This window comes from Zootoca vivipara, chromosome 12, assembly GCF_965207765.1.
Source record: "Zootoca vivipara chromosome 12, rZooViv2.hap1.1, whole genome shotgun sequence".
In the NCBI taxonomy this organism is placed as follows: domain Eukaryota; kingdom Metazoa; phylum Chordata; class Lepidosauria; order Squamata; family Lacertidae; genus Zootoca; species Zootoca vivipara.
Window position 1 is genome coordinate 9,569,282 of NC_142595.1, and position 141,814 is coordinate 9,711,095.

The window sequence follows — 141,814 nt, forward strand, 5'->3', positions numbered from 1 at the left end:
TATTGATTACGTAGCTGTGATGTAGGAATGATGTATTGGGGGTGTTTCTTGGTGATGGGAAAAGAGTTCTGGGGAAAAGTATATAAAGAGCTAAAGAAAATCTTCGAAATATACTTTCAAGAAAAAGGCTGAAGCTTTCTTGCTGGGGATGGTAACTGATGATGTTAAAAAATGCGATCAAAAGCTGTTCTTGTACGCCACCACAGGGGCTAGGTTGCTACTGGCCCAAGTATGGAAGCAGCATCAGATACCCTCTGTAGAGGAGTGGAGACAAAAAATAATGGAATATGCGGCCATAGCCACATGGACCGGGTTAGTTAGACACGAAGGAGAGGAAGTTTTGAATTAGGAATGGAAGAAATTTATAGAATATATTGAGACAACACTTTGAAAATTAAAAGAACAAATCAGTAGAGTCGGCACAATTGGTACAAACAATATTTTTATTGTCATTATTATGGACAAATACATAAACACACAAAAAAGAAGCCTTTCACAATAATGTAATATTCAAAAATGGAATCGCAAGGAAAATACATGATTCACAATATGATGTATAATGATTTATAATTGCGCAAAGTTATTTTATCTTGAATCACAAAAGACTGCAAAGAATCCAAATTTGAACTGTATATATGTAGAAAGAAAGCTGTATTGTAAAATTTGTTGAGAATGGTGAATATCAATCGTTGTAAAGGGTTTTTGCGGGGGTAAATAGAAAACCAATAAAAATTATGTCAACAAAAAAAAGAGAGAGAGAGAGGAGCCAAAACAGATGGACTGAGAAAATACAGATGGACTGAGAAAACCTGAATAAACCCAGCACTGTGGGACCACTGGTTTCAGGTGTAAAGAAATGGACAAATAGCATGTGAAATACTTGACTCTGCTGACCCCTGCAGGGCACTTTGGAAAACCGCAGTGCTTATACAGTGGTACCTTGGTTCTAAATGCCAAAAACCCAGAAGTGTTTTGGTTTTCAAACGTTTTTCGGAAGCCGAATGTCTGATGCTTCTGATTGGCTATTGTTTCTGGGGCACCTGCACTAATCAGAAGACAAAACACATACCTAAGTATATAAACCACATGTCTGAAATAGTACAGGAAAGCAATCCTGAAGTCATTTTGACTCTCCCAAAGTGACCTCAATATATTTCTCTGTAAGGAGGGAGGAAATGGGAAAGCCTTCTCTTTGTCTTTCTGCTTAAAAATCCTGTTTTAAGGGCATATTTGTGTATGAATAGGGTGAGCCGGTGACCTGGATTCAGGAATTAAACTATTTACCATCACAATAGAATGGCCTGACTGCGCAGGTAAAGCAACCAGTGACCATTAACAGATATCCTGGCCAACAGGATTTCTGCTGTAGCCGCCTCTTGTGATGTGTTTCTGCTGTAGACCCGCCTCCTTCTGTGATGTATGTATGATGTTTTGGGGGTGGTCTTGAGCTACAGCAGGGGTCAGCAACCTTTTCCAGCTGTGGGCCAGTCCACCATCCCTCAGACCATGTGGTGGGCCGGACTATATTTTTTTGGGGGAGGGATGAACGAATTCCTATGCCCCACAAATAACCCAGAGATGCATTTTAAATAAAAGCACACATTCTACTCATGTAAAAACACCAGGCAGGCCCTACAAATAACCCAGAGATGCATCCTATATAATAAAGTCCAAGTTGTCCCTGCGTCCAAGCTGTCCCGTGTGTCCCTGGGGTACTGCACATGTGCCCCAGGGATACAGGGATTGGACAGCAGAGACTGCACGCGCGCACTCTCCCCCTCCCTCTGCCTCCTCCAACCGCTGCCTGCTTCCCCGAGCCGTAGCGCATCGGGGGACAGAGCCGAAGATCGGCGGGCACTGTTTGCCGGGGTTGACAAGCCCCGGCAAGCAGCGGCCGCCGATCTTCGTGTGACAGGCGGTGGGGAATGCAAGCAGGCAAGAGAGCAAGCGCCTGCCTGCCTGCCTGCCTTCCCCGCCACCAGTCCCCCGGTGCTTCGTGCAGCGCTGCTGGGTACCGACCCAGCAGGCCGCTTCTTCTAGCGCCCGTTTTTAAATGGGCTGAATTCCACTAGTTTTAAATAAAAGGACACATTCTACTCATGTAAAAACACGCTGATTCTGGGACCGTCCGTGGGCCGGATTGAGAAGGTGAATGGGCCGCATCCGACGCACGGGCCTGAGGTTGCCTACCCCTGAGCTACAGGGTGGGCAATTTCAAAAGTCTATATAAGGCAGGGGTCCCCAGACTTACCGCCGTTTGGGCCGGTTCCCACCGCGCCGATCACGCGGCGGGCTGGAGGATGGGGGAGCGCGCGCCTGTGCGGGCCGGCGGGCGGGGGAGTGCGCGCCCATGCGCATGTGCACGGGCGCTTACTGGCGCGGCGGCGCGCTTCCAGGCTGGAAAAAGCGCCGAAAATCCGTTGTGCGCATGCGTATGGGCCTCCCCCGACCCAGAAGTGCACCAGAAATGACCTCTTCCGGGTCGGGAGAGGCCCATACGCATGCGCACAAAGGATTTTCGGCGCTTTTTTCCGACCTGGAAGAGCGCTGCTGTGCTGCGCGCCGTAAGAGCGGGCGGCGGCGGGCGGCGGGGGTTGGCGCGGGCCGGATTGGCTGGCCAATTGGGCCGCATCCGGGCCCCGGGCCGTAGTCTGGGGACCCCTGATATAAGGGCTTGCGCGCCGTTGTTCTGGGTTCCTCCTCCGTCCTGCATGTGGTGAGTGAGGACCCTGTTGCAACAGCTGAATAAAAATCAGGCTTACTAGCTGCTTTGCTTCTCAATATTCTCTGGTTGGCCCCTGTCGTTTTCTACAACCGATAGGGAACCCACTTAAGGACTCTATACTGGCTCTTGGATACCCCATAAGGGAAAAGGAGCATGTTTTTTCTATATCATGTGGGTAGCCTGCACATTGCACAGAATTAAGAAAGACACAGCATCATCCTAAATAAAGGCTTTATTGCCAAAAAGATGCAGGAAACAGAGGGGTGTGTGTGTGTGTGTGTGTGTGTGTGTGTGTGTGTTTGCATGTGTGTTTCCCAAGATGCCAAGACTCTTCCCAGGTGGTTGGCACTTGGGTGCTGCTCTTTCACGGTGCCACTCCTGAGATTCCTTCCAGGTGGGTGGTGAACGATGCTTGCTGTCTGAAGCTGCCGGGCTTGTCACCGCAGCACGCCCATTGCCTCAGGCAGCCCAATTCCCTGCTCAGCCGTTGCAGGTCCTTACGGAAGCGCATGCCCAGGAAGGTGTGGAGCACAGGGTTCAGGCAGCAGCGGGCAAAGGCCAAGGCACTAGTGATGAGGAGGGCCAAGTCCCGGCGGAGGATGACTTTGCAGTTCGACGCCTGGTGTTCCATCAAATCGGCTGTGTCCAGTGCGGTGAGCAGGGCATAGGGCAGCTGCAAAGCCAGGAAGACCAGGACCAGGGCCAAAATCAAGCGCAGGGCCTTGAGAGACTGGGCACGCGGGGAGGCCAGGAGAGCACGGGCGATTGCTGTGTAGCAGGCCACCATGACTGCAAAGGGGAGCACAAAACCCAAGGCCACTTGCACCAGGCTGACGGCCACTGCGATGCCCGCCACCCTGCAGAGGCGAACGCCCCCATAGTCCTCAACGCGGGCGTACAAGAAGTGGGGCAGCGCCAGAGCCGCGGAGAGCAGCCACACTAGCCCTGAGCAAAGCCGACCCCAGCAGGTGGCGGAGGAGTGCAGGCGATGGGCGACAGGTGCCCCCACAATGGCCACGTAGCGGTCCACGGTGAGGCCCATGAGGGACAGGAAGCCACTGTAGAAGTTAAGGGCGTGGAGGCCCTGCAAGGCCTGGCACGTGCCGGTGCCCGGGCTCCAGCTGCCCGCCATCCCAGCCACGCCCACAGGCAGTGTCAGGAGCAGCAGCAAGTCGGAAACGGCCAGGTGCAAGAGGAGGACGTCGCCGAGGGACTGGGCCGTGTGATAGCGGGTGCGCACCAGCAACAGGATCCCGTTGCCGAGGACGCCCAGCACACAAAACAGAACAGCCATGATGGGGAGGTAGATGTGAGCCACAGCACGGAGGGCCTTCTTTTCGCACAACTCAGGCAGGTCTGGCGGCGATGCATTGTATTCCCACGGGTACCACTCGGTGGTGACTGTGGGCTCATTCATCCACGGAATTGGCTCCTGCAAACCGGGGGGGGGGCGGTGCTTATTATCATGCTTTATTATTATTACTGTATTGGCCTGAATACAGTGGTACCTCTACTTACGAATAACTCTACTTACGAATGTTTCTACTTACGAATGGAGCTCCGTCCGCCATCTTGGATCCAGTTTAGATAGGATTTTTTTCTACTTACGAATTTTTAGATAGGGTTGCTTCTACTTATGAATTTTTTCTCCCAATGCATTCCTATGGGATTCGACTTACAATTTTTTTCGACTTACAAATGTGCGTTCGGAATGCATTAAATTCGTAAGTAGAGGTACCACTGTATAAGCTTCACTTTTCTCCCAAATTTCAACCATGAAAAGTAGAAGAAGAAGAAGAAGAAGAAGAAGAAGAAGAAGAAGGGTAGTAGTTTGGATCTGATACCCCGCTTTATCACTACCCTGAGGAGTCTCAAAGCGGCTAACATTCTCCTTTCCCTTCCTTCCCCACAACAAACACTCTGTGAGGTGAGTGAGGCTGAGAGACTTCAGAGAAGTGTGACTAGCCCAAGGTCACCCAGCAGCTGCATGTGGAGGAGCGGAGACGTGAACCCGGTTCACCAGATTATGAGTCTACCGCTCTTAACCACTACACCACACTGGCTTAAAGTGTAGCTTATATTCACAACCCTATGGTATGCAGCCAGGAACGTGGGGCAAACAGCGCAGCCCCACATGTAATCCCCCATCCTCTCAACCAAGGCTGGAAAGGGAGAGAGCAAGGAAGGTCCCCTCCACCCCCCAGTAGGCAGCCAGGAACAGCAAGGAATGGAGCAGCTTATATTCGGGTATTTTTTCTCCCCCCCCCTTATAATTTTAAAGGTGTGGGTTATATTCGGGTGCAGCTTATATTCGGGCCAATACGGTATTATTATTATTACTATTAATAATAATAATTTTACCTTTATACCTGTGAATCTCAGGGCGGTTCACAAAATAAAATCAAGATATAAAACCACAAAATACATAATAGCAACAAAAACTACCCAACAGCCCCCTCCCCACACAAAAAACGTATTTTAAAGGGTATAGGATATTGATTAGGTCAGCCAAGGGCCTGGTTAAAAAGGAACCTTTTTGCCTGGCGCCTAAAGGTATATAATGAAGGTGTCAGGCGAACTTCCTTTGGGAGAGCATTCCACAGACAGGAAGCCACTGCAGGAAGCCACTGTTCTCATGTTGCCACCCTCCGGACCTCTCGAGGAGGAGGCACATGAAGAAGGGCCTCGGAAGATGACCTCAGGGTCCAGGTAGGTTCATAGGGATAGAGGCAATCCTTGAGGTATTGCGATCCAGAGCCATTTAAGGCTTTATAGCTCAAAACCAGCACTTTGAATTTGGCCCGGAAACTAATTGGTAGCCAGTACAGTGGGAACAGGATCGGTGTAATATTCACAAACCGCCTTGCTCCAGTGAGCAACCTGGCCGCTCAATTCTGCGCTCTGCTTTATGAATTCTGAATTGTGCTTTATGGGATGGGTGACATGGAGAAAGTGGGCAGTGATATGCATGTGAAACATGGCTTAGACGTAGGCACAACTTTTTGTTTGCAAAATGGGTGATGTGCACACCAAACAAATGCTTCCAGAAAATGCTCCGTCTCCACCTTTGCCTCCACCCCCCTCCCTGCAATAAAAGGGTAACTTTGGATGCCCTGGTGGGCCAGGATTGTCCCTGGGGTTGGAGGTCCTCCATCCCTGGTGTCATCCCCCTTTAAAGCAATCTAAGCTGCTGGTCACCACCACATCTTGGGGTAGCAAATTGCATAGTGTAACTATGTGATGCATGAAGCTGTTCTGAATTTCGACCATTCGGCTTCCCTGGATGATTCCAGTTTCTAGTAATAATGAGAGCAAGCGAAACATTCTCTCCATTCACTTTCTCCACGATATGCATCATTTTAGATACCACTTCATGTAGTTATACATTGCTTTACAGGCACCTCCAAGTAACGATAAGTACAGGATAAAGGTAAAGGGACCCCTGACCATTAGGTCCCGTCGTGACCGAATCTAGGGTTGCGCGCTCATCTCGCATTATTACAGCTTCCAGGTCATGTGGCCAGCATGACAAAGCCGCTTCTGGCAAACCAGAGCAGCACATGGAAACACCGTTTACCTTCCCGCTGTAGCGGTTCCTATTTATCTACTTGCATTTTGACGTGCTTTCGAACTGCTAGGTTGGCAGGAGCTGGGACCAAGCAATGGGAGCTCACCCTGTCACAGGGATTCGAACCTCTGACCTTCTGATCAGCAAGCCCTAGGCTCAGTGCTTTAACCCACAGCGCCACCTGGGTCCCTACAGACTAACAGGGTGCTTAATCTCAAGTGGTAGATTTCTTTTTCCCTTTTTGCAAGTCACATGGGGGGTGCAGCTGCTATCTCTCTCCTCCCCACTGCCTACCAACAACAACCTTTTTCAAAGTGATTCTGGTATGTTTGTGCTATTTAATAAATTTATGTTTGTGCTATTTAATAAATTTATACGTCACATTTCATCCAAGGATCACATAGCAGTTTGCAATATAAAAACACAAAAATGCACACTATAGTTACCCACCCACGCACCCAAGTATTATGATGGCTGGAAGGATTTAAAAGAATAAACTGCTGGGGTTAATCTAGAATAGTCCTGTGCTCTTCTGAAGGCGAGGCCCTTGGAATTCCATAGGAACATAATAGGTAAAGGTAAAAGGTAAAGGACCCCTGGACAGTTAAGTCCAGTCAAAGGTGACTATGGGGTTGCAGCGCTCATCTCGCTTTCAGGCCGAGGGAGCCGGCGTTTGTCCACAGACAGTTTTCCGCGTCATGTTACCAGCAGGACTAAACCGCTTCTGGCGCAACGGAACACCGTGACGGAAACCAGAGCGCATGGAAACGCCGTTTACCTTCCTGCCACAGCGGTACCTATTTATCTACTTGCACTGGCATGCTTTTGAACCAGCAGGAGCTGGAACAGAGCAACAGGAGCTCACCCTGTCATGGGGATTCGAACCGCCGACCTTCTGATCGGCAAGCCCAAGAGGCTCAGTGGCTTAAACCACAGCACCACCCGCTGCATGATGATACATAATAGCAGCCTGCTGGATCAAGGCAATGGTCCATCTAGTCTAGCATCCTGTTCTCACAGTGGCAAAACCAGATTCCTGTGGGAAACCAGCAATCAGGATTCGAACACAAGAGCACCCTCCCCTCCCGTGGCTTCCAGCAACCGGTATTCGAAATCATTGCTGCCTCCAGCGTTGGAGGCAGAGCACAGCCATCACGGCTAGGAGCCATTGAGAGTTTGTCTAATCCTCTTTTAAAGCCATCCAAGTCGGGGACTGTCACTGCCTCCTGGTCAAGCCAGTCCCATAGTTTGACTGCGTGAATAAGTTATTTTTATCCGTCCTGAATCTTCCGGCGTTCAGCTTCATTGGATATCCACGGGTTCCAGGGTTGCGAGAGAGGGAGGAAAACATTTCTGTACCCACTATCTACATGCCACTCATAATTTCACGAACTTCTCCTCTTGCTCGTCTTTTCTCGAAAGGGAAATTCCAAGGAGTATTCCCCAGTTGCTCTTGAGAGCAAGTCCTCTCCCACTTACCTCAACTTCAACGTGCTCTTTGCCCTCCATCATGTTGCAGTCACATCCTTGAAGATTGGCTCGTTTTTTTATACGCCGGCTGCTCTGCCGAGCAATTTTGCGGCTGATTCTGAAAGGGCTCAGCCCCTCCTTGATACTGAGATCAACACACTAAGAATAAGCAGTGCATTAACCACAGCTAAACCGAGCAAGCCTGGGCTTACTTTGCAGATACGACATGGTGCGTGCGATGGAGATAGTTTGCAAAAAGTGTTGTGAATCCCTCCCACATAGTTTAAATGTTGGGGGGTTTTCCCACCACCTATTCGGGGCATGCATGTAAGTAAAGTTATGAAATCTGTTTGAGTGATTGTGGGTGCAGAACGATGGGGCGGAATTTCCCTCTCCTCAGGGCCGATTAATGAAAGTGAAATGTTGTATAGAAGACACAACTTCAATCCCATCACATTGTCTCTCCAGCGAAAGATGAGGCCAATAGTCCATTTAGTCTGGCATCCTGTTATCACAGTGGCTGACCTGTGAGAATCCCAAAAGCAGGATCCGAGCGCAAGGGTACTATCCTCCCCTGCGATTTTCAGCAACTGTCTTGAAATATAGTTTTTAAAATTAGTTTTTACATATATTTTCCAAATAAAACATAACATCTCTCATCTTATACAACATTTTGGCTTTAAGCCTAGGACTTCCATCAACCAAGTCTAGTGATTTTCATCCTTCATCTCTTGATCTTGCACTTCATTATCTTAACTATTACTTTTAATAATCCATAACTTAAAGTCCATTCTCATAATTTTTTTCTGTAATATTTCATATACGGTAGTGCTCCTTACAAAACTTCTTGTAATCCTACAAGTGTTGTCAGTTGATTACAATTGTTTTTCAAATAACTCACATATTTACTCCAATCTTTCAAGAATTTCTGGTCCCGCTGGTTTCGAATTCTCCCTGTCATCTTATCGGATTCTGCGTAGTCCATTAATTTCATCTGCCACTCTTATTTCATCGGTAATTCTTCCTGCTTCCATTTCTGTGCCAATAATACTCTTGCTGCCGTTGTCGCATATACAAAAAATTTTTTTATTGGTATTGTAGGCATATCCATGCCTACAATACCAATTAAAATTGCTTCTGGTTTTTTAAATAAATGTATATTTCAACATCTTTTTCATCTCATTATAAATCATTTCCCAGAAGCCTTTCACCTTCTTATGTTCCCACCACAGATGATAATATACATACATTTCCAACAATTTTTACTTATTTTATAAAAGGTAAAGGGACCCCTGACTGTTAGGTCCAGTCGCGGATGACTCTGGGGTTGGGGTGCTCATCTCGCATTATTGGCCGAGGGAGCCAGCGTACAGCTTCCGGGTCATGTGGCCAGCATGACAAAGCCGCTTCTGGCGAACCAGAGCAGCGCACGGAAACGCCATTTACCTTCCCGCCAGAGCGGTACCTATTTATCTACTTGCACTTTGGCGTGCTTTTGAACTGCTAGGTTGGCAGGAGCAGGGACTGAGCAATGGGCGCTCACCCCGGCGCGGGGTTTCGAACCGCCAACCTTCCAATCGGCAAGCCCTAGGCTCAGTAGTTTAGACCACAGCGCCACCTGCGTCCCACTTATTTTATACATTTTAGTTACCGTAATTTCACTGGTGTAATATACCATCTGTACATCGTTTTCAGATTTTCAGCAACTGTCGTTCAGAAGCATTACTGTGAGAGGTAAGAGGAATGTGTGCGATTGAACATTTATGCTCCCTGTTCTCACCCACCATAGAGCAATAAAGCCAGCCCTGAAACAGATCCCTTTAGTACTATGTAGAACAGTGACAAAGACAAAACCACCACCACCCAAAAACGTTCTCTTTTTTAAAAAAGTCATTTTTATTTGATTTTACAAATATAAATTAATAACAAAACCAAATACATATCCATATAAAGAGATTCCTAATAATAATAATAATAATAATAATAATAATAATAATAATAATAATAATTTATTATTTATACCCCGCCCATCTGGCTGGGTTTCCTCAGCCACTCTGGGCGGCTTCCAACAGAAAAATGAAATAAAATACTCTATTAAACATTAAAAGCCTCCCTAAACAGGGCTGCCTTCAGAGGTCTTCTAAAAATCTGGTAGCTGCTTTTCTCTTTGACATCTGCTGGGAGGGCGTTCCACAGGGCGGGTGCCACTACCGAGAAGGCCCTCTGCCTGGTTCCCTGTAACTTGGCTTCTCGCAACGAGGGAACCGCCAGAAGGCCCTCGGAGCTGGACCTCAGTGTCTGGGCAGAACGATGGGGGTGGAGACGCTCCTTCAGGTATACTGGGCCGAGGCCATTTAGGGCTTTAAAGGTCAGCACCAACACTTTGAATTGTGCTCCGAAATGTACTGGGAGCCAATGTAGATCTTTCCAGACCGGTGTTATGTGGTCTTGGCGGCCGCTCCAGACTCCCCCCCCCAATCCCCCCCATAGGTCCTATTGTCAACTTTTTCAACTGGATATCATTTCATAATCTACGTTTTATATCTCTCCATATTGTCCATAGCATTTGTTACATTAGAAGTGAGATTAAAATCCTGCTAATGTTTTCATCTGCTTACAGTGGTCTCCTAAATAAATTATAAATTTTCCCCCATTCTTTCTTGAAGTTTTTGTCTTCTTGGTCCCTGAGCTTTCTGGTAAATTTTGCCATTTCGGCGTAGTCTAACAGCTTGCTTGCCATTCCTCTCTGGTAGGGAACACTTTCTTCTTTCCATCTCTGGGCTAATAGCATCCATGCTGTTGTTGTTGCATACATGTAGAGCCTTTTCTGTTCCTTTGTGATGTCGGTACCTACAATTCCTAATAAGAAGGCTTCTGGTGTTGTTTTTTCACAAAAAGTTATTTTAAACATTTTTTTTCCAGTTCATTGTATATCCTTTCCCAACAAAATAGGTTCTCAATGAGCTTCAAACAGCACTGTAAACCTTTTGTTTCAAGCTGTCTGGAGCTGTGAACCACAGCATTTTTTTTCGGGGACTGCAATATTTGTTTCTACTGGTTCCCATTTGTTAATGTTTGACCACCTAATTCTGGGTGCTTATTCCTCAGCTAAACCCTGACACCAGAGCAAAACAAAGAAAGAGGATCACAGAGGTGAGGAACTGTCCCATATTTTCCCCCTATGTGGGGCAGATGTAAATCCTATATCTGAGATTTCACTTTAGATTGGTTGTGTTTTGCTTGGGGGGGGGCAATCATTACCTTTTCCCAGCAAACAGTCACAAACACACACAAAAACCATTGCCGTTAACAAGCAGATTAAACAGCAATGGGGAGGAGCCTTCCTTTTCTCTCTATGTCAGCTGAAAAAAAATCAATTTGGTTTTAATTTTAATAGGCTTTTGGATTTGGGCAGTTATAATCCTGCCGGGCTTTCCCCCATTCTCCAGGCCCCAAAGAGCTCATCCCTGCTTGGCCTTTATAAATAGAGCAGGCGTTTCTTCTCCCATCTTTTTAACAAGCGGAGGGCTGAGACCCCCACATCTGTCCCCCCAAAGAGGCGTGAACCCCACCCCACTCTCGTCACCCTTGACCTCCTTTCTTAAAAGAACAGCTTCACGAAGGGGGAGAAACCAGCTAGCTCCCTGCTTTGGCAACAAAGCAACATATGGGGCCCCCTTGGTTGCCAAAAGAGAAAACAATACCAACAATTGTCTGAGTGCGGATTGCCGGTAGCAACAAAACAGGCTTGCCATCTTTTATTTCTGGCATGCCTTTTCTGCTTGAGCAGCTTTACATACCGTCCAACATTTCTCCAATGGAAATAGGGTCGTCCTATTCTATGATGATGATGATGCCCCACCCATCTGACTGGGTTGCCCCATCCACTCTGGGGCTAGATCTACACAGCTATAAAAAAAACGCTCCGAAAACTATCTGCAAGAAAAGTTGTAAAGCTCACAATTGAAAATACACAGCGGTACCTTGGTTTTCGAACAGCTTAGTTCCCGAACAACTCGGAACTCAAACGCTGCAAACCTGGAAGTAGGTGTTACAGTTTTCAAACTTTGCATTGGAAGCCGAACGTGCTCCCGAGCTTCCATTTTTTTACTGTTGCACAGCAAATTTGAGTCCCCCCCCGCATAGTAATAAGGTTTCCTTCCCCTCATTTTTACCCTTAAGCAGAAAATTTAAGTCCCCCCCCCCATCATAATTAAAGCCTTCCTTTTCTGAATGTAGTGTTCTGAGGGCTATTTGGTGCTTTTGTTTTTCTATTTTTTTTGCGTTTTTGTGTGGCTTTTTCATTTTTGTGTCTGTGGCTTGTTTTTCGTTTTATGATTGATTGATTGTGTGACTGCGGAAATGGATAAAAGCCCCCTATCCAAACAATGACTATCATCAGTGCAGGTAAGAAAAAAAATTAATTTACATTTTTATCATCTACAATACTGTCTTATTTACTGTCTCCATCTGGTATGCAGGCTGAGACCCTACCTGCCCTCAGACTGTCTCAGCAGAGTGGTGCATGCTCTAGTTATCTCCCACTTGGACTACTGCAATGTACTCTACATGGGGCTACCTTTGAAGGTGACTTGGAAACCGCAATTAACCCAGAATGCGGCAGCTAGACTGGTGACTGGGAGTGGCCACCGAGACCACATAACACCGGTACTGAAAGATCTTCATTGGCTCCTAGTACATTTCCGAGCACAATTCAAAGTGTTGGTGCTGACTTTTAAAGCCATAAATGGCCTCGGTCCTCTATAGCTGAAGGAGTGTCTCCACCCCCATCGTTCACCCCGGACACTTGAGGTCCAGCTCCGAGGGCCTTCTGGTAGTTTCCTCCCTGCGAGATGTGAAGTTACAGGGAACTAGGCAGAGGGCCTTCTTGGTGGTGGCGCCCGCCCTGTGGAACGCCCTCCCACCAGATGTCAAGGAAATAAAAAACTATCTGACTTTTAGAAGACACCTGAAGGTAGCCCTGCTTAGGGAAGTTTTTAATGTTTGATCTTTTATTGTGTTTTTAATTTCCTGTTGGAAACCACCCAGAGTGGCTGGGAAGGCCCGGCCAGATGGGCGGGGTATAAGTAATAAATTGTTGTTCTTGTTAAAGGCTGGCTGCAGTTCACTAAGTGGTGAGCTGCAGTGTATTTCTGCCCGTCACTGCGGACCAGCTGTTATTTCATGAACAGCGGCTGGTTCTTCCACCCCATCACACACCACAAACACCTGGGACTCTTTGTTCTCACTTTCACCCTCAAGGCCCATCATCTCCCATCAATGCACACGAAACATCAGTGGAAATGGCGGGGCAGAAAAGAAGTGGCTATTGATGTCTGGCACGCATCAGCTCGAGGAGGTGGGACTCTGGAACAGACCTCCACAGCCACCCTTTGCAGCCCACAGCATCACGGGAAGGATGACACCCAAACGCAACGAGGCTGGCTTGGCGCATTTTGAAGCAGCAAAGCAACACACATTCCCAGCTTTAACATGTTTCTTAATAAAACCTGCTCTTTCCTTACACTTCAAACCCCGCTGTGGTCTTCGCATATGGGAAATACCTTTTTAAATAGACAATAAAGGGTTTCTAGTCTTCTTCAAAGGATTCTAACTTTGCGTCTCTTATCAGCTCCATCAGTTTAGCCATCTCTGCGTATTCCAGGATTTTCATTAACCAATCTTCCTTTGAGAGTGTTCTCTCCTTCTTCCGTTTCTGTGTGCAGAGATTCCTTGCCTTTACTCACATACATAAATTAGGGTTGCCATATTTCGAAAAGTTATTGAGCTTTTTTTTTTAAGGAAGACCCCAAAATGGTTGGACCTCTTTTAGGTAACCCCCCAAATTATTGAAGATTTTAAGGAAGACCTTAACCAAGGTTGTTGAAATTTTTCGATTGACAAAGCATCATTTCTACCTTTGAAATGCCAGTAAAGTCTGGGAAAATGCAGACGTATGGCAGTCCAAAAGAAAAACAGTTGAGGATTTTTTTGGGGGGGTTCCACTGTTTAATATCGCCAGCAGAAAAGATTCCGGCCTCTTGAGAAAAGTCATTTTTAAAATGTTCTTAATTCTATTATATATCATGTTCCCAAAGGCCCACTGGCAGAAGAAGGGGTGTCATCCCTGAGGGGGTGACATCGCCCCACCCCCCTGGGACACTCGCCCCGCCCCTGGGTGCACAGCAGCTAGCTCTGCTTCTGCAAAGGCCTTTGACTTCCTGCACACCTGCCATGTATGATAAAATGACCCCTCACAGTCCTTACATTTCCAACACTTGCTTGCTACACTTGCTTCCAACACTTGCTTGCTACATTTTCGTACATTCTTTGGGGTTGAAAACCATCTATATATCAACAGCATCACAGACTTGAAGACTGAGCAGAGTTGTGTAAAGAGGAACAGGCAGGCCCATCTTACCCATTGAGGCTCATGGTGCAGGGCGCTAGGGCGCTATGTTTTGGAGGGTGCCAGGCGAGAGTCCAGGGAACACTGAACGAGCGCACTGAGTGAGTGAGGGTGCATGCGCCGCTCGCCGAGCGTTGGCTAGTTTTTTCCCCTTTTAGCCTGCAGGCGCTGAACTGTGCAGGGCACCAGAAGGCTGAAAGGGGAAAAACTGAGCCAACGCTTGGCGGGAGCGGCACATGCGCGCTCGCTCGGCGCAGGCCTGCTTGCTCGGTGTGCTGCCCGCCGTGGCCACTGTGGCACGAAGCGGGCAGCTGAGCCAGGAGGCACCGCATCCAGCCTCTGCCTCTTCTCCGCCGGAGGAGCCGCCCTCCAGCCGCTGCCCGCCTCCTCCAGGCTAACTCTGGGAAAGGGGGAGGGCGCCAGAGGGATCTTTGCACCACCGTCGGATATGCTTAAGACGGCCCTGAACAGGCGTCCAGGCCACAAACAGATAACAGATATCATTAAACTTGAGTGAACAGTAAATCAATATAATTTCCAACCGCAGCAGGGATAGTTACCAAACAACATACTGTAGGTTCTCCTCTTATATTAGAATATACAGCCCTTAACAACATGGGACCAGTTTACTTATGATATCGTCTTATTTGCCCGCTTGGCTGCTTCAATTGGTGGAATTGGCACAACTAAAGGTGCCATATAAAATACCTGTTCCGCATTTGTAAGAACTCGGTCGTTGAGTGTGGCAGCACTGAAACTTTGGAACTCCCTGCCTGTTGAGATCAAACATGCACCTTCGCTGTATTCTTTCCAGAACCTGCTAAAAACATTCTTGTTTTGACATCTACCAAGATACTTAGAAAGCTGAAGTGATTTTAATCTGTTTTAGAATTGTAACTTTCGCATGTTTTAAAGTACGGCTGCAAATGTTGCTTGATTTTCTTGTGGTTGTGTGGGTGGGTGTTTTTGCAATCAAGCGGCATATGATTTATTTTTTTTTTACAAAATAGCAAAATTAAATAAATGGATACAACTAATCGTTTCAGGGAGTTTCGCACGGGGGGGGGGGGGGCTTAATATATCCACAGGTCACTGATATATCGCAGATAGGTGATTGCAGGTTCAGAAATACCCTACTCCTCCCTGAATTAAACTCTAGGAAACTGTAGAGGACCAGTAGCTGATATATAATAATAATAATTTATTTCTTGTACCCGACCCATCTGGTTACCCCAGTACTTTTTATTTTTCAATAAAAAATATAAAATAATAATAAAAAGGAACACACCAAAACATCCAACATTAGAAGCTTCCTGAAACAGGGCTGCCTTTAGATGTCTGCAAAAAGTCATATGATTATCTCCTTGATATCTGGTGGGATGGCATTCCACATGGAGGGTGCCACTACCGAGAAGGCCCTCTGCCTGGTTCCCTGTAACCTCACTTCTCGCAGGGAGGGAACCGCCAGAAGGCCCTTGGAACTGGACCTCAGTGTCTGGGCTGAACGATGGGGGTGGAGACGCTGCTTCAGGCCTCTAGTTGTAGTGGGTCTTAAAGTTCAGCTCCACCCTCCATAAAATAACAGTGAGGAATGTTCTTTCCAACTGGACACACAAGCTGAAATCTAACATTCTCTCTGTAGGTTTGGAAGTATGCATTTGGGACTCTAAACCTCTAAAAACAGAACTTTAGCCATTCCCTGGGTGGCTAAAAAACATCTTTCCTCTGCAGAAAAATCAATTTAAATTAGTTACAGTGGTCAGGGGAACCCCTGTTAGGATTGTAACGCTCCACATTCCCCCAAGGCACTGCAGGATTGTGACAATTTCCACTTGGGTCATGCTCCGTAATCATTAATATGTCGGGATGTCTTTCATTCTCCCCCCGCCCCCCCATGTTCCAGGGCAGTAGATGACCTTGCCATTGATGGAGGGCGGTGGGATTAGGGGCCGCTTTCTAGGCCACCCGGCCGAACCGTAGCCATCCCTCTGACTCGGAGAGGGTGAAAAGGACAACAGGATCCAGAAACCGAATCAATTCCGTGTAGCTTTTGCTGCTTATAAACCCCACAAGCCCCTAACCCCCCCCCCCCCGAGGCTTAATCTGCTGGTTGATTGCAAACCAGCCACACATCTGTCATACTGGAGCCAGAGCCTGTCTGGTTTCTCAGCTGATGCTGGCATTAACACATCTCCTATTTATTTCCCTGCTGTCACACCCCGGCTTTTTATCATCAGCAACGTTGCCCCATTGCAGCACTCACTCCTGGGCATCTCCTGCTTGTTTTAAGGAAGCCGCCATGGGAGAACTGCTTGGGTTTCTCTGCCTTTCGCGCCAGCGTTTCCTGGGCTGTTCAGCCTGCTCGCCATTCCTCTCTCCCTGTCCCTGCAGGTAAGTAGGCAAGCTCAGTGGCTATTTTCTCAGCGAGGCGTTGAGATTCGAAACATCAAATCCTTCGTTCAGCAGCATTGAAAGCCCTTGTGATCCATATACCAGACCTGACGACATCAGGATGGGATCCAGTGGTTCACATACCACTCCCATCTGGCTCACATTAAACCCTGACCTCACTTCCTCTCATCCCAGAAGCAGGCTGCTTCCCCTTCCTTTGCAATTTTATTCCTTGAAAGGATTTGAGGTGGATTAAATATGTATCTCCATATCTAATTTTAACTCATGGTCATAGCAATTATACAGGCACAAGACTCCCTATACAAGTAAACCGAGCTTGTCAAAGCTGCATTCTACAGCCTGGGTGTTATTATAAAACCCCTGTGGATTTGTACAAACTGTCAGATATTTGGCATGGATTAGCTACATGTTATTTGGGACGCGGGTGGCGCTGTGGGTTAAACCACAGAGCCTTGGGCTTGCCAATCAGAAGGTTGGAGGTTCAAATCCCTGCGACCGGGTGAGCTCCCGTTGCTCGTTCCCAGCTAGCAGTTCGAAAGCATATCAAGTGCAAGTAGATAAATAGGTACTGCTACAGCGGGAAGGTAAACGGCGTTTCCGTGCGCTGCTCTGGTTTGCCAGAAGCAGCTTAGTCATGCTGGCCACATGACCTGGAAGCTGTACGCCGGCTCCCTCGGCCAATAATGCGAGATGAGCGTGCAACCCCAGAGTCGGTCACGACTGGACCTAATGGTCAGGGGTCCCTTTACCATTACCATTACCTTTATTCTAGTTACAGGTAGGTAGCCGTGTTGGTCTGAGTCGAAGCAAAATAAAAAAAAATCCTTCAGTAGCACCTTAAAGACCAACTAAGTTTTTATTTTGGTATGAGCTTTTGTGTGCATGCACACTTCGTCAGAAGTAGCACCTTAAAGACCAACAAAGTTTTTATTTTGGTATGAGCTTTCGTGTGCATGCACACTTCGACACTTCATCTGACGAAGTGTGCATGCACACAAAAGCTCATACCAAAATAAAAACTTTAAGTCTTTAAGGTGCTACTGAAGGAATTTTTTTTACATTACCTTTATGTTTCCGAGCACAATTCAAAGTGTTGTTGCTGATGTTTGAAATCCTAATGCCCTCGGCCCACTAGACCTGAAGGAGCGTCTCCATCCCCATCGTTCAGCTCCAAGGGCCTTCTGGCGGTTCCCTCCCTGCGAGAAGTGAGGTTGCAGGGAACCAGGCAGAGGGCCTACTCGGCAGTGGTGCGCACCCTGTGGAACACCCTCCCATCAGATGTCAAGGAAATAAACAACTGACTTTTAGAAGACATCTGAAGGCAGCCCTGTTTAGGGAAGTTTTTAATGTTTGATATTTTAACATGTTTTTAATATTCTGTTGGGAGCCGCTCAGAGCGGCTGGGGAAACCCAGCCAGATGGGTTCCAGGCAAATCCAGCAAATGGTTGGGACGTCACAGTTTATAACTCTTTTTTGTCCATTTCACCTTGGATTTTGCCGATATACTTTTGGGATTGTTTTTCTTGCCCCTTTAATGGGGCACAGAAGTTCAAGGAAATGTGATCATGTGTGGCATGCAGACGCTCTGCTTCAAATCTCCCTCCTCCAACACATGGACAGCGACAATAGGAACACAGCAGAGGGTGTAGGGCCCTCCTGCCCCCACCCCCAGTTATGGGGCTGTAATAATGTGAAAGAGAATGCCCGAACTGGGGCAGTCTGCATTCTAGGAAATGGCTAATGCGACGGTCACACAACGCTATCACTAACTTTGCGACGATCCCACCGAAAATGTGCGGATCCCACCGAATTAGCGACGTACCTCCCTTATCTATCACGAGCAGTGTCTCGAAGGAATTCAGTTATTTTACAAACAACCCTCTATTCCTTCTTTCTCCCAAATAAACTCCCTGTCTGTATATGGGTATGCTAGTAAATAAAGTACAGTTCCAGCTTTCCAAATAACGTGGCTCAGTATCCTTAATAACTCAAGGCAAATGTTACAGGAACACTCTTGTGCCCACAGTAAGGATCCCTTGCACTTGCCTCCCCTGTGCGTGACCTTTGAGGTATAAACTATTTTCCTGCTCCTCAGGTTTAGTTTTGCCTCCTCTCTTCAGTCACCACCCTTTTGAGTTCAGATACGTTGCTGGAATAAGGAGGAACATCCGATTTTACACAACATATAAGAAAGCTTTATTTAACTGGAGGACATGTAAAATTCTTTATGGTTTCATTCGTGTAAACTCTTAGTTCATTATCTTCGTTACATATAACTCAGAACTAGTTAATACAGATCCGGTAAACCTCTCAAACACTCTACTCTCCACTACCACCCACACACTCCCGCTCCCAAAACCCTCTCTCAAGTGAATTAACGGCTCCCCATCCCCTTTAAACTAGTGGCAGTCCCGCCCCTCCTGGAATGGAATGCGTCAATCAACTAAGAGGCTGGGTTTAACACTTAACACCCTGGAGTTCTACTCAAGCCAGCCCAATCCGTCACAGCTAACATGATAGTAAGTGTGTTTGCTGTTGTGGATAACATGTGTACTCTTCAATATACAAATGTGTTTTGTTTGTTTTTTTAAAAAAACTTTTTGTTGGATTTTCTGAACAAGGGCCATAGGAATAAATAGATCAAGCCTTCTCATGTCATTTGTCCACCACAAAAATAGCAAAAATAAATTTGCAGTAATACTTAAAGCATATAATGGTTCATTATTGGTGGTTAATGTACCGGTATAAGTTCAGGGGTCAGCAAACTTTTTCAGCAGGGGGCCGGTCCACTGTTCCTCAGACCTTGTGGGGGGGCGGACAATATTTTGAAAAAAAAATTGAACGAATTCCTATGCCCCACAAAGAACTCAGAGATGCATTTTAAATAAAAGGACACATTCTACTCATGTAAAAACACCAGGCAGGCCCCACAAATAACCCAGAGATGCATTTAAATAAAAGGACACCGTCTACTCATGTAAAAACATGCTGATTCCCGGACCATCTGGGGGCCGGATTTAGAAGGTGATTGGGCTGCATCCGGCCCCCGGGCCTTAGTTTGGGAACCCTGTATAAGTTCTTGATTCATGAGCTGGTTTAAATAAAATCAAAATCTAAGGGGAAACAGAATAGAACAGAGACTAGAGTTAACAGATAACACTCGACATTGTGTAGCTAAATGCTTAATCAGGAGCCCTTGTGTTTGTGCTTAGATTAAATATGAGTAATAAGTCATTTCCCCCCCTTATGTTACCAATGAAAAAATGTAAAATGCTTGTCTATCGATGAACATGGGAGGGGGGTTCAAAGTTCAAATATAATGGTTCAAATATAATGGTTCAAATATAATGGTTCATTATTGGTGGTTAATGTACCGGTATAAGTTCAGGGGTCAGCAAACTTTTTCAGCAGGGGGCCGGTCCACTGTTCCTCAGACCTTGTGGGGGGGCGGACAATATTTTGAAAAAAAATTTGAACGAATTCCTATGCCCCACAAAGAACTCAGAGATGCATTTTAAATAAAAGGACACATTCTACTCATGTAAAAACACCAGGCAGGCCCCACAAATAACCCAGAGATGCATTTAAATAAAAGGACACCGTCTACTCATGTAAAAACATGCTGATTCCCGGACCATCTGGGGGCCGGATTTAGAAGGTGATTGGGCTGCATCCGGCCCCCGGGCCTTAGTTTGGGAACCCTGTATAAGTTCTTGATTCATGAGCTGGTTTAAATAAAATCAAAATCTAAGGGGAAACAGAATAGAACAGAGACTAGAGTTAACAGATAACACTCGACATTGTGTAGCTAAATGCTTAATCAGGAGCCCTTGTGTTTGTGCTTAGATTAAATATGAGTAATAAGTCATTTCCCCCCCTTATGTTACCAATGAAAAAATGTAAAATGCTTGTCTATCGATGAACATGGGAGGGGGGTTCAAAGTGAAGATAATAATTTATGTTTAAATTTAATTGTAGATTAAGGCAGATTGAGGCAAATGCTGATGTGGGGAATTGGTCATTTCTTGGAATACTGGCATGTTTTGAAATTAAGTCACACCGGAGTAAAGCCGTATTTCTTTATATGTTAATCTCTAATTATATGTTAATTGTACCAATTGTCCATTGCTGTGCCAAAAAAGTTATTTTCAGTGTCTAGTTTTGTTGTGTCTCGCCGCTTGTAATGAATGGCTTATTAGTTCTCTATTATGTAAATCCAGATGGTTGTCTTGAAATATATTCAATAAACTTTTAATTCTCCACCACTGCTTGAGGTGGTAGGGCGGGCCTTTGCCGCCTGAGGCAGTGGTCTCACCCTGCCTAATGGCTGGGCTGGCTCTGGTTGTACAGTCCAGCACTGCCTGGAGAGCAGCACATCAACTACTCCTGCCCTAAAGGCTTCTGCGCCAGCGTTCAGTCCTGGGCTAATTTAAGAGGCAGGGTACTGCGAGGCATGCGCCAAATGCTTTCTTTACCCCATTAAACACCATGGCTGAGGGAGGCTCTGCAGCAGCCCAGATTGGGCTACAACTCCCATTAGCCTTGAAATGACTGTGGTAGCGGGATGCAGTCCAACAACATGGGGAGAGCGGACGCACAGATTCTCCAGCGTGGAACGCCGGTTATCTTTAGTTCAATGCCACTGAGCCGAAGCCCTACGCTTCTCTGGCCATTCCTGGCGAAGAAAGACTGCTTCTGTTTGTGTTGGTTAAAAGAATGGATTAGACTGGATAACGCAGACATCCTGGACTTGGGTGGTCATGACTTAGAACTCAGCTGGCATGCATGTCTTTGGTATGGGAAGGCAAAAATTTATAAGAGTTTTATGAACCATATTCTTAGGAAGAATCTGTATAGAGTTTGGGAGAAATATAAAAATCTGCTGGAAAGGAAAACAGCGTTTTCAGCTGTGCACAATTATTTCCCATATATTCAATAAACGTTTTCCAATCTTCTCCAAAGGTGTGTTCTTCTTGTTCTCTTATTCTATATGTTAGGTCTGCACATATTTCATCAGTTTAAGTTGCCATTCTTCTTTAGTTGGGACCGCTCGTTTTCCATTTTTGGGCTAACAAAACACAGGCCGCAGTAGTGGGCATGCATAAATAACCTTTTTTGACACCTGGGAATTTCCGTCTGAATTATCCCCAACAAAAAGGACTCTGAAAGATCATGTATTTAAGCTCTGGGTAGCCAAGCACAGACAAATTCATAAATTCATGTGTGTGTGTGTGACAAATTCCAGAGGGGCCAGCCTTGTATAAGGCTGCAAGAGATTGTAATGGATCGCGTTGAAGTCACTTCAGCATAGCTGCCAAGTTTTCCCTTTTCTCGCGAGGAAGCCTATTCAGCATAAGGGAAAATCCCTTTAAAAAAGGGATAACTTGGCAGCTATGCACCAGAGGAAAAGGAAAATCGTCCGCCCTGTCTTCTATTTGGCCAGAAGAAAGGTGGCCACCCTACCTCTGACCCTGTGCAGAGCGCTCTTCCCCCTAAAGGGCGGGAACGATCAGCTCCGCGGAGAGAGAGAGGCCGTCGGCTGCTCCCGGGCGGAGGCGCGCCAGCGCTCGCTCCAGCTCCACGCGTCGGAGGCGCGCGCAACTGGCTTGCTCAGGCCAGCGGCAGGCGCAGGCGGGCAGGGGCGCACGTGCGGCGGCGATGGCCAGGCGGCTGGTCTCGGGAGCGCACTGAAGCAGCCCGCGCCGCGGCTGCAGCATGGGCGACCGCGCCATCCTCTTCGTGTTCGCCGCCGCCGCTCTCCTGCAGCCCAGCCACGGAGGCTGGTTCTGGCGTGAGTGTCCCGGGACTTGGCGCGGAGGTGGCGGCACCTGCATTGCGGCAGAAGAAGCAGCCCGGATCGGGCCGGGGGGGGGGAGAGGGGAAAAAGGTCACGGGGCGGACAAGGCGGACTGCGCTCCGGGGCGCGCGGCGTAGCGCGCAACATTTGGGGAGAGGGGCTTGCGGCGATGTGCGAGGTTTGCGCGTGGGCTGCGGCGTCTTGGGTGCTGGGAACGGCTCCCTGGGGACCTCGGGAGCGGGCGGGATTTGTGCCGCGCGCTCGTAGGGGAGACACCACCACCCCATCCCTCGAAACCCACTCAGGAGAGGCTTCTGCGGCGGGGTCGTCTGGCACAGGACGCCTGGGTCCCCTTCCCCGTCTCTTCCCCCATCCCCCCTGCCCCGTCACCCAGGTCAGAGTGTTTATCCCATGTTAGCAAGGAAGGAATCCGGACTTGGGGAGCTGCCGGGCGGAGCTGGGGCTGGAGGTTGATTGGTATCCTTGCCAGCTGTAGAGAAAGCGTCTTTCCTTCCAACGCTTCCCGGCTACTAGGTCTCCCGGAGACCCGGGGCACAGGCCCTGATTTGGCGTAACCTTTGCGCCTGCGGATCGGCACGTGTGGATGCACATTTAGGTCGCTGAGCAAATTAAAGGGGCTGGGGGCTGGTAGCAGTGCCCTTTGCAGTGGCAATTTTTTTTTTGCTAAAGCATTCAAAGTTGTTGCTGCCTTTTCCAAAAGAGGGGCAAGGGATCTGGGACTCAGTACGACAGATTTGGACCTCAGCAGCAGCTTCCTAACAGTACCCCATCCCCACTTTGCTCTTTGGCGAGTGTGTGTCTTGGGCTCTCTCAAGACAGAAGCCCAGGGAATCAGGGGCGTAGCCAGGATCAAAATTAGGGGGGGCAAGGGGCGGGGGCAAGGCATGGGAGGGGAGGGGCCACAGTGGGGCAAGGAAAGCCATGGTCGTTCAGGGGCGAGGGGGCACCAGGATCAGCCCGAAATCGGGCTGTTCCGTTCCCCTCCGCAATCGGCAGGGGGCGCCAGGATCAGCCCGAAATCGGGCTGTTCCAATCCCCTCCTCCCCCCCGCGATCGCCGGGGTTGGCTTTCCCTCCACCCGCCCCACAGCCAGCCAGGGAGAAGGGAGACGGCACCGGGCAGCGGGGCAGGCTGGCCAGCGGCCCTGCTTCTGGGGGGGGCAACTCCCCCCTCCTGCCCCCCCGCCTGCGCCCATGCAGGGAATGGTTGTTTATTCCACCTGAACACACACATATACACTTTTTCTTAGGCTGCACAGTTTGTTTGTGAGGATGACTGAGAGCCTGGAACCTGTTCCATACATTGGTGCTCCGGGAGGGCAGGACAAAGCCAGCCCCCTGCTCCCCTCACCCCACCATGCAGGGCCTTGCAAAAACAGGTCACAGGTCTTGGGTCGTTTCTTCTGCATCTGCTTTTTTTGGGTGTGTGTGATGATTCTGCAGACTGCTACACTTATCTATGGCTCCCCTCTTCATTTTATAACAGGGTTGGGGGGGGGGAGTTTGGGGTTCCTCTACTCCACCAGAGAGCTCTGCACTAGTGAGTTTGCTGGAAGGTTGCCTGGGGTGGTGGGTGCGATGCCTGTTATGTGCCCCCCCCTCCTTGGGCAGGTCAATGGCTTCCTGCATCTGTCCTTGATGTAATGTGCATCTCTAGCTCAGGGAACTCAAGTGTGTCCCTCTTCCTTGCACTCCCGGCCATTTGTTTCTCGAAGCCTTGTTCTGCTGTCTCATAGCTGGTGGCCTGGTGCTGACGAGAGAGGGCTTCCCCATTTTGCTCTTTAGCAGATAGAGGCAGGCAGGAGCTGAGCCTGCAAGGGCGTGCCAGCCACTCTCCGCAGTGGAAGGGGGAAAAAAATAATAAACCTGGAGGGAGGGAGCCGGTGGATAGCTCTGCTGCTGCTGCTGTTAAACTGTTGTTGACAGGCTCAGTGTGCTGCCTGCCTGCCTGCCTTGCCATCTCTGGAAGGAAAACAGGAACTCCTCACTTTGTCGCTTGGTCTTGGCCGCTGACATCCAAGAAAACTGAACTTTAGAGGCATGCAGCTTAATCTGGCGGGGGTTCTGCCCTGGAACCTGCTTTACATGGGAGTTAGTGATAGCGTATCATCTGAGCATGTCTGGAGTGCCTTTCCTTCGCTACTGCCAGGGCCGTCTTAAGCGCCCCTGGCGCCGTGGAGCGATGCATCCCTCCGGTGCCCCCCGCCCCGTTTCCCAGCGCGGTGGGCGGGCGCTGCTGCACGGCGGGCGGGCGGGCACAGCGCGGTTGCCGTGGGCGCAGCTGCACGTCGAACCGGCGGGTCGGCCGGCCAGCGGGCGGGTGCAGCTCGCGGCACCCTCCTGGCGGGCCGGCGCCGTGGTGCCCTGCGCCACCGGGGGTCTACCTAGAGCCGGCCCTGGCTACTGCAGTGCGCTTTGTGTAGGGCTTCCTTTGATGATGGTGTGGAGACTGCAGCTAGTGCAGAGCGCCATGGCATGAGTTCGAATTCGTTAGCTGCTCAATTCATCACTGAGCCCAATTCAAGACGCTGGCTTAAAATTGTAAAGCCCTGGAGAAGATGGGACTCTGCTGTCTCAAAGAGTGGTGCTCCCTAAACTGTTCTGCCTGCGAACTGCCACGGAGGTCCTGTTGGCCATGCCAGCAGTAAACAAAGTACGGTTGGCCAGAGCCTGGAACAGGGCCTTCTCAGTGGTGGAACCATGGAGTACTCCCTTGTCCCGAGGCGGTTGTCAACACTGGCTGGATTTTGGCACTAAGTAAATATGTTTCTCTTTCCCCGAGCCTATGAGGAATTGCCTCTGTCTATAATTTGGAATGTTATCAGTGGAATGAATGGGGGTATGGTTAATTTTAAATGAGGAATCAGAGAATGGTGTAGATATATTATGGCTGGCATTTGGCAAGGGAGCAATTGAGGAGGGTGATAATTTGATTTGTCGAAGCCCACCCTGAGACCACTGGTAAATTTTATAAATCAATAAAATAAATAATTAAGAACAGCTATTACACATACATGTGGCAGTAAGTTTACTGCCCTCCAAGCATTTCTGAGTAGACCTGCTTTGGAAGTAAGTCCCACTGTGGAACTTAACTCTCTGGTATGTTGAGGACTGCAACCTTAGATGGATTTAAAAACATAGGAAGCAGCCTCAAACAGAGTCTCGCCATTAGTCCATCAAGCTCACCATAGGAGCCAACTCCTAGGGGCTGGAGGTCCCTTCGCCCGTGCCCATAAAATATTTGAGGGGGTCACTCACCCACCCCAAATTGATGGGCGTTGCTATTCAAATGGGGTGTGTGCTGCATTGTGTGACCAGTTATGCAGGGCTTGCCTGGCCCCTCCAATCAGGGCCATCTTACCCATTAGGGTTACTGGTGCCCTGCACCACGGCGCCCGCCCATCAGGGACACCCATCAGCGGGAGTCCAGGACCGACTGGGAACAGCTGCGAGGGCATGCTGAGCACTGGCGGTGGCACACAAAGCTATACAGCGCCCTTCTCCTTCCTGCCCGCCCCGCAGCAGTAGCGGGACTGCTGAGGAAGCCCGCACGGCAAGTGAGCCTCAAGCTGCCCAGCGCAGGGGGCGGGGAGGGGCGCCAAGAACGTCGCCCCCTGCCCCTTCTGCACCACGGCGCCGGATATGCTTAAGACGGCACTGCCTCCAATGTTTAATTCAAGTTGGCACCCCTGATTATGATGCCGATTTCAATTTATAAGTCACTTGCAGAATAAGGAGCATCCAAGCGACTTACAGAATTTCAAGACCATTAAGCGTAATGTAAAAAAGGAAATGTACATTGCAATAATGTATTGCCGCACCTTGGGCAGGTGCCCCCTTTCGAAAGACTACATTCTTCCTCCTATCCCTGCAGGGACTTGTGACCATGAACTGGTTGGCCCCCTCTACACTTGGAATCTCGGAGCATCTTCCCGATCCAGCATCTTCCGCGCTGCCACATTCGCTCGGATTTATGGTGAGTTCATCACGGAGGGGGCAGACTTCACGCTTTCTCCAGCTCAGTAGCATTAACAAATGCAAGACTAAGCCAGTGGCCCATTGAGTTTTGTTGACTGTCTTCCTAAACTGGCCAGCTGTCCCAAGGTGGTTCACAAGCAAAGGCATAGCTGCCAAGTTATCCCTTTTTTAAAGGGATTTTCCCTTATGCTGAATAGGCTTCCTCGCGAGAAAAGGGAAAACTTGGCAGCTATGAGCAAAGGATGACAGTGGAATGTGTCCCTTGTAGGCGACGATTGCTATACTGGATCCAGCCACCGGGTGGTCTTTAAATGTTGGATTTGTGCTTGTGGTTGTCACACTAAATTAGGCTGGTCCAACCCACGCATGTGGCCCACGAGGCCTTTTTGGGTGTCCCTTAGCAACATTCGGGGGGGGGGGGTAAAATCTTTAAAGCTTTATAAATTTATTTTTGTGTGTGTTATGCATTGTTTATGAAAGCACATATATCTGTTTGTGTATTACATTTGTTTAATAAGTATGTTAAATCTATTAATTTGGCTCCCAGTATGTTTCTGAGCACAATTCGAAGTGTTGATGCTGACCTTTAAAGCCCTAAATGGCCTCATCTCAGTATATTTAAAGGAGCATCTCCACCCCCATTGTTCAGCCCGGACACTGAGGTCCAGCTCTGAGGGCCTTCTGGTGTTCCCTACCTGAAAGAAGTGAAGTTACAGGGAACCAGGCAGAGGGCCTTCTCGGTGGTGGCCCCCGTCCTGTGGAACACCCTCCCTTCAGATGTCAAGGAGATAAAGAACTATCTGATTTTTAGAAGACACCTGAAGGCAGCCCTGTTTAGGGAAGTTTTTAATGTTTGAAGTTTTATTCTGTTTAATATTCTGTGGGGAGCCGCCCAGAGTGGCTGGGGAAACCCAGTCAAATGGGAGGGCTATAAATTTATTATTATTATTATTATTATTATTATTATTATTATTATTACTACTACTACTACAGTGGTACCTCCGGTTGCAGATGGGATCCGTTCCGGAGCGCTGGTTGGATCCCGAGGTTTTCTCTACCGGAGCTGCTTGTTCTGCACATTCAAGTGCCGCAGTAGAGCGGTTCTGCGCATGCGCATGCAGAGAAACCTGGAAGAAGTCTTCCGGGTTTGCCGCGTTCGTATCCTGAAGTTTACGTAACCAGAGGGTTACGTAATGCAAGGTAAAGGTAAAGGGACCCCAGACTGTTAGGTCTAGTCTGGGGTTGTGGCGCCCATTTCACTTTATTGGCCGAGGGAGCGCGGCGTACAGCTTCCGGGTCATGTGGTGAACCAGAGCAGCGCACGGAAACGCCGTTTACCTTCCCGCCGGAGCGGTACCTATTTATTTACTTGCACTTTGACGTGCTTTTGAACTGCTAGGTTGGCAGGAGTAGGGACTGAGCAACGGGAGCTCACCCCATTGTGGGGATTTGAACCGCCAACCTTCTGATCGGCAAGCCCTAGGCTCTGTGGTTTAGACCACAGCGCCACCCACGTCCCTGTAACACGCTACTACTGTGTTATTATACTGTGCCCATCATCCTTGACCATTGACCATGTTGGTTGGGGCTGCTGGGAACTGGAGTCCAAGCAAGTTTGGTAGGGTCAGGGGATCCCTACCTGAGCCATTTGGCTGCGATCAGAGCCCCAGGACATGCCCGGCGGAGCTATGTGTGGTGTTGCGTGTCTGTAGTTCCGCTCCAGAAAGTGCAGAAAGTCTGGATGTTAACCAGAAGTTTGGTGGTTCGAGCCCAGCCAGGGTGGTTCATGGGTAGAGTTCCTTCATTGCAGAGGGTTGGACTACAATTCTAGGATTCCACAAAAGCAACCGTTTCCCGTATTTTTGTCCTCCCCACTTTCTTTTAGGTGCCGGAGGCTGGTCTCCCGACCCGCAAGACAAGCAACCGTGGCTGCAGATTGACCTGACCAAGAAATGCCGAATCAATGCCATCGCCACTCAGGGGACCTTCAATAGCTACAACTGGGTGACACGCTACATTGTGCTCTATGGGGACCACCCCAGCAACTGGAAGCCTTACTTTCAACAAGGGAGCAATTGGGTGAGAGAGGAGTTTCTGTCCCTATCCTCCAACTGCGGGGGGGGGGGGCAACATTGTGGCATCAGGTGTCTGGTGGGTGGCCACCTGCCTGCCAAACCTGGCCTATAAGGGTTTTGGGGATATAATAGTTCCCCACGCCTATACTGAAGGGTCATTAGGTAATTCCACCTGAAAAGTCCCTCTCGTTTATTCCACTTCTTGGCTCCAGAACTGCTGTGTTTTCCTACTTGGGCACCACAGGTGTGAAAACCAGCCTTTTCAGCTTCCTATTTGTGGATTTGCAGTGGCTACGCAGTTTTCTTCATGATTTGTAGCTATTGAAAACAACAATCCTCTACTATGTAGAAATTCCCAAACTTACCCTCTAGAATCACCTGTTGTAGATTCTGTGCCCATATCTTTAGGTAAAGGTAAAGGGACCCCTGACCATTAGGTCCAGTCGTGACCGACTCTGGGGTTGCGCGCTCATCTCGCATTATTGGCCAAGGGAGCCGGCCTACAGCTTCCAGGTCATGTGGCCAGCATGACAAAGCCGCTTCTGGCAAACCAGAGCAGCACATGGAAACGCCGTTTACCTTCGCGCTGTAGCGGTTCCTATTTATCTACTTGCATTTTGACGTGCTTTCGAACTGCTAGGTTGGCAGAAGCTGGGACCAAGCAACGGGAGCTCACCCCATCACAGGGATTCGAACTGCCGACCTTCTGATCAGCAAGCCCTAAGCTCAGTGGTTTAACCCACAGTGCCACCTGGGTCCCTGCCCACACTCGTTTTGCTTAGCCGCCAGTTCCCACCACCCCAAATATATGTGTTGGTTCAAAATACATATATAGAAAGGAGAATACCCTGGATGCCAAGATCCAGATCTGGGGCAAGTACTCTTTGGTGAGAGAACCCCAGCAGAGATTTAAAGTCATAAAGTAAAGATGGAAATATAGACTTTAAATTATGCCCTTCCAAATTCCTTCCAAAGTTTCTCACTTCCACCAGCATAGAAAAAGACCACACGTTCGATAAGTTAAAAAATGGTTTACTTATCAACTCTCCAAAGGTCAGATTCATGTACTTCAGAAAGTTGTGCAGACGGTATAGCTTGGCTGAGCTACAAAGTGGTGAAAGTTCCTAAATTATTGGAGTAGGAAGTCAAGAGTGGCTTATGAGAGCCATGCGGTTGAGCTGGAGCAACCAGCTCAAACCTCTTGACGCAGAGAGCTTCTCAGGTAGACTAAGGTTGAACAAAGGCTTGATTACATAGTCCTTCCCAAGGTAAGGGGAAGTGAACATAGCTAAGCCTGGCAGGACAGCTTACTCTATGGTATTAACCCCTTCATGCATTAATTAGACTTAAGCATGTTGGTTATATGAGGCTGGTTATCCTACAATTTGGCCGTGCTGACTGGGCCTGATGGGGATTGCAGTCCACAACATCTGGAGGCTGCCCTATTGGCTATCCCTGCTTTAACATCAGCCTTGAAGGTCCTCCTTGTATCAGTGCATCAGTTTGGCTGGAGTGGGCATGGCCTTTTCACCAGTAGCCCCACCTCCCAAAATGAAATTGCCTCCCGGTGAGATGTGGGTGGCTCTATCTTTGTAGGACCTTAAGCAGACATTCAAGACTTGTCTATTACAGATGACTTTCTATTTAAAAAAATATGTGTTGTGCCCCTATAAAGGGCTTGAGGGAGTCTTTTGCTGTTATGGCTGGTGGCCACCAAGACCACATAACACCGGTACTGAAAGACCTACATTGGCTCCCAGTACTTTTCCAAGCACAGTTCAAAGTGTTGGTGCTGACCTTTAAAGCCCTAAACGGCCTCAGTTCAGTATACCTGAAGGAGCGTCTCCATGCCCATTGTTCAGCCCGGACACTGAGGTCTAGCTCCGAGGGCCTTCTGGCGGTTCCCTCCCTGCGAGAAGCCAAATTACAGAGAACCAGGCAGAGGGCCTTCTCGGTAGTGGCGCCCTCCCACTAGATGTCAAAGAAATTGTGAGGGACAGGGTCTACAGACAGCCCCCTCCCATCCTGAGAAGCAGCTCTTCCCCCAGTACTAGCTACAGCGGAGAGGGAGAAGAGTATAGCGGGGAAGCAGGAAGTAGGGGACATGGCTCTGGCAGGGTCGCAGAGCCACTGCTCCGCTTGGGAGAGGAAGAGAGAGAGAGGGAAAAGGGGAGGAAGGAAAACATGGAAAGAAGACCTTTCCCTCCGGTTCCGGAATTATGTCGGAGGAAGCAAGGGATTCCCAGACTCTTATGTTGGAAGAAAACGCAGGAACCAGCATTCCAGGGTTCTGCGTCAGACTAACTGGATGTATCCTGTACAGAGCTAGCACTGTAAATAGCTTGCACACAATAAAAGAATGAAAAGGCAACGGTTGGGAGAGTCGTTACTTTAGAGTAGTCACAACACACCTCCTGTGACAGAAATAAACAACTACCTGACTTTTAGAAGACATCTGAAGGCAGCCCTGTTTAGGGAAACTTTTAATATTTGATGAATCATTGTATTTTAATATTTTGCTGGAAGCCGCCCAGAGTGGCTGGGGAAACCCAGCCAGATGGGCGCAGTATAAATAGTAAATTATTATTATATTATTATTACTATGTAGAAGGACGACTTGGTAAGTTGGCTTGCTCTTACTTGTTTGCGTTGAACCGCATCATAATACTGTACAGAAGCTGCCTTGTGCCATTACCGTGAAAAGTGGCTCGTAAATATTGAAAATAAATATGTCTTTTCCCAATTGGTCTTGGGCAGAGGCTTTACCCAAATTTCCTTTCCATGGCAAATGGCAAGGAACGAGCCTGGGACTTCCTACATGGGAAGAAAAAAATGCCCTTGCCTGGAGATTTGGCATTCTGTTGCCTTAATTTCTCATCCCTCCTTTTGGCTCTTAGTTCTGAAATCCACAACGTGTTGGTGTGCCTAGGAAGACAGCCCCCTGTGGCTGATCGTGCTGCTGCTCTTGAGAAGTTTCTCTTCCCATCACCACTTTGTTTCCCCTTGTGCAGACTTTTTTTGGCAATGTGAACGCGAGTGGCGTGGCCCTCCACAACCTGCATCACCCCATCCTGGCTCGGTACCTCCGCATCATTCCTGTGGCCTGGAATCCACATGGTTCCATTGGCTTACGTGTGGGCCTTTATGGCTGCTACTACCGTAAGTGACTCGAGCTTCATTTTATTTCATTTTTATTTCCCCAACACGAGATTTATGTACAATGCCCCTCCCTTGTGATAAAACCCCAAAGCGGTTTATGAAAAGGATGAAGCAGTAGCATTATCATAGCTGCCAAGTCTCCCGTATTCCCCGGGAAACCCCCGTTTTTCCAGCCGTTCCCAGCTGGAAAAACGGATTATTATTTTTTCCCCAGTTTGCTTAGTGGCCGGGGGAGGCTCCTTCTGCGCATGTCTGGAGTCTCTGGACATGCGCAGAAGCGATTTCTGGCGCGGCGGCCATTTTGGAATGGGTGGAGCATGCTCTGAAGCGACTTTCAATGCTGCTCTGCCCAGTTCCAAAATGGCCGCAGCGCGACTTCCGGCACGGTGGCCATTTTGGAACTGGGCAGAGCAGCATCGAAAGTCGCTTCTGAGCATGCTCCGCCCAGTTCCAAAATGGCGGCAGTGCTACTTCTGGTCTGCCGATCCCTTATTTTTCCGGCAGGAACTTGGCAGGTATGAGCATTATCAGTAAAAAAATCGTTTAACAAACCCTATTTGTGACATTCAAAAATATCAAGAATAAGCTAAAAACCAGATAAAAACACATGCTAACATTCCACGGCATTCTAAAAACAACTGCTTCACAGAAACGTGAAATACTTGGATGCTATTTATACCTTCCAAGTAAAAGAAGATTTGTGGGGGACAGCCCGAAAATATCTGCAGTGTGTTATCTTTCTATTCAGATTACAGTGGTACCTCTGGTTGTGGATAGGATCCGTTCCAGAGCTCCGGTTGGATCCCAAGGTTTCCGCAACCAGAGGGACTTTTTCTGCGCATGTGTGCGCAGTGAAACCCGGCAAAATACTTCCGGGTTTGCCATGTTCGCATCATGAAGGATGCGCAACCGGAGGTGTGCGTATCCAGAGGTACCACTGTATTTTCCTTTGGGCTCTGAAATTCCGAAGTCTACATTAGGGCAAGACATTTGTTAATACAGTGGTACCTCTACTTACGAATTTAATGTGTTCCGAACATACATTTGTAAGTCAAAAAAAATTGTAAGTCGAATCCCATAGGAATGCATTGGGAGAAAAAATTCGTAAGTTGAAGCAACCCTATCTAAAAATTCGTAAGTAGAAAAAATCCTATCTAAACAGCATCCAAGATGGCGGACGGAGCTCCATTCGTAAGTAGAAAAATTCGTGAGTAGAGTTATTTGTAAGTAGAGGTACCACTGTACATTTTGAACATGCCCAGTGTTTTTATTTGCCTTGATAAATATGTTTCCCTAATAGGCAGTGCTTTTCATTAAAAAAATGAAGGAGGTGCTGGTACTCATATTTTGATCCAAGTGTTGTGGGTGCCAGCACAAAATAGTTACCAGGAGCAGTGGAAACAGAGAGCAGTGACAGCATTGTGTACTAGTGAGTACTGTCACAAAAAACAGTGTTTGAGATTACGGACCAACACGACTCCCTTTTACTTTTTTACATTACCAAAAAAAAACCTATAATCATAGCACATACACAAAATAAATTGTGTTTGTTGAGAAGCAGTTTGGAAATTGATTCCACCCCCTCCTCCAATCTTTGGTTAAAAGAGGAAATTGGTTTGTTTTTGCTTAGCAAACTGGGCAGGGAGGGGGAAGAGGGTGCTTTTTCAGATGTCTTCGAGGTGTGACATATCTAGGGCTGAGGAGAGAGAGCTAGATAAGATGGGGAGAGCCATTCTTGGGAGCGGAAGGAAATTATTGCAACCCGAGATGAAAATACAGCTTAGTAACTGAGGCGCTGGCTCTTAGGAGTCACATCCAAGCAAACTTTGCACTGGCCAGGGTCCTGTGGGTCTAATTTGGGATTGCATTGGCAATGGGACCAGCTACTATTGTACCGTCATAGTTGGAATAGAGACTCGACTGGAAGCAGCTGTGCAACTGCTTTTCTCCTCTTCCCCGCAGAGTCTGACGTCTTATATTTCGATGGCGACGATGCCATTGCCTACAAGTTCCGCACCAGAACGGTCCGTACCGTCCAAGACATGCTCGGGTTCAACTTCAAGACGATGGAACGCGAGGGGATCTTAATGTACGCGGCGGGGGCCCAGGGCGACTACATCAGCCTGGAACTGCAGCAGGCCCAACTGGTCTTCAGCATAAGCCTTGGTGAGCTTGGAAGTCCCAACTCAGAGATAGGCGACATGGTGCCCTCCTGCTGGGCTCCAAGTCCCATCATCCCTGACCATTGACCACGCTGGTGGGAGTTGGTGACAAGCGGCTAAGGCAGTGATTGGGTACCTGGGTGGAGATCTGCAGTTGTGACATAACTAATTTGTGAATATCCTTGTTTGGTGTGAGATTAAACAACTGACGGCAACAACAATAACAACAATGATTTTATTATTTATACCCTGCCCATCTGGCTGGGTTGCTCCGGCTTCCAACACATATAAAAACCTAATAAAACATCAAATATTAAAAACCTTCCCCATACAGGGCAGTCTTCAGATGTCTTCTAAAAGTTGTGTAGTTTTTTTTTTATCTCCTTGACATCTAATGGGTGGGCGTTCCAGTGTACCTGAAGGAGCGTCTTCACGCCCATCGTTCTGGCCCGACACTGAGGTCCAGCTCTGAGGGCCTTCTGCCGGTTCCCTCATTGCGAGAAGTGAGGTTACAGGGAACCAGGCAGAGGGCCTTCTCGGCAGTGGCACCCACCCTGTGGAATGCCCTCCCTTCCGATGTCAAGGGAATAAACAACTACAGTGGACGCTCGGGTTGCGAACGTGATCTGTGCGGGATGCACGCATGGGTTGTGATCCGGCGCTTCCTCACATGCGCAAAGTGCGACTTAGCGTTTCTGTGCATGCGCGCGCGCCGAACCCGGAAGTAACCCGTTCCGGTACTTCCGGGTTCGGCGCGGAGCGCAACCCGAAAGGATGTAACCCGCAGCAGACGTAACATGAGGTATGACTGCATCTGACTTTTAGAAGACATCTGAAGGCAGCCCTGTTTAGGAAAGTTTTTAATGTTTGATGTTTTACGTGTTTTTAATATTCTTTTGGGAGCCGCCCAGAGTGGCTGGGAAACCCAGTTGCGTGGAGTATAAATAAATAAATAAAATTATTATTCCACAGGACGGGCGCCACTACCAAGAAGGCCCTCTGCCTGGCTCCCTGTAACCTCACTTCTCACAGTGAGGGAACCACCAGAAGGCCCTCGGAGCTGGGGTTTATTGAGGAGCAGTGCCAGAATTTGGATGAGAAAGCACATGGGAGACTTGCTAGTTTAGAATTTGTTTAGAAATGTACAGTTAGCATATATTGGAACTGAGCAGATACCTGAAACAGGTGGCCCTTCTACCAACCCTGCATCATATTCCCTGCCCTCCTAATGGTTGTCTATTATGGTGGTTGCAAATCGCTTTGGGTTGCTCTGGGCAAGATAAAGCGACCAACAGATGTAATAGATTAATAATAATAATAATAATAATACTCAAGAGTAGAGGGACTGCCTCCAACTTTCTGTCTGATCCATAGATACGTCAACCCGTGCGATCCAAGCAGCACAGGATGACAAATAGACCTTGAGTGTGTCTAGAAACCAGTGCAGCCCAGAAATCCAATTAAGAAGTTTATTTAAGTGTCATATTGAAGAAAAGGGCAAAGTGAGAGACACAATGAGTAGGCACCATCAAGAGGAAAATAAAATACTAATATATTGTATATTGATACGTTAAAATCTTACTATTTATAGTCACTTCTGATGTTGGTAGAAACCCCACAGGGTGCTAGGCAAATATGACACTTTTGGTCACCTTTGGAGTCGGTTGTAGGAACATAAAGACCCTGTTACGATCTTTTGTGTCTAGCAGGCTTTACGTTACTGATCTCAGCCAATTGCAGGACAGGCACATAGAATCATGGAATTGTAGATTTGGAAATAGACCCCCATGGGGCACCTAGCCCAACCCCCTACAATGCCCAATGTGGGGCTCGAACCCACAACCCTGAGATGAAGCGCCTCATGCTCTACTGCTCCGTAGCAATCTTTCCTCAACTTGTGCATTCGAGGGAAAATGTCACCTCTCTGCTTCGGCATGGCGGACATCTAGAGAACTTTTGTATTTTAAATACCCAGCCTTCTTCTATTTGTGTCTAGATCTGAACAGGAAACAGTTTCTAGAGCCTTCTGCCCCTCCCTTGAAAGAGATGATCAGACATGACTGAGCATTCTGCCTTCTTGGTAGCCCTCCAAGTACCCATCATACTAGGCAGCCAAAGGCAGAAGCAGAATGAAGGCATGTTTTAGGGTGCTGAGATTTAAGATTTCGTTTAGCAGACCTCTCCTGTGAAGCTTTCTGGCAGAGGTGCTGCAGTTTGCAATGTCGGCATGCAAGGCGTTGGCAGCTGAGCCTGCTAAGCAGCTCAGGCTAAGTAGAGATGATCTTGAGCTGAAAGGACATAAACTTGATAGACTTTCATCTTTCAATGTGAGCGCCGCATTTGCATGTGAAATGGGTGTATTTGTGAGAGAAATTTAAAGGGCATGCGAATGGGTGGATGGGTGCATGCCAAACCTTTCTGCTGCCCTTCATCCCCATGCTTCCATCTCCCCAGGTACTTTTATCTCAGCTAAACTCTTGATACCAAAAGTGAGCTTAGCTGGGAGAAAGCATCTGTGGAGGATAAAGCTGGCTGGAGTAAGGGCCCCACACTTCTTTGGCCCTTCGAAATTGCAACCCACATCTGCCACACCCATGAATAGATGCAAGATAATATCAGTGGTACCTCGGTTTTCGAGCATCTCGGAAGCCAAACATTTCGGTTTTCAAACGCCGAAAACCTGGAAGTAAATGTTTCCGTTTTCAAACATGCCTTGGAAGTTGAACGGCTCCCTCTGCATTCCCCCCCCCCAAATTTCTCTACAGTGGGTTACATACCTAATTCGTTCTGGGGTGCGGTACGTAACCCGAAAAGTACATAACCTGAAAAATTGTGAAAACGCGCTTTTGCGCATGCGTGAACTGCGCAGTACACTTCTGAGCATGCACAAACTGCGCAGAACACTTCTGAGCATGCACAAACTGCGCATAATGCTTCTGCGCATGCGCGTGGGGCGAACCCGGAAGTACAACTACTCAAACCAAGGCGTACTTAAACCAAGGTATGACTGTAAACGCTTCCGGGTTTGTGCAGTACGTAACCCGAAAAGTACGCAACCCGAAGCATACGTAACCTGAGGTACGACTGTATTGAAATTTTTGACTGCCCTTTGCGCCTCCATTGCCGAACTTTTCAGAAGTCAAACAGTGTTCCGGAATGCATTATGTTCCACAACTGAGGTACCACTGTTTCTGTAAACAAACAATAAACATCCCCAAAAATGGCAAAAGTAGTTTCTTTCCCAAATAGGTTTTATCTTGAACAGCAGCAAACACAGTAAATAAAGAGTTCCCTTGTAATATGTCAGTGGTTCAGTGCTCATGTCTTCTCTTTCCAAAATAGATTTTATCTCGAACAATGGCAAACGTGGTAATAAATGGTCCATTTGTAATATATCAGTGGTTCAGTGCTCGGACGTGCCGGTAATCTGACATTTCGTCTCTAAAGAGCTTAGTCATCGAGCTTTGTAGTAAATAGTGTACAAGAGAAGATCTAATCCAACCTTGTTGTTGTTGTTGTTTAGTCGTTTAGTCGTGTCCGACTCTTCATGACCCCATGGACCAGAGCACGCCAGGCACTCCTGTCTTCCACTGCCTAGAGGCCACTAGAGCATAGACAACAGAAGTTAGGCTATCCCTGTCCAGATAGAGGCGCAGCTGAGCCACCAGCCAAAGCTGATGGAAGGCAGTCTGCACCACCGAGGCCACCTGAGCCTCAAGCAACAGCAAAGGATCCAGGAGTACCCACAAGCTATCTTATCTGCTCCTTCAGAGGGAGTATAGGGAACCACCCACTAACAGTCTTAGCTGGATTGAACTTCAGTTTATCGGCTTTCATAAAGGCAAGACTGCAGTCCATCACACATCCACTGCCACACCTGCAGATATTAAATAAATAATAGAATAATATATTGTTATATTAATGGTCTATTATTGTATTAACTTTTCTTTAGTTCACTGGTTGTTTTGATGTCGTATCCTGCCCTTCCTCCCCAAAAAGCCCAGGGTGGCAAACAAATAATGCTGTTTGAAAAGGAAACAAAAAACAATTAAAAACATGACAATGTAAATTTTAAAAATAAAAACAGTTTTAAACACCCTAAAAGCTGTTGGAGCTGTTTAAAAAGTTCTTCGATTCAGAGATCTGCAGCTTTCCTGGAACAGTGTTCTTCAGCCACCCAAATTCCTGAGTTGCAGCTTCAAAATTGACCTTTTGCTCAGTTTTCTGGGAACTTACTTCCAGTACAAAAAAACAGCTCACCAAATAAACAAGGCCCAAAGTTGGATTTTAGAGGGGCACTGAAAGAACTCGAATGACTTGGCTCTGCTCTTCTGCGGACAACATCGCCAGCATCCTGTTGACATGCTGTTTCTTCTCCCCAGGCAACAGCTCACTAAACATGAGCGGAGGGGAGACGGTTATGAAATTGGGAAGTCTCTTGGATGACCAACACTGGCACCAAGTTCGCATCGACCGCTACAGGCGATTTGTCAATTTCAGCTTGGACGGGGAGGTCTTGCAGTTCCGCCTTAACGGAGAGTTTGATCAGCTTGACCTGGACAAAGAGGTGATTGGGATGGCATGGTGGGAAGCTGCTCACAGCTCTGCCAGGGGTTTGCACTTGCGATGCCCTGATTGGAGATTTTAAATTTAAGCCCCAAATTGAAACTTGCTCTTCTCCCTTTCTGCATGGCAGTGGTCCCTGCTGGGACCCTTCAGTGTTTCCCAGCCTTACATATTTGATCCCCTCTGGGTTTTCTTGACTTCTGCAGATCTTCTTTGGGGGAATAATGAACTATGAGAAGCAGCGCCTTGTCTATCGGCCAAACTTCCGCGGCTGCATGGAAAACATTGCCTACAATTTGGTCTATATCAGCAACTTGGCAAGACGTCGTAAACCATCTATTAGGATCGAGGTGAGGATGAACGTGTTGCTGGGGTCTGTGCAAAAATTCTGTTGCAGATGTTTGCTGAGACTGCGGAAGCAGCTTAAAACAGTCCAAATGCAGGACTCTAGGGCCTACACTTATTCTTTTATGAGGCTCGCATTGACCATGCAGCCCTCTGTTATTTTCGCTCTCTAGTAAATTCAGAAGCAAGTAAACTTTTATGCCTGCAAATTCAGCCCCCAGACATATTTTCCTCTGGGTCTGCTGCCCATCAGCTGTTCAGTGGGGAGCAACTGAGAGAGAAAAGGACAATGCTGTATAAAGTGTATGGCTGCAGCTGTAAGAAAAATGCCTGAACAGAAAGGTGGACCCTTTTTTTTTAAAAAAAAAAAGTTTAAAAATCCTTTATTGATATATTCAAATAAAAAGCATACAAAACCCCCCAAACCAATCATACATATACATCTTCAGAAATTAATTACATAACCATATCTTATTGTATGTAAAAAAAGATCTTACAAAAGAAGAAGAAAAGAAAATAGAAAGAGCGAGAAAAGAATAATACAGTAAAACAAGAAGAAAAAAGAAGAAAAAAGGAAAGAGTCAAGAAATTGGTATAGCCTTGTACAGCTTTTTCGACTTCCACCGCTACTCCATACAGTAATTTAACTAAATACATATATATATGTATTTTGTTATCTTTGTCTTAGATTATTTTCCCACATAAAATCCATTTTCTCCCGTTTGCCAATTCCAGTAAGGTTATTCTAAACACAGCCAGACTTTTGCCCCCAGACCTTGTTTCCCTAGATATTTGTTTAGACACTCCCATTGTTTTTGAGTTTTATTTTTAGATTTATGCCGAATTATATCAGTCAGTTTTGCTAGCTCTAAATATTCGCATATTTTATCAATCCATTCTTCTTTTGTCGGGATGTTTACACTTTCCCACTTACTCGCAATTAACAATCTTGCGGCTGTTGATGCATACATGAAGATATTTGCTTTCTCACAGGGTATATTATTATTTAGAATGCCTAGGAGATAAGGGTGGAACCTTATTCCTTGCTAAATGTTGCATGTATGTTGCGATTGCATTTTGAAGTTTGAGGCTCTGAGCAGCAGTTGACATTATTGACATTTTCCTGCTGAGATGATGGAGGTTATTTTTTAAAGAAAAAACCTCCTGCAAAGTCAGGACACGTAAAGGATGTTGGATGCTTTTGTTTTACAAAGTTTGCAGATGAAAGAAAGTCAAAAGCACTGAAATTGCCAGGTCTCAGAAAAGGTTATTTATGTATGCAACAACTGCGGCCCGTGTTTCGTTAGCCCCAAAATGGAAAATGAGCGAGGTCCCAACCAGAGAAGACTGGCAACTTAAATTGGCAAAATATGCACAACTTGCTGACTTAACATATAGAAGATGAGAACAAGAAGAACATACATTTAAAGAAGATTGGAAAACGTTTATGTAATATATGGAAAATAATTACTGTGCACAGGTGAAAACGCTGGCAGCACTAAGATAAATTCAACAGTGTAACTAAGTTTTGGTGGATGCAATAATGGAAAACCGATTGGTATAGTTTTTGTAAAATATGCAGGGATATAAGATACGTACTGTAAAATGAACCACAGAAAGAGAAGAAGGGAAGTCATTAACACCTTAAGTATGTAAAATGTTTATCTGAAATCGTAAAACATAAAATTGAATAAAAATCATATTTAAAAGAAAAGAAAAGAAAGAAAGTCGAAGGAGTAAATGGAATGAGAACTCCGAGTGGAGTTACACCACATCTACTTCTGAGGCTACTTCTACTTCAGGCATTGCCCTGTTCTTAGCACCAAAACCATGTAAACATTAATTTTATTCCAAAAGAAGCCAGAGATTTGCAACCTGCAGAGTTGTGTGCCTGTTAATAAGTCCCGTCTGCTGCGCAGTGCCGTCACAGGAACATATGGCCCTGCTGTGATGGAACAGCAACCAAGCCACCTCCTTAGCTGTCTCCTCCTTTGTTGCAGGGACATTTGGGCGACTACTGTCGGGACAATCTCTTGTTCCCCTTCACCTTTGCCGGGGTCAACAACTTCTTGCAAGTGCCCGGGTACCCGCGGCGCAATCAGCTGGCGGTCAGCTTCAGCTTCCGCTCCTGGGACGTTGTGGGGCTGCTCATGTACACGTCCTTTGCAGACGACCTCGGCTGGCTCGAAATGGTGCTGAGCGACGGGCAGATCAACGTGACCATTGCTCAGCCAAAAACCAAAACGAAGACCAAGAAGCTGGAGTTTGCAGCAGGTATGAGGAGGGGACGGAGGGGGGACGGTTTTCTTCTACAGTGGTACCTTGGTTCTCGAACGGCTTAGTAGTCGAACAACTTGGAACCCAAACGCTGCAAACCCGAAAGTAAGTGTTCCGGTTTGCGAACCTTTTTCGGAAGCCGAAAAGTGCTCCGTTCCGAGTGCCACACTTCCATTCCGAGTGCTGCGCTGAGGTCTGTCTGTTTTTGCTATTTATTTTGTGTTTTTGCAGCTTTCTTTTGTTTTTGTGACTGTGTGGAACCCAGTTCAGCTACTGATGGATTGATTGTGTGACTGCAGTACATTGTTTATTGCTTTCATTTTATGGATCAGTGCTCTCCTGCTTAGATAGTAAAATTAATGTTAAATTGCTGTTGTTTTTAAAAGTCTGGAACGGATTAGTCCCTTTTGCATTACTTGCTACGGGAAAGTGTGCCTTGGTTTTTGGAACGCTTTGGTTTTGGAACGCACTTCCGGAATGGATTAAGTTTGAGAACCAAGGTACCACTGTAATTGCTTTGAGGTGAAACTTTAAAATGCCTGCCCTGGAGGCAAAACAGAGGAATGCAACCAAATGTGCCATTGGGGTTTTGTTTTTGTTTTGAAAAATTATGCATTCTGTTGCATTGTATCATCAGAATCACTCAAGGTAGCACATATTTCGTTGTGGGATTTAGTGGCGCTAGATGTGAAGACCCATGGCTCCAACACGAGGAGTCTGCGGAGCCTTATCCCCTTGTATCCCTCCATCCACAGGATATCGCCTGAATGATGGCTTCTGGCATTCAGTGTCCTTGATGGTGCGTGAAACCATGGCCGTCATCACCATCGATGACCAGAATGACGCCAGCTTCCGCGTTGACAGAGACATTCAGCTGCGCACGGGGAACCAGTACTTCTTTGGAGGTGGGTTCTGGGCTGGTTAAGGGTGAAAGGGGGAACTGGTCATTTTCCCCCCAAGAGGGTGGGCTGACGGTGGGTTAACTAATAGGCAGCTGTCAGGTTTTGTGGACTCCTATCCCTCCCACGGTAGCAGCCAAGAAGAGAAACAATAAAAGTTCTTACCACGTAATTTATTGATTTTCACAGAGAGACATGAAGGAATGCAGTCTCCCCTAGATAATGGCATTGCTCCAAGTAAAGTCCCACCCCCTACGTCTCTCCTATATCCTGTCACCTCTGCGTCCGAGTGGGACTCGGAATCTGGAGAACTGGGTTCGCTTCCCTGCTCCTCCACATGCAGCTGCTGGGTGACCTTGGGCTAGTCACACTTCTCTGAAGCCTCTTGGCCTCACTCACCTCACAGAGTGTTTGTTGTGGGGGAGGAAGGGAAAGGAGATTGTGAGCCACTTCGAGACTCCTTAAGGGGAGTGAAAGGCGGGATATCAAGTCCAAACTCCTCCTCCTCCTCCTCCTCCTCCTCCTCCTCCTCCTCCTCCTCCTCCTCCTCCTCCTCCTCCTCCTCCTCCTCCTCCTCCTCCTCCTCCTCCTCCTCCTCTTCTTCTTCTTCTTCTTCTTCTTCTTCTTCTTCTTCTTCTTCTTCTTCTTCTTCTTCTTCTTCTTCTTCTTCATTTCATTGACATTTCCAACATTGCAGTTCATATGCCACCTACCTTCTGCTGCCAAATGGCAAAAAACTACACTTGATGTCTTATTTATGAACCACCACCTCTTCTGTTGCTGGAATGAACAACTGGATTTTTTCAAAGAAAAGATTTTTTCAAAGAAAGTCTGTTGACTTTGGTCAGTGGCATTCTCTGGAGATGAGCAGCCTGGGGCAGTAAGCTACGGTATCTCAGGCCGATACAAAGGGAGCAAATGAAGGAAGGATTCTGCAAGGGGGGTGGGCCTCAAAGCGTATCACGTTATTTCCTCCTCCACTCCCTTTTTTGGTTTCTGTTTCGTGAAATGTAACTGAGGAATTTCTCCCTTCTTTTCGCCTGCATCTTTCCTAGGGTGCCCCAAGCCAGCCTCTCGTACTGGCTGTGCCTCCAACCAAACGGCCTTCCATGGGTGCATGCAGATGGTCAGTGTGGACCGGCAGCCCATCGAGTTAGACATGGTCCGTCTGCACCGGCTCGGCAAGTACTTTGAGGTGTACTTCAACGTGTGCGGCATCACAGACAGGTACGCTTGCCAGAGTGGCGATTCTGGCTTGGGCAGAAGATGGTGGCTTCGGCTGGCAAGAGCAGGGGATGAGATCTAGCTGGTTCTCCCTGCTGTGTCTTTGGGCCAAGCCTCTATAAATAGCATGGTAGGAACCCAGAGAGGGTGTGGGGTCTGGGTCCAGGTCAGTGCTTGCTTGCATGGGAGATACCCGGAAAGCTCACCCATACTACATTTAATGTTTTCCTTTTTTAATATTATCGAAGGTTTTCAACTTAATATAGACCATTAAATTCAAGTTACAGGTAGGTAGCCGTGTTGGTCTGAGTCGAAGCAAAATAAAAAAATTCCTTCAGTAGCACCTTAAAGACCAACTAAGTTTTTATTTTGGTATGAGCTTTTGTGTGCATGCACACTTCTTCAGATACACTGAATTAGAAGTCCCCAGATGCTTATATGTAGAGAAAGGGTGGGGAGGGGTGGTGGAAATGGGTGATAGACTGGGGACTTCTAATTCAGTGTATCTGAAGAAGTGTGCATGCACACAAAAGCTCATACCAAAATAAAAACTTAGTTGGTCTTTAAGGTGCTACTGAAGGATTTTTTTTATTTTGCATTAAATTCAAACTAAACTAAAAAGAATAATAAATCAAACAGAAAAAAACTAAAGAGAAAAAAGAAAGTAAGATACATATAACCCTTATATGATCCTCATAAAATTATAAATATATCTATGTAGGCCTCAGAGAGTTGAATCGTCCTGCCTCCCACCTGGGAGAACTTCCTGCGTCTCTCACTCTTGAGAAAAACCACTCTGGCTTGCCTCTGATAATAGGTTCCTTCCTCTTCTGCCTGCTCCCTTGCTATGTTATCTTGAAGGCAGACAAGATGTGGACTTCCTTGTGCAAATGGAGGAGAAATGTTTTTGCATCTTTCAATCTGGTCTCGGCAAGCTTTTGGGGACGCTTGGAAAAAAATGGTTCTCGCTGGACTTGGAGGTGCATCTTGTGTGCTATGCCTACTCCTGTTCCTCAGGAAAGGGGTTGAAAATAACCTAGCAGATGTCGAGAGCCAGTGTGGTGTAGTGGTTAAGAGCAGTAGACTCGTAATCTGGGGAACCGGGTTCGCGTCTCCGCTCTTCCACATACAGCTTCTGGGTGACCTTAGGCTAGTCACACTTCTCTGAAGTCTCTCAGCCCCACTCACCTCACAGAGTGTTTGTTGTGGGGGAGGAAGGGGAAGGAAAATGTTAGCCGCTTTGAGACTCCTTTGGGTAGTGATAAAGCGGGATATCAAATCCAAACTCTTCATAGCTCCAGTTTATAGAGATCGGAGCTTTTGCCCGCAGCTAAAATATCAACACAGTTCTTTTTTTGATCGCCTCCATCTCAAAGAACCTTCGAGGGTGGGGAAAAGACCATCTAGAATTATCATGAAAGTGGAGGGAAAGGGTAAGGAACTTGGGGAAACACACAGATTCTTTATAAAAAATGTTAAAGGTGTGGGAATGTTGTAGATAGTAGGAGAGGATATATGGATTTAATAGTATCCTTCCTAACTCACGCTTGTGAGTCAGCAGCAGAGTGCATTCCCCGATATATACAGTGGTACCTCTACGTACGAATTTAATGCGTTCCGAACGCACATTCGTAAGTCGAAAAAATTTGTAAGTCGAATCCCATAGGAATGCATTGGGAGAAAAAATTTGTAAGTCGAAGCAACCCTATCTAAAAATTCGTAAGTAGAAAAAATCCTATCTAAACCACATCCAAGATGGCGGACGGAGCTCAATTCGTAAGTAGAAACATTTGTAAGTAGAGTTATTCATAAGTAGAGGCACCACTGTATAGCAGGAAGCTAGTTGGTCGATTTGTTTGAATCTCTTTACTTAGGCAATCCAACGTGGCTTTGTTCAGCTTGGGTTTGGTTCCTGGCGAGTCCCCTTTTATCCCTCCCAAAAAGAATAAAGACACAACAGTCTTCTTTTAAAAGTAATAAGACGTTTACTCACATTCAGTTCACAGTTGGATCCCTGAAGGCAGGCTTTAGCTTAGAGTTACAGAAGAGAGTTTGAGTTCATCCCATATGGGAATGAGCCCATGTCCTGCTGGCTAAGAGCCAGCAGACAGCAAAATACATCAGTATCAAGAGCTTTGCAGCTTGGCATCAAGAGGAAGAAGAAGGGAGGTGGCTGTGTGACCAGCCCCTTTTATGGGGTCTCCCAGAATCATGCCCACCAACCTGGTCACACACAGGGGGAGGAAGCTCCAGACCAGGTATGACAGGAAGTCCTCCTGGCTGTGGAGTAACACCCCCCTGTGTGTCCACTCTAGGCAAACAGGAAGTGATGTACTTGACTGCTTGTGTTGCATACCACAAATGGGGCAAAACTAGCCCAGGGTGTTCAGTAGCCAGTATCTGGCAGTGGGAGAATTGAAAATCTTGAATGGAGATGGAATGGGGTCTCCTGGAAGGAGGGCAAGCTGGCAGGAGTGTGCCACACTGCCATGTTATGTTGCAGGTCCCACAGAAGGGGACTGGCAATGCCATCGTGCTTTAATGTTGTAAACCGCCCTGTGATCTTTCAACAAAGGGCGGTACGTAAATGGAATAAACAATATTCATGATCACAATCATGTCGTGCCTATGAGCTTGCTGCGGGTATTGGCTTTGCCAAAGGTGAAGTCCAAAGCGCCAGGTTAGAGGGGTCCTGCGGGGCAGTTTTCTATGTTTCAGGAGTGGCAGTTATCTTCCCAACAAACTAGAAAAGAAGTGTGCATGCACACGAAAGCTCATACCAATGACAAACTTAGTTGGTCTCTAAGGTGCTACGGGAAGGAATTTTTTAATTTTGTTTCGACTACTACGTCAGACCAACACGGCTACCCACCTGTAACTAGAAAAGAGATGGTGTGCCAGGAAGCTTGCTTGCTTGAATTTATATTCCGCCCTGTATTCGGAGGTCTCGGGACAGCTCACAGAACACAAAACCACAAAATATATAATCACAATGAAAACAACAACCCAATAACCACCCCCCAACCACATTTTAAAAGGGCATAGGATGTCAATCAAATCCACCAAAGGCCTGGTTAAAAAGGAACGTTTTTGCCTGGCGCCTAAAAGTGTATAATGAAGGCGCCAGGCGAACTTCCCTGGGGAGAGCATTCCACAAACGGGGAGCCGCCGCAGAGAAGGCCCCGTTCTCATGTTGCCACCCTCCGGACCTCTCGAGGAGGAGGCGGCTTGGATCCCTGCTGTCATGGGGAGTCCCTTTCTCTGGTGCCAGCCTGCTTCTCATGTCATGCCAGGTGCACTCCCAACATGTGTGAACATGGAAGCCGCTGCATCCAGTCCTGGGATGACTTCACCTGCATCTGCGACTTGACGGGCTACAAGGGGGAGACCTGCCACACACGTGAGGCCGTGAGGATGGGGAGGGGAGGGGAGCGCTTGAGGTGCTGACCACACGAGCGCTGACCCCTCACTTCCTTCTTAACCTTGCAGCCGTTTACAAGGAAAGCTGTGAGGCCTACCGACTCAGCGGCAAGGTGTCTGGGAACTACACCATTGACCCGGACGGCAGCGGGCCCCTGAAACCTTTTTACGTCTACTGTGATATTCGAGGTATGGGGGAAATGCGTGGGATACAGGTCTTTATCAGGGGGCATTCAGTGCAGGGTGGAATAGGCACAGCATCGAAAAGAAAAGGAAGCCTTGGAGTATATGCAGAGAGCAAAGCCATCATCGCTGAGCAAAATAAGCCAGACCATACCAATATATTATTTAGATGCCCAAGCAGCCAGGCACTGTGCGAAAACTGTTGAAAGAGAACGTGTCGGAACCTGAAAGCTTTACAATTGAAATCTTTAGCTTGTCATCTAAATTTTGCAAAGGGGTAGTGTATCATTTTTATGTGCTGAATATCGGCAAGCAACGCCCTTTCCTTTCCTGGAACGCTGCTTTTCTGTATTGTTGCTGATTTATGGAATGTGGCATTGCATGAAAAAAAACATCACCAGTTGTATTTTGCTGCTCGTCTAAATAGCAACAAGTGTTGCGGCAGAGAGCGCTTTGAAAAAATGGCAAATGGAAAAGGCAAGAAGCATAATGGAGATGAGAGGTGTGGGGAATTGGCTGGACCGAAGAGGAGTAGTGGGAACCCCAAGGGAAACCCCAGAGGAGGAAGGATCAGAGCCCGAGGATTGGTGGTGGGACACGGAGGAGAAGTCAGAGGGAGAATTGGATGCTGAAGGGCAACAGGGTTTAGTGAGCAGGAAGAGCTGGTGACAGGAGACTCAGAGTTCAGACTCAGAGGATGAAGCAGAGGAGGCTGCTGAAGAATCTAGGGAGTCCCCCTCTTTGGCTGTGACAAGCTCCCCTCCCCTTTGGTCTCCAAAAACGTGCAGGATAATGAGAGCAAAACAGAGGCCAGAGGTGCACAGAAGCAGTTTGAGACTGCTTGGGAAACATCTGGGAGAGGAGGAGCCTTAGATGGGGTGGAAGGCATGGAAGGCTCTGGCAAGACCTGCTGGGAATTGTTGCTGAGTTGTATGCCGTATCCTTGAATAAAGACTTAGCTTCACGGGCAATTGCCTCTGCCTCTGTGCTGAGCTGCATCAACTCCAACCTTGATGAGTTGTGGCACCTGGTTGGATTCCTAGCGTTTCTAAGTAGGGCCGGGGTTACCCAGCCTGAAATCCTGCCAGCCAGTGTAGGCAGCACTGGGCTTGGCTGTTCGATCATTCAGCTTTCGTAAGGTCTTCTGCTGGAGGCTGGCTCTGTAGATTAGCTACAGAAAGGCCTCTCTGTCTGCCCTCGGAGGGTTTCCACAGCCAGCCTTGCAGGCCACTGTCTCCATTGCATGGGGGGGCAGTTGTTTTTCCTGTCACACACTCGTTTTGGACCCTTTCTGCCTTCCAGAGGATCGGGCTTGGACCATCGTCTGGCACAATCGATACTGGGTCACACGAGTGACCGGTTACAGCCCTGAAAGGCCTTTCCTGGGCACTGTGGACTACTGGAACGCCTCATGGAGCGAGGTGTCGGCCCTGGCCAACGCCTCCGAGTACTGCGAGCAGCAAATTGAGTTCCGCTGCTACTTCTCTCGACTGCTCAACACCCAGAGTGAGTGACCGGGTGGATGGAGCTGCCCGGGCTGCACCCTCGGGTGCTGTGTGGGTTTCGCTTTTAGCACCTGCTAAAATTTGAAATTTGTTAAAATCGAACCATTCCAGGTGGTTTGTTTTTGTTCTGCCTCTTCTCTGTGGTCCCCGTGCAGAACCTGTGTTTTTCTCAAGTGGGAAACTTCTAAAGTTGGGCTCAGGTTTTCGGTGGGTGCCGTGCCCCACCTTCTGTGCCATTCTCCCCCAAGTTGGTGCCTTCCAGCTGGTGCTGAACTACAACTCCCATCATCCCTGCCTATTGGCCATGCTAGATGGGGGCGATGGGCATCGGAGATGGGACTCTGTGTTCAGGTAAACCACCTGTTCCTTTCAGTTGGGTCCAAGGGCTGTGGCCAAGCCCAGGAATGCAACCCATTCCAACACCTCTCTGGACCTTCAGATGATTCACTAGGTATTGCTCACTCCACTTTGAGGTTGATCTTTACCTCCACCAGGACTAGAAACTTGAAAGTATTTATGCCGAAAACTTTTCAGGGTGCTGAATTTTGCAGTGCCCGATGGCACGGCTGTCACAGAATGCAGGCCATACCTGCCAAGTTGCTGTCAGAGAAATAAGGGACCGGGCCGGAAACATAGCTGCCAAGTTCTCCCTTTTTTTAAGGGAAATTCCCTTATGCTGAATAGGCTTCCTCATGAGAAAAGGGAAAACTTGGCAGCTATGGCCGGAAATAGCAGACCGGAAGTAGCGCTGTCACCATTTTGGAACTGGGCGGAGCATGCTCAGAAGTGACTTTTGATGCTGCTCTGCCCAGTTCCAAAATGGCCACCGCGCCAGAAGTCGCACTGCAGCCATTTTGGAACTGGGCAGAGCAGCATCAAAAGTCGCTTCTGAGCATGCTCTGCCCAGTTCCAAAATGGCCGCCGCACCAGAATAAACCATGAAAAAACAAAAAAATCAGTTTTTTCCAGCTAGGAACAGCTGGAAAAACGGGGATTTCCCGGGGAAAACGGGAGACTTGGCAGCTATGATGCAGGCAGCCCCGCCAAGTCCCCTAAGTGGAGGAGATCTTTACTAGGAAGAGATCTTCAGGCTCTGCTAGATATCTCAATGAAAACGTAAGTTTGGTATGCAGAGGCAGTGGAAGGGATCGAAGGCCCCTCTGGCCTGATTCAGCAGGTGGTAGTTTTGCCGTCTGCCTGAGAGCAGGCTCCATGAGATCTCCCGCTGACAGGCTCTCTCGTTCTTCCTTAGCTGGGATGCCGCTGAGCTTCTGGATGGGCCGAAACGAAGAGCGCCATTACTACTGGGGGGGATCTCCCCCAGGGCTGGGGCGCTGCGCTTGCGGCATGGATAAGAACTGCGCCGACCCCCGTTTCTACTGCAACTGCGATGCGGACCATGCTATGTGGTGAGAGAGAAGGAAGCCCTCCCCTCCTCCTCCCTCCAAGGAGGGCCTTGGGTGGTCACGGCGGCGGGTGCGAAACGTATATTCCTAACGGATAGCGGGCCCCAGTTTCCCACAACCTTTGCTCTCTCTCTCTCTCTTCCAGGCGGGCGGATAAAGGGCTGCTGAATTTTGTCGACCATCTTCCTGTCACGCAGGTGGTGATCAGCGACACAAACCGCACTGGGTCGGAGGCCCAATTCTATGTGGGCCCGTTGCGTTGCTATGGCGACCGTGAGTAGGATATGGATGCTGTTCATAGCTGCCAAGTCTCCCGTTTTCCCCAGGAAAACCCCTTTTTTACTTACCTTTTCCCGGTGGTCCCCCGTATCACTTCGTCTCCCGTTTTTCTCCGTTATTTTCTCCTGCCGGAGGCCATTTTTTTCTTTCCGATTTGCCCTTCTATGGGCACCAAAAATGGCCGCCGCCAGCTTCAAAAGTCGCATCTACGCATGTCCGGAAGTGCATAGACGTGACTTCCAGTGTTGGCAGCGGCCATTTGGGTGCCCATAGATGGGCAGAGCAACACCGGAAGTTGCGTCGGCGCACTTCCCTGACATGCGTACAAGCGACTTTTGAAGCCGGCGACGGCCATTTTGGGTGCCCATAGAAGGGCAAAGGGACACCAGAAGTTACATCGACGCAACTTCTGGTGTCAAATGGCTGCCGGTCCCGGATTCTGCAGTCCGGAACTTGGAAGGTAAGATGCTGTTCCCTCATGTGTCTATTGGAATGGATTGAGGGCCCCTGAGGGAGGACAGGATGGGGCCCGCACCCATTTTACATGCGTTATAACGGACTTCCTACAATTTGCAGGCAACTCTTGGAATACCGTTTCTTTCGTCCGGGGAATGGCCTTGATCTTCCCCACCTTCCAAGTCAACTACAGCCTGGATATCAGCTTCTTCTTCAAGACTTCTGCCCCATCTGGCACTTTCCTGGAGAACATTGGGCCGAAGAATTACATCCGTGTGGAGCTTAACAGTATGGAATCGGCATTGAAATTCCACTCCAGAGTAGATTCCAATGTATAATTAGCAGAGCAAAAACTTAAACACGTTGCAGGATTCCCCAAAAAATAGACCAGAGGCAATTATATTTCATCCAGCAGAGCTTTACTGCTACTGAAGGCAAATGAGCATAATGGTCACCAATCCAATACATTCAGGATTGGCCCTGTCCATAAGAAAACCAGCTGCAGCAGACTTAACCTAAACTTACAATAACTTTTAAAAAGTCTAAAACTTAACACTAAGCATACTTTTTACAAAACGCCACACCAGAAGGAAAAGAGATAGAAAGAGAAAATGTGAAACCCAGGCTCCTTCTGACCTCTTATTATAGTCAGCATGACTTTGACAGAAGAGATTGTGAACATCGTGAAGTTTCTTTCACACAGAGAAGCTTCCAGAAGCTTCCAGAACCCTCTTAAATTAAGTAGAATAGGAAAGAGCTCTACACATCAGATCAATACTTTCTGTACTAAGAAATGCAAACTGACAGGAATCGGGGGCTTGAGGCAGTGGGAGTAGTCTGAGAGGCCTTCTTAGACAGATATTGAACGCATTGGCACTTTTGCCCAATCCCAGTGGTGTGCTCTGTCCACATGGTACATTTGAAGCAGTATCAAATAACTTTAAATTGGCATGGGTTCCCCAAAGAATTATGGGACTTGGCGTTTGTTAAGGGTGCTGGGGGGTGGTTCTCCCATCACAGAGTTTCTTGGGGAGAGGGATCGACTGTTAAACCACTCTTGAGAATTGTACCTCTGTGAGGGGAACAGGAGTGTCCTGACAACTCTCAGCACCCTTTGCAAACTGTAGTTCCCAGGATTCTGTGAGGGAAGCCATGGCTGCTAAACGTAGTATGATACTGCTTTAAATGTGCGGTGCAGATGGGCCCTAACACTGTTAGAAATGTGAACGAGATGGAGAACTAAGGATGCATCGCTTGGAAACTGAATCTTGATTCACCTAAGTAATATTATTATTAATAATATTAATTCTATTATTTGTACCTTGCCCATCTGACTGGATTGCCCCAGCCACTCTGGGCAGCTACTAACAAAATATTAAAAACACAGTAAAACATCAAACATTAAAAAACTTTCCTATACTGGGCTGCCTTCAGATGTCTCCTAAAAGTCATATAGTTCTTTATCTCCTTGACATCTGATGGGAGGGCGTTCCACAGGGTGGGCGCCACTACCGAGAAGGCCCTCTGCCTGGTTCCCTGTAGCTTCACTTCTCGCCGTGAGGGAACTGCCAGAAGGGCTGGACCTCAGTGTCCAGGCTAAACAGTGGGGGGGGGTGGAGACGCTCCTTCAGGTATATAGGACCAAGGCCATTTAGGACTTTCAAGGTCAGCAGCAATGCTTTGAATTGTGTTCGGAAACATACTGGGACTGGAGGTATAGCATGGGCATCGGCAGGGGGCAGGAGGGGGCAGCTGCCCCCCCCAGAAGCAAAAAATGTATTTTACAGACCATAACCAGCACTTTTCCCCTCCAAAAACTGAAGTGGAAAGGGCTTTGCTTTAGCAAGAGCAGCTAAGTCTCCGCTTGCTGGGGGGGGGGGCACAGCTGTAACAAAAACACATCAAACAAATAAAGCAAAGTGGCTACCAGTAGTTAAGCAGTTAAGACAATGGAGCAGATATCCCCAGGCAAGATTTGATAGCTGACCACTTCACCCTATTGTTCTTCAGTAGGAGAAAATGACATGCCGCTCCCTTTTGTGCTTATACTCAGCAGGCAGTGAACCCAGGGACAGGGAGGTAGCTTTCTTTTGGGGGCCCCCCAAAGCATAGCTGTCTGGAGGGGCAGAGACCCACCCTCCTGTGGAAGGCAGCTGTGGTGTGACACCTCTCTCCTGCTGCCGTTTTCTAGCTACCCAAGATTTGGTATTCGCCTACGACATTGGCAACGGGGACGAGAACCTGACAGTGCACTGGGACATGCCCTACAACGACAACGAGTGGCACGAGGTCAGGGCAGAAATCAATGTGAAGCTCGCTCGGATGCGGGTTGACCGGATGCCCTGGGTTGTGCGAGCAGCCCCTCCCCAGACCTTCCTTCACATGAACCTCACGAAGCCTCTCTACGTGGGTGAGTGAGGGTGGGCAGGATGGTGTGAATGAATGAATGAATGAATGAAAGAGGGAGAGAGACCCCATTGGACGACTCCGTTAGAGGTTATTTCATGGTTGATAACCTCAAACTAGAACCAGGCTCAATACATTCTAGTAATCAATATGAAAAACCTCAGCCAGCTCAGTTTTGTAACAGGCAATATCTCATTTTTTTGTGTGTGGAAATCTAGCTTTATCATCTTCACCATCCTCTTCATTTTATTTGTTGAAAACTTTACTACCATAGTTAAAAACTTCTAGGTTCTTTTTTGGGGGAGGGGGGAATAATTTTTATTTGATTTTACATGTAAAAAGCGATCACATTACCAAATACATCACCACATACAGAGATTTCTCTGAATCTCGAAACTCCCCCCCCCATCCCCTCCATGGATCCTATTGTCATCATTTACAACTGCGTATTATTCCATAATCTACATTTTGTGCATAATGTTTCTAACATTACAAGTGTGATTAAAATCCTGTTAATGTTTTCACCTGCTTACAGTGGTCTCCTAAATAAATTTTTAAAATTTCCCATTCTTTTTAAATGTTTTTGACAGCGGACGTTACAAAAACCACCTTGTTGTTTTCCACTGGAAACGGAACACTTAAAATGAGCTTGACCCTTGCCTAGACCCAGCAAGGCAGCTGTTGACATTTCCAAACGCGGCCATTTCCTGTCCCCCTTTCTTAGGTGCTGCCGAATACTACCTGCGCCCCTTCTTGGGCTGCTTGCGGGGCCTGCGCATGAACGGGGTGGCCCTCAACTTGGAGGGGAAAGCCAACGAGACGGAAGGGGTGCTTGTGAACTGCACCGGGCATTGCCGGAACCCCTTGGTGCCGTGCCGGAACTACGGCACTTGCCTGGAGTCCTACAGCCACTACACCTGCAACTGCTCGGTCTCTGCCTTTGAAGGACCTTTCTGCAACCTGGGTGAGAGCCATAAACAAGGTCCGGAGGGTTGGGGTGACGTGGCGAGGTGAGGAGAGGGCAGGATGGAGAAGGGAGGGCTGCTCTGCCTTAGGCTTTGACTCTCCGCCTAACCGTTGCCATGTTCCCCCCTCTATCCCCTTTCGCAGACATCGGCGCCTACTTTGAGCAAGGCACCTGGGTGCGCTACGACATCATGACGATGCCCTTGCACGTGGTCCGGGAGTTCTCCAACATTCTCCACCAGCCGATTCAGCCGCTCCCCGGCTACAACCTGACCAGGGAGGATGTGTGGCTCAGCTTCCGCACCACTTCGGCCCCCGCTGTCCTGATTTACGTCAGCACCTTTGTGCACGATTACATGACCATTTTGATCCGCGAGGACGGTGAGCGACACAGGAGCTAGTCCCGGGGCCTCTTTCTCGGCAAATCTGGAAACTTTCTCGGCAAAGGCGCATCTTGCCATGGCATCAGGATAGTTCATAGAATTGTAGAGTTGGAAGGGATTCCCCCCCAGGGGTCATTGAGTCCAGCCCCCCGGCAATGCATGAATCTTAACTACAGCACCCAAAGCAGATGGCCTAATAATAATAATAATAATAATAATAATAATAATAATAATTTATTATTATTTATACCCCACCCATCCCCATCTGGCTGGGTTTCCCCAGCCACTCTGAGCGGCTCCCACCAGAATATTAAAAATGTGATAAAACATCAAACATTAAAAATTTCCCTTCAGGTGTCTTCTAAAAGTCAGATAGTGTTCCTTGACATCTGATGGGAGGGTGTTTCACAGGGCGGGCGCCACTACCGAGAAGGCCCTCTGCCTCGTTCCCTGTAGCTTCACTTCTTGCAGAGAGGGAACTGCCAAAAGGCCTTCGGAGCTGGACCCTCGTGTCGGGGCTGAACGATGGGGGTGGAGATGCTCCTTCAGGTATAGTGGGCCGAGGCCATTTAGGGCTTTAAAGTTCAGCACCAAGACTATGAATTGTGCTCAGAAATGTACCGGGAGCCAATGTAGGTCTTTCAGGACTCAAGACTGAAATGTTCAAATGTTTCTTTGGTTGTACTGGCCACGTTTGCCATTGCACCAGTGTGGCATGCCTTTGAGAGCTGCTGTTTCAAAGTAATACCATCTGCTCCTTGCAGTCCCCTTCTACCTGTTGCCGTTTCCCTTGCAGGCATCCTGCAGCTGCACTACCAACTGGGCTCCCTCCCTGCCATCTACCCTCTGAGCACACGCTCTGTGGCCGACGGACAGCCACACAGTATCAATGTCACGCGCGTCAATCGAACGTTGTACACACAGGTAATGGAGGGCGCTCTTGCTGCACGAAAGGGGAGTGGCCTGCAGAAAGGTGTTGTGCCCCCTGATGTTGCTTGGCTCCCAGCTCTCATTGACCTCTGTTGAGTGATGGAGGCCACAGTTCAGCAATGCCTAGAGGACACGTACATGGTCTTCACCTCTGGCCCTGTGGCTCTCTCACTGTCTGGAGGGAGGGAGGGAGGGAGAGACACCCTCTCGGGAGAGTAGCCCAGCAGCTTTCTGCTCTGCGGAGCGTGGGCCCATTAGTGTCATGTGGACAAATGGTTAAATTATGCAGCAGGCTTCATGTCTTCAGGCACACATGCCCAGCATCTTGAGGTTCTGAGATAAGGTGCCAGGTGCGCTGGGTTGCCATAGCAACACTAGCAAGGTCAAGCATATGGCTTACTGAGTCATTCACTCTTCCCTTAGTCCAATAATATACCTTGGTGTAGAAAGAGGTATAACAGGCGTTGCTTTTACGATGTTCGTGTCCTGATGCGCATGCCATATTGTCCTGTCTGGATACTACCCTGTTATGGGAGTGTCTGACTCTGCATGTGAGAAAGAGGTTCTGTGTTTTACACATCAGCGTTACCTAGGAGGGAGATAGTGTTACCGGATCTCTGCACATATGTAACTTTTACTTCAGAGACCAGAAGAACTCTGTATAGTAGATAGCAGTGTTTAGCTTTGTCTTGTGTCTTGAGACAAATAAACTCTTTGTTCCTCTGAATGGTGTGGAAGAAGCTGCTCTGCTAGGTGCAGGAAGTCTCTGAAGACTCTGCTGGGGCTCCAGGTCCTCCGCTGATATATCACCCTGGTTGTTGAAGTGTGGGGAACACAACCTTCCACAAGTCACAAAACATGAAACATAAAAGCTTCCCTAAACAGGGCTGCCTTCAGATGTCTTTTTAAAGTCAGGTGGTTTTTTATTTCCTTGACATCTGGTGGGAGGGTGTTCCACAGGGCAGGCGCCACTACTGAGAAGGCCCTCTGCCTGGTTCCCTGTAACTTGGCTTCTCGCAGTGAGGGAACCGCCAGAAGGCCCTCAGCGCTGGATCTCAGTGTCCGGGCAGAACGATGGGGGTGGAGATGCTCCTTCAGGTACACTGGGCCGAGGCTGTTAAGGGCTTTAAAGGTCAGCACCAACACTTTGTCCAGGTGGCTCTGTGGGTTAAACCACAGAGCCTAGGGCTTGCCGATCAGAAGGTCGGCGGTTCGAATCCCCACGACGGGGTGAGCTCCCGTTGCTCGGTCCCAGCTTCTGCCAACCTAGCAGTTCAAAAGCATGTTAAAGTGCAAGTAGATAAATAGGTACCGCTACAGCAGGAAGGTAAACGGCATTTCCGTGTGCTGCTCTGGTTCGCCAGAAGCGGCTTTGTCATGCTGGCCACATGGTCTGGAAGCTGTACGCCGGCTCCCTCGGCCAATAACGCGAGATGAGCGCTGCAACCCTAGAGTCGGTCATGACTGGACCGAATGGTCAGGGGTCCCTTTACCTTTACCTTTACCAACACTTTGACTTGTGCTCAGAAACATACTGGGAGCCAATGTAGGTCTTTCAGGACCAGTGTTATATGGTCTTGGAGGCTGCTCCCAATCACCAGTCCCCTGTTGTCCACTATGTCTTCTCTCTTCTTTCTTCCTTTAGTTGGATTATTACCCTGTCCAGGTGTACCAGCTCTCCCTTTTTGTGGATGGCAAACTTGACTCGCCCAAGGCGCTCTATCTTGGTCGTTTCATGGGTGAGTGAGAGTCGTGGGTCCTGCCCATTTTGGGCATCAATTGCCACATGCCCAGCTCCTTGGATGTGCCGGTCAGCCTCCCCCTGCCCTGGTTCCTTCCAGTTCCTTTGGATTCCCAACCCATGGCTAGTGGCCAACATCTGGAAAGCTCCAGATTGACCAGGGGGGGGGGGATGCCTGCTCCACATAACCTCACCCCGACATCCAACCCTGCTTTGCTTTTAGGCTCACAAACGTAGTTCTCTCCTCCTTCCACTTCCACATCTTTGGATTCTGCCCTGTCCCTTGAAACAGCCTCTGTTGTCCCCTTTCCCCTATGTCCCCCATTCCATCTAACAGCCAACCTGAGAGTGCCTATCAGTTCCAAAGCAAAATGTGGCCACCCCAAAATGAGGTGATGGTCTCCGCATCCTCAGGGGCCTCCCTTTTGTATATGGAAGTTTGTCGTTATATATATGCCCGGTAGGGAACTGTGAGCTTCGATACTTAATAGAATTGGTGGCAGCTGAGTCTGTAAGAGGAGGAGAAGGGTCTGACGCAGAGGCCGGCACCCTGGGGCCTCCTCTAAGGCAAATGGGGAACTCCGTATTGCAGCTTCCCCCTTCTTTCTTCAAAGAGCTACGGTCGCCCGAACTCTTCTGCTTTTCCATTGCCCTCCTGCCCCACTTTTTCACGTCTTCTCCTTCCACCCCACTTTCTGCAAGCCCTTCCCCCCACTTGCCCTTTCCTTTCCCCCTTGTTGCATCTGTCAAATGCAGACCTTTGTATGAACATTTGGTAATGGGGCTGAAAATGATTTTACAGGTTCTGGGCTGAATAAATTATGCAGATCATATAAATTTTGCATGCGTGTCCTTAATTTGCACAGCATGCCCTTCTGTTGCTAGGAAAGGAACAAAGAGGGCCCCCCTTCCCCTGGAGTGCTGCCTCACTTCCTGCCAGACATAGACTCCTAAGCCTGTCCTTACAGCTCTCAAGGCTTTTTCAAAAACTGATACGGCTGACCATTGTCAGTGTTTTTGATTCGGGGTAGTTTTATTTTATTTTATTGAACAACCTGTTTTATTGCATACATTTAAACCCATTGACACACACACACACACACATTTTTTATTAAATTTTCTAAATTACATTTCAAAATATTCATTTAAACAATTTAAACAACCATAAATCAGTGACTTCCCTTCTCTTTCGGTGGTTCATTTTGCATACCATACATCCCTGCATATTTTACATAAACTAAACCAGGGGTGGCCACCTCCCAAGAGACTCTGATCTACTCACAGAGTTAAAAACTGGGAGTGATCTACCTCCTTTTGGGGGGTTCAGGTCAAAGCTGTTGAGTTTTTTTAAGGGAAGCCCTGTTTTGGGGGGTTTAGGTCAAACTTGTTGAGCTTCTTTTAGGAGGGAGTGAGGCCCATTTTTGTTTAGGGCTTCAGGTCATAGTTCAGCTTTTTTTAGGGAGGAGGAACATTTTGGGTGAGCTTTTTTTAGGGGTGCCAGTGATCTAGCAGTGATCTACCACAGACACCCAGTGATCTACTGGTAGATCACAATCTACCTGTTGGACGTGCCTGAACTAAACCATTCAGTGGTCCATTTGTACATCCCTCAAAACTGCATGCATTCCATCAATTTAAGTTGCCATTCTTCTTTTGTTGGGACCTCGCTTGTTTTCCATTTGGGGGCTAACAAAACACGTGCCACAGTAGTGGCATATATAAATAACCTTTTTTTGGGGGGGACACCTGGGAATTTCCCTCTGAATTATCTCCCCCAAAGGACTCTGGTTTTGTTTTTGAAATGTACTGTACTTTAAACCATTTTTTCCAATTCATTATACCTGTATATCATTTCCCTGATTTGGCGTAGCTTTGAGGGGGGGGGGCGTTAGGGTTTGAGAGGAAGCTGAGGAAGAAGCTGGTGTCGGTTTGACCCTGTCCTGTTCCTCTTGTCTGCCGTGGTCCACAGAGACAGGCCTGATTCACCCGGACATCCAAAGGTACAACACACCGGGCTTCACGGGTTGCCTCTCGGGAGTGAAATTCAACAGCATTGTGCCTCTGAAGACCATCTTCCGGGCCAGTGGCAAAAATCCCATCCGCCCCTACAGCATCAAAGGGCGGCTGGTGGAGTCCAGCTGTGCCTCTATGCCCAACTCTTACGTCGAGACGCCACCGGAACTTGACCCCTGGTACATAGACCCAGGTAAGGTAGCATTTATGGGGGAGGAAGGGGAGGCCAGAAGGGTTGGAGGCAAGACTGTGCTTACCTGCGGGTGAGGAAACCTCTTAGAAGCACTTCTAGCCTTCCTTCATGTCTCCCAGGTGATGTTTGGGCCAGAACCCTTGGACTGATCTAGACTGGTGAGTTAAAGCATTATACAGTGGTACCTTGGTTCTCGAACGGCTTAGCTGACGAACAAATTGACACCCGAAAGCCGCAAACCCGGAAGTAAGCGTTCCGGTTTGCAAACGTTTTTTTGGAAGCTGAACGCCCGACGTGGCTTCTGCATGAGTGCAGGAAGCTCCTGCAGCCAATTGGAAGCTATGCTTCAGTTTTCAAACATTTTGGAAGCCGAATGGGCTTCCGGAACGGATTAAGTTCGAGAACCAAGGTACCACTGCAAATGCTTTATAAACATGTGGCACCAGAGGGCGCTGTCGTCAATGTAAAATTGCATTGAGAGCTATAGAATGTTTTATTTTGAGCATTTTTACAATCATGATTTAAATCACTAGTCAATAAGACTTGATTTAAATCATTTTTTTTTACAGAAAGACTCATTATTGCTGGTATCATCTTAATATTTACAACCAGGGGAAGGTTTGCTTTTTGGAATAATAAATTTTCAGAGTAATTTTTACAGTTACAGTATATCAAAAATTACTGATTTGGTTATACTATTAGAAATACATAGATAATTATGAAATTATTGTGAGGCTTAATAAGTTAACTTTATATTTGGACAACTTTTCTGCTGTACTTTATTGGAAGGAGATAAATAATAATTTCCTTAATAACAATTTAAACAATTTATTTAACTAAAACAATAACATTATAGCATATGTATCCATGTTTGTTAACTGATGTGGTTAAAAACCTAGACTCTAGTTTTAGCACACATGAAAAACTTAAAACAAATCCTTATTTCCTGACAAATAGCCTGTGGACTACAATGTAACTTAAATAGAACACTATATTCAGAAAGACTTTTGCTCCCAAAGCATTTTATTTTTTAAAAAATCCAATTTAAATAAAAAAATCTGATTAAAACTTTTTTAAAATCCGATTTTTAAAAATCATTTCTTTTTTATCCACCCTGGTCCTCTGTGTCCTTCTAGTTGACTTCCTGTACATCCACGATGACGGCTGGATCGCGATCATCTTTGGAGGTGAGTGAGAGACCAAGAGGGCTGTGAGAGCTCAGATTTAGATGCCGACTGTGGCCTTGCTCCTGGGTCATTCTTGTCCTTCCCCTTCACTCTCGCCTTTCTCCCTATAGTGATATTTTTCCTGCTCCTGCTGCTGGCGGCCGCTCTCCTCTTGATGTACCTGCACCACCACCGCTACAAGGGCTCGTACCACACCAACGAGCCTAAGGCCATCCAGGACTACAACAGTAGCAGCAGCAGTGCTGGCGGCGGCGGGGGCAGCGGCGGCGGCGGAGCTGCTCCCACCCCGCCGGCGAAGCCTGCCGCCTCACGGAAGGATCAAAACTTGCCACAGATCCTGGAGGAGTCCAAAACCGAATAGCCGACCGGAGCGAGGAGCGCCGATTCCTCCCTCCGCTGGTGCTGCCTGCAGCCTCTTGGCAAGACCAAACCTGAACTGCCAACTGTGCCACTTTCTGGGAGGCCGACCTTCTCCTCCTCCCCTCCGCCCCACAGCGAGACAACGGCCCTCCTGGTGCCTCCGCCTTGTTTCACCTGCACATCCTGTGGAGTGTTGCTGCATCTTCCAATTGGATCCAATTCCGATGTCAATCAAAGGTCCTCCGCCCCCAGCCCGAGTTTCTTTTCTTTAATAGCCTGATTCTCCCCAGTCTCATTTCTCATCTCTCGAGGGGATCAGGTTGGTGCCTAAGAAGATGCCCAAATGATACTGGAGGGTGGTTGTTCCCCGACCCCCAGAGCTATTAAGTTTCTCTGCGCTCCTTCCTGTGTCTGGACTGCGTGGAGTCTCCTTTGGAGCAAAATTGGGGGGGGGGGGCAGAGGTGACGCATGACAGGCTGTGGCAAGCAGCCCGTGCCCAGACTTTCTCCAAGCCAAACTCCACAGATCCTTGCCGTTTGAAGAGAGACACTGGACGGTCAATATTGCACTTTCTTCCTTTTTATTTTGTTTTTACGGAACAAGGGGAAATGCAACGCAATATCCATTCTGGCCTTTTCACGCGTGACTCACTAGCACATAGTCTTCCTGCTTAATTGCTTAGCATTTAATTAAAACAAAAAACAAAAACAAAAAGCCATTAGTCGAGCCATGCAATATAGCATATTTTAGATCTCGGCACGTTATATTGTGCCCTGAGAGAAATCCAATGTGCAATGTAGGTATCTGCCTGCCAGTATATATATATATATAAATATATAAATATAAATATATTTCTATGTGCAGCTGCAGCGCATGGAAGGATCACTCGCACTTTGCTACCACTTTGCTGCTTTCGTAAATCAGGGTTTTGAGAATTTTAAGATTCTTTCTACCTTCCCCACCCCCCTTCTTCCCTTTTAGTTGTGGGTTATTAGACAGACTAGTTTTTTTATTCTATCGGTTTGTATAAAAAACACAAAAGCAGAAGTCTGATGTTCTGTTTTTTTCAAGTGAAGTGATGTCGTCTGTGTGGTCTGTAGTTTGCTACTCCGGGGAAGGAGGTTTTGCTCTTGGGTAACTCTTCCGACCCTCTTTCTCCCCCTACCCTTTGAAAGCTAAGTTCACCCGTGAAATGTTAAGAAGATAAAACTGTGTAGCAGAAGCAAAATGGATTTATTTTATCCAAAAGCCCAGGGCTATTCCTGGGCGGTTTATTTTTTCTAAGGAGCTGTTTGTCTGGACAAAACGTGAAGGTTACCTAAAATAAATAAATGTAAAGAAAGTTTAAGTCAGGGCGATGACAACGTGATGCTGTGTCATTTTGTGGGGAGGTGGTGGTGAGAAGGCTGTTGTTCAAAAGTACTATCTAAATTATAAATTGAGTTTTAACAGGCAGCTCTTAGGCCAAGCAACCACCAGCATCGTAACTACAGCCATGCGGCGCAATCAACGAGGGTGTGTTAGGATGGTTCAAAATCCCCACTGCAGCAAAGTTCCTGCTCTATATAGTCACGTTCCTTTTGCACACAGAGAATCGACGTCCTGGGGTGAGAACAGCAGCAGCAAAACCAGCTAGAGCTGCCCTAGCTATGCAAGGCAATCGGATCTCAGAACACACAAAAGTTGAAAACTGCCAACAGGCACCGTTTGTCGCAAAGGCCAGCACAAAATGTGTGGCTCCTAGGGTGAATAACAGGGTGAGGAGGCCTTGGCTACTACAGCTAACACCAGAATGACAGGCACCCCTTGCAACAGCTTTCTTAAGCAGATCAGAATGTCACAAAATAGCATGCAAGCTCTCGGTTTCCCCAGAATTCTTCATCAAGTTAGCTAGTTAAAGGAAACCCAGCAACCTATAAACAGGGGAGGGTGGGAGGAAGGGGAAAAGGCAGTTCCTGTTCAGGTATCCATGTCTGCACCTGGTAAGAGTAGTCCTAAGATGGAACATGGGAGGAGGAAGCAGACTTTCAAACGAGGCCCTTTCAGGTTACCTTTAGGGGTGCATGCACCTGCCTATATTTCAGTTTCTCTATTTCCCCAGTCTTCAAAGTCTGATCTTCCCTTTTCTGCTGCAACTTGTACCTTTTTTAAAATTTAAAAAAAGGTCCTCATGAAAATTAATCAGGTGCTGAAGAGAGGATGAACTCACCCATTGTTGTAAATTCGTTTCCTCTTCCTAGGCGGCCTGGGTGCACTCTGAATTGTGCAAAATGTCTGCTACCTCTCCCCAACGGTCAAAACTCCCATTGTTCTAGGCGTTCTACCGGGGAGTAGGGGAAACGTCCAGGCGCCCGCCGAATCCAGACCTCAGAATGCGCTATCTGAGGGGTAGACGGAAGCCCGCATCGCCGTTGCGGGATCTCCCTTACCTTCAGCGCGCCGGAGATTCCCTGCGCCAGAAATCTCCCGTCCGCTCAGCTCGGCGGTCAAGCGGAAGTCCCCGGGAGCATTACTGAGCCTAAGATTTCAGATTAAAACAGCAGAGTGGAAGGAATGGAGGACCTTTTTCTGCCTCCCCACTTCCAGCTACTCTCTGAAGACTGGAGAAGAGACCCTCTTAAGAATATTAGGAAGTGGGCAGGGGAAGGACTAGACCATGTGAAAAATGAACATAATATTTTAGCTGCAGTTCATTCTCAGCTTTGTATTCTCGTTCTAAAGAAAAAGCGCACCTAGGCATTCTGTCATTGTGCCCATGACCTAGGTTGAAGGTGCCATTTAGCTCCAAGCTTTCATATCTGAGTTTCTAACAGTGCTTCTCCGCCACGCCATCTCATGACTCTTACCAAATGCCCACACCTTCCACTTTTCTCTTTCCCTCCCGCTTTCTCTCTCATTGGATTTTTTTCTTACCATCTAGCCTGGGGAAATCAAAAGCTTGCACACCAGTTCATGACAATTCAGTCAGCTTAATAAAGGCACCCTCTTAATATGGGCTCCCCTCCCTTATGGGCCTTTATTTGTAGGGTGACTGAGCACCCTACATTCCTTTGGGTACCTCTGACTTCGTGAGGCAAGCATTTTCAGAGACACAAACGATACATGCAATACAAAACGAAGTAGACGGCACATCTTCACCCCCACTTTTTTTTCCTCTTTCCCTCTCTGCTGTGAGACTCTATATACCAGTGTTTCCCATACTTGGGTCTCCAGCTGTTTTTGGACTACAACTCCCATCATCCCTGGCTAGCAAGATGATCAGGGGTGATGGGAAGCATAGTCTAAAAAAACGTTTGGGGAATGCTGCTCCACGCAAATGTCACCGGGCTGATCCTCAGGGTCCCTTCCAACTCTACAATTCTATGCATGTGTATCTCACGTTGTGTATGCATTACTCAGTTACAGTGCTATTGTCTTGAAACATGCATGTACTGTCCTGCCCCTTGGTGTCCTGAGGGTGTGGGAAGTGCCGGGCTGGGGGGGGGGGTTAGACCAGATCTCTCTATTTGGGCCCCAACACCCCTGCTCTTCCAGGTGGTGCTGTGGGTTAAACCACTGAGCCCAGGGCTTGCTGATCAGAAGGTCGGCGGTTCGAATCCCTGTGACGGGGTGAGCTCCCGTTGCTCGGTCCCAGCTCCTGACAACCTAGCAGTTCGAAAGCACATCAAAGTGCAAGTAGATAAATAGGAACCGCTACAGCAGGAAGGTAAACGGCGTTTCTGTGTGCTGCTCTGGTTCGCCAGAAGTGGCTTTGTCATGCTGGCCACATGACCTGGAAGCTGTACGCCGGCTCCCTCGGCCAATAATGCGAGATGAGCGCACAACCCCAGAGTCGGTCACAACTGGACCTAATGGTCAGGGGTCCCTTTACCTTTACCCCTGCTCTTCACCCTCCTCAAGTGTTTTGGCCTGCCCTTGGCATGTGCTAATACTGCCTGCTTGCTTGGATGGATGGAGAGGACAGCCTGGTGCAGAGAGAGGTTAAGTATCCCAACTATTGCTCTTATCAATTTTTGCTCGCAGGCTGAACAAAGGCCCCAACCCCCTGGGTCAGACAAACTGTCCCTCCAGCTTACTGTCCCCAGGCAAGCTGGAAAAAAGAGGCAGACTTAAATCAGCAGTCACTAACAACTTTATTAAGACAAAACTCTTACAAGCCATAATATATAAAGTGCACATAAGTTGCCAGCAGCAAAGCACAGAGACACAAGCAGCCAGAGGAATTGGAGGAAGAGGCCAAGACGGAGTGGCTTTGAGAGAAATTGCTATGCCCCACCACCGTTTCTCCAACACAAGAGCAGTTTCATTAAACTTCCTTTTTGTTTGTGGGGTGGGGTGTGTGGAAGTAAGCGTACAAATTCACTTAGCTGCATGCTAAACCCGCTCTCATTACCACACTATAAATGTTCTGGAAGGGGACTGGAGGCCTCTGCCCCGGCCAACCTCTGCGCCGTGCCTCGAAAGTGTCAAGCGATACAGGTTTGCATTATAAGAGGGAACAGAACGCACTATGGATGTGAGGTCCAAACACCCAAACAGCTGCACAAACAATGCCTTTTCATGGGTTAAGGTACTTTTGCAACGGAGATGAGCAGATGAAGCGTCTATTACTATAGGCCCAGCCAGCCCCTAGCAAAGTATTAAAACTTGCATCACCTTCAGCCGGCGGCTGGTTCAGCACTGGATAGCTCCTTTCAGAAAGGCAGCAGCTCAGTTTGGCACTTCAAGCCATTAGTCAAATCAGAGAGTTGCAGACCTTCCCACTGCCGGGCTCAAGGGGGGGGGGCTGTCTGCCCCAGCAGCCACATTCCCCTTAATCTAAAGTTGGGTGCAGAGGTAGCTGAGGGGGGAAAGTGCATTTGCAAATGCTCCATGGCCTAGGCATCTATTTTATTTAGCTACAACCCCATAGCTAATCTCACTCTCCAATTCCACCTTCCCTGCTATCAAAATGCTGTTATGCAGATAAGCAATCCGAACGTTAGCCTCCTTCATGGCTTTAGGCAGCATTTAATGTAGTGTTTCCCAAACATGGGTCTCCAGCTGCTTTTGGACTTACGGTTCCCACCATCCCTGACTGCTGGTCCTGCTAGCTAGGGATGATGGGAGTTGTAGTCCAAAAAACAGCTGGAGACCCAAGCTTGGGAAACCCTGGTTTAATGCATCAAAAAGTGGGAGTTCTTTTATTAACTTTGGCATCCAGCACGCACACACGTAATCTCGGACGCAGGCTGCTGCCCCAGAAAGCTCCCATCACAATTAGACTAGTCAGTTTCTTCACATTTTTACAGATAAGGGCAGCTGTGGAGGGCCCTGTGTGAGCAACAGCCAGGGAGAGGAGCTACTGGACCTCCTTTTCTCACAACAGAATCAATATCCGGGTTGAGAAGCAGAGTAAAATGGTTTGACACAGTGTATGAGCGACTGTGTGTGACAGATGTCCTTGTTTCCCCACCACCACGACTATTCAGGTGCTGGGAAAAGATGAGCAACAGGGAAAGGGGCACAATCACTGCTGCTTAGTTCTTTCTGTGATTAATTTCCGAGAAAGATTTGGGAAGTCTAGGCTGTCCAGCAATCGCAGCCCCCCTGCCTGGAAAGCCTTGATCCCAGGTGACAGAGATCCGGGTTATAGCTATACAGGAGAAAATGCACTCTACGCATGTTTAGACACTATCCATGGTACTACTATGTCAAATGTAGACCAAGGGACAGGCAGGGGAATGGATTTGGCCAATGAATCCTTTCAAAGAGTGTTGTACTTGGGATAAATGCGGACGCTTCTACAATTAGGCAGCTATCTTGATCTGAAATGGCTGAAAATCCTTCAGACTAGGCCAAAATATTGCTCTCTGCTGGGAGTAAGAAACCGCTCCCTGGTGCTCCAGGAAATAATTCTGTAGAATTCAAAAGCTCTGCATACTACTTACACGAAACCCAGCCTCATAGTGTAAAACTTCTTTCACCACCTCTAAATGGACAAGACTGTCACACACAGCAGCTGCTATGCCAAGCTTTGAGACAAATTTCTTGTCTTCTGCTGGCGCCTGCAAATAACCTCAACAGCAAGAAAACCTGGCTATTATTACTGCCAGAGCTGATGAGGATCCAGCCCTTACAGTAATTCACGCCATCGACTCGGCTTTCCACCCTCTACAGCTCACGGAGAGCACAGCTCTCTGCAGCCTACCCTTGGTGGAGCAAATAATTATAAAGTGCATGCTAACTTGTTTGTTTTGTACATCAATAGGCAGGGGGGAAATCCTGATTTCCGAGGGAGAGGAATTTGGTCAGGAACAGACTACCCATCCCATCATCCCTGGCGATGCTGGCAGGGGCAGATGGGAGTTGTAGTCCCAACACCACCCCTGAAACAGCATTTTGTAAGGTCTCATCCTAGCTGGGACACGTACCCCCAAACACCCCTTGCATGAAACCTCCTGCAACTTCAAAGGTGCCGATTCGTTCATTCATTCATTTAAAAAAGCTTAAAGGGGTAGAGCCTGGCCAAAAACGTGATCTCAGCAAATGAGGAGGAGGGTTGCCAGTGCTGCAGGGCCTATGAGATTCCGCTGGAGGGCTTGGGAGAGGAGAGATGATGAATAAGCAACTTCCTTGCTTCAGAGGCGAGACGGGAGAATTGCTCACGAGACTCTGGGGGAATTAATCCTGCAGGCTTGTAGCCACAGAGTCATTTCTCAAAAACAGCCAGTCTTGGGCAGCGCAGCTGCAGCACCATTCTGTGCAGTGACTTTTGTCACTACCAGCAGGGGCTCTTGGTTCAGACTTGCAGGACTGAAAACAACCGGGGCTTCCTCTGGACCCCGAGAACGCTTTGTACTACCCGTCTCCCAATATCTACCACATACTGACGGGATGGAAGAGACCCAATTTGGCCAGGGAGGAGAAGCCCCATTATGCCCTAATGCAACCAACAGAAGGGGTCAAATCGCCACCATGGGAGACCCTAACCAGAGCCGATGGCGTCTGTGCCCTGTCTCCCATGCTCTTTCACCGGTATGCCCTGACCCTCTGCCCCATCTTACTGACCCACTTCACCTGCCCCAAACACTCCTCCTCACCTTTCTGCCCATATCTCTATGTGCTCATGCTCCTTGCTTTTATCTACAGCTCCTTAGCCTATACGAGTTCCTTGCTCCAATGACCTCCTGGGCTTAGCACTTCACGGCCATCCTTCCCTGCAGGTGGGGTTCTAGCTTGTGTTGCTCTTGCCTGCAGAGAAGGGGGGGGGCAGCCAGAAGAAAACAATACTTCCTTCAGCTCCAACCAGGCTTCCCCACAAAAGACCAACAGAGCCCACAAAGCCCAGCATCCCAAACCCAGGCTCATTCTGCACAGGGGCACGGCTCAAACACCTTTTCAGCACCTCTGAATTTTCCTCTGGCAGTAATTAAGAAGCGCTCCCCCGCTCAGGCCTTGGAAGTTGGAATCTCAGTTCTGTAGGAAGGTTGTGGGCCTCCCCTGCTCCTTCTTTCCTTCTCTGAAGAGGAATCTGGATGGAATGAAGCTCACACGACACACACAGCAACAAGGGAAGCAGCATGGATAGGGTGCGGCGATGCTTGCTGGGAGCATGCCTAGATTATTTCCCCTTCTCTTTCTATGCCAACGTATTTGAGCGCGTCTGCCTGGCTGTACCTGTGGAGAAGATAAAAGCAATGTGAACGTTCTTCCGCAACTTCTTAGAACCTCCCGGAGCTGAAAAGCTTGCACACCTTCCCTGTCGCACGCGCTCTCACCTGTAATCAAAAAAGAGCTCTTCGCCGGCCTGGATTGCTCTCTGGGCAAAGATCCCAATGCGGTGGTCTCCGTTCACCATCACCACTGAGTCAGAACAAGAGAGGGAGTGCGTAAGTTGCTCGGCCACATTAACGTATGACAATCTTCCCTCCCCCACCAGCTCCTCAGGGTCCCGGCCGCACACCAACCATCCACATATGTGGTCCTGAGTTCAAGGTACTTGCTAAGACACAGCAAAACTTGGGAAGAATGTTCCAGGTGGTATCTTCACAGCCAGAATCTACTTTTGCACATAAGCATCGAACAGGCACAGACAACAGTAACTGGTTAATCCAAACCTCCCCCCCCCCTCCATTTTATTTACGAAGACTAGAAACCCAAAAGCTTTTATTGAACGCTAGGATCTATTTCTTAAATTCATTAGATGGCAAATAGCTATCGTTCTCTTTTTGCCATTCTGGATTTTGCAAGAGAGGCTACACTTGCACTCACTGAAGTGAGTCTGGCTTCTAGCAGTATCTGGATTAGGGCTTTGAGACACGAGACACTGAACCTTCATCCCATCTAAGCTTCTTGTTTCTCCCCCACAGCTGCAGGATGTTACTCCCTTTTTTTCCAGAACCCCTGATATTATCCATGCTCAAAACCTCCCCTTCCAGGAAAACCGATTCTACCAAAGATTTCTACTTTCAAAAATCTGCAGCCACATTTCCGGGGGTTTTGACTACAGAACCGCTTTGCTGTGGTCATCCTTATCTGACCTGATTATTTAAAAATGCATTCCCTACAATGTCTGCTTTATTTTTTTTGGGGGGGGAGGGGGGATGAGAAAGGCACCAAGGGGCTATTCTGCTACCACAGAACAGGTGCTGAGCCCACCCTTCTTACCTTTGGCGTAACAGTTGGGGTTGACAGAGTGGTTTGCAAACCGGATTTTGTTGCCTTTCCGGGTGGCGTCAACAACGAAATCTGTCCAGGGAAGAAAAGCAGAGCTAAAGAGACCACAGACGCTACTGGGCCCTATTGAAAAAGCTGAACTGCCTCCCTCCAAACCAAGCAGAGGGGCTGGATTTGGGGGGGGTGTTCTTCCCATTGCAACCACCATGCAAATTGCTTCCCCCATCCCCTTCTGTTACTCAGGATTGTCTCACTGATCCGACGCGGTCAGTTACCGTTATTGAGGTTGAAGAGGAAGCTGGACATGTACTTGTCATAGACCTTCCCACGTCGGTCAGCCTCATCTTGAGAGATGAGCTGAAGCAAGCAAGGAAGGAAGGACAATATATAAAAGCCAGTGAGTGGGCAAAAGGAGACCAAGTCAGATCCTGTCAAGCAAGCAGATAGGGTTGTTACAGGGATCAACCTCCCTCAAAGAACCCCTAGATCGGGCAGACAAGAGCCCCCCCAAAGCGGAAAAAGACCAGCACACGTTGCCTGCAAGAAACAGCACAGCGGGGGAGCTAATACAGTCGTATCTTGGATCCCGAACGCCTTGCGAGGCAAACGTTTTGGCTCCCAAACGCCGCAAACCTGGAAGTGAGTGTTCCGGTTTGCGAACGTTCTTTGGAACTTGAACGTCCAACGTGGCTTCTGATTGGCTACAGGAGCTTCCTGCAGCCAATCGGAAGCTGCGCCTTGGTTCCCGAACGTTTCGGAAGTCGAACAGACTTCCGGAACGGTTTCCGTTCGACTTCCAAGGTACCACTGTATAGTCATGGAGAACAAGGGAGCACCTAACCCTAGCTCAGCCTCACTTTCCTGTAGAACGGCAAAGAACACTGGCTATGTGCTATAATCCCCCCCCTCCCCCAAGAGTCCGAGAGAATAGCATCATGACTGCCTGGAAAGTTTCCCCCAACACCACAGCCCAAGTCAGCTGGCCACAAATGATCACAAACTCAGAGGCTGTTTGCCTGGAACGTCAAGCCCCAGGCACCATTACTTGTAAGTAGCGGTGACCAAAGAAGGGCCTCCAGAATCCAACGGGAGGCTGCCTCATCTTAGCCTTTGGGCTATGGGGGGGATGGCGAAACCTAGCACCATTGCCAGAGCTAGCCACAGAACTCACTTTGTAGAAGGATTTGACAACTGCACAGGTTCCCCATCAAACACCAGACCTGCTTCCTGACCAAAGAAAGCTGTGCTTCCTCCACAAAGTCCCTTTTCCGCCTCACGAGACCATGGAGGTGGGATGCCAAGAAATCTTGTTTTGCTCCCCCACCCCCTCCACCCCACCCATTTGACACCGACAGAGCAAGGGAAGGACGCGCCAGAGAGGAATTTGGAGCTCCCATGCCACATCCTGCCTCCCAACTCACCTCCCCGCAGTACTCAGAGATAAATTCATTCTTCTGCACCGCCTCCTTGATGAAGGTTCCCCACCCGGCAACATCCGATGGGGCGAGCAGCAGGTGCTAAGAGGAGGAGAGATGGAAGGTGCCTCAGCCTGCCCTGCTAGGTCCCTGGGAAAGTGGCGGCAGATCACACTGACCCAGGGACTTAAGAGGGCTGGGAGGGACCAAATAGGTACTCCAAGCCCCCTTCAACACATCCATTATTACCCACATCTGTTCAGCAAGATGCCTGTCCTTCAAAGCCCCACCCCAATCAGTTCATGCTCTAACACAGGCTTCCTCAACCTCGGCCCTCCAGATGTTTTTGGCCTACAACTCCCACGATCCCTAGCTAGCCGGGACTAGTGGTCAGGGATGATGGGAATTGTAGTCTCAAAAGCATCTGGAGGGCCGAGGTTGAGGAAGCCTGCTCTAACACAAAGGTCCCAATCCATTGGTGCATGGAGCAGCACTGCTCAGAGGATCCCCTTCGGAAAAGCAAGCTGCTTAGCCTTATGGCTGTGGAAATGAGCCCAGCAACGCTTGTTGAGGCTGGGAAACTTACATAGCATTCCCAATAAAGAATGGCGTTGGGGTTGAGCATTTCTCTTCTTCATTTTTAAGTGATTTTTATTTGGTTTTTACAAATTCATTCAAACTCAAAATCACAAATAAGAAGAACTACACAAGATTCCTGCGAATCTCAAGGCTTCCCTCCTCCCTTCTGTGGGTTCTGTAGTTAACTTTTTCAACTGCAACCTACTGTTTTTCCATTCCTCCATCGTATCCAAAGTCATTGCAAGAGTTATTTAAGACCCGCCATAGGAGTTCAAGTGTTTACAGCGGTCTGTTTGCTTCCGCTTGCTCCTCCCCATGGCTAGCGGAAGCAAACGAGTTACGCCAAAATACGTCAGTCTGTGCAACCGGTGTATTTTGCATAACTCAGTTTGCTTCCGCTAGCCATGGGGAGGAGCAAGAAGTAATGAAAAATGCTTGGGGTTGAGCATTTCTCATGACTTCTTGCTCCTCCCCACGGCTAGCGGAAGCAAACTGAGTTACGCAAAATACACCGGTTGCACAGAACTCCTATGCAGGCTTTCCCTGTTCCCCCCACCACCCCTTCACAGCAAATTCAAATAGCCACACCTTTTCATTAGCACCAACCCACAACATGCCGTCTCGACTAACCTTCTCTCTCCTCCCCACTCTCTGAACAGAGATATACCTTCTTAAGACCCCGCTGGATGCTGCAGTTCTTGCAGGAGACCACCTTGGATTCCCAGTGCTCTGCGGCGCCACAGGTCAGGCAGAGGTCCGGGTCACACTCTCGGACCGCCAGGTAGCACGGGCACTGCTTGGTGTTGCACTGCGTTTTGCACCGGCAGCCTGGGAAACGGTTCTGGCCTTGCGGGAGAGAAAACAACAGAGACATCTTTCAAAGGGACTCGCGCGCCACGGGAAAAACAGGAAACAAACCCACACAAGACCGAGTGCCTCCTGCCCACTCTTCCTGGAACGCCACGCGCCAGGATTTATCAAGCCCGGCCTATTGCCTTGCCCCCTTACAGTCGGGATTGCACTGGCAAAACTTCTCGCAGAAATTCTGGGTCATGATGCACGGGCAAGAGCTGTCGCAAGGGTGGTCCGGGTGGTCGCAGGGTTGGTAGTTGTACACCTGAGTGGAGGAGCTGTCTGCACAAAGAGAAAGAGGGGGAAAGCTGTGAGCTGAGCCCCGTAGAAGTTTGAGGGCTGGACAGCCAGGAGGACCCCCCCCCCAAATGGACAGTGTGCCCCACATGCAGAGGGCCACGCTCAGCTTCACCTAGCACTACAATAGGCTACCCTTTTGAGACCTTGGCAACCATAGCTTCCTCGCTTACCTTCCAAGTCCGGGACCGGCAGCCGTGTGACACCGGAAGTTGCGTCGACGTAACTTCCGGTGTCGCTTTGCCCTTCTATGGGCACCCAAAATGGCCACCGGCGGCTTCGAAAACCGCTTGTATGCATGTCAGGAAGTGCGTCGACGCAACTTCCGGTGTCGCTCCGCCCATCTATGGGCACAAAAAATGGCCGCCGCCGACACCGGAAGTCGCTTCTATGCACTTCCGGACATGCGTAGATGCGACTTTTGAAGCCGGCGGTGGCCATTTTTGGTGCCCAAAGAAGGGCAAATCGGAAATAAAAAAAATGGCCGCTGGCAGGAGAGAATAACGGAGAAAAACGGGAGACGAAGTGATACGGGGGACCACCGGGAAAAGGTAAGTAAAAACGGGGGTTTCCTGGGGGAAACGGGGTACTTGGCAGCTATGCTTCCCCGTTAAGGGTTTTTCTTTAAATAACACTAAGGGCAATGAGGGAATACCTGCTCTGACTTGAATGGCACTGCCTTAGGGGATGCGACAAGGGGATTCTGTTCAAGATTCAAACTGGAAAGACTACAGGCATGGCAAAGCTGGGTGCCTGTTGACATTCTGGACCCCCCCCCCAAATTTCCAGTTGGGCAGAAAATTGAACCGGGGCATTGTTTGGGGAGGATGCACAGTACCTTTCTTAAGTTGGATCTTCCGACAGTGAGCAGCCCAGAGCCTTTTTTGGAAGAGGGGCAGGGGGAGAGAGGAGAGAGAAAAGAATTCCCCAGCTTTAATCCTGATGACACACCATGCTGAATTGCCAAGGCTCAGCAGCTTCTATCCTGATCTCCCCTGCCACATCCTTCCCAGAGGGACTGGGAGCTGGGGGAACAGCAATATGGGCGCAAGGGGGCTTTCCAGCCAAAGAACACGCAGAGAGGGGCGTGGGCATGAAGCCGCCGCCGCATCTTAGATCTTTGACCCCTTTCCTCAATATGTGTGGGAAAGCAGAAACAACAGCTAGGGATTCCTTTGTTCTGGGCAATCCCTGCCCCCTCCCCACAATAGGCTTCATCAAGGGGCAACTATATTCTGTGGCCCAATGGAACTATTTTTACGTGGGACTTCCTGGTGAGCCTCCTACTGGACAGGCTGTCCTGGCCACACACCTGTGCTTCCTCTTCTTCTTCTGGGAGGGATTCAAGAGCTCATTCATGGGCAGCTTCATGATCAAGGACTCCTTTACTGCAAACTGGAAGACCTGCCAGGAGAGGAATGCAGCTCGTTCAAAAGACTCTCAGCGTCAGGAACTTTGCACATGCAATGCCTGCTGCCGCCGGCGGTCTGGTCTTCCCAGTCACCCAGAGGTCCACCATACCTGCTTGCAGGTCTTGGTTCCCAGGAGCCGAGAGATGGAGCAGAAGTTGTTGAAGTAAGTCCCGTGGAAGACGCGGAAGAGGGACTCCTCGGCTCCAGTCCACTCAACAGGCTCCAGCGGCATGTCAGCCATGAAGGGCTGCGAAGAGGCAGGGCTCAGCTTCGGCTTGGTTGGGGTCTGGCAACGTGAGTTTGCCTCTAGGGCAACATGAGAACAAACACGAAGGTTAGAAGAGAATCTGCCTTAAAAAAAGCAAGCTGCAAAGGAGCTACTGATCCCTTTTGCCGCGGGACAATCCTCAAAAAAAGAAAAAGAAAAAAAGAAGTAGGCTTTTACCAGATGCTTTTATCTCTAACCCCACTCCAGGCTTGGACCTGGATGCGGAAAGCAGGTTCTGGGATTAAGCTCTGTCTGGAAGTAAATTCTGGAGGAACGCTGCCCTGAAAACAGCAGGCTATGCGTCTCCTTCGATCTGTGTAACTAGCAACCCCAAGAAACACAGGAAGACCTTGCTCAGCAGGAACTGCTGGGGGCCACGATTCCTGCACGCATGCACGCACGCACGCACACACACCCTTCCCATGGGGCAATGAGAGGATATGTCAAGTACCAGAGGAACTGGAGGCCCAGTCATTGCCAGTGTCTCTGTCGCTATCGCCTTCTTTTGCTTCGTTGCTCGTGGAGGCAGAAGCGCTGGAAGTGTTACTGTGTGTGAGATGCCTGCGGCGACGTCGTCCAGAGCACTTGGAGCGCGAGTTGTGCAGCACAGCAAACTCCTTGGCTCCCTCCTATAAGCAAAGCTTCATTAGAAGAGGCCACACAGAAACATGGGGATTCCATAGTGCTGCATATCTCAAATTTGGGCCCCCAGCTGTTGTTGGGACTACAACTCCCATCATTCCTTGCTAGCAGGACCAGGCTAGCACCTGCCTTTGAAGTTTCTGTTGTTGAAAAAGAACGGTGGGTTTCAGGTCAGTATCAGAGTGCTGGGGGTGGGGAATTTGAAATGTTCTCCCATTAGGAATTATTTGCCAGTAATGCTTCACAACGTGGGTGGCGCTGTGGTCTAAACCACAGAGCCTAGGGCAGGGGTAGGCAACCTAAGGCCCATGGGCCGGATGCAGCCCAATCGCCTTCTCAATCCGGCCCGCGGACGGTCCAGGAATCAGCGTGTTTTTACATGAGTAGAATGTGTCCTTTTATTTAAAATGCATCTCTGGGTTATTTGTAGGGCATAGGAATTCGTTCATTTTTTTTTCAAAAATATGCCAACCTAGCAGTTCAAAAGCACATTTATCTAACCAGCAAGTAGATAAATAGGTACTGCTCCAGCGGGAAGGAAAACGGTGTTTCCGTGCGCTGCTCTGGTTCGCCAGAAGCGGCTTAGGCTTAGTCATGCTGGCCACATGACCCGGAAGCTGTCTGCGGACAAACGCTGGCTCCCTCTGCCTATAGAGTGAGATGAGCGTGCAACCCCAGAGTCGTCCGCGACTGGACCTAACGGTCAGGGGTACCTTTACCTTTACCTTTACATGCTTCTATATTCTACACAGAACAAACAGGTCATTCTCAAAGTAAAATAATAAAAGGATGCCAATCTGACATAAAAAGGGCTTGCTTACTAGTGATTTTTGTAAGCCACATTCTGAGCCTTAAGTACAGAGCTTTTAAATAAAAGTAAATAAAACATTCGGAAACCACCCGGAGAACTTAACACTCTCCCAAGACATTCTGGTGCTGGCCTTACGAGTTGCCATTCTTCAACAAAAGAATAAGGGAGACTCTGGTGGCTTCCGGGTTCAGCGCCAGCGTCGATCGGCGGGGCTTCGTCTCGTCTCCGAGACGGCCCGTCTCTGCTAGGAGTGGGGAGGGCAGCGAGAGCGACGCTGCGCCCCTTAGAACCTCGGGAAGGGCGTCCCGAGGGCAATTTGCTCGGCACAGACCCAATCCGGACTCCCCAACTCTTCGGCTAGCTCTAATAAGAGCTCCGGAGCGAGGAGGGTAGAAGTCGCGGGGGCCATTTTGAGCGGCAACGTTATTCTAGCAGGGAGAAGCTTCAAGCCGAAGGCGGAGAGCGCTGGATTCTTCCGAAAATAAAACGATTGGAAAAGACTGTAAGTAACCTCATGATTTGGATTATTATAAAACAATTTGGATCTGGGAGAGAGGGGAGAAAAGAGGAAGCCACCCCCCCCCACGGCAACAAAAGAGACAGTAAATAGAAACCCGAAGCCATAAACAGAAGATTTACAATTCAAAGGATCCCTCAAAGGCATCAAAGAGAATCTCCCCTTTGATGCAGGGTGAAAAGGGGAGAGAGACTGCGGTTTATGACTGCCCTGCAATAAGAGGTACAGCTTAAGAAAAAACCTTTCCACTCGGGAGCCGGCAGCCCAGACAACCCAGTGAGTTGTCAGGATTTATAAGTCAAATTTTACTTCACTTTGTATTTCTGGACTTTGTGGAATTTCTTTTTTGGCTTAAGTGTTTGTGAAATGTGAGTTCGAACTTTATTGTCAATAAGACTTGAAGAATGCAGCCAGCTTGTTAAAATGGAGTCGAAAAATAAACTGTGATCATATTCCACCCCACGTGACAAGTTTTGACCTTGGCAGGACTGAAATATGTCAACAAAAAAGTGTTCCCCTGAGTTCCAGCGGTCTGTTTTGACCTTAATGTGGGAAACAAGAATAGAGTTATGTCAAGAGGAGACACGACGGCAAGAGTTACAGGAAAAATTCCAGGAGGTGATGGCGGAATATGATTTTTTAGGAGATGAAGCTTTTGACACTGAAAAAGATGAATGTGAGAATGACAATGATGGGGAAGGAAAAGAAGAAGATGAGGATTGTGATGATTCAACACAAAATGAAGCACACCACGAAAAAAATGATGACTCTACTCTACAAAAAGTTGGATGGAGTGCCCTGCTTTTGAGGGGGGCACGATTGGTATCATTGGAACTCCAGAACGCCCACAGGGAAGAAGGAAAAAATATGCAGAGAAGAGAAGAAATTCAGGGGTCCTGTATGGTGGCCTGGATGACAAAAGACTGTAAACAGGGGGTGGGGTGAAGGGAAAGTGATGTTGTGATTAAGGATGGATTAACAGGTTTATAACTGGTCTGCTGATTTTGGAATTTGCTGGATTGGGGGGGGGAAGCCGGCAATCGGGGATGTAAGGTTAAATTGAGAATAGTTATAGTTTTAAAAGTGAATGGATTTTGGAAAATGTGAAAATATGGAGGCTTATAGAGGGAGAAAAAACAAAAAATTAGGCACGGGAAGAGAAAATGGGAGTTTGATTTCTCAGTGATTTGAATATTAGATGAAAATGTTAACAATTGATTTATAAGTTGTATAAGATGCAAAGGTGTATTTTTATAAAGTAAGAAACTGTTGCAGATGATAAAAAAAGGGATGAAAACCGGGGAAGGGGGGGGGAGGGGAAGCCCACAAAATATGGTTTTACAACTATGAATGCAAGAAAAAATTTTTGTTTTGTATGGTTTTTTCTTTTTTCTTTTTTCGCCCTTTCTTTTTTTTCCCCCCTTTTTTCCTATTTCTATTTTTCTCTCTTTTTTTTTTTTTTTGGTATGACAATAGATGGTTGGATGGATGTCCTCCTGCGTACTGCCCTGGTTTGCTGGAGCTCCCTGGTGGCAGGGGGGGGCTTTGGGGTCAGGGGAGGGGGGGGAGGACAGAAACCCAAGCATAAAATGGACCATCTCTGACTGTTCACATACATGGGATACTTCTGTGGCAGGGGAGGACCCATGTGGGTGGGTAGGAAGGAGGTGGAAAAGGGGTTTAAGTATGTACCTTTTTTTTTTGCTTTTTTGTATTTTGTAAAATTAATAAAAAGTATGTTCCAAAAAAAAAAAAAAAATACACAGAAATTCTCACAGACTATCATTTGTCTCTCTTTGTCAATGTGTGTGTGCATGAGACAGAGAGAACGAACAGTGCTGCCTCTAATACGTGGATGGTGGACCATGATAAATGTGCTAGCCTTAAAAGGTGCTAAAGAACTCCCCTCTCTTTTTTTGCTCCAACATATACCACCCTAGAATTCTTCACTTCTAAGTGTTCTGAATAAAATATCTTCTTCCTATGTGTACATCTCTCTCCCACCTTCATTTAACCTCTACCCAACATACCAACCACAGGAAGCACTCTGGCCCGCAAGGCTCCATTTCAATTTTGGTTTCTCTGTTCTTCCGCTTGCAAACGTTGGGAGTAGCGTGAAAAGCTAGAAGACAGAAGCCATTTTGTCTGGGTTACAATGAGAAGCTGCCAAGATCAACAGTCGCTCTGATCCTCATCAGAAGTCCACCCTCCCCCTTCCTGTGAGAGCACCCCAAATCCAGCACTAAATAATAAAAGTTACTATTACAAGTTTGTAAGAACTCGGTAATAACCCCACCCATATCCAGCACACCACCATTAAGAATGCAAGAGTGGGGTGGATTAGGGGGCATTTAGGAAAGAAATCCTCCGAAAGAACTTGAGAAATTGCTCGTGTCTTTCACATGCTGCTAATTAATCTTGCAATGTTTCATTACGGATGAATAATCCAAATTGAGCCTGGCTGGCTGAGATTACCATTAGCATTGCAAGAGCTAACCCAGGGTTTCCCAAACTTGCGTCTCCAGCTTTTTTGGGGGGACTACAACTCCCATCATCCCTAGCTAGCAGGACCAGTGGTCAGGGACGATGGGAACTGTAGTCCAAAAAAAACAAAAACAAAACAGATGGAGATCCAAGTTTGGCAAACCCAGAGTTAACCAATAGGAATTTTAACTGAATTATGGCTTGTAATCACGACATGCATTTTACATATTTTGTTAAACCACTCTGGGGTAGACAGGTGGGTGAATGGATAAGCAGGCAGACAGGCAATTTCTCTAGAGCAACTTTTTGCAGAAGCACATTCCAAATGGTGGGTATGGATACATTTACAGAGGAGCAGTTGGATCCTGCTAGGGACCTGGCAAGACAAGATTGGCTAAGGTCTTTAGGGAACGTTTCCCATGTCACAGGGAGCAGCTGGGCCGCCTCCGATACTTGGATTCAACTGCTTTGGAATAGCCGCTGCTTCCCCCTGAATTTGAAAGCTGGAACAGAAAAGGCCGGGGTGAGAGAGGCGGGGATTGTGTCGGAAACTTACGATGGAGGAAACAGTCGTACTTGAAGCAGCGCCTGCAGAAGAGAGTGTGGAAAGAGTGCAGGGCCTGCTCACGCTGAACAGATTTGGCACACGGTCCATCGATGTTTGGTGTGCATTGGGGAGGGAGCACATTCGGGTCAGACTCTTTTGTCAGTTCTCTGTATCTGTGGAGGGGGTGAGGGGGATAGAAAAGTCACTCGAAGGCGCTCCAAATGATAGGAGGATTGCTCAGAGCCAGCTGGGTAGACGGACAGTTTGCATCGGTGCCGGACTTGAAAACACTTGCCACTTTCTAAAATTCTTCTTCTTCTTCTTTTAAAGGGAGTACGCTGCCATTTCAGGGTTTCCTTGTTAAGAGGCAGATGCCGCATTTGGTGTTACTCAAGCACAAAGCACTAGGCCCAGGAATACAACCAAACACCTTCAAGGGAGCTCCAGACATCTGAAGGAGCGTCTCTACCCCAATCGTTCTACCCGGACAGTGAGGTCCAGCGCCGAGGGCCTTCTGGCGATTCCCTCGCTACGAGAAGCCAAGTTACAGGGAACCAGGCAGAGGGCCTTCTCAGTAGTGGCACCCACCCTGTGGAACGCCCTCCCACCAGAGGTCAAAGAGAACAACAGTTACCAGACCTTTAGAAGGCATCTTAAGGCAGCCCTGTTTAGGGAAGCTTTTAATGTTCGATGGATTTCTGTATTTTAATGTTTTGTTGGAAGCCGCCCAGAGTGGCTGGGGGAACCCAGCCAGATGGGCAGGGTATAAATAATAATAAATTTATTATTATTATTATCTGCACAATCTTCAGTACGCTGCAGATACTGGGATCACAGAGTCAGAGCAGGGCGGAGCCAAGAAGCCATCTTATCCAGCTCCCTTTATGAACCACATTCATCTGCTGCCCAGTGCCCAAAGACCAGCCCACCTGGTGCAGACTTTAGCATGCAGGAATCCAAGTGCATGGCAGGGCATAGGCCTACAGCGCATATTGCTCAAAGGTTCATTGAACAAAGAAGCGGAGTTTCACACTGCGGTGGGGGGAGGCCAAAATAAGGCAGCACACACACACCAGGAGCAGTTCCATGTAGTAATTAAGGGGGAAACCTTGATTTAAGTTGCGCATCTCTACCTACACTGGGAAGCAATGGGTGAAACTCACAAGTTAAGCTGTGCAAACCATGTATTCCAGCTACTGATCCTGGGAATTTATAACTCAGCCTACTCTTATAACCCATGACTAGAAAACCCAAAAGACTATGTCAAGAATAAAAAAAACCGGCTACCTCTCCTTCATATCATCTGGAAAGCCGTTCTCTGGGAACATTGACGAAAGAGCAGTGAAGATCATGTCGTTTGGAAAGTGCTTCTTCGGACATTTCTTGTTGCCTGCATCACAGGGAAGGAGGGAAGGGTGGTGATTTCTGAATTAAAGCACTTTATTCCCCTCCTGGAAATGGTCTTCCAAGATAGGAGTGGCCCAGAACAGAGTTAGAAAAAACCCTATAAAAGTAAAGCAGATGCTCGTACAAGCACTAGATAATACGCCAAGTGTAAGAGAGAGGAATCCCTTAATTTTATTCGACAAAGCAAACAGGTTACATGGAATCATTGTATGTAGTGTGCAGGTAGTCTTCCCATGCAGCAAAATACACAAGTTACGGCCATCTTGATCTGCATGTAAGTTGAAATTTAGTTCTTACAAGAAGAGGACCTTCCGCATAGGAATTGTGGAGTGTTTGCAGCAGTCCTTAACCCGCTCCTTCTCATATCAATAGCAGCAGCCTTGCTAGTGACAAAAAAATTCTAGCAAATTTAGGGAAACTTGTGTGGGGTGGCTTCAATAAGATAACATCATTTCTGGTGTGATACAAGAGCTGTGAATTTTAGCAGAAATGGACTCCGATCTGTATAACAACAAGGCCCGTATGGTTCTGACAGCATCGTGGTGTGCCATTATAGGAGGGGGGAGGGTGATGCTGGGAGGGTAACTGGCTTACCTTCCACGGAAAGCCACTTCCTCTTCCGGGTGACAGGCAGCTCGTCCTTCGCCGCTTCCTGTTTGCCTTCCGCAGCCTCATGGCTTTCCTCTTCCTCCTCAGAGTACTGATTGAGTGCATCCACCAGCTCCAGGAACACAGCATCGCTGATCAAGACGGACGTCGAGAGCATTTCTAGATGGGAGAATCAGGCAAAAGGTGGGATGACATATACTCAAGCGTGGAAAAGATGCAGCTTCTCTGTCATCACAACGATGATGATAATCCTTAGAACCTTAGAACAAATCTACACCACCAGGTGCCATAGAAAAGCACTAGACATATCAAGAGATCCAACGCACCCTGGTCACCATTTCTTTGAGCTCCTGCCATCAGGACGGAGATATAGAACTATGCAGGCAAGAACGAGCCTTCTCAGGAACAGTTTCTTCTCTAGAGCGATTTTGGCCTTAAATGGAAAGCCTGGACTTTGAAGTCATCTTATTTTACTTGTTATTTGTATTATATTTACTGTTTATAATTAGGTTTTGTAATTTTGGATTATGCGGAATGCTTTATCTGAGTGGATGTAGCAACCGAGTAATTTCGTTGTTCCCGCAAGGGGACAATGACAATAAAGGTATCTTATCTTAATGTCGACGATGACACACAAATCCAGTATGTGCAAGCAGATTAGTGTCCGTAAAGGTGATAGACTCTTCCAAAAATGAAATGCTAAGAACTCAAGGAATCCCCCCTCCCGCCCACCAGCCGCCACCACATCGCCTCTTCCATCCCTGTTGAAAACTACCACCCTCATTACCTTCCTCTCCGTGGACTTTGCCGTCATAGTTGTTAATGAGCTCCTCGATGAAGGTTTCATCCTCCTCTTTCACCTCGTCCCCCATGTAGGGGATGTTGCACAGAACGGTTTCATCCTCCACCTGCAAACGGAGTAGACACAGCAGGTGGTTGTCCCTTGTCCACTCACCAGGAGCGCCTGCAAATGGCAGATTGCACGGCTACCTTAACGAGATCCCAGAGGGGTATTTGGTGGTCTTGCGGCATAGCCCCTGTCTTAGCATCGGAGAGCAGATCTTCTTTCATCAGTGGGAGAGGGGATCTTGAATGCAGTATTAAACCTCTCCCTCTCTTGATGGCTAGGCCATGCACATTGTATCCTCAGCTGGTTTTGGACTACAACTCCCGTCATCCCTCACTAACAGGACCAGTGGTCAGGAATGATGGGAACTGTAGTCCAGAAACAGCTGGAGACACAAGTTTGGGAAACACTACGGTAGGATGTGGTGCACATGGTTCTGATCCTACCGACCTGGAAGCAGCAGGGCATTTTCAGAATTTCTGTTCTCTAATTATTTGTTGGCCTCCTGGATTAAATAGTGGGGTTTTTTTTGGGGGGGGGGGAACACAGCTAGATAAAGTACTTGCCCACACTCGACCATTGCAAGGTGCACAACTCACTCTTCTGGCTATCAGGCAAAGAGAAGAGACAGCCTTGAGAGGTGCAGCTAGATGACTAGTGGCAGGCATTTTATAACCTTACCATCTCAACCCAGATGCAAGAAGGCAACAGGGGGGGAAGAATGGAGGGGGCTCAACAACTGGAGAGACTCATACTTGCCCCCCAGGGATTGTTTCCTGCAGCCTCTGCACCTGGGTTTTTGCGAACAGATCGAAAAGTTCCTTATAATGTGGGAATCTGAAGCCAGGCACCTCTGCTAGCATGCCTTATTATCTATCTCTCCTTGCTCTGATCGTCTCTGTAGGTGGGCAGGTAAACAGCTTCACATTGGAATGTAAGCTTCTACTGGCAGACCATTAATGGGACTTTTTTTTATTCTGCAAATCATGCTGGACCTCCTCAGCTCAACATGGGGCAGTGTGTGTGATATATATACCCTGCTTGCAGCAGCACACACACACACACACACACACACACACACACACACAATATAGCCGGGCAATATGCAAACCAGTCCCCTTTCACCAACCAGACACTAAAGCCTGAATCAGGAACATTTGCTCAAAGTAAGAAGTTCTTATGCAAAACTGTTACTTGTAGCAAGGGATTGTGTATGTCTGGTAGCAGCTGGTCACCTACCATGAAATTCTGCTGAAGTGGGGACCAGGAATACATGATAGGCACCAAAGCCACAGTGTTCAGAGTCCGCATGAACAAGGTCTGGGTGGTCAAACTGGGGAAAATGCTCTCGACTGTGCACTGGAGTGGTGAGAAAAGATGTTACACAGCTGACAGGTAGCAATTCATTCAGTCATCTAATGCCAAGGTAACATCAGCTCCACTGACTATCAATGGCTGCTCAACCCAATTGAAGGTGCTGGTTCTTAAATGCCAAGGCCCATCTCCCAGAACATTAAAAAAACACCAACATACTGTACTGTAGTCGTTGCGTGTGGCTCTGCAGCTTCTTCTCTTTTGACCTATAAGACCCTGCTGATTATTCCTCTGCGTTCAATCAGGCAACAAATTAAGACAATTCCATTCAGATGGGGATCTAGGGTGGGCTGTGGCCTGGAATTGTGCTGCCATGTTAAAATGGGCTTGATTTGCTGCCAAGCCATAACAGCGGTACAGGAGTTGGTTGTGACTATGCAGAGACCAAAACAAGGCCCCTTAAATATACTGTAGTCAGGTGCACCAATTTGTATTCCTTGGAAGGGCTTCAGTACGTGATTCTGGGGAGAAGCCCTCACTCAGTTTAAACCTGCTCAACTCACAAGCACACTCTCACTACCTCTGTCCTAGAAAGGCAAGTCTCTAGCAAGAAGGGACAAGAGGACAGAGCAGGCTAAACAGAAATTCTTGACATTTGTTGTTTTCTTCAACCTCCTCTGTTCTCTAGCAGAAGTCTTATACACAAGATGGAACAATGGCAAGGAATGAAGGGCACATGGCAGAAGGTAACAGCATTCTAAGGACAATATCCATCATTTCATCATCTAGGTCTCAAAGAGCCTGTGGCAACTTCCTTTCACATCATCGCTGGGTACAGCTGAGCAGAAGGGACAGCATTTAGCCAGCAGGAGGAACTGGAGTACCACGAAGCAGGAAAGCCTTTATACTATTGAAAGCAAACCAATGGATTCTTTCCTAATCCATTTCTGCATGTTTCCCTGCTTTTGTAAAGGTTAGCATTTTTTATTTAGAGTTCAAACTGGGATTCTCCATGGGACAATACTTTGCATGAGCTGGTCTATGCCACACCACTTAAGCTTTTCAAAAGCGCTTCTCCAATTCATTATGAATAAATTGTAAACCTGAGATATGGAACCTATGGCCCTCCAGATGTTGGTCAACTCTTGTCAGCCCTGCCTAATGGTCAGGGTTGATGAGGATTGGAGGCCAACATCTGGGAGGTCACAAACCCCGCTTTATAATATGGCATTGCAGAACGCAAAAAAGTAGAGATATCTTGGTGTGTGGATACAAATCCTAGGGGAGGAGGCACAGAAGGCCACAACATAGCAGACGGGCACATCCACAGAACCCAAAAGCTACCTCCTCAACATACCTGTTTGAGAAAAGGATGCCCTCCAACCAGCTTCATTGATTGAATAGGTTGAACTCTAAGCTTCTTCCAGTCTTCGTTCAGAATGTTTATATTCTCCTGAACCTTTGCGTAGTTTGACACAAACAACGCCTAGGGGAAAAGAAGATGCTTGATTGCCAACCTCGCCCTTAAGAAGTTTCCAAATCCTTTTGCCACTGGGGAAGGTGCTCCATGGAGACTGCTTGAACTTAGCTAGCAGGAAGTTGCCGTTAAGCCTGCATCCCTGATAAAGGAATGATTAACGATCTTATGCAGGCTGGCAGAATTTCAAAGATGAAATGCACATGATTTTTATGCTGGTTGAGCTGAGAGCAATCTCTCCCACATAACAGCCTTCGGTCTCAAATATGTCACCATATCTTTTCTATCAACTGGGAGATCTCCTTGCTCTCACACACATTAATAAGTGAGTTCTGGTTTTCTTTAGTTAATAATTTTTTAGATTTTTAAAAAATGCAGCCATTCCCCTCATGACTTTTTACCTTGGCTCCCATGTTTGCTTGCAGTCTCTTGAGCTGCCTTAGGCGCATATATTCTGATTTGACCTTCCTTTTCCAATAATGGATGCATTTTGACGTTGGCACGTCTGGAATCTCCATTTTCCTTGGGGGGGGGGGGAGAGAAGAAGGCGCATATGAGCTATGTGAACAGTAAATGTAACCAGAGTTGTTGTTAGTATTATTGGCAACAAATCTCTTTCTCAAGAAAAGCTACATCACTCTGTTCTGTATCATTCATACAAATTGAAATATATTCATGTTCTACATAGCTATTAGTCCCAGGAAAGTAGGAAACCTATGGCAAAGGAAGCGGGAAATTCCCAGCAGCTGATATTCCATTCAGCATTACCTCTGGTTCTTGTAATTTCACTATACATTGCTCCCACTTTTTGGCTTCTCTTCACACCAGAGTTCTCTCCCTTTATAATAAAACCTTGCATTCTCAAGGTGCTGGACTGCACAAAGTAACAGCTTTTGTTTCGTGCCGTTGCAAAGTTCTAAACATAAGGTGGGTGGGGATTTCAGGATGCAATCAAAAGGGTATCATTAGAGTTTTGAAGGCAACATATGCTTGTGATTAGTTGAAGAGGATGGCATGACTCCTCCTTCTCACACAACTGAAGTGTGAATTAGGGAGGGAAGGACTCCAGACCCTCAAAGAATGCAGAAGACACAGCAGAGAGCAGGCAGAAACTGCTATAGATCTAGACAGATCTCTACTCCAGTGAAGAGCCAACCACAATCTTTCTTTTTGCTTTCACTAGGAAGAATAGGAAAAACGCAAAAGACCCTTTCATCTCTCCTCATTCAACAGAACGGAGGAAACCTTGTAGAGCAGCTTTCTCCAACCGTGCTGGCTGGGGCTGGTCCAAAATACCTAGAGGGGCACCACATTGGGGAAGGCTGCTGTACCCATAGCTGGGCGTTTTCAGGTGCTTCCATCAGCACCGCAAACAGGTACATGCAGACAGGTACATTTACATCAGAAAGCAGGGAAACCTGCCTAGATCAACACTTGAACAAGTGTCGAAAATAAAGGGGTGGAGGAAGAAGCGAGGAAGCCTCGCCTATTGCCCACAAATTCCTCACAGCTGCTCACGCCCATTTCTCCCTCCCCCCCCCCATGCCTCTGCCAAAGGCCAGGAAGCCTTTGGCAGAGAGAGAAGGCTGAAAAGTGCAAAGCTTTGGGAGCATTCACAGGCATGGGAGATGCAAAGGGCCGCCCCTCCCCACCACGGCCAGCCCCAAGGCAACCCTGTCAAACCTCAGACCTTATGGGAAGATGTTCCTGACACCCCCACAGCCCAACCCCCACCCCTTTTGCACCCCCTTATGGGAAGATGTCCCTGACACCCCCGCAGCCCAACCCCCACCCCTTCTTGCACCCCCTTATGGGAAGATGTCCTGACACCCCCACAGCCCAACCCCCACCCCTTCTTGCACCCCCTTATGGGAAGATGTCCTGACACCCCCGCAGCCCAACCCCACGCCTTCTTGCACCCCCTTATGGGAAGATGTCCTGACACCCCCGCAGCCCAACCCCCACCCCTTCTTGCACCCCCTTATGGGAAGATGTCCTGACACCCCTGCAGCCCAACCCCCACCCCTTTTGCACCCCCTTATGGAAAAATGTCCCTGACACCCCCTAACCCCTTCCTCTGTTTTGCACCTCCCCCCGCCACAAACACATATTTTCAGGGGCCTCCCTCTCCCCTCCGCTTCCTCCTACCCCGGAAAACCGTTTCCCCATACCCTTCCCCGTCATTTCTGAGGAAGGGGCTCCCCATGGCACCCCAAATTCCCAATGCTTCCCCCCTTCAAAGGTCCTCTTGCATAGGCGTGGTGGGGGCCCCCTTTTATTCCCCACCCCACCGTTTCCCTCACCCCCAGAGCCCCCCCCTCGAGGCCCCTCCGTCACTCACTCCACAGACATCGCACTCAGGTGACCTACAGAGACCACAGAAGCAAAACCCCCCTCCGCCTTCCGATGCGCGCATGCGCGGAGAATCGCGTCACCGCTTCCTCCTCTCCGGCTCCCCGACGCGGCCCTCTTCCCGCAAAGCCACGCCCCCTTTGCCGCAGAGACCCATAGACTTTCAAGGGTAGAGGTGGCGGGTCGGGGGCTGTTTCCGGGATCCGTAGTCGTTTGTTCGTTTGTTTTCATGGTTTTTTTTAGCGGGGCTGCGTCTGGGTAGCAGGTATCTCCCCCCCCCCATTTAAGAAAAAAAAAAGAGCAGCGAAGTAAGACTCTTTTTTTGTATAATTTTTATTAAGCTTTCTGTTTTACGATTTAAAACATTCATTTGAACAACCTTAAAATGGCAATGACTTCTTTTCTTTCCATGGTTCAATTCGCATATCATAAATCCTTGCATATTTTACATAAATTAAACCATTCAGTATTCCATTATTACATCCATCAAAACTTGTTTACACTGTTGAATTTATCTTAATGCTGCCCACAAATATACACAACCCCCCCCATATATTCAATAAACGTTTTCCAATATTTTCTAAACGTGTGTTTTTCTTGTTCTCTTATTCTATATGTTAGGTCCGCAAGCTGAGCGTATTCCATCAGTTCAATAGGGAAGAACTCGGACATTCTCGCCCCCTCCTCCAATTTAAGGCGTTATTTAGAGAGAGGATGGTTTTGAAAGAATTAAGGGTTTAAAAGAGCAACGCCTCTGCATGCCAGCCAATGCGCCCCACGTGGTTTCCGCGTGCGACACGGTTTTGGAGCTGAGTTGTTTTAATATTTGCACCTCCACTTTTCCAACAGCGATTGTTGAGCAGGAACAGTAATAATAAAAACTGCAAATGCTATAATATCAAACGCAGCAGCCTGTGATGCAAACAACAAGAAGAAATCCATCAAAGCAATCAATTCAATTCAACAAAGTCATACCATGGCCAGGATACTTCCTAATTTCAGCCAGGAGGAGGGCAATTCACAAGATGAGGAGTGTTTTACAGGAGGGATTTTCGACTGGAAAAGGCAAACCCATCCATACTCCCAGCACTCTGCAATATTAGCAACAGACTGCAACCAACAAGTACAAAATAACCTCTCTGCAGCGCCACAAATCCAACTCAGTGGTGTAATGTTGGAAAATGTTGATCACTTCTCCTACCTAGGCAGTTACCTTTCCACAAGGGCCAACATTGATGCCAAAATCCAGCATCGCCTGAGCTCTGCGAGTGCGGCTTTCTCCCGATTGAAGTGCAGCGTGTTTGAGGACATTCGCAGGGAAACCAAAATGCTTGTTTACAAAGCTATTGTACAACCAGCCTTACTATATGCTTGTGAAACATGGACCACTTATAAACGCCATCTCCAACTCCTCAAAAGATTCCATCAACAGTGTCTCCGAAAATTTTTACACATCACTTGGGAAGACAGGCAAACTAATATCAGTGTACTGGAAGAAGCAAAGATCACCAGTGTTGAAGCAATGATTCTTCAACATCAACTTCATTGGACTGGTCATGTTGTGCGGATGCCTGATGATCGTCTTCCAAAGCATCTACTACACTATTCCGAACTTGAAAATGGAAAGCGTAATGCTGATGGTCAACAAAAGAGGTTTAAAGACTGCCTCAAGGCAAATCTTTAAAAATGTAGTATAAACTCTGACAACTGGGAAACACTGGCCTGCGAGTGCTCCAGTTGGAGAACAGCCTTTACCAAAGGTGTCATGGGCTTTGAAGAAACTCGATCTCAGGACGCAAGGGAGAAACGTGCTAAGAGGAAGGCATGCTTGGCAAATCCACACCGTGATCAACTCCCACCTGGAAACCAATGTCCCCACTGTGGAAGGATGTGTGGATCCAGAATTGGCCTCCACAGTCACTTACGGACCCATTGTTAAAACCGTGTTTATGGAAGACAATCTTAGTCGGCTACGAGTGGTCGCCAAAGAAGAAGATTAGCAACAGAATAGAATATAGTGCCAGGTTGTTTTGTACGGATCTGTAAACGATACCTGCTCATGCTATTTTATTTTTATTGTTTTTAAAGACACACTACTCCATAAACAACAAATCACAATAAAATCCGAATTGGAAAGAGGATGAACAATCCTGCTGTTTTGTGTTTGGGCGTGGAGACGTCGGTGCTATGATAAAAGCTTGGATGGCTGGATTTCTCCACCGATATCTATTGGCAGCTCCCAGTTCATTCCTCCTTTGTTAGCAGTTCTCAGTTATTCCTTCACATTTCTCTGATGAAAATAGGGTCGTCCTATTGCATAATAGGGACATCCTGTTCCACCACCATCATCATTTTATCATTTATACCCCACCCACCTGACTGGGTTGCCCCAGCCACTCTGGGCAGCTTCCAACATCTATAAAAACATAATAAAACATTGAACACTAAAAAACCCCTTCCTTATACAGGGCTGCCTTCAGATGTCTTCTAAAGGTTGTAGAGTTACTTATCTCCTTGGTTCACGGGTTGCATAACTCCATACCCTCCAACATTTCTCTGATGAAGATACAGATATCCTAAGGAAGAGTGGGACATTCTGGGATCAAATCAGAAACCAGTACTGCTTCTGTAATTCTGGGACTGTCCCTGGAAAATAGACTAGAATTGTGTAGCCTAACCATTATCTGATAGGCAGCACAATTCCTCGGGTTGGAACTGGGAGTGGTGGCAGTGGCAAGGACCTTGTGTTACTTGGGAGGGGGCTACTTCAGACTTTTCAGAGTGAGACATGTTCACGGTGCGGCAAGCTTCTGGGTTCCACAGAATCTTTCAGGCAGGAGTAGGGAGGGTGAGGAGAAGCAAGTCTAAAATATAGATACTGTGGGAAATGACTACTGTATATATAACCACTTTGCCTTATTCCCAGAAATGGCTGTACTTGGAGACCTTACCTCTACACTGCCTCCAGAACTGATCTTCTGTGGTTGGACTCACCCTTGGAACAGGCTCTTTAGCATGTTCAAATTACCTTTTCTTCACCAGTAGAAGCCAGAGACAGCTTCCACATATTTGCACCTGGGAGTGGAACTTTCTGGTCAGAGATTGTAGTTTAGAACTTATACACAACATAGAACGCAGTTTTCCATCCTAATGAAGGGGAGAGCGGTAAGGTGAATCATTCCCTTCTTATAAAGACCACCACTATTGGTTTTTGTTTTTCAAAAAAAAACCCACAAGATTTATTCAAAAGTTACAATACAGTTGAAATGCAATGCATTTAAAGACCACTATTGCAGATTGTGAAGCTGAGGCTCCAATACTTTAGCCACCTCATGAGAAGAGAAGAATCCTTGGAAAGGTCCCTGATGTTGGGAAAGATTGAGGGCACTAGGAGAAGGGGACGACAGAGGACAAGATGGTTGGACAGTGTTCTTGAAGCTACGAACATGAGTTTGACCAAACTGCGGGAGGCAGTGCAAGACAGGAGTGCCTGGCGTGCTATGGTCCATGGGGTCACGAAGAGTCGGACACGACTAAATGACGAAACAACAACAAATTGCTCTTTACCAAACTCGCATTGTTTCAAAATGTGCCTCTGGTGAGAGCAACGATATCACTCATTGCCACATACACATCCTCCAAGCGTATCCCAAGAGGGAAAACTCTCACATAGTCTCTGACACTTCAGAAACTTGAACCACCATTTGTTTTGGCACTGGGAGTTGGCTATGTTGAGTTTTTGCTGGAGAGCAGCCAAGCAACACCCCCCCTCTTGAAGTTTGTATATCTCTCATAGTGCTACAGGGAAACCACGTGCCAATATCTCCCCCCCCCCTGCTTTGCAGAGTGTTTATAGAATTGGTCTTATCTTACGGGCTTCAAAACTATGTTTTCCTTCTCATTGGTTTCATATACCTGAGCATAGGGGTAACTGATACATTTTCAGCATGCTGTTGGCTTCTTAGCTAGAGAGCAGGGCCCTCTTAAGCATATCCGGTGCCGTGGTGCAAAGATCCCTCTGGAGCGCCCCCCCCCCCGGTTTCCCAGAGTTGTTGACCTTTTTTAAGGGGGAGGGACCCCAAAGTTGTTGACCTTTTTTTAGAAAAGGCTGCTCCCGCCCTCGCACTGCTGCCCTGTGCTGCTCCTGCGGGGCTGGGCATCGGCTCCCGCGGCGGGATCATGGTGTGGGGCTAGGCAGCCAGGCGTGATGGAGGTGGCACGGGAAGTAGGTCCGGGCAGGGACAGGCAAAGCGAGCTGGGCTGTCCGCGTCGCCGCAGCAGAGAATCACGCTCACTCAGCCACAGTCTTGCCGTCCTTGCTTGGGGAGGAAGGGAGCGTGACTGGGAGGGGATCGGGCAGGGGAAGGAAACGCGACTCGTGTGAAGGTGTGCAGAGGTGGTGGGGGCAGCGGGAGGAGGCAGGCTCCGTGCAAGGTGGTGGAGAAGCAGGGGAAGGAGGGAGGGGCGCTGGGGGCAGCAGTTGCAGTGTGTAGCCTCGAGTGCAGGGGTCTTTCGAGGTAGAGTGGACGGGGGGAGCGGTGGTAGAGCCAGGTTTATTATGCGCAGAGCTTGGGATGCAAGCACACACCACGCAGCCGAGGAGGTGGTGGTGTGTCGCGGAGCCAGCGGAAAGAGCTCCGGACTGCGGCAAAGCATCCGGAGCCTTCCCACCTCCGACGGGCGCTGGAGGTGCGCAGGCACCAAGCCCCCGCTCCACCTCGCTTACCTCCCCGCTCTCCCCTCCCCGGACTCTCCCCGGACTCTCCGCCTGGCGCCCTCCACTGCTTGGCGCCCTGGCTTGCCGCGCCACTACGCCCAATGGTAAAGACGTCCCTGCTAAAGAGCAAAATCTTAGCGTATGGATTAGCCAACAAAAAGAGGCACCATATTTTAAACTGGCCAGACAAATAAATGTGGGAATGCTGTAGGTAGCAGGAGAGGATATATTGATTAATCTTATCCTTCCTAACTCACGCTAGCAAGTTTCTTCACAATAGCAGAGTGCTTTCCCCTATAAAACGGCAGGAAGCTGGCTGCAGACTTGTTAAAATCTCTCAAGACAATAAACAATTCAATCTGGCTTGTCCAGATTGGGATATGTCCTGGTAATATCCCTTGAATCCCTCTTAAAAGCATAAAGACACAACAGTCTTATTCATAAGTAACAACAATAAGTTGACTCACGATCAGGCAGAGCCCAGTGTGATCCCTGAAGGCAGGCTTTAGCTTAAAGTTACAAATACATAGAAATGGGTTTACCCCATATGGGAGATAACTCAGGGAGTCTTAGCCAGCAGTGCAGTCCAGGAGAAGCAGGAAGCAGGCAGGACGAAAAAGAAGGGAGGTGGCTATTTTTCCAGGTCTGGGAAGGTCACGCTCACCTACTGGTCACATGCAAAGGAAGGATGCTCCAGACCAGGTGTAACAGGAAGTTTGATTGGCTGGATCAACATCCCCTGCATGTCCACTCTAGCAATACAGGTAATGTTGTACTTGACTGCTCCAGTGGATTACATCCCACAATAAAAGGCAGTGAAATGAAACTCGCAATGCAATACAGAGTTATGTGTGCTTAAGGTCGCAATACGCTTAATTATGCCTTACCTTGTGTTGGCATTTGGTCCCCGCATGCAATTTTCCACTGTTCGGAAAACAAGTGTGCCTATGCATTTTCTCAGCACAGCAGCATCAAAGAAGCAAGGATCTCCCTGGAATCTGTGAAAAATGAGATTATAAAATGTATACAGTGGTAGCTCGACTTATGAAGGCGATCCATTCCGCGGCGCTCTTAGTAAGTCAAAACCTTCTGATGTCGAAGCGTCCATTTTGTGCATGCGCGAAGCACGATTTTGCGCTTTGCGCATGTGCAGACCACGTGCGCCACTTCTGCGCAGGCGCAGAACACACGCGCAGCGAAAATACTTTCGGGTTTGCTGACTTCGTAGGTGGAAACCTTCGGAAGTTGAGGTACCACTGTAAATGTAAAAATAAGGAATGCTGGAAATGCAGTCAAGGAAGGCAACTTTTTCCATTTGTGATGGACTTGTAATAAAGTCAAAACCTTTTGGGATATGATATATAATGAATTGAAGAAAATGTTAAAGTTTACATTTGCTAGGAAACCAGAAGCATTTCTATTAGGAATAATAGGCGAGGAAATAAGACCAAGAAAGACCCCAAACTGTTTAGGTATGCAACTGTAGCAGCAAGAGTTTTACTAGCACAGAGATGGAAACAAGAAGACTTACCGACGATCCAGGACAAAGATAGTGGAATATGCTGAGTTGGCGAAATTAACTGGGAAATTCTGAAACCAGCGGGACCAAATGTTTCATAAAGACTGGAAGTTTACAGAGTATTTGAAAGACATTTAACAACATTTAACAACACTGTCAGGACTGATTTGAAGCTTGATAGTTTATAGAAAGCACAGATTTACAATTAACATAATTTTGTGATTATCAGAATTGAATAGAGAGTAAAGAGGGGAAATATGAAATGCAATTTAAAAAGATATAATTTAAGGTAATCATGGGCTGGGAGGGAGAGGAGTCGAATGCTCTCCCATTGTACTTCTGAGCCAGGTATTTACCCTTAAAATTTTAATTTTCTATAGAAATTACTTACCTTACCTTTTTGGAACCAGTTTCTTATATCCATTTAGGCAGCCTCGATATCTTCTAAATGTAAATAAGAAGGTAAACTAATAGTGGGCGGCTCAGTTTGGCGGCGGGTAGCTCAGTTTAGTGCCGTGGAACTCACTAGACCCCTCTAGAAGATTCCCTCTTCTCTCTGCTAGAGCCCGCTAGAGACCTCTCCCTCCCTTGAATCCCAATGGCTGGCTGACATGGATTCCTCTACCAGTCACTAGGTGGCTCTAGATCAGGCATGTCAAACCTGCAGCCCTCCAGATGTTTTGGCCTACAACTCCCATGATCCCTAGCTAGCAGGACCAGTGGTTGGGGAAGATGGGAATTGTAGTCCAAAACATCTGGAGGGCCGCAGGTTTGACATGCCTGCTCTAGATACTTCTCGGTTTTTACACCATTTCAGTGTGGTAAACAACTGATTATTCGCTATCGCCCTACCTAATTTTGTTTCGTTTCATCACTTTATAACCATTTTAAAAAAATTTGCTTCTTGGGGGGGCAGCTGCCCCCTGCCCCTCGCTGGGTACGCCCATGCTTGGAGCATGTTTAGAATTCTCCAAAGCCAGTTCACCCATGGAACTATAATCTCCCGTTCATCAAACCTCAGGATATTCATGCCTCTTGCTTGATAGTTATCTATGATGAATGGCTCGTTCTTTCAACAACTGGTCCAGTGTGCATGGGAGGGTGTGACAAGCCCTTTCATGGGCTGAAACGCAGCCAAACTCCCAAGTCGATGTGGGCCATAGGGGTCTCAGAGAGCAATTTGGTAAGAGAGCAGAAATGCTGAGTTTCTCTCCAAGATGGTGATGAGAATGCTCCAACCTCTCTGGCTTTGCCTCCTGTATTCTATCCTGCTTTTGCTTTTTTGCAGAGGTAAGTGTCCCCTTTCCCGTCCTATTAGAAAAAAATAAATAGTTGTCTTTCAATGCTACATGATCTGAAAAATACCATGATACTGGCAGTAGATTAGGCAAATTGGGGGAGGGGAATCAACCCTAAGTTTTGTCTGAATTGTATGGAAAAAAGACCAAGGACTCATCAAGACAACCAGTATATGTAATTGAGCGTTGATCCTGATTTTCTCCCACAAAACTCCCATGGATGTTAGAATGCATCCAGTCTTTTATTGAGCATTCGTTCTGATTTGCTTGGAAACTCTATGATTTTTAGCTACAATGCAAGCCTAAGCATGCCTGCTGTTGTTGTTGTTTAGTCGTTTAGTTGTGTCCGACTCTTCCTGACCCCATGGACCAGTGCCTGCCAGGCACTCCTGTCTTCCACTGCCTCCCGCAGTTTGGTCAGACTCATGTTGGTGTCTTCGAGAACACTGTCCAACCATCTCGTCCTCTGTCGTCCCTTTCTCCTTGTGCCCTCCATCTTTCCCAGCATCAGGGTCTTTTCCAGGGAGTCTTCTCTTCCCATGAGGTGGCCAAAGTATTGGAGCCTCAGCTTCACGATCTGTCCTTCCAGTGAGCACTCAGGGCTGATTTCCTTCAGAATGGATAGGTTTGATCTTCTTGCAGTCCATGGGACTCTCAAGAGTCTCCTCCAGCACCATAATTCAAAAGCATCCATTCTTCGGCGATCAGCCTTCTTTATGGTCCAGCTCTCACTTCCATACATCACTACTGGGAAAACCATAGCTTTAACTATACGGACCTTTGTCAGCAAAGTACTCAGAAGTAAATCCTATTCAATTCAGTGGGGCTAAGCCCTAGTTTCCAGTTTGGGAGGGGGTCCTCTATACTGCATATTGATTTCCACAACCTGACCAAATTTCTGGCCAGGACTCTGCAATAATTACGATGACATTTGCAATCCTTTGGAGCTGTTCTCCTTCTCTTGGAAGAACGTACATTAAAAAAAACACAGTAGAAATTGTGTGATTTGGAAACCCACAAAACGACTTGTTTTGATTCCAGTTTAACAAACATTTGGAACAAATTACAACAAATTTGCCTTCCTTGCTGAGCCCGCCCCCCCCTCTTCTGAATGCATGAGGCCAGCTTCTCCATAGAAGCTCTACCTCATGGTTTATAAAGCTATTGTATTTAACTTCATGGGGGGGGGGGGTTGACATCTGTTGGTGTTTAGCTTGGATTATTTTAGTTGGCGGCAGCAAAGTTGCTTTTGATTTCCTACTCTTGGGCTCAGCTGCGTTGTTTGAATAAAGCGACAAAGTTATCCTGGCTTGAAGCATAATAACGCTGTGTTGGTGCACACCTGGAGGTGACTCCCTTGCAGGTGAGCCTGAGGGACCTTTGTTGTGGACCTGGGGTCACTCGCGGGGCAGAGGGAAGGGCAAGGAAGCTCCCTGCTGTGCTTAGAACTGGCTTCAAAGCAACCCAAACGAAGAGAAACAGGGGAGCCCCTCTCCATTTCCAGCAGCTGCACAAACATACAATATGCAAAAAAAGGAGCAGCCAAAGCGGTTATTCTGAACTGACAAGGGTAGTCTGGGGAAGCCCCAGTTAGATTTCTCTTTTCCTACTGCCAGATTCTGTCCTCCTTCACCTCTTCCATCTGTTGCACCGTGAGGGGCAGCGATAGTGATAGCTTTACATACCCTTCAACATTTCGCGGATGAAATGTTTTTGGAAGTTCAGTCCTGACCAGGGCCGTCTTAAGTGTATCTGGCGCCCTGGCGCCGTGGTGCGAAGATCCCTCCGGCACCCACCCACCTGCCCCGATTCCTAGCGCGGCTGCTGCGGGCACAGCAACGCGGCACCCCCCTGGCGCCCCGGCACCCTGGCGCATTGCGCCACCCAGCCTTGCCTTAGAGCCGGCCCTGGTCCTGACTGAGTAACTGAGAGGGAGACAGCTTTTAGCATTCTGCAAACTGAACAGAAAACATCCTTGGGGTTATTTGCTAAAAACAGGTCTCTGTGTAAGGCCTTAAGACTTAATCCCATCTATGTAGACATGGACTGTGAAAGGTTGCTGTACACATTTCTTCTGGGACCGAGTACAGCACTCCCCCCCCCTCCTCTGCATGGTCCACACACAACCGAGATCAGGGGTAGGCAACCTAAGGCCCGCGGGCCGGGGGAGGCCCAATCACCATTTCTATCTCGCCTGCGGGCGGTCTGGGAATCAGCTTGTTTTTACATGAGTAGAATGTGTGCATTTATTTAAAATGCATCTCCGGGTTATTTGTGGGGCCTGCCTGGTGTTTTTACATGAGTAGAATGTGTCCTTCTATTTAAAATGCATCTCCGGGTTATTTGTGGGGCCTGCCTGGAAATTTTACATGAGTAGAATGTGTCCTTTTATTTAAAATGCATCTCTGGGTTAATCGTGGGGCCTGCCTGGTGTTTTTACATGAGTAGAATGTGTGCATTTATTTAAAATACATCTCTGGGTTATTTGTGGGGCATAGGAATTCGTTCATTTTCCCCCCTCCGAAATATAGTCTGGCTCACCACATGATCTGAGGGACGGTGGATCAGCCCATGGCTGAAAAAGGTTGCTGACCCCTGACCTAGATCTTGCCCCTGAAAAGCACTTCTTGAGAAACTGGTTTCATTTTGAAAATAAAAACTCGTCGCAGAGTGATTCGGCATCCCACCCCCCACCCCATCCCGCCCAGTGTGTCCATTAGTGGGAAGGGAAAAATGTGAATCGGCTAATCAAGGGGAGGATTTTCTAACGCATATCAAGTAAACCCTCCCTCCCTTGTGGCATATCAGGATCCAGGATCAATGTAGACCAAGCAGCATGTTAAGAACCGGCATGATCACAGTGCTATTTTTCTAGAAAAAGAGGTGCCAGAACTCACCATGAACACCTCCCTCATTCTCCTAGAACGGCAATGGCACCCACTTGAGAGGTGCTGGAATTGAGTTCCGGCTGAAAAAAAGCCCTGGGGACGACCTATTCCATGTCCTCCAACATTTCCCCAATGAAAACAGGGACGTCCTAAGGAAAAGTGGGACATTCCGGGATCAAATCAGAAACATGGACAGCTTCTGTAAATCTGGGACTGTCCCTGGAAAACAGGAACACTTGGATGGTTTGGCTTTAGGATGGGGCCGAGACAGAAGGGACTCCTGCAATTCTCTTTCTCCGACCTTTCTCTCCTTTTTTTCTCCTTCAGGATACACAGCACTGACCTATGATGACTTTGAAGATGAAAGTAAGAGAGAAACAAATATTTCTTCTCTGGGAACAAGGAGGGCAGACCTGTCCTTAGCATCCACACCACTGCCCTTTCCCAGTTGTCTTTCCCTCGCCATTTCCACATTTCTCATCCAGAGGGTACTGAGCCTTTAAGAAATGGGGACACGGGAGGGTCTTCCCAGAGGCCACACCCTAGATTTAGAAGACCCTCCCTAGGGACGTCCACGTAGCCCAGTGGTCCTCAAAGGGTGTGGTGGCATGCCACACTGGTGTGGCTGGAGAGGATGGCGAGTGTGGTGGGAACATTCAAGGACAATCAGTATTATATTCTGGGAATGATTTGTGTTGTTATGGAGCCGCATTCTTTTATACTTTCTGGATGTCTCACGATCATATGATAAAGTAGTTGTGTTCTGTGCTATAAATCAAGCACTGCTGGGAGTTGTTTTGTTTTCCAATGTATTTCTTATCGATTTTAAAAAAAATTGTTGTGGCGCGAGCAAGTGTGGCCCAGAATCCAACATTTCTCCGATGAAAATAGGGACGTCCCATTCCATAATGATCATTTTACTATTTATATCCCACACATCTGAATGGGTTGCCCCAGCCACTCAGGGCAGCTTCCAACATATATGAAAACATAATAAAACATTAAACGCTCCCAGTACGTTTCCGAGCACAATTCAAAGTGTTGGTGCTGACCTTTAAAGCCCTAAATGGCCTCGGTCCAGTATACCTGAAGGAGCGTCTCCACCTCCATTGCTCTGCCCGGACACTGAGGTCCAGTGCAGAGGGCCTTCTGGCGGCTCCCTCGCTGCGAGAAGTCAAGTTACAGGGAACCAGGCAGAGGGCCTTCTCGGTAGTGGTGCCCACCCTGTGGAACGCCCTCCCACCAGATGTCAGAAAGAAAAATAACTACCAGACTTTTAGAGGACATCTGAAGGCAGCCCTGTTTAGGGAAGCTTTTAATCTTTAAGAAATTAGTGTATTCTAATATTTCTGTTGGAAGCCGCCCAGAGTGGCTGGGGAAACCCAGCCAGATGGGCGGGGTATAAATAATAAATTATTATTATTATTATTATTATATAAACATTAAATAAACTTCCCTATACAGGATTGCCTTCAGGCAGCTCGGGGGGGTCAGGTAACTCCATACCCTCCAACATTTCTCCAATGAAAATAGGGATGTCCTAAGGCAGTGATGGCGAACCTATGACACCCGTGTCAGACATGACACGCAGAGCCCTCACTGCTGGCACACACCCCATCGGCCCATTCACGCTATTGTTGTTGTCCCCCCCCCATTTGTTCTCCCGCTCCTCCTACAGCTTGTATCCGCTACAGCTTGTCTCCGCTGTTAAAACCCGGATCCCTTTGTTGTTGTTCCTGGTAGCCAGAGATTGGTTTTTTAACCCTTTCTGTGCTGTTTTTTTCTGGCACTTTGGCAGACGATGATTGGGTGTAACAGCATTCATTTTTTAACCTGTTCTGTGCTGGGGTTTTTGGCGCTTTGGCAGACTATGTCGGTGCTGTGTGTTAGTTCCAGCGAAGGTATTATTCGTCATTTATTTCTGTTCTCTTTCCCCCCCCCAAAAAGCGCAGCAGCTTTGGGGCATCCCTCCCCAAAAGCAAAGCAACTTTTGCACCCCCCAAAAACCTCCCAAACTTTGGTCAGCAGCTCCCCCATAAAGCTCAACAATTCTGGACACTTTGTGATAAATAAGGGGTTTGGGGTTTGGTTTGGTTAAATAGTTTTTGGTTTATTAAATAGTTATATATTACAATTATACATTTTTGTTATTTAAACTATAAATATCATGAAATTGTGTTTTTTTTCTCTCGAAGTGACACACCACCCGAATTATGCTCGGTTTTTTGGTGAATTTTGACACACCAAGCTCAAAAGGTTGCCCATCACTGTCCTAAGGAAACGCGGGACATTCCGGGATCAAATCAGAAACCGGGACAGCTTCTCTAATTTAGGGACATTCCTGGGAAATAAGGAAACTTGGAGGGTCTGGTGGCCCAGAGAAAAATGTTTGAGAACTACCGACTTAGCCCCTTCTCTTTCCACTGTCTGTCACTGTCCTATTTTCTCTTTTTTAAAAACATTTTTTAAAGTGTTCTGACATATTTTTAATTGTTGCTGTTAATAATCATCACCATAATTTTATTATTTGTACCTTGGCCATCTGACCAGGTTGGAAGCCACACAGAGTGACATAATGAAACATTACACATTGATTGCTTTGGGTAATATATTGTAGAAAGGTGGGCCAATAAATTGAAAGAACGGACAAACAAATTGTATGACAAGCAGTAGTTTGGCAGGTGCAGAATTTCTGGTGTCTCCGCACATTGATGAGGAAAGATTTCAGCTGCAGAATTTGCGCCTGCAGTGACGGTGCTAAAGGCACACGAATGCTGCCAGGAAAAAAAATGTGGTAACCTCCTTCCCAAGACAGTAACAGATTCCCTCCCTCTTTAATGGGGACATGAGGTTAGGGCAAGGGGGAACTTTTCATCTGTGCTTTCCTCCCCATTCCTCCCCAAACTGGAAGAGATCCCAGAACTACCTAATATTTTTGGACCAGGAATAAGGAGCCCCTGCCTTGGGAAGGAAGGCGTTTGGTGCTTTTTCCCTTTTGAACAAGGAGATGCTTGAGAGGAAACCATGGATGTTTATAAAAATTACTCGGAACAATGTGGAAGGAGCTGATAAGGCAGGGATTTTTTCTCTCTCTTTTTTAACAGTGAAACTTAGGGTCAACCGGTGAATTTTTACGACACCAGGTCAGATAGAAGTTAATATTGCATTGTGCAACATGAAATACAGTGGTACCTTGGTTTACAACCATAATCCGTTCCGGAGGTCTGTTTGTAAACCAAAACAAGTTGTAACCCAAGGCGCGCTTTCGCCAATGGGGCCTCAAAAAAAATATGTTCGTAATCCAAAAAAAAGGGGTCGTAATTCAAAAAAAGTTTGCAAACTAGGACACGCACTTTCGAGTTTGACGTGTTTGTAATAAAAAATGTATGCAAACCAGACTGTTTGCAAACCAAGGCACCAGTGTATATCTACAGAGCTCATTGTCCCTGGGTGTTCTGGTGGCATAGATGGCTTTCAAAAGAATTATTCTCTCTCTCTTTTGGCTTCTTGGGGTATGTTTATTCATGTCCATTGACCACTGCAGCCCAGAATAAAAGATTTACTTTTGAAAGCAGGATGATGCCCAATTGCCAGATATACTGGCTTGGTGTGCAATGTTAAACAATAGTTTAAAATAAACTACAGTGGTACCTCGCAAGACGAATGCCCTGCAAGACGAATTTTTCGCAAGACGAATGTGTCTTGCGATCTGATGGTGACTCGCAAGACGGTTTCATTTCGCGAAGAATTCATCTTGCGAACCGAGGTTTCCCATAGGAATGCATTGAAATTTAATTAATGCGTTCCTATGGGCAAAAAAAAGAAATTTCAATGCATTCCTATAGGAAACTGCGATTCGCAAGACGAATTTTTCACAAAACGAATTGACTCGTGGAACGAATTAAATTCGTCTTGCGAGGTACCACTGTATAGCTTAATGTGCAGAAGCACATCTCCTGCACATCAGCTGCTCTTAAACTCACCATGGAGAGGGGGAAACAAGCCCCAACCAAGCTAGAGTGTGGCTTGTTGTGATGTGTGAAGCTGGCACAGGCACAGCTTCCAACGGAGGTAAACTAAGGACATGGCTTGGTTGTAGGAAACAAACCATGGGTCTGGGTTCACACATCACAACATTGAGACTCTGGCTAGTTTCCTCCCTTGCATGGCACAGACGGGACTAACTTCAACTCCATCAGTTTCAATGGGTCTACTCTGACTGTGCTCAACTCAGATACAACGGATGGTTTGTCTTTTAACTACGGTTTAACACGGCATTTGAATGCAGACATTGGGACTTAAGGTTGCCTGGATACCTTGCTTGCTAGTCACCTCAAATTTCCTCATTCCTGATCCTCGACATGTAGAGAGGCTCCTTGTAGTTGTGACAGGAGGGAAAACCAGTATTAAAATCCTCAGAGAGACACTCATGAACTTAAGCAGGGTTCTGGTCTGAGCCTTTGTCCTCCTCCAGATGTTTGTCCCCCCCAGCAGAGATTTAATAATCTCCATCATCCCTCGCTTGGGAACCTCTGGGGTGGGGGGGAGGAATTTGGCTGGTCTCTGCTGGAGAGAAGAGTGCTATGCCAAGATGTAGCTTTGATCTGATCTACGGATCAACTGGGCTGATTCCATCTGTCTTCCTCTTAAGTTTGTGTCAGTTCTGGGGCCAAAAGCTGGAGGTGAAATTGTGGATACAGGGGAGATGAAGCAGGCTTCGCAGGTTCCCCTTCTTTAAATAGACCTTCCTTGAGGAAGGTAATAGTTGACTTCGTGAGTCCCCAGGCCTGCCCTATCACTGTTACTCATCCTACTGCTGTTCCTAGACTAACATCTCCTTTCTCCTTCCAGTCTCCTACCTGTACCCAGATGAAGAAGGTGAGCAGTGATCTCCTCCTCCCATCCCCTCTGTTGCGAAACAGAAGTCCTCACTCTTCTTTTAGCCACGGGCTTCTGTTTTCATGAGATCTGCGTCCCAAAATGGTCTGTTTACCCAATATCTCACTTTTTATTTGGTGACCTCTGTTGGAGGTTTTCACATGTGACACACACTGCATTCACCGCTTAGTTCAGCTTTCACCAATCTGTGCCTCCTCGTATCTTTTGGAATACAACTCCAGCTGGGGGCTGATGGGAGTTGAAGTCCAAATTGTCGGGAGAGGGCAGGGTGGTGAAGGTTGACTTAGGGTGTTTTCGCAGAGATGGGGGAGGAACACAAACCTGTATCCTTCATACATCCTGAACCAATATGTGAACTGAAATGCAACTCTCCTTCAACATTTGCACCTTTCTTTTTCATTACTTTCATTACTTTTACTGCCAATGGATGAGACTTGTTTACTGGAACTCTGTAAGTAAAAACTTCACTTATCTGCTAGGTGTCTGTGATTTATTCTAGCCTAAGTATTTTCATGGGGTCTAAACCATAGAGCCTAGGGCTTTCCTATCAGAAGGTTGGCGGTTCGAATCCCCACAATGGGGTGAGCTCTTGTTGCTCGGTCCCTGCTCCTGCCAACCTAGCTGTTCGAAAGCATGTCAAAGTGCAAGTAGATAAATAGGTACCGCTCCAAGCGGGAAGGTAAACAGCATTTTCGTGCGCTGCTCTAGTTCGCCAGAAGTGGCTTTGTCATGCTGGCCACATGACCCGGAAGCTGTACGCCGGCTCCCTCGGGCAATAATGCGGGATGAGCGCCGCAACCCCAGAGTCGGTCATGACTGGACCTAATGGTCAGGGGGCCCTTTACCTTTAAACAGAAAAGGGCACTTACATTAGTGGGAAATAATCTACAAGAATATGTTATATTGGGAGAAAGTGCCTGCAGAGATTTGCTCACATTGTGACTTTAAAAAAGAAGAAATAAGATTGCAAGGTGATGTGGAAAGGGGAAGAACCGAATTTAAGACTGAAACTAAGGGAGAAAAACAGGGAGGAAGCAAAAACACTGAGATCCAGCTCCGAGGGCCTTCTGGCAGTTCCCTCACTGCGAGAAGCCAAGTTATAGGGAACCAGGCAGAGGGCCTTGTCGGTAGTGGTGTCCGCCCTGTGGAACGCCCTCCCAGCGGATGTCAAAGAGATAAACAACTATCTGACATTTAGAAGACATCTGAAGGCAGCCCTGTTTAGGGAGGTTTTTAATGATTGATGATTTGTTGTATTTTTAATCTTTGTTGGAAGCCGCCCAGAGTGGCTGGGGAAACCCAGACAATTGGGCGGGGTATACATTATTATTATTATTACTAGTGTCTTCAGCCCGTTAAATAAACGGGCGCTAGAATGCATGCCGGCTCCTCGATCCGGTGCTCCGCGCAGCGCTGATCAGCGCCGACCCGGCAGGCCGCCAGATCAAGGAAGCGGCCTGCCGGGTCGGCACCCAGCAGCGCTGCACGAAGCACCGGGGGCTGGCGGCGGGGAAGGCAGGCAGGCGCTTGCTCTATTGCCTGCCTGCATTCCCCACTGCCTGTCACACGAAGATCGGTGGGCGCCGCTTGCCGGGGTTTGTCAACCCCGGCAAACAGCGCCCGCCGTTCTTCGGCTGTCCCCCGATGCGCTACGGCTCGGGGAAGCAGGCAGGGAGATGCAACAGCCCGCAGCTTCCCGGGCTGTTGCGTCTCCCTGCCTGCTTCCCCAAACTAAAGCGCGTGGGGGACAGAGCCGAATTGCGGCGCGGGGGGGGGGGCTTTTCGCCGTTTGCCTTCCCCGAGCTAAGGGGGAGGCAAACGGCAAAAAGCCCCCGCCACGCCGCAATTCGGCTCCGGGACTGGCTTGGCGGTGGCGGGAAGAAGGGGAGGAATTCCTCCCCTTCTTCCCGCCACCGCCAAGCCAGTCCGCAGTGGGGGCTTTTCGCCGTTTGCCTTCCCCCCAGGGGGAGGCGAACGGCGAAAAAACCCGCCGCGCCATACTTTGGCTCGGAGACTGGCTTGGCGGTGGCGGGAAGAAGGGGAGGAATTCCTCCCCTTCTTCCTGCCGCCGCCAAGCCAGTCCCAGAGCCGAAGTGCAGCGCGGCGGGTGCTTTTTGCCGTTTGCCTCCCCCTTCACTCCGGGAAGTCAAACAGCGAAAAGCCCCCACCGCGCCGCACTTCGGCTTGGGGACTGGCTTGGCGGCGGTGGGAAAAAGAGGAGGAATTCCTCCTCTTCTTCCCGCCGCCGCCAAGCCAAAGCCGGCTTCTCTCGGCGCCCGCTGCCGCTTCGGCCGAGGAAGCGCAGTCCCATGCCGGAGGTGCGCGGCAAGGCTGCCGGGGGGAGCGCTTCTTTCCCCCGCCGCCTCGCCGCGCACCTCCAGCATGAGACTGGGCTTCGGAACGGCGGTTGGCGGAGCGGCGGTTGGCCGTTGTCCCTCCGTCCAATCCCTGTGTCTCTGGGGTACATGCGCAGTACCCCAGGGACACACGGGACAACTGGACGCAGGGACAACTTGGACATTATTATATAGGATTATTATTATTATTATTATTATTATTATTATTATTATTAAACAGATATGCACAACCCTAGTTACATGCACCGTTTGCCTGTTGGGTTGAATGTAAAAAGCTGGCTGGAATGTGATTTGATTCCTCTCCCACTTCAACACCATTTGCACACGGTGTAGATCAAGCATCCCCAAACTGCGGCCCTCCAGATGTTTTGGCCTACAACTCCCATGATCCCTAGCTAATAGGACCAGTGGTGAGGGATGATGGGAATTGTAGTCCAAAACATCTGGAGGGCCGCAGTTTGGGGATGCCTGGTGTAGATGGTACAACAGAATCAGGCATCCTTTCTGTTACCTGCAATGTTTGATACGCTTCCTTCCCAGGGCGAAACTAGAAGTGATGTTTCTAGAGTAGCTGATGTTTAATAAATGAATTGCTGGCAGGATGCAGTGAGACCAGGGGGCGGGGGCACACACTGAGCTGGATATAGGTGTATGATGGGATGGGGCAGGGCCTTTATGCTTGCTGCAGTCCCAGTCAGAATTCCCTTCCGATCTCTCATTCTCGGCTAGGGCCTTTTGAAGAAGAGGACGGCCAAGCCAGTGACTGTGGAGATACCTACTATGACTGGGTAGCGCTGCTCTGCTGGCCCAAGTTCCATGCCTCCGTCATGGCTGCAGCAGAGAGCAGCCGGTGCCTCTGGGAAACAACTGGCAGGTATAGATTCCTGAGTGGAAGACAGACCTGGTTCCTGGTACCTCAGGGGGATTGGTTTCTTGATTTATTTTATACATAGGCCTCCCCCCATTTATGTGGGGGTTACATTCTGGTGTGTTGTTCCCTCTATGGCAGAGACCATACATTCCAACATTTCTCCAATGCAGACAGGGACTCCTACCATATTCTCCAATATCTATACAGTGAAAATAGGGACGTTCTTGTTGAGAATTCCATTCCTCCTGTGCTGTTGGATTGTTACAGATCACATGTCTGTTTACATTCCAGCACTGATTTTTGGAGTCTTGTGAGAGGAAATTGAGATATAGTCATACCTCAGGTTGCATACGCTGCGGGTTGCATACTTTCGAGCTGTGTACTCGGAGGACCCAGAAGTGTTTACCTCCGGGTTCCGCTGCACACATGTGAGAAGCGTTCTGCGCGATTCGCACATGCACAGAAGCTCTCTATCGGCGCTTCGCGCATGCGCTAAAGCACCGCTCGGGTTGAGTACTTTTCGGGTTGCAAACGCACCCTAGAATGGATTGGGTACTCAACCCGAGGTACCACTGCACGCTGTTTCCGCTTCGTATAGCTCAGGCACCCCCAAACTGCGGCCCTCCAGATGTTTTGGCCTACAAGTCCCATGATCCCTGGCTAACAGGACCAGTGGTCGGGGAAGATGGGAATTGTAATCCAAAACATCTGGAGGGCCGAAGTTTGGGGATGCCTGGTATAGCTTTTGTTTTCGCAGCTCTCTCTCTGAGGAAGAAAGACAGAGAGAGAAGCCGTGTTTTCTTTGTTCTGTTACGTCTGATTTAATTTGCAATAAATTAGATGTTACTCCTCAAGGCTGAGCTTCTGTTTTGAACTCCGCTAATCGTGTGCTCATGTCCCTGGATATGGGCCACATCAGTGTGACGGGAGACCAGAGTGATGAATCCCGGGTGACGCTGTGCTGGGGGGAGGCACCAGGCCTTGGCGTTATCACCCAACAATTCTAAGGGAAAGTGGGACGTCCCAGGATCAAGCCAGAAACTGGGACGGCTTCTGTAAATCTGGGGCCGTCCCTGGAAAATAGGGACACTTGGAGGGTCTGAGAGACAGCTCCTCCTGAGTCTGACCTCCTTGAGAAATTGGTTGCCATCATGCCATATATTTCCTGCTCTTGTTGATGGTGCAGTGAATACACTAGGCAGGGAGTAAAGGCAAGCTATCACAATGCTATAGGGATGAGGGTTGTCCCTTTAAGGATTTTTCACTCCTCAGACATGGAGGTGGAGCTTGAGAAGGGGAGTCCATGCTTGGAAGGTTTTTCGTTTGTTTTTTTCAACATATTTTTTTTTATTTGCCCAGGAACCTCACCAAAATGCTGGAGAGGGTGCACCTCCACAGGCACATACCTCCACATGCGGTGGGAATGCCCCAAAATCCAACTATTCTGGACAACAACCATACAAGAAATATGCAAAATAACTAAGCAAGTATTAGAAGTCACCCCAGGACTGGCCCTACTAAACATCTTCCAAGATAATAATGCCCATTCACATCATAAAGAGCTCATAACCCACCTAGTCTCAACAGCCAGAAACATCATAACCAGACACTGGAGAGACCTGTCAGGAGTAAGCATGAACCAATGGTACCAAATAGTATGGGAAACAGCCTTATTAGAAAAACTAACCAACAAACTGAAACTGGCACGGGGACAAATAGAAGAAGACGCCTTTACCCCAGTATGGCTTCCCTTTATCACATACACAGCCTGGAAGGTTATGAGCATCCTTTGGAGGTAGGATTCTGTCAAGCCAGGTTTCTGGATCCCAGTGATCTGTCCATGGTCCTGTAAGCCTCGTTCTGACCTCCCTGCTTCTCCTGTCTGTACCCCCACACCTCTTTTTCAGCTACTTTTGGATATGGCACTGATGGTCCTCGTTCCTGACATATCCTGGCTCTCCTGTAGGCAGAAGTGGCTCTTCATCCATTGGTTGTGCTATTAGGGTGTGTTGAATTTGTCAGCTTTCAAATTCTATAAATGGGAATTTGAAAACTTTGAAAACCTGGGAATTCAAAGGATATTTTGGTTAGATTGATCTAATTTAGTTTTGGTTGGTGAGTAAAATGTTTATAAAATTGCACAGAAATCATTACAAATGATTGCCAAGTACTTGCTGTTATATAACATTAATTTATTTATTAAGTATTGCCAAACATTTTGCTTTCCAAAAGCAGTTCGTGTGCTTCTTCAACAAATGTTATTATTATTATTATTATTTATTAAATTTCTATACCACACTTCATCTGAAGATCACAGGGCGGTTTACAATATGATGTTGTCCAATCACAAAAATAAAAGCAGTTTTGAATTCCCTCATGCCTAAAAACCTATTTTTAAGACCCCCTCACTAAAGACATGTGGAGAGAGAGAGAGAGAGAGCATACAGTTGCACCTTGGAAGTCGAATGGAATCCATTCTGGAAGTCCGTTCGACTTCCAAAACGTTCGGAAACCAAAGCGCAACTTCTGATTGGCTGCCGGAAGCTGCTGCAGCCAATCGGAAGCCCTGTTGGACGTTTGGCTTCCAAAAATAGTTCGCAAACCGGAACAGTCATTTCTGGGTTTGCGGTGTTCGGGAGCCAAAACATTCGAGAACTAAGCTGTTTGGAAACTAAGGTACGACTGTACTGTATTTGAATTCCTCACACCCAAACACATATTTTTAAGACCCCTCACTGAATAAATTTGCAAAAGTCAAGTTTTGCCCCATAAAAGTAACATGCCCCAGAATCATAGAATCGTAGAGTTGGAATGGATCCCAAGGGTCACCCAGTTCAACTCCCTGCAATGCAGCAATCTCAGCTAAAGCATCCATGACAAATAGCCTATAATGTTCCATCCACCACAACCTTCCCATTTTGTCCCTCTACAGCATGTATAGCGAGCTGGTCCTCTGCACTGGGTTGCTGGCTGAAGGGATGGGATGTCCGGTTGCCAGTCCCACCTTGGACGTCTTCTTCATGAGAATCCACGCAGAGTACTTCGCCAACTGCTCCCTACCCAGTGACACCGCAGAGCATCATCCACCGACTGGAGTGGTCGTCATCTTGACCTCCCTGCCGGTCTGTTTGGTGCCCCTCTCCATCGCCCTTGTCCTCCGGAAGACACGGGGTCCCGAAACTGTACTGCAAACTCCCCTGCGGTGGGCAAAAGTTAGGAAGGGAGAGGTCTTGCTAAATGCTGAGAGGGGGGAGGCAACACTTCTGGGCAACTGAGAGCAACTGGGCTGAAGTGTGAAGGAGAGGAGAATTTTATTCTGGTTTTTTACATCACATTTTTATTAAACTTTAAAATCTTTAAATTCCAGCTATCAAGTTTGTTTTACATTTCTCTTTAAACTTCGACTTCCTGCCTTTTCCTACCTGCTGCTCTGAATCCCATCCCATCCACATACAGTGGTACCTCGGGTTGCGTACTCAATCCATTTTGGGGTGCCGTTTGCACCCCGAAAAGTACGCAGCCCGAGCAGCGCTTTAGTGCATGCGCGAAGCACGCAGAATGCTTCTGCGCATGCGGCGGAACCCGGAAGTAAACATTCCGGGTCCGCCGCATTCTTAAGCGGCTTAAGCGACTGTACTGAACATATTCTTTCATTTCAAATATTATCATCTTTCTTCTACTGCTCATGTTTCAAATCCTGCTTGCCATTTCATCTGATTATGATATTTTTCAGAGATTCCCAAAAGGGCTTCCATTCTTCCACAAACTGCCCGTCATGCTGGTCTTTTAATTTTTGCTGTTTGCTTCGCCAGTTCTGCATAGTCCATTAACGGCTACTCCCCGTCCCTTGAATTTTATTTCTGAAATTACATATTCTGCTTGTCTGCAATTACACATTAGCCCATACGGACGCTTTTCTACAATAGCAATGTTAACAAAAAGCCCCAGAAGAACGGAATACCTTTTTCGGACTACCTAAGGAAATATTGCAGTTTGATGAACTCACAAGCAGGATCTGAAATATGAGCAACAGTAGGTATTAGAGAATACAGTATTGAAGTTATGGTAAAAGACAGAAGGTATTGCACAGCAGTTTACCTTCCAAGTTCCGGACTGCAGAATCCGGGACCGGCAGCCGTGTGACACCGGAAGTTGCGTCAACATAACTTCCGGTGTCGCTTTGCCCTTCTATGGGCACCAAAAATGGCCGCCGCCGGCTTCGAAAGTCACTTGTACGCATGTCAGGAAGTGCGTCGACGCAACTTCCGGTGTCGCTCCGCCCATCTATGGGCACCAAAAATGGCCGCCGCCGACACCGGAAGTCGCGTCTATGCGCTTCCAGACATGCGTAGATGCGACTTTTGAAGCCGGCACAGCCATTTTTGGTGCCCATAGAAGGGCAAATCGGAAAGAAAAAATGGCCGCCGGCAGGAGAAAATAACGGAGAAAAATGGGAAACGAAGTGATATGGGGGACCACCGGGAAAAGGTAAGTAAAAACGGGGTTTCCCGGGGAAAACGGGGTACTTGGCAGCTATGCACAGAGGGGGGAAAATAAAAACGCAATGGAAAATGAGATGGGAAGAAAGAAAATGATAAATTTTTTATGTATTGAAGTATGTATGTTAAATCTTTGAAAACTTAATAAAAAAATTATGGGGGGAAAAAGCTCTGTAGGTCATAACATTTGGACTGTTTCTTTTCAAGTTGCCAGTAGTGCCTGCCTGTCTTTGTAAAGTGTTTCTCATTAGGCACAAGCGCCAATCTGCATTTCATTAAAAGCTGCAGTTTCTCTGCTGAACAATCTTTGTATTCCTTCTTCGGTTGTTAACCGAAACGTCTCCCTTCTCCTGCCCATCAGAAGGAAACTCCACTTTATCCAAAGGCACTTACTTCTATGTGTGTGCTTAGACTTGCAGTCTTTTAAGACAAATCCCCCCCCCCAAAAAAAGACAGCCGGAACTTTCCGCCGTGAGCAGTGGACGAGGGCAGACAGACTCCCTTCTTTATTCTCAGAGAGTTCTCGCAATCCATTTCACAATCTTTATTTTGTACCAGTTACCTAATTAGTTTGATCACCACAGCCAGATGACGATTTGCAGATCCTCCCACCCCGGCTTCTATTGAGGGGTTTGGAAACATTTTCCTTTTTTTTAAAGGCAAAACAAATCCCAGGGTTTGTCTTTCCACATTTTGCTTTAAAAAAACAAAACAAAAAACCTCCCACTTCAAAGGAGAAGTGAGTGTTTTAAGCCCTCAAATTCATCTGTGATTGATTAAAATCCAAGCCATGGAAGAATTGCCAGCCCCCTCACTTTGCCCCACCAGCCTTTGCCCTTAATAAAACACATCCCCCTCTCATATTCCTTGCAGAAGGAGCAGTATTCTTTCCCTATGGTATGTGGAATATCATGCAAGATGTAAGGTGGAATGACCTGTGGGATTCATAGTCTACACAACAGCTCTGTTGTGTTGTGTTGCTTACAATTTTCAGGTTGCACCAAGGGCTACTTGGTGCAGATCTCTTTTGGCCTCCATTGCTCCTTCCGCACTTACTCTGTTGTCTTCAAGTGTCCCCTGAAAGTTATGTATTTGATTGATAGCATGTAATCTCAAGCATGTAGTATGTTACACAATCACTGCCTGTACTAGCAATCTCAGGCTGAGAGCGCCAACCAAAATTGGCCACTGAGAAAAAAGAGGAAACTATCAGTTTGACTGGGGGAATCCCAAGGATTTCAGTAGAAATATAGATATAGATATAGATATAGATATAGATACAGATATAGATACAGTCATACCTCGGGTTACAGACGCTTCAGGTTGCGTCTTTTTGGGTTGCACATAGCGCAAACCTGGAAGTACCCAAACGGGTTACTTCCAGTTTCCGGCACTCGTGCATGCGCAAAAGCACTAAATCGCTCTTTGCGCATGTACAGAAGCGCTGAATTGCGACCCGCACATGCGCAGACACGACACTGCGGGTTGCGAACGCTGCGGGTTGCGAATGCTGCAGGTTGTGAACATGCCTCCTGCATGGATCACTTTTGCAACCCGAGCGTCCACACATATACATGTACATGTAAATATACATATACACATACACATACTTATATGGATGTCTATTAGGTATAAAAGGAGCAGTTTCTTACGAATGCTGTGGTTGTGCTGAACAGGAAGCAAATAATGGATGAAGTCACAAGGAGGAAGCTTCTAATTAAAGGGACAATAGTCCTCAAAAGCCTTGATTCCACAAGACAGGAACTGCATTTTAAGTGAGAAGATTGACAATAAATCAGGCCTGGGGAAAGAATGTAAAGAAGCACCGAAAACAGGGCAATGGTTTGGCAACGATGTTATTTGGATTCTCTGCTTTTTAAAAAAAATAAATGAAAGATGACAACTCCAGACTCAATGTGCAGTGTGAAAGCAACCCAGGATGGAATGTGTGGCCAATGAAGTCCTGGTTTCTGATTTGATCCCAGAATGTCCTACTTTACCTCTGTTTTCATCAGAGAAATGTTGGAGGGTATGGAGTTATGCAACCCCTTCTGGTTAACAGCCAGATGCACTGAGCCATTGCACCACCTTCTACCTCTGAGCAACACCCCCCTCCACACAAACACACACACACCCATTTCACAGATGAGGAACCGAGGCCAAGAGTAGGACCCGCTCTGGGGCGGCACAGCAAATCTGTTGCGGAGGCAAGACTTGAACCTAAGTTTTTTGACTCAGTGGTGAGAGAAAGACAATCTGCACACATGGCCCTAGGCACAAACTTCTTTACGATTGCCTCCAGACCCTCCAAGTGTCCCTGTTTTCCAGGGACGGTCCCGGATTTGCGGAAACCGTCCTGGTTTCTGATTTGATCCCGGAATGTCCTGCTTTTCCTTAGGACGTCCCTGTTTTCATCGGAGAAATGTTGGAGGGTATGGAGTCATGCGACCCCCAAGCCAAGGAGATAAGGAACTAAACAACCTTTAGAAGACATCTGGAGGCAGTCTTTTATAGCAAAGGTTTTTTTTTATGTTTAATGTTTTATTATGTTTTTATGTATGTTGGAAGCCACCCAGAGTGGCCGGGGCAGCCCAGTCAGATGGGCAGGGGGTAAATAATAAAATGATGATGATGATGATGCAATAGGACGTCCCTATTTTCATTGGAGAAATGTTGGAGGGTATGCACATAACAACCCATCTTATAATGAGGTTCCACTTACGTTGTTTGTCAATTAGCGTAGCCCCTATTTCCGATCTGCAGCTTACAGTTCCCTGGTTAGAGACGTGATTATGATGATCCCAATCTGAAGTCAGGAAGGCTGCATAGCTGCCAAGTTTTCCCTTTTCTCGCGAGGAAGCCTATTCAGCATAAGGGAATTTCCCTTAAAAAAAGGGAGAACTTGGCAGCTATAGAAGGCTGCATGGACCCCTTGTGAGGTGCTCTCTGGGCTCAGCTTGATTCTGTAAGTTTTATTTTAAGCATATCCTCAGCAAAAGCTCCAGGACATCTGTGTGCCAAGCCTGCTCGCAATTTATTTCCTCGCATCTCCGAATGGCACATGGCAAGCAGGCAGAGTTGTTGTGTCACGGGGAGCTTGGCTTCTGCCTGTTGAGCTGGCGGTGCCTGCCAAAGGATGACCGGCTCGGGGTACTAATTGGCCTCCCCAGACTCTATAAAGTTGTTCTGACTTCAGTGGGTGTGTTTGCGGCAAGTAAGTAATACACACAAGCTGTTTTCACCGAGGGCTTGGATCCAGCTGCCATGACCTCAGCAAACAGCATCAAAGGTGATGACAGGCCTGGACTCCATCCAGGATACGATCTGTTCCAGATGTGGAGAGGGAGGGAGGGAGGGAGACTCCTGCTTGCACACAGTCCAAGGAAAAACGGGTCTCTTTCTGTGAAAGCACGGCGCTCTGAGTGATGAGGGTGGGAGCCATCTTGCTGGGTGGTTTCTGTCTCATAAATCGCACACGGATGGGAGGGGAGGGAGGGAGAGGGAATTGGCAGCAAAGCTTGGACGGAGCTGCTGTCTCTGGCCAGGATGAACTCGCTTCTGCCTGCTTCTCTTCCTGAGTTTATCCAGAAAACCCGCTTCATCCTAAACAGCTGCATTTGCTTCTACCCTGTTTCCCCTATTTTAAGACGTACAGTGGTACCTCCACTTACGAATTGAATGCGTTCCGAACGCACATTCGTAAGTCGGAAAAAATTGTAAAGTCGAATCCCATAGGAATGCACTGGGAGAGAAAAATTCGTAAGTCGAAGCAACCCTATCTAAAAATTCATAAGTAGAAAAAATCCTATCTCAACCGCATCCAAGATGGCGGACGGAGCTCCGTTCGTAGGTAGAAACATTCGTAAGTAGAGTTATTCGTAAGGAGAGGTACCACCGTACTGTAGTCATAAAATAAGCCGTAGCAGGATTTTTAAGCATTCAAGGAATATAAGCCATACCCCGCAAATAAGACATAGTGATAGGCACAGCAGCAATGTCGGCTGTGGCAGGAGGAGGAGGAGGGAAAAAAATAAGACATCCCCTGAAAGTAAGCCACAGTGTGTTTTTTTGAGGAAAAATAAATATAAGACTGTGTCTTATATTTCGGAGAAACACGGTAACTCAGAAAGGCTCGAGAGCTCAGGGCCAAGGGGATGGAGTTGTACCTGGGTCTGTGAAACTTAGGTTCAAGTCTTGCCTCCGCAACAGATTTGCTGTGCCGCCCCAGAGCACATCCTACTCTTGGCCTCGGTTCCTCATCTGTGAAATGGGTGTGTGAGTGTGGAGGGGGGTGTTCCTCAGAGGTAGAAGGTGGCGCAATGGCTCGGTGCATCTGGCTGTTAACCAGAAGGTTGTCGGTTCGAGCCCACCCAGGGGCAGCCGTGGGCAAGATTCCTGCATTGCACTAGATGAGTTGAGCTAGATGACCCATTCTATGAAAAGACATTGTAACACACTTTGCAGTTTTAAAAAGTGATGGCCAGCAGGCGGCATCTGGTGGGGATGGGGCGAATAAACATGGAGTTAGGGCCTGAGTCACAGCATTATTCACCAATTTGTGCCCGCCCTATTCCCAAAGGTTTAGATCCAGTAGCAACAAGTAAGCAAAACTCTCTGAATGCTTAAAACACAAGCATGCAACACTAGTACGGTAACAGGATTCTAATTTTCTTCTCCACTGGGTGTTTGCTGGATGTTTTTCTGGGTTGAAACCCTTTCGATGTTTTTTGGCGCCAGCCATGGTGGTCCTTGCCTCACTGTGCAATTTTGAGATGAGGACAACCTCTTCCCCTATGTGGTGACCCAGGAAGGACGCGAGCACAGAGTGTGTGAATCACATAAGGTCACACGGTGCCAGTGTTTGGTGCCTGCCTGATGCTTGCACAAGGCAAGTTTAGGTGGACTGAGAGAGACGCCTATTTTTAATCTTCTTCTTTGGCGATCGCTCATAGCCGAGTAAGATTGTCTTAAATAAACATGCTTTTAACAGTGAGTCCATAAGTGACCTTGGAGGCTAATTCTGGATCCGTATGTCCTCCTGCAGTGGGGACATAGGTTTCTGGGCAGGAGTCAATCACAGTGATGCAGCAGCTAAAAAAGCCAATGCAATTCTGGGCTGCATCAATAGGAGTATAGCATCTAGATCTAGGGAAGTAATAGTACCGCTGTATTCTGCTCTGGTCAGACCTCACCTGGAGTACTGTGTCCAGTTCTGGGCACCGCAGTTCAAGAAGGATACTGACAAGCTGGAACGTATCCAGAAGAGGGCAACCAAAATGGTCAAAGGCCTGGAAACGATGCCTTATGAGGAACGGCTTAGGGAGCTGGGTATGTTTAGCCTGGAGAAGAGAAGGTTAAGGGGTGATATGATAGCCATGTTCAAATATATGAAATGATGTCATATGGAGGAGGGAGAAAGGTTGTTTTCTGCTGCTCCAGAGAAGTGGACACGGAGCAATGGATTCAAACTTCAAGAAAGAAGATTCCACCTAAACATTAGGAAGAACTTCCTGACAGTAAGAGCTGTTCGGCAGTGGAATTTGCTACCAAGGAGTGTAGTGGAGTCTCCTTCTTTGGAGGTCTTTAAGCAGAGGCTTGACAGGCATATGTCAAGAATGCTTTGATGGTGTTTCCTGCTTGGCAGGGGGTTGGACTGGATGGCCCTTGTGGTCTCTTCCAACTCTATGATTCTATGATTCTAGGATTTGCCAAGTGTGCCTTCCTCTTAGCTTGTTTCTCCCTTTCGCCCTGAGTTTGAGCATCTTCAAAGCCCATGCCACCTTTGGTAAAGGTTATTCTCCAATTGGGGCGCTCGCAGGCCAGTGTTTCCCAGTTGTTGGTGTTTATACTACATTTTTTAAGATTTGCCTTGAGAGTCTTTAAACCTCTTTGGTGACCACCAGCATCACACTTTCCATTTTTAATTTTGGAATAGAGTAGTTGCTTTGGAAGACAATAATTGGGCACCCGCACAACATGACCAGTCCAACGAAGTTGTCATAAGGGCAATATTGCCACAAACAAAGCAGAGACACAGAGTGAGCGGCAATGGACTTCCTTTAATGCAGTCTGTATTTTTCTTTCCACAGCGGATGACCACTCCCTGCACATCCGTGAGGTGCACCTTAACCTTCCACCCCTGGGCTGAGTGGACAAAGAGAGGGAAATCAGTTGGCCAAGGGAGCCAACTGCCACTTGCCATCTGCAGTTTGTTAAGGGTGGCCCCACAGCACCCATAAAATACTTCCGTTCCTATGATGAGTGTCACAAAAACACCTCCCTGAATGTAAGGTGTTGGTGTGAAGTCCATGAGCATTAACATCCACACCGCACAGACTAGTTACTTTGTTGTGTACACGGAACACCGTGAAAGCCAGGGCCGGCCCATCCGTGAGGCAAGCTGAGGCAACTGCCTCGGGTGGCAGGATTCACAGGGGCAGCAAGAAATGCATTGCCTGCTGCTGTTGCCCTACATAGGAGAAATGTAAAGTACTACACTTGGGCAAAAAAATATATGAAAGGATGGGTGACACCTGGCTTGAGAGCAGTACATGTGAAAAGGATCTAGGAGTCTTGGTAGACCATAAACTTGACACGAGTCAACAGTGTGATGCAGCAGCTTAAAAAGCCAATGCAATTCTGGGCTGCATCAATAGGAATATAGCATCTAGATCAAGGGAATTAATAGTACCACTGTATTCTGCTCTGGTCAGAATCCAACTCTGGTCTCTTCCAACTCTATGATTCTATGAAATGGGGAAGCAGCTTCCCTCTAGGGTCTCCTGGGCTCTGCACCAGCCCAGAATTATTCAGAGCTGCTCCCGCCTCCCACAAAGGCCTTTGACTCCCAGTTCGATGGGTAAGGATGATTTGATTCCCCACCTTGTTCCCGATGTATAGATCTTCACTCACCCCTTCTTCCCTGGTGGAGAAGGGAGGACTCCATTGTGTGGTTCACCTCAGGTGCCGAAAGCTCTTGGCCCAGCTCTGGTTGAAGCACATTCAAAATTTGCCCCCTCAAAGAATTCTGGGCATTGTAGTTTTGGAAAGGTTGCTGTGAGAGGTAAAGTATAGTGCTCAGAATTCCTTCACTAGGGAAAACATGCTTCGAATGAATGAATGTGCGGGGATAATGCCCGCTCCACACATCAAATGGGGGGGCAACCTTTGCGTGGTCGCGCGCAGCCCCCTGATCCCATAAGGCGACTCCCTGGTAGTTCGGTGCCGGCACCACCTTCCCGGGTAGGAAGCCAGGGGTCTTCGCCTACTCCAGCCTAGCGTCCAATCCTGCTGGAGGAGGTGTTGCCAGGGGATGGGCAGGTAAGGGGAGGGGCTTTCCAGCTCACACAATAGAATTTGAATCTTACCTGCAAGCACCAGTTGGCTCCAGAGCTTCTCCCACCCTCTACACCCTCATTCAAGTCTCTTTTGCAGGTTAACCTTTTTTACACAGGCGCTGCTACGTCAAGGCCGCTGTTGAAGGGCCAGAAAGGAATTTTCCTGCATTGGCAGGTTTTGCCTTTCCCGTAGCAATACGTCACACCTTGGCGGTTTCAGGCCTTGGGCGGAATTGTTTGGCGATTTTCCCAGAGGGAGGGGCGTGAGGCGGAGACCTCACCCCCTTGCGGCAACAAGATCGGGGTATTGGGGGAAGTGTTGACCAAGCCAATAGGTTTCATCGCTTCCCCCCTTCCGGCGGCAGCGAACGGGGGGCGGGCTCTCTTTGCTTGAACATATGTTCTCCAGAGCCAGCCCCAACCCCCATACATGTGGACAACCCCGAAGCCTCCCAGAACTGGGGACTGGGGAGGATAACGCCCAATGCCTGAGCCAAGGTCTCCCTACATCTGAATCTTAATAAAGTTGTGGTCATTTTGAATCCCATAGCACGTTGTCTTGCGTCATTATACCTAAAGTCCAGTATACCTGAAGGAGCGTCTCCACCCCCATCGTTCTCCCCAGACACTGAGGTCCAGCGCCGAGGGTCTTCTGGCAGTTCCCTCGCTACGAGAAGCCAAGTTACAGGGAACCAGGCAAAGGGCCTTCTCGGTAGTGGCACCCACCCTGTGGAATGCCCTCCCACCAGAGGTCAAAGAGAACAACAATTACCAGACCTTTAGAAGGCATCTCAAGGCAGCCCTGTTTAGGGAAGCTTTTAATGTTTGATTTATGTATTTTAATGTTTTGTTGGAAGCCGCCCAGAGTGGCTGGGGGAACCCGGCCAGATGGGCGGGGTATAAATAATAAATTATTATTATTATTATTATTATTCCTCTCAGGGGGTCGCCTGAGGTTTGGGGGACTCCGCTTGTCCACGCAATGCCATGCACCCACAAAACACGCCTGCATCCAGAACACAATGCACATTATCAAGAAGAGTGCATTAAACCAAAGAAGACTCTATTTGCCCTTTTGAAATGGTTGTTTCAGTAATAATGTAGTGGCTACAGGAGTGAGATACAAGTCTTTTTTAATATATACAATAATGAGAATTTTATTAAAGTTTTGCCTAATACCATAAAATACAAATAGAATGACTAGAATACAGAGCCCTCTCTTAAAAACAATTCTGAGGCCTTGCACCAGGAGTCAGCAAACTTTTTCAGCAGGGGCCGGTCCACTGTCCCTCAGACCTTGTGGGGGGCTGGACTATATTTTTTGGGGGGAGGATGAACGAATTCCTATGCCCCACAAATAACTCAGAGATGCATTTTAAATAAAAGGACACATTCTACTCATGTAAAAACACACTGATTCCCAGACTGTCCGCACGCCGGATTTAGAAGGCGATTGAGTCGGATCTGGCCTGAAATATACTCGGAGTCAAGAGTGAATTTCATGCTCTTTATTCAGCTCATAGTCATCAAGGAGGAGAAGAGAAGACGAATGGCTCTTTTCCCAAAACCATCTGCTTATATACATTATTTACACAATGGGCCTTGCGTGATTGGCTACTTCAGGGCTACACCTGTGGGCCAATTATATTGTGGATTGACTTTTGCCTGCAGCCTGATTGGCTGCTCCTACAGGCCAATCAGGTAGCAGATTCACTTCTGCCAGCCGCCTGATTGGCTGCTCCAGCAGGCCAATCAGGTTGCGGATTCACTTCCACCTGGAGTTGGATTGGGTAGCTCCCGCTGATTCTGAATCCTATTGTTCTAGGATTCAGCTCAGTACATAACATGGCCCCCGGCCTTAGTTTGCCAACCTATGCCTTACACCTATAAATGATCATAGCTCATCCCAGATCTAACTTGGGATCTTTCCTTTCTCCCCACAGCCTCTCACCCTGGAAGACAACATTTCCCTGTCATTAGTGAAAGAGGGTCAGAGTGAGGTGCAAGTCTTTTTTATTATTTAATAGTCTTTATGTTATTTTACACGTACAAATTTATAACAAAACCAAATACAAATCTATATAAAGAGACTTCTCTGAATCTCAAGACTTCCCCCATCCCCTCCATGGGTCCTATTGTCAACGTTTTCAGCTGAATATTATATCATAATCTATATTTTGTATCTGTCCGTATTGTTCATAGCATAGTGGAACCTCGGTTTATGAACACCTCGGTTTACGAATTTTCAGTTTACGAACCCCGCGGACCCATCTGGAACGGATTAATTCACTTTCCATTACTTTCAATGGGAAAGTTCGCTTCAGTTTATGAATGCTTCAGTTTATGAACAGACTTCCTGAACCAATTGTGTTCATAAACTGAGGTACCACTGTACTTGTTACATTACAAGTGAGATTAAAATCCTGGTAATGTTTTCATCTGCTTACAGTGGTCTCCTAGGTAAATTATAAACTTTTCCCATTCTTTCTTGAAGTTTTTGTCTTCTTGGTCCTTGAGCTTTACAGTCAGTTTTGCCATTTTGGCATAGTCCATCATCTTAGTTTCCCATTCTTCTCTAGTAGGGACTTTATCTTCTTTCCATCTCTGGGCTAGTAGCATCCATGCGGCTGTTGTTGCATACATGAAGAGTCTTTTCTGTTCCTTTGGAATACAGTGGAACCTCGGTTTATGAACACCTCGGTTTATGAATTTTCGGTTTATGACCGCCGCGGACCCATCTGGAACGGATTAATTCACTTTCCATTACTTTTAATGGGAAAGTTCGCTTCAGTTTATGAACGCTTCAGTTTATGAACAGACTTCCGGAACCAATTACACCCATGTTTCAGTTTATGAACGCTTCAGTTTAAGTACTTCACGGACCCGTCTGGAACGGATTAATCCACTTTCCATTACTTTCAATGGAAAAGTTCGCTTCAGTTTATGAACGGTTACTCCGTGGACCGTCTGGAACGGATTAATCCACTTTCCATTACTTTCAATGGGAAAGTTCGCTTCAGTTTATGAACGCTTCAGTTTATGAACAGACTTCCGGAACCAATTGTGTTCATAAACCGAGGTACCACTGTACTGGTACCTACTATTCCTAATATAGAGGCTTCTGGTTTTTTTTTTACAAAAGTTATTTTAAACAATTATTAAAATGCATTATACAGTGGTACCTCGCAAGACGAATGCATTTTGTGATGTGTTTGGTGACTCGCAAAACGAAGTTTTCTATGGCCGCGCTTCGCAATACGATATTTTTTGTGGTTTTCTTTTTTCTTTTTGCCGCGGCAAACCGCGCTTCGCAAGACGAAATTATCGCAAGACGAAGCGACTCGCGGATCGAATTAATTTCGTCTTGCGAGGCACCACTGTATATCATTTCCCAGAAAGCCTTATTACCTTACATGAACACCACATATGATAAAAGGTACCTTCTTTTTCAAATTCATTATACATTTCAGGCAGATATTTGTACTTGTTCTATACATTTTTGCTAACTTACTACCGTAGGAGTCAATTACCACTGGTACATCATTTTCATCTAATTTTCTTCCAGCGTACAAGATGCCATGAATTTCAAATCTGTTTTCCATAACCTTCCCCAATCTAGCAATCTGAACATTATACCCCAAATCCTTTGCCCACGGATTGGGATACAAGTCTTGTGAACTTATACAAGAAAACCTCCTGAGTTACGGGGAAGAGCAGCCCTTCTTCCCCAGGAGATGTCTAGCTGCATTTAAACTTGCAGTATCCCATTTGGATGTTTTCCCCCCAAATGGAATCATGGGAAAGGTTGTGGAGGGAGGACATGAAATTCACTGCATGCTATGATTTGAAAGAAAATTTCAGGAAAATGTTCTACAGATGGTATTTAACATCTGTAAAACTGGCCAAAATGTATAAATGTTGGAGATGCAGGGAGACAGAAGGCACTATGATCCACATGTGGTAGAACTGCAAAAAAAAACAAAAAACCCAGGAATTTTTGGGAAACAATATATAGCGAAAAATGTTTAAATGTTCTTACCCTAAGAAGCCTGAAGCCTTCCTACTAGGCCTAATGAGCAATGAAATTCCAAAAAGGATAAGGAAATTTTTAAATGTATGCAATAGCAGCAGTAAGGATTTTAATTGCTAAGGAGATTCTACTCCCTCAAAATTAGAGTGGCAGAATAAAATGTTAGAATATGCAGAGCTAGCAAGATTGACAGCAAGATTCCAAAACCACACAGACCAAATATTTAATAGTATGTGGAATATTTACAGAGAATATTTAAAAGAACATTGTAATGATCTAAATTCTTTGGCAGGCCTGGATTGATTTCTGCGTGAAATAAGAGAACTTTACAAAATTAACACAATCAAACAACCTAGGAGAGAAGAAGTTTAGTGTGCATTTGCAATGTCATTTAGGAATATGTTGGAATTTGTGACGTGTAAACTCAATCTTTTCTCTTTTTCGTAACGACTGTTGATCTTGGATTGCCTTTTGTTGATCGTTGCGTATTGTTTTGTTTTGCAATTGTTTTGTTTTTAAAACCAATAAAGCATTTAATAAAATAATAATAATAAAACTGCAGCATCCCTTTTCCTTTTCCGTAATCTCTGTCGCTATACTTTGAAGCAACTTTGTGCATTGTGTTTGTTCCTGTCATCTTTCAAACCCTCGTCCAAGTGTGAGTCAGATGGGTTGCACAGATGTGCAGAGTTGCCCCCGGGGCTGCTTGTCCCGTCTGATTTTGCACGCGGAACACACACACACACACACACAGACACACACAGACACACAGACACTGTCTTGCTTCCAGAGGCGTTCCCCTCTCTTCCCTCTGCCCTGGCTACCCATTTCAAGCTGCCTCTTTGATTTCACAACCCGGCAGACAGAAACGACTAGGAAATTGCCAATCCAAAGGCCAGCTGGGCCTTGTAAAAGTTGGAAGGGCTGCAGGGGAGAACGTTCCTCTCTGCTGCCAGGCAGGGTGACCCGAGGTGGCTGCCCCGGGGTTACAGGGGTCCCTCTGCCTCTGAATGGGTGTGGGAGCAAGGGAGGAGACTGGAGCCTCACTGAAGCAGAGCCCCTGGGAGCCAGGCTTGCTCCTGGATCTCATTTTTCACATGTCTGCTGCACTCTCAACCACCAGCCCTGTCAGAGGAAAGGAGGCGCTTCCTGTTATTCCGATTCAAATCTCAAGCTGGTCAGGAGGAAACAGGCAGCTGTGCCGAGAGTGGCAGGGCGTCCCAAGATGGGTGGCCGGTCTCTGCCCTTGCTGCTCCTTCTGGTGGTCTTTACAGGTGAGTAGACCTTCAGGGTGGCCATCGGGTGGGAAGCAGAAAGTTTTCTGCTCAGCAGCTGACAGGGGCTTGGGTTCTCGGAGCTGTGGAGAACAGAGATAATCTCCACCCTCAACAGGTTGTCCACCCTAGGGAGATGGGTATCCCTTCTGGGAATCTCTGCAGTTCTCAGCTAGAGTTCTCAGAGTCTTTTGTCTCAGATACTGCTTTTTATCTGAATTGGAATTCTTAGCTCTTGTCCTGGCTCTGGACACTGTGCGTAGACACAGACTCACCCACAGACTCAGGCATGATTTGTCCTGCTTCCACGCTGTCTTCAAGTGCTTTTTCTGGCCAGGTTCCTCCCTATCTGTGCATCACAGTCTCAGTAGAGCTATTCAAAAGTAATATTATGTCCTAGAGATCTAGACAGTTCCTTTTTCTCGGAGGGACAGAAGGGTATGCGTACCCCTAAACATTTTTTGAATCTAAGTTTGCCCTTATTGAGGGGCAGTATTTCAATACGAGTAGGAAAATGAGAGTACCTCTAAACACCTTTTTAAGAAAAACAAACAAACACTGGATCTAGATAACCCCCACTGTCATTTTCTTCCCCTCTCACTCCAGCTTTGCTGGCATTTCTGACTCCCCAAATACTCAGCCCAGCCACACTTTCAGGTACAGGAGCCTTGGAATAATTTGCCCCTCTGATTTTCTCCGAGGCAGGAGGCAATTTCTTTTTGTGTTATTAAATATTTGGGCGACTTGCTCCGTTTTCCAAGTTGAGACTTCTCCAGGGAAACAGCATTCCTGTGATGAACTGTTTTTGCAGGGCTATCTCACCTCTACGGATTTATTATTTCTTACATTTATATCCTGCCTTTCCTCCAAGAAGGCATGGTTGTCTTCTCTCCCTGCTCCTCCATCTCAGTCTCAAAACTAGGGCTGGGCGATATTTTGATATATCATCATCCCAAACCGGTTTCAAGTCCATATCATGATATTGGTTTCATAATTTTTGACCTGGCAATATATTGCGAATCATGATGTGTGTGTGTGTGTGTGTGTCACAATGCAGGGGAAACTGCAAAGCCAGCCAATGCGGGGTGTGTGGCTGGCGTGCATCCCCGGGGTGTGACATGCATCCCAGGGGAATGCCACGCCACCCACAGGGGCGTAGCGTGCCTTCTATGGGGGAGTGGTGCCCAGCGTGGGCGGGGGGGAGCAGCCGCAACGGCACCCCACCAGGATCGCGCTTCCGGGGGCAGTGTGCTCCCCCCGCTCCCCTCTTCCTGCGCCAGTGCATACGCCATTAAGGTAAGACGGGGAATATGCAGGAGAAATGATTTCGAGGGGATATGGAAGGTGTTTGTAGAATCTGTGCTGTTAAAATGGAAAGGGGTCAAACCATTGCAAGAGGTGTTGAAATTTTGGCAGGTTGGATAGTTGCAATGGCATGGCCTCGGTGGCAGGGCGCACATTTTTATTCTTATTTATTTATGATCATTACTTTGTCAAAATAAAATAATAATAATAATAATAAAGAATCTCTCTTGCCGGATCCAGGAATTTGGAGGGAATATAGCCTAACACCCACCCCCTGCAAAAAAACAAACAAACTCACAACTATATATTGATGATACAGTGGTACCTCTACTTACGAATTTAATGCGTTCCGAACACACATTTGTAAGTCAAAAAAAATTGTAAGTCGAATCCCATAGGAATGCATTGGGAGAAAAAATTCGTAAGTCGAAGTAACCCTATCTAAAAATTCGTAAGTAGAAAAAATCCTATCTAAACCGCATCCAAGATGGCGGACGGAGCTCCATTCGTAAGTAGAAAAATTCGTAAGTAGAGTTATTTGTAAGTAGAGGTACCACTGTATTTCAAAAATCTCAGAGCAGTAGACATGGCCCAGTGTAAACACAACTCATTTGCAGAGTTGACACAGTTCACATTGATTTTTGTACACAATGCCCTGTCCCTGGCTGTAGCAGTTTCTTAAACTCCAGAGGAAGTAAGTGAAGGAGGAAACCTTCCTGTTCCAGCAGGCTACAAAGCATGGGCTAAGTACATGTTCATGGAGGGGGGAGCTTCAGGAAGGGGACATTTAGAAGGCAGGAAGGAGTGCTTAACCCTTTCCCACCTTGCCAGTGCTGTGCTCCAAATGCGCTCCAAACCTGCTTGCTGGAATACCAGTCATGTTTGTCTTGAACCCAATTCTGTTCCCTCAACGGTTCCAGAGGGACTGTTCCCAAATATCCACTTGTTGCCACTATTCTTGCATTCCTTCTGCTCTCTCTTTCTCTGTCTCGCCTGCAGTGGCCATCAGGCTCGATGCTCCTAATGGGACCACGGAAGCTGCGGGCAATGCCAGCGTCTCTCTCGAAGGAAGACCAAATGTTCAGGGGCCCGAAATGAAACTGAGCGAGGACATTGGTGAGATGATAGCAGAGCCCAGAAATTCTGATGCCTCTGAAGATGTACAGAGCGCCTTTTCTTCCCTCTAGACACATTGTGACATGTCCTTTGCTATGGGGGCGCTTTGAGCATACCTGCCAAGTTGCTGTCGGAGAAATAAGGGACCGGGCCAGAAGTAGCACACCGGAAGTAGCGCTGCCGCCATTTTGGAACTGGGCGGGGCATGCTCAGAAGTGACTTTTGATGCTGCTTTGCCCAGTTCCAAAATGGCAGTCGTGCCAGAATAAAGCGGGGGAAAACAAAAAAAATCCGCTTTTTCAGCTAGGAACATCTGGAAAAACGGGGATTTCCCGGCGAATACGGGAGACTTGGCAGCTATGGCTTTGAGTCAGAACACCGGCTCCTTTAGCCCTCTTGTCTGAGAGAGGCCTTTCCTGAGGTTATTGTGGGTGACCATCTCCACCCCTCCAGTTGGAGGGGCTTGTGGGAAACGGGGGCTTATAGGAACTGGCGTCCAACAACATCTGGAAGGCCACAGTTTCCCCACGTCTGGCCTAAGTTTGGAAATCAGCTGCTGTGGTCACCTCTGCTTTCAGCACCAATCCAAGAGTATCCCCTGGCTGAGTACAAACCTGGCTGTTTACATCTCAAAGCAGAAAACTTTGTTTGGCGCACCCAAAGCAGGGCCAGCCCACACATGAGGCAAGATGAGGCAACCGCCTCAGGCGGCAGGATTCACAGGGTCAGCACACCCCAATGTAGATCTTTAGTTCCCCTTTTCTCCTGATGCATATGTTCACTCACCTCTTGATTCCATGGCAGGGAGGGAGGCGGCATTTTGCGGTTCACCTCAGGCGCCAAAATGTCTTGGGCCGGCCCTGATCCCCTACATTCCCCAGAACTACCGCAACCTGAAACAACTGTCCCAGGCTGCAGTAAAAAAAAAATGCAACCTGCCCCTTTTTTTCAGTGGTTCCCATTGAACGAACCTGTGCATAGCAGCCAAATCCTAGAGACTGAGGTCCCGTTGCCCCCCATAAAATATTTGAGGGGGCTGGAGCCCCCCAAGTCAGTGGGCATTACCATTCAAATGGTGTGTGTGTGCTCCATCTTGTGACTGATTATGCGGGGTGTGCATAATCTGTTTCTGTTAAGTTGTGGGTAAGCATAGCAGACGACACAGCAATCTCTCCTTAGCAGCTCTTTATTTGGAAGCTGGAACAGAACTGAACTGCATTGCCGAGCTGGCCTGCTTTTATAGAGGCTGGCTCAAACAATGTATCAAACACAATTCAAAGTTCCCTCCTAAAGTTCCCTCCTAAAGTTCCCTCCTAAAACAACTGTCAAGGACCTGAGGACCTGAGGGAAAACTATATACACTAATACATAACAGTTTCCACAGACCTGCCATTGCGAGCCACTTTGAGAAGAGACAAGCGAAAATGTTGACTCACTCAGTGCTGTCTTGAATAATCGCTGTGCTATTTGATTCGATAGATAAATGACTGCCAGTTCTTTTGAGGTCAGATCTGAGATGGGGGCATGCTCCTTGCCTCTGTGTGATAGGCATGTACCTCAGAAGGCAGAATGTTGGTTATATTCTCACTCGTTGACCCATGTGCAGATTTCTTCCCAATTCTTCCTTTCCACCGTTGGATTTCAGTATCACACGGCCCAGCCAGACCCCTGCTTCCTCCACCCCTACCCTTGCCATGCTGCGCCACCATGCACACACAAAGGTCATGACTCATTACCGTTAAAATGGCGACGCGTGGAGACGCAGCGGCTGGTTGCTCCCTAACTCAGAATTTGGCTTTTTTTGTCCTGCCAAAATAGACTTGTTTATAGTCGACAGGATATTTTATTTGTTATTTGTATTATATTTACTGTTTTTAATTAGGTTTTGTAATTTTGGATTATGCGGAATGCTTTATCTGAGTGGATGTAGCAACCGAGTAACTTCGTTGTTCCCGCAAGGGGACAATGACAATAAAGATATCTTATCTTATCTTATTATGCTTTGCTTCTTTCCCCCTCTAGTTTACGGTATCATCGGGGCAGGTTGCTGGAGGGACTTTGAGACGCAGATGGCCAACATCACAGAGGTGCACTGGTGTGAGTGGATGGTCATTAGAAGGTAATGAAGAACTGAGCTTTTCAACTGGGTAGGGGTGGTTGAGAGACATCACGTGTGATAAACAAAAGTTGCACCAGTTTCTTTCGGGGGGCAAATAAGGAATATGAAATTCTGGAGTTACGATGTTCAGATTATTATTATTTTATTTATACCCCGCCCATCTGGCTGGATTTCCCCCGCCACTCTGGGCGGCTTCCAACAAATACCAAAATACATTAAAATATCACAGATTAAAAACCTCCCCAAACAGGGCTGCCTTTAGGTGTTTTCTAAATGTCAGGTAGTTGTTTATCTCCTTGACCTCCGATGGAAGGGCGTTCCACAGGGCGGGCACCACTACCGAGAAGGCCCTCTGCCTGGTTCCCTGTAGCTTTGCTTCTCGCAGTGAGGGAACCGCCAGAAGGCCCTCGGCGCTGGATCTCAGTGTCTCAGTGAACAATGGGGGTGGAGACGCTCCTTCAGGTATATAGGACCGAGGCCGTATAAAGGTCAGCACCAACACTTTGTCCACTAAGGCCAAAATCAAATGTTACATGCTGTTTATCTGAACAGTAATACTGTAATAACAACAACAACAACAACAACAACAACAACAACAACAACAACAATAATAATAGGGATGCTATTTAGATTGTGGTCTAAACCACTGAGCCTCTTGCGCTTGCCGATCAGAAGGTTGGCAGTTCGAATCCCCACAACGGGGTGAGCTCCTATTGCTCTGTCCCAGCTCCTGCCAACCTAGCAGTTCAAAAGCACACCAGTGCAAGTAGATAAATAGTTACCACAGTGGCGGGAAGGTAAATTGCTTTTCTGTGTGCTCCGGTTCCATTGTGCCAGAAGCGGTTTAGTCCTGCTGGCCACATGACCTGGAAAGCTGTCTGTGGACAAACGCCGGCTCCCTCGGCCTGAAAACGAGATGAGCGCCGCAGCCCCATAGTTACATTTGACTGGACTTAACCATCCAGGAGTCCTTTATCTTTAACAACAACAAAAACAGAAACCCTCTCTACTTGGAAGCCATATTTCTTTATTTAAGTCAGGAGAGTCAGCGGCGGAGCAAGCTGATTAGGGCGGGGTGAGCCGGGGCGGGGCGCACCACAGGGCCTCCGGAGTCTGCCTGCCTCCTCCCTCTCAGCCACCCTATAGCTGAGGGGGAGGCGGTGGGCAGAAAGTTTGGGGCAGTATGGAGTCTGCGGGCGCCCAAGCCACCGCGTCACTCCCGGGAGAGACGCGTGGCTTGGGTGCACTGCAGGCCCCGCGGTGATTTCCGCCTGGCATTTTGTCACACGCCCCCTCAGTGGTGACACCCGGGGCGCCCCCCCCCACCTTCTTCCACCCCCAGGGAGAGTATATAGACATTTTCTGGTGAGCAAAAATGAATTAGGGTAATTTGTTGACACTCCCGTGCTGGGTGGATTTTAAATTGTGTTCCAAAGATCTTCTATGAGACTATCAATAATGGCCAAGCTATTTTGAAAGTCAGCCTGCCCATGGCTTCTACCAATCGTTATGTGTGTTCTAGGGTGCAATCTCAGTTCATGAGGGGGCTTGACCGGGGGGGGGGGCGCACAGGGGCCTGCTCCATATAAACTGAGGGCTCACCCTCACTTCCCATTTCCCATGCCTAGAAAGCAGGGGTCTGAGCGGTTTCCCGCTTGACCCATGTTTCCTAGGAGCTTCATTAACTACGAACCCCCAAATCTGGGATCCCCTTAAAACCAGTGCCAAAGTTTTGCAGTCATTTTACAGCGGTTCTCAAAAATCCTCAAACCAGATTTGGACCAGGCAGCCCTTCAGTCAGAGAACTCGTTCAAACAGAGGGCAGCCCTACTAATAGATGACTGAACCCTGAACATGACCACCCCAAATGCAGAACGTGGCTCAAAATCCTTCAGGAATGCATGAGGTTTCTACAGCAGGGGAGCTGGTGAGAAATGTGGGCAGGCTTTTTACTATGAAGTTTTTAATAATAATAATTATTATTATTATTATTATTTATGATTTATACCCCGCCCATCTGGCTGTATTTCCCAGCCACTCTGGGTGGCTCCCAACAGAACACCAGAAACAGTAATAAAAAAGCAACAACATCAAACATTAAAAACTTCCCTAAGCAGGGCTGCCTTCAGAAGTTTTCTAAAACTTACATAGTTACTCATCTCCTTGGCATCTGATGAGAGGGTGTTCCACAGGGCGGGTGCCAGTACAGCGGTACCTCGGTTTACAAACACAATTGCTTCCAGAAGTCTGTACTTAACCTGAAGCGTACTTAACCTGAAGCGAACTTTCCCATTGGAAGTAATGGAAAGTGGATTAATCCGTTCCAGATGGGTCCGCAGAGTACTTAAACTGAAAATACTCAAACCGAGGCATACTTAAACCGAGGTATGACTGTACTGAGAAGGCCCTCTGCCTGGTTCCCTGTAACCTCAGTTCTCGCAGTGAGGGAACCTTCAGAAGGCCATCGGAGCTGGACCTCAGTGTCCGGGCCAGACAATGGGGGTGGAGACACTCCCTCAGGTATACTTTTATTGAGATTTTCACGACACAATGAGAGAAAAACAAACTGATCTACAAGAAATAATAGAAAGGGAACTGAATGAAGAAGAAAAGAGAAAGAAAACTACCAAAGTCCTCTCTCACTGCGGCTAGGGTTGCCAGACTCAATAGAGGACATGACTTCTGTGCCTTTAATTGCCCTGCTCTCTTTTGAGTCTGGAAACCTTAAAGAGAAACCAGCAGACCCTTTGCTTGGAAATTAAAGACAGGGTCTGCTGGCTTCTCTTTAAGGTTTCCAGACTCAAAAGAGAGCAGGGCAATTAAAGGCACAGAAGTCCTGTCCTCTATTGTGTCTGGCAACCCCAACTGCGGCATCTTAACTTTTATCCCAAGCAGAAACAGGTGAGCCCTCCTAGCTCTCACCTGGGATCATTCTTCTTCTCACAGTCTCTCACCTGTGAGGTCTCCCTTTCCCTGCCTCTCACACAGGGTCCTTCCACCTGTGAAGGTAGACATTTTAAAAGCCGCTTAGAAAGGTTGTAATAATGCAAGGTTTTCCCCCTGAGGGTTAAGAGCCAGCTTTCCCTGGTTTCTATCTAATGCTCCAACTCCTGAATTCCTCCCTCTGTTTCCTCCTTTTTTGATCAACTCCACAGGCCATACAGGGACTTGCAGAAGTGCCTGGAAGAATGGGCAGTACGCCTGAATTATGGTTACCCCAACACCTTGGCTCACAACTACATCACGTACAGCCACAGGTTGTACTTCCGCAACTGCAGCCTGCAGAACGCACTGCAGGACCCCCCGGAGAATGTTTTGCTGCCTCTGATCATAACCCCGATCTGCCTCATCCCTTTCTTGGTAACCCTGGTCGTTCTGAAGAGCAAGGATGGCGAAATGCAGTCCTGAGTCGCCGGCCTTCGCGTAGCAGTGTTGCCAGGGTCAACATGGTCTAGCAGCTTGCAATGCCGCCGCGATCCTCCTCTCTTGCTTCCCACGGGATCGGCCCCTTCTACTCTGACACCACACCCTGGGATGAGCCACTGTGCCGGAGGCTGAATCTAAAAAGTATTGGGGCATTTTACGAGTTGTTACTAACGGGGAGGAGGCGCAGAAGGGAAAACCCCTGGACCTTTCGTCATTGAAGCAAAGGCCGTCACACGTCTGCAGCTGACTTCAGCAGCTCTTAATGGGACCTAACTGTCATAGCTTCTGGCAATTGTAGTGGCTACTGCTGAAAATCTTCAGTGAGAACGTCCTAGGTCAGGCATCCCCAAACTGCGGCCCTCCAGATGTTTTGGCCTACAACTCCCATGATCCCTAGCTAACAGGACCAGTGGTCAGGGATGATGGGAATTGTAGGCAAAAACATCTGGAGGGCCGAAGTTTGGGGGTGCCTGTCCTAGGTGCTTGACAGAATTGGTTTCCAGAGGGTTGGATGGTCATCTGCCGGTGGTTCTTTAGCTGTGATTCCTGCATTTCGGGGGGTTGGGCTAGATGACCCCTGGGGTCCCAACTCTACAATTCTATGATTCTGTGATAAACCATGGCAGTTAAAAGATTATACAATAGATGTGAGCAGACCAAGTTAACCCCCCTCCTTTTACGTAGCAAAGCTCCATACAGCCTCCTCCCCACTCTGCTGCTCTCGAAGTGCATGAAGTTTATATTGACCCCATAAACCAATAAAGCTGTGTATTTACATACAAGATATGGGTTCAGGGTCCTTCTTCTCCCTCCCTTATTTATTAGATCGACACCGTTGCAGCATCTCTACGGCAGCCGCAAGGCTCTGTGCTCAGCGCGACCAAACCAGTCGCGCTCCTTTGCATGCCTAAAGCCAAAATCACATATAGTCTTTTTTATGCTTTATTGATTTTAAAAACAAAACAAAACAGTCAACAAAACCAATCCAAAATCAATGCATATTACAAAAAAGAAGATTTAGTTTCATACATAACTATGTAATTACAACATAACTTCCAATCACCTCATTGTGGTTCCTAAATTCCATTTTCGACTGCGCACTTTCCTTTATCTCTCCCAAGTTATAGTATTTCAGTTGTATTGGTTTTGTGAAATTTTCTTATTTCATGCAGAAGTCAATCCACAAAACCGCATATTGTCAAAACACATTGGGTTCAACGGAAGGTGGGATGGCTGAAGTCTCCCCCCCCCATTTTATTTTATTTTATTTTATTGTCAAGAATGTATGGCTGAATGAACACGTTAAATATGTGTACGTTGTGGACTCTATTTATTTATCATCTGTCTGTCTGTCTCTCTTTCTGTCCATCTGTCTATCTGTCTATCTATACACCACACAGACAAAAAGTTGACAAAAGTTCACAAAGCAGACTGGGAAGTTTTCTCCCTTCATCACCACTAACTATATTGCAAATGATTCAGGTGGTAGCCATGTTGGCCTGACGCAGTCTAAATATATAAAAAAATGAAAAAAATGTCCAGTAGCACCTTTGTTGTTGTTGTTGTTGTTTAGTTGTCTTAGTCATGTCCAACTCTCCATGACCCCATGAACCAGAGCATGCCTTGGAAACTCTCACTTTATTCTCAAAGCTTCTCCCTTTTAATGTGCATGGAGTTTTCTTGGCAGGGATACTGCAGTGGCTTGCCAGCTCCTTCTCCAGGTGGATCACATTTAGTCTAAACTCTCAGCTATGACCTGTCCATCTTGGGTGGCCCTGCACGGCATAGCTCATAGCTTCTTGGAGTTATCCAAGCCCCCTTGCCACGACAAGGCATTGATCCATGAAGGGGAAGCACCTTAGAGACCAACTAAGTTTGTTCTTGGTATAAGCTTCCGTGTGCATGCACAAGCACAGACATAGTTGGTCTCCACCTTGCCTACAAAGGTCCGTATAGTTAAAGCTATGGTTTTCCCAGTAGTGATGTATGGAAGTGAGAGCTGGACCATAAAGAAGGCTGATCGCCAAAGAATTGATGCTTTTGAATTATGGTGCTGGAGGAGACTCTTGAGAGTCCCATGGACTGCAAGAAGATCAAACCTATCCATTCTGAAGGAAATCAGCCCTGAGTGCTCACTGGAAGGACAGATCGTGAAGCTGAGGCTCCAATACTTTGGCCACATCATGAGAAGAGAAGAATCCTTGGAAAAGACCCTGATGTTGGGAAAGATGGAGGGCACTAGAAGAAGGGGACGACAGAGGACGAGATGGCTGGACAGTGTTCTCGAAGCTACAAACATGAGTTTGACCAAACTGCGGGAGGCAGTGCAAGACAGGAGTGCCTGGCGTGCTCTGGTCCATGGGGTCACGAAGAGTCGGACACGACTAAACGACTAAACAACAACAACAAAGGTGCCGCTGGACAATTTTATTATTTATATTGCAAATGTTTCCACTCAGGGCCTCCATGTTCATATGCTCCTCTCAGTGTGTGCATAATAGGAGGGAGGAACGCACACAGCCTTCCCATACTCTCTGCTCCCTTTGTCTTTAATTTTTCCAGTGGACGGGTGGTGTCTTCCTTCCTTCCTTCCTCACTGGGGCATGGAATCATATCGGCTTGTTTCACTATGCCGCCCCCCCCCCCCAAACAGGATGGATGCCGAGGGAAATTGCACAATGAGCCGTGCAAGAGAAAGGAAACCAAACACCACCGTGGAGAGGAGAGGAGACGGGTCGTGAATCGTGATACATCTCCCGCCCAATAGCACCCTGAAGGTGCAAACACAAACACCACACAGAAACACCACACATCCTGCCCAGGAACTGTAGCTCATGAAAGGTGCTGGGAACTGTAGTTCCGCGAGGGTAAACTACAGACCCCACAATTATTTTCCCCTCTCTTATTTTTGGCAGGGGAGAGGGGGAAACGTATGGTGTGCCCTGTGCCTTGGAGGGAATTGCGTAAGCGCTGACAGAATGTGGCAATGAAAGGTGGGGCACCGAAGGAACTGAAAGGAAGGAACACATTTGTATAAAATTACATGCGGTCATGTGGTGGGGACGACTTCCTTTGTTAGGAGTGTCATGGGAACTTTGCAACAGGCGACTATGAAAGTTGGAAGAGACCCACCGACCGTCAGGAAAGGGGACTCTCCCCGGCCACGAAATATCATGCTCATACAAGTCGACAAGCCCACATCATTTTGAGGAAATATATATCGATTTCCTACCATATGGGTACAGAATCCTTCTCAGCCTGAAGGTCACATTCCATTCTGGGTAGTGTTTTGAGGGCCACAGGCCATTGGGGAGCAGGGCTGGGTACAAAAGTGGGTGGATTAATAATTTTTAAATTTATAATAATAATAATGTAATAATCATAATTTGTTATTTATACCCCACCCATCTGGCTGGGTTTCCCCAACCACTCTGAGCCACTCCCAACAGAATATTATTAGTAATACAAAAAAAAAAGCAATAAAACATCAAACATTAAAAACTTCCCTAAATTTATCTTTATACAGTAGACTTCTTTCTTTCTTTCTTTCTTTCTTTCTTTCTTTCTTTCTTTCTTTCTTTCTTTCTTTCTTTCTTTCTTTCTTTCTCTCTCTCTCTCTCTCTCTCTCTCTCTCTCTCTCTCTCTCTCTCTCTAACGTATATTTAGTTTTCCAAAATTTACATACTTTACCATCAACATTACGTTTAATTTATCCATTGATTTCCCATTCCACCCCCCACTGTTCTATGTTTATCCTTTAATGCTGAATATTTTAACTTACAACACTCCATGTACTGTATACACCATGAGTTATTATCCTGAATGTCTTTCGACTGTTCCTCACATCTCAAATCCTGCTCACGTTTTCATGGAATTATAATAGTTCTTTAGATATTCTACAAAAGGTTTCCAATCCTCAAATAATGTTTTGTCATTTTGATGCCTAAATTTTGCTGTTAGCTTTGCCTGTTTGGCATACTCTATCATTTTCATAAGCCGTTCTTCCTTCTTTGGAACCTTATCCTGTTTCCAGTTTTGAGCACGCAATATTCTTGCTGCTGCCGTTGCACCCATAAATAAATTAACCAACCTTTTTCTGTATATCTGTTTCTGTAAGCCTCAGAGAAAAGCTTCAGGTTCCTTGGGGAACATCATCTTAAACATCTTCTTTATCTCATTATGAATCATTTCCCAATAGCCCTTCACTTTTTTGCAAGCCCACCACATATGAAAAAAATGTTCTTTCTGTCGTTTTACATTTGCAGCACACACTCAAACAGTAGGCTTGTTTCTATACACCCTCTCAGCCACCCCCTCTCTGTCATCCATCCAAACAACTAAGAGGCATTATCAGAGTTCAAGGGTATATTCCAGCAAGGCAAAAACACAAAAAGAGGGTGTATAGCAGGCTCAGTGAGGGCTGGGGAAAGGGTATGTGCCCTGGGGACAGTTCCAAGGTGTCATGGGCTGGTTGGACACAGAGGAATGGTGGAAGGAATCTGCTGGGGAACCACCAAAGGAAGAAAGCTCAGAGCCCGGGGATTAGTGGTGGGATGATGAGGAGTGGTCAGAGGGAGAAGGGAAGAAGAGGTGTTGGAAGCTGAAGAGGTAACAGGGCTTAGTGAGCTGGGAGAGTCGGTGGCAGAGGGAAGTCCAGAATCGGAGGCAGAAGCAGGGGAAGAGGGAGGCAGAGAGACAGAGGTGAGTCCAGCTGATGAAGAGGCACGGGTGTTTCCCCCTCCTGCTGCGACAAGCTCCCCTCCCCATTTGTCTCCCGGAACCAGAAGAGAGCTGAAATGGGCGTAGCAGCAGCAGGCACAGTCTCTGATTGCTTGTAAAAGGTCCTGGAGAGGAGGGGACTTACGTCAGCTGTGGGCAGGTGGGGACGCTGGTGGAGGAAGAGGAGTGAAGGCGGAGCACACCGCCTCCGGCAGCACGATCCCGGTGGGGATGAGGGAGGCAAAGGGAGGGAAAGGGAGGGGAGGGGAAAAAGATTAATATTCATTTTATGTATCAAAACGTTGTGGATATAATCAGGATTTTGATTGGGAGTATTTACAGTTTCTTCCTTTTTCCCCTTCTTCCCCCCCCCTTTTTTCTTTTTTTCTTCTTTCTTTTTTCTCTCAATTCCCCCTATTTTCTTTTTTTTCTTTTTTCTTCTCTCTTCTCTTTTTTTTTCTTTTTTCCTTCTTTTGATTTTTTGTAAATATTGTATTGTATTAATGTTATACCCTTATTGAAAATATATATGTATATACTGAAACGTTTTGCAATAAAAATTTTTTTAAAAAAGGAGTGAAGGCGGAGCGCACCGCCTCCGGCAGCACGATCCCAGTGGGGTGCTATCACGGCTCTCCCCCCCCCCCACAGGCAGCGCACCACGTCCCCAGGACACGCACCACGCCCCCAGGACCCACACCAGCCTTGTCCCCGCCTTGTGGGACTTTCTGTCTCCACAACTCCTTCATGGGGACAAGACGTGCCGGAGAGGAGTTGCTGTGCTCATTAGGCCTGACACTCCTGTGCAGATCCTGTTTTTGCTAATACAGTCGTTCCTCGGAAGTCGAACGGAATCCTTTCCTGAAATCCGTTCGACTTCCGAAACATTCAGAAACCAAAGAGTGGCTTCCGATTGGCTGCAGGAAGCTCCTGCAGCCAATCGGAAGCACGGAACCCCGTCAGACGTTCAGCTTCCAAAAGTACGTTCGAAAACCAGAACACTCACTTCCGGTTTTCGATCGTCCTGGAGTCAGAATGTTTGACTCCCAAGGTGTTTGGGAGCCGAGGTACGACTGTAGAGAGTTAGCTCCAACTTTGAACTGCTGGCTGGCTCTTTGACACAAGGACTGTCACTCTGTTGCTCTAACTAGCAGATGACGCTGTTGCTCCTGATCTGGGTGTTTGTTTGTTTTTATGATCTGCAGTCCTCCCTCCCCAGTTCCTGCTCCACCACAGCACTTCTGAGTAACAACAGTGTGTTTATTACATGGGCAGAAAGATACTAGAAAGCGCCCTTGACCTAATACTTTCCCTGCCTCTATGTGTAACAAACAACATGAAAATAGATGGGATTGGTGGAAGCAACAGCACCCTCTGGTGCCCCCAAAATACATTTATAGGTTGCTTTCCCCAGCTCAATCTGATTCAGAGTTCTCAAAGGTTGTGGTTTCGTCGTCAAGACTTTCAAACAGGGCAGCCCACAGCTACCTGCTTTCTGTAGGGGTCTCCTGTGTCATTCTCATAGCGCTAATGCATTCGATCCTGCTGCTTTTCACAGGCTCAAAAGTGATAGAGAAGGTGGGGTGATTGTTTGCATGACGAGGATGCCCGAAATCCCCCAAATAACTCACAGCAGGACACTTAATTTTGGTTTGGGTTTTTGGCATTATTTTGGCCACAACTTTATTTAATTACAATTATTTAGTTGAGTGTTGGCTTAGGCTTTTGGTTAAACCATCTGTCCCCCGCTTTGGGACAGGACCAATTTCCATCTGCCCGTAGGGGCAGGACCATTTCCATCTGAACACTTGGGTCAGGACCATCACCATCTGTCCAATTTGGACAGGACCAGCTCCAACTTCCCCACGCGTAAAGGGAAGTCAAGTAAACACCCAATGGGAGAGGAGGTAGCTGTGCTCAGACATTTCCCCCTCTTGTCCATGAGTGTTCCCCAAGGCTCAGTCTCTGTAAAGAGGCCCCCCAGCCCTGCCATTTGGCGGGGATGTAAGGACGAGAGACAAAGCCCCAGGATTCCTTTAACGGAATACTTCTATATGGAGCAATGTTAAGAAGAGGGTCGGCATGTAGATGCCACACCCCTCCTCCAACAAATTAATTAACCAAAAGCCTAACCGCCAACCTAACAAGTTGTGACAATTTGCTTAGCAGTAGGCAAAAACCAAATGGCAAGGCCAATCAGCCAGATGACAAAATTCCTACTGGGCCCCTGAATACAGGCAACCCCTAGAAAGGCAAAGCAATGTCAGGCTAACACCTTAAGACAAGCGGCGGGTGGGAGGGAGATTCAAAACCAGCACGAGGGACCAAATTCAAAAGATGCCAGGAATAAATAGGGGGCCCATTAGCCAATCAGAATTATGCATTCATTCATGCACACCCCCTAATCACGCTGTCTTGCAGATCCCCAGCACCCACCCAAACCAGGAGGATTTCTACATCCCTTCCGCAACCCGCATTATCTTTGATTAGATAATGCGCTTTACTGGTCATGTAATCAAAGCACCTTGCATCAAGCCAGAGCACCCTTTGCATTTGTTTGCAAATAAGTATGTGAGGTTGTGGCTCCAAGAACCACCACGCAACAGAACAGCTAGACAAGGAGAACTGAAACGAGAGATTTCCCCCTACCTTTAGAGTTGCCCAATAGGACCCTCTTCCTACGCACCACCTTAAAAGAAAGGAGAGCTGCCGGAAATCTTCCTCCCAATGATTCCCTCTTCGGCTGAACCAGGAATCTCTAGCCACACATATTTTTCAAACCCAGGAACCAAGCTACAGAATGCCAGAATATAATTTTGTAATGGTGACTACAACTCCCATCAGCCCTAGCCTTCATTATAGCCAACGGCCAGGAATAATGGAAGTTGTAGTCAAACAAAATCTGGACAGATTCCCTATCCCTGATTTAGCTAATGCACAGACAGCAACTATGCTTGGGGCAAGATTTAGAAAATGATAGTGCCTGGAGCAGCTAGGATGGTTCAAGCAAGTTAGACATCTTGCTCAAAGTCATCTGTGAGAATGTTGCTTGGGAAAAGCCACTAGTTCAGGTTAGGCTCTACTGTTTTGAAAATATGTAGTTCCAGCTCTTTTGGCACACGTAAGCCAATCAAGTGAACATAGGATGGAGAATAGCCTGGGTAAAAGAGTATTGGGAAATGATTCATAATGAATTGAAGAAAATGTTTAAAAGTACTGTCCAAAACCCCCCAAAGTACTTTCTGTTGGGGATAATTCAGACTGAAATTCCCAGGTGTCAAAAAAGGTTATTTATGTATTCTACTCTAAATAAACTTTTTTTGACACCTGGGGGGACGCGGGTGGCGTTGTGGTCTAAACTACAGAGCCTAGGGCTTGCTGATCAGAAGGTTGGCGGTTTGAATCCCCACGACGGGGTGAGCTCCTACCGACCTAGCAGTTCGAAAGCACATCAAAGAGCAAGTAGATAAATAGGTACTGCTCTGGCGGGAAGGTAAACGGCATTTCCGTGTGCTGCTCTGGTTCACCAGAAGTGGCTTAGTCATGCTGGCCAGATGACCCAGAAGCTGTCTGGGGAGGAACGCCAGCTCCCTTGGCCAGTAAAGCAAAATGAGTGCCGCAACCCCAGAGTTGTTCGTGACTGGACTTAGCAGTCAGGGGTCCCTTTACCTTATGCGGCCCATATTTTGTTAGTGCAAAAATGGAAAACGAGCAACGTCCCAACCAAAGAAGAATGGCAACTCATGTTGACAGAATATGCGCAGCTTGCAGACTTAACATATAGAATAAGAGAACAGGAAAAACATACATTTAGAGAAGATTGGAAAACATTTATTGAATATAAGGGAAACAATCGTGTGTAGCTGAAAATTCTGGCAGCATTAAGATAAATTCAACAGTGTAAACAAGTTTTGATGGATGCAATAATGGAACACTGAATGGTATAGTTTTTGTAAAAGATGCAAGGATTTGTGATATGGTTTATGTGGTCCAGTGCTGAGAGCCTTCTGACGGTTCCCTTGCTGCGTGAAGCCAAGTTACAGGGAACCAGGCAGAGGGCCTTGTCGGTAGTGGCACCCGCCCTGTGGAACACCCTCCCACCAGATGTCAAAAGAGAAAAACAACTACCAGACTTGTAGAAGACATCTGAAGGCAGCCCTATTTAGGGAAGCTTTTAATGTTTGACGAACTATTGTATTTTAATATTCTGTTGGAGCCGCCCAGAGTGGCTGGGGAAATCCAGTCAGGCAGGCGGGGTATAAATAATAAATTAGTATTAGTATTATTAGTAATATGAACTATGCAAAGAGAAGAATGGAAGTCATTGATATTTCAAGGATGTAAATTTAAATTGTACAACAGAAATAATAAATAAATAAATAAGAGAGAGAGAGAGAGAGAGAGAGAGAGAGAGAAATAGCCTCTCCTATTGGTTATTTAGGGCACACCCTTTTCCAGGCATTAGAATAGTGCTTTCCAAACGTTACATGTTGGCAACACACTTTTTAGACATGCATCATTTTGCGACACTGTAATTCAGGCTTGCTAGCAAACCGGAGATTAAACTAACCCCTTTCCAACCCCGGAAGAAGCACAGGGAGTGTTTGCACGACACACCTACACACTTGCAGCTGACACACTAATGTGTCGCGCGACACACAGTTTGGAAAGCTCTGCGTTAGAAGTACTGGCGTGTGGTTCAGCAAAGGGATGGGTGCAAATGTCAATAAAGGAGGACAGGAGACAAAAACAACTGGAAAATGATGGGACTGCAGTGGTAACTCACACCCAAGGCTAAGGAATGGGAATGAACTTGGTTCCAAAGTCTCACTCCCCATAACAGCTATTATTTACTCAACTGGAAGCTGAATTGCTTGGAGACATTAATTGGCCGCAGCCCAGGCATTTTGCCACAATACAGAGGACACCGCTCTCGACACACTGAGGAATGGGCCTCACCCTGTCCCTGTTTCGATGGGCACTTATCATCAAAGCAGTGTATCATTCGTGACGCAGCGTGAGGCACAGTCCTGGGCTATGAATAGCATATGAGCAATATCAAGGACACTGCCCATTGCAACCAGGAGATAGACATGGAATCCGCTTTCCGAATCTCCACCCATAGGCCCATCCTATGTGCCATGATCCTAGCAACCTGCCGTCTCCCTAGGCCAGTCCAACCTTGAGCGCACAAGCCTTTGCTGTTTTGTCCCCAGCTGCTACTTAGGGGACGTGTCATAGCTCAGTGACAGAGCATGCACCTTGCCAGCAGAAGGTCCTGGGTTCGGTTTCCGGCATCTCCAGGTAGAGTTGGGAGAGACACCTGCTTGAAACACTGGAGAGCCTCTGCAAGTCACTGCAGGCAATGCTGGGCAAAATGGACTAATGGTCTGACTTAGTATAAGGCAGCTTCCTATGTTCCTATGTGATTGTTGTTGTTGGTGGTCGACGTGACGCAGCTGGGGAGTCCCTAATGGCGTGGGGGCTAGCCATGCCCCCCACGCAGAGGGGAGAGCTTGTGACGAGCCCGCAAAAAGGAAATGGTGTTGGTGGGCAGGCGCTTGGGGGCAGCAAGAGATTGCTTTTTCAAAAGGGTCATTTGAAACTAGCCCGGGGGCCGCAAGTGGCCCCCAGGCCGGACTTTGGACTTGCTTGGTTTATTCCAACCAATCAATTTCCCCTCCTTTTCGTATCACCTCAAACATAATAAAAAAAAATTCCTTCAGTAGCACCTTAAAGACCAACTAAATTTTTATTTTGATATGAGCTTTCGTGTGCATGCACACTTCGTCAGATACACTGAAACAGAAGCAACCAGACCCTTATGTATATTCAGAGGGTGGGGGTGGGGGTGATGGGTGATGGGCTGATAGGAGTGGTAAACCTGTTGATGACTGTTAACGACTGTTAATGACTGCAATTGGTCTTGCGGGGGGGGGGAGCAAGGGCTGAGGTGCTAAGGAAAGCTTGATCATGTATAATGAGATAAGAATCCTATGTCTTTGTTCATTTCAGGTGGCTCCATGGTATTAAGCTTGCTAATGAGTTGTAATTTAGCAACTTCTCTTTCCAGTCTGTTTATAACCTCAAACATACTGTTGAGTTTACATTAATCCTGCTAGCGTTTTCCTTGCTTACAATTATTTTCCAGATACCCTGTTTCTCCGAAAATAAGCCGTAGCCATAAAATAAGCCGTAGCAGGATTTTTAAGCATTCAAGGAATATAAGCCATACCCTGAAAATAAGACATAGTGATAGCCGCAACAGCAATGCCAGCCGCGGCAGGAGGAGGAGAAAAAAAAAATAAGACACCCCCTGAAAATAAACCATGGTGTGTTTTTTTGAGGAAAAATAAATATAAGACGGTGTCTTATTTTGGGAGAAACACAGCCCTCCACAAATATTTTCCATTCCTCTTTATAAACTCAATCTTGT

General features: G+C 47.5%; 5 protein-coding genes across 9 annotated transcripts; 3 read left to right on the forward strand and 2 right to left on the reverse strand.

Moving 5' to 3' along the window:
- Positions 1–2,855: 2,855 nt before the first annotated feature.
- CCR10 (C-C motif chemokine receptor 10) lies at positions 2,856–4,142 on the reverse strand. The gene has a single exon (XM_035135085.3). The coding sequence runs from the start codon at positions 4,140–4,142 to the stop codon at positions 3,090–3,092; it is 1,053 nt and encodes a 350-aa protein (XP_034990976.3). The 3' UTR covers positions 2,856–3,089.
- An 18,012-nt stretch (positions 4,143–22,154) lies between these two features.
- CNTNAP1 (contactin associated protein 1) lies at positions 22,155–61,869 on the forward strand. The gene is made up of 24 exons (XM_060282269.2): positions 22,155–22,376; positions 26,277–26,378; positions 28,266–28,459; positions 31,467–31,614; positions 33,577–33,780; positions 38,159–38,343; positions 38,549–38,692; positions 40,688–40,961; positions 41,720–41,869; positions 42,919–43,090; positions 46,381–46,487; positions 46,577–46,696; positions 47,993–48,196; positions 49,448–49,604; positions 49,747–49,874; positions 50,457–50,624; positions 52,528–52,746; positions 53,467–53,706; positions 53,853–54,089; positions 54,888–55,015; positions 56,667–56,760; positions 58,732–58,968; positions 60,105–60,155; positions 60,266–61,869. Exons 1-24 carry the CDS (start codon positions 22,301–22,303, stop codon positions 60,514–60,516), a joined length of 3,990 nt encoding a protein of 1,329 aa, XP_060138252.2. The 5' UTR covers positions 22,155–22,300; the 3' UTR covers positions 60,517–61,869.
- A 2,761-nt stretch (positions 61,870–64,630) lies between these two features.
- EZH1 (enhancer of zeste 1 polycomb repressive complex 2 subunit) lies at positions 64,631–87,120 on the reverse strand. Of its 4 annotated transcripts, none has more exons than XR_004693784.3 (20): positions 86,994–87,120; positions 85,054–85,174; positions 84,533–84,661; positions 83,101–83,220; positions 81,802–81,922; positions 81,000–81,173; positions 80,286–80,388; positions 79,008–79,171; positions 77,998–78,089; positions 74,449–74,626; positions 73,839–74,035; positions 73,630–73,721; positions 73,156–73,196; positions 72,177–72,302; positions 71,836–72,014; positions 70,596–70,691; positions 69,450–69,602; positions 69,166–69,246; positions 68,277–68,361; positions 64,631–68,175 (listed from the first exon to the last, which is right to left on the reverse strand). XR_004693784.3 is itself a non-coding variant. In XM_035135615.3 (20 exons), the coding sequence occupies exons 1-20, from the start codon at positions 87,002–87,004 to the stop codon at positions 68,115–68,117; spliced, it is 2,253 nt and encodes a 750-aa protein (XP_034991506.1). In that variant the 5' UTR covers positions 87,005–87,120; the 3' UTR covers positions 64,631–68,114. The 4 variants fall into 4 exon arrangements, 2 of the variants coding, with proteins under 2 accessions (XP_034991506.1, XP_088512513.1); XM_035135615.3 differs by having other exon boundaries at positions 69,450–69,531; XM_088656387.1 differs by having other exon boundaries at positions 69,450–69,531; positions 81,802–81,978; positions 86,994–87,062.
- A 7,337-nt stretch (positions 87,121–94,457) lies between these two features.
- On the forward strand, positions 94,458–110,349 carry LOC118094566 (receptor activity-modifying protein 1-like). Its single transcript, XM_088654954.1, has 5 exons — positions 94,458–94,530; positions 97,754–97,792; positions 102,278–102,304; positions 105,412–105,556; positions 108,486–110,349. Exons 1-5 carry the CDS (start codon positions 94,458–94,460, stop codon positions 108,826–108,828), a joined length of 627 nt encoding a protein of 208 aa, XP_088511080.1. The 3' UTR covers positions 108,829–110,349.
- Positions 110,350–122,071: 11,722 nt separating this feature from the next.
- LOC118094567 (receptor activity-modifying protein 2) lies at positions 122,072–131,441 on the forward strand. 2 transcript variants are annotated; one of them, XM_060282271.2, is made up of 4 exons: positions 122,625–122,693; positions 124,998–125,114; positions 127,137–127,233; positions 130,389–131,441. In XM_060282271.2, exons 1-4 carry the CDS (start codon positions 122,645–122,647, stop codon positions 130,639–130,641), a joined length of 516 nt encoding a protein of 171 aa, XP_060138254.2. In that variant the 5' UTR covers positions 122,625–122,644; the 3' UTR covers positions 130,642–131,441. The 2 variants fall into 2 exon arrangements, with proteins under 2 accessions (XP_088511047.1, XP_060138254.2); XM_088654921.1 differs by lacking the exon at positions 124,998–125,114 and having other exon boundaries at positions 122,072–122,693.
- Positions 131,442–141,814: the final 10,373 nt, after the last annotated feature.

Excerpts from the sequence above, each read along its gene's own strand:
- CNTNAP1 (XM_060282269.2), top strand. The coding sequence starts at position 22,301 with ATGGGCGACCGCGCCATCCTCTTCGTGTTCGCCGCCGCCGCTCTCCTG. Across the intron at positions 40,962-41,719 it reads GAAGCTGGAGTTTGCAGCAG|GATATCGCCTGAATGATGGC; the intron begins GTATGAGGAGGG and ends CTCCATCCACAG. Across the intron at positions 52,747-53,466 it reads CACGAAGCCTCTCTACGTGG|GTGCTGCCGAATACTACCTG; the intron begins GTGAGTGAGGGT and ends CCCCTTTCTTAG.
- LOC118094566 (XM_088654954.1), top strand. The coding sequence starts at position 94,458 with ATGGTGATGAGAATGCTCCAACCTCTCTGGCTTTGCCTCCTGTATTCT. Across the intron at positions 102,305-105,411 it reads CCTGTACCCAGATGAAGAAG|GGCCTTTTGAAGAAGAGGAC; the intron begins GTGAGCAGTGAT and ends ATTCTCGGCTAG. Across the intron at positions 105,557-108,485 it reads CTCTGGGAAACAACTGGCAG|CATGTATAGCGAGCTGGTCC; the intron begins GTATAGATTCCT and ends GTCCCTCTACAG.
- EZH1 (XM_035135615.3), bottom strand. Across the intron at positions 74,627-77,997 it reads CAGAGTGCTTCCTGTGGTTG|GAGGGAGCCAAGGAGTTTGC; the intron begins GTATGTTGGGTA and ends CTTTGCTTATAG. Across the intron at positions 73,197-73,629 it reads AAGAAGAAGAGGAAGCACAG|GCTCTGGGCTGCTCACTGTC; the intron begins GTGTGTGGCCAG and ends CTTCCAAAAAAG.
- CCR10 (XM_035135085.3), bottom strand. The coding sequence starts at position 4,142 with ATGAATGAGCCCACAGTCACCACCGAGTGGTACCCGTGGGAATACAAT.
- LOC118094567 (XM_088654921.1), top strand. The coding sequence starts at position 122,087 with ATGGGTTGCACAGATGTGCAGAGTTGCCCCCGGGGCTGCTTGTCCCGT. Across the intron at positions 122,694-127,136 it reads CCTTCTGGTGGTCTTTACAG|TTTACGGTATCATCGGGGCA; the intron begins GTGAGTAGACCT and ends TTCCCCCTCTAG. Across the intron at positions 127,234-130,388 it reads GAGTGGATGGTCATTAGAAG|GCCATACAGGGACTTGCAGA; the intron begins GTAATGAAGAAC and ends TCAACTCCACAG.